Source organism: Scardinius erythrophthalmus (assembly GCF_964197995.2).
Source record: "Scardinius erythrophthalmus genome assembly, chromosome: 4".
NCBI classification, from domain to species: domain Eukaryota; kingdom Metazoa; phylum Chordata; class Actinopteri; order Cypriniformes; family Leuciscidae; genus Scardinius; species Scardinius erythrophthalmus.
This window is the reverse complement of record NC_138224.1, coordinates 6,009,389-6,153,567: the sequence shown is the minus strand read 5'-3', so window position 1 is coordinate 6,153,567 and position 144,179 is coordinate 6,009,389. Positions and strand designations below refer to the sequence as shown.

The following is a 144,179-nucleotide window of genomic DNA, read 5'->3' as shown; positions in this document are numbered from 1 at the left end:
ACAAAGCCAAGGGACCCGACGCAAGAAACAGAAGTAATCGTTCAGTGAAGTATCTCCAGACGCTGTGTGCTTTGTAGTTTAAAGGCCTATTGCGCAAACATTCAGATTTGCTCAAGGATGTCTTTAGTTTTATCAAAAGATTTCAGTAAAGATGTTTACAATGCTTTATAAAAAGGTTGTGATTAAAAATCATTATTAAAGAAATATTCTAGGTTATTTTCAAGCTAATGTCTGTTACATGTTAAATATTACCTCTAATTTTGATGATAATTCCACAGCATTTAGAACGAACAAAAGCCACTTATTAATTAATACCCTCTTATAATTGGAGCAAAAATGTTGATGGCAATGTAATAGCACTCATACAGTATAGTAATTGTATATGTACTGTAGAGTTATAAAATTGTTACAAAATGGTGATCATGATCCTAATACCCACGTAACCACGTATCACCCTAAATCAGTAGTACCGGGTTCCACTAGAGGGTCTTAAAGTCTTCAAATTATTTTCCTATTTATTTATTTTGGCTTTATTTTGCTGTAATGATTGGCTGAATTACACATCCCACTTGTTACACAGCTAGTTGCCAAATAAACGAATGTACATGATGTATTGATTCAGGTTAAATTATGTAAGCAGATATTGACCACAGACGCACAGAGTGATTCCAGAAACATGAATCTGGCATAGCTTTGTAGGATGAATATGGTCAGTTGCACAGTTTAGCAGTGCTTATGCACAAATATTTGACTGCGGTAGGCTCTCTGGAATTCTTGATTCTGATTGGTCAGTTGCAGCAGAGTATTTTAAGATCAGCTAAGATTAGATTAGCTAAAAATTCCAGTAGTGTTTGTGCAGGTTGTGATGCAGGTATATTTCAGACTGTATATTTCAGTATTTGTAATAAAAACAACAATGCAAAATACGCAGGGTGAGCTTTTGTTTCTGTGTGTATTATTGCAAGAACTCTATGAAGACTGCTTTTCTTTCTCTCGATTAATTTTGTCATCTCCTTTTTTTTGTGTGTCTCTCATTCCTATTCTACTCTTCTTTGTGAAGGGTCATGGGGATTCTTTTGGAAAGTTTAAGTTTACTTGTGTTTTATTATATAAATGAGAAGTTTAATTGGGTATTTCTTGCAATCGAGCATCTTCGTCTTCTATGCGGACACACATACACACCATTGCAAGATGAGAGCTTCTCTGCAGATGTTGTCCATTGAGGGTTTTTTCTTTCAGTAAGCATTTATTAAGCCTGATTTTTCAAAAGGAATGCCGAATGTAGCTTTGCAGACGCAGAGGTCCTTATTCATGCAACCACGGACGTTTAAGAACTGCTTTTAAGAAATATGGGCAGACTTTAAAGGGAAAGTCTGCCCATCATTTACTCACATCCATATCAATCAGAACTGTACGACTTACTTTATTCCGTGGGACACAAAAGGATTTCGAGCATATTCAAATTTGGCATGTACATGTCATGCGACAAATCTTAATGTGCTAATGAGATTCTCCTTTTGTATTCCACATACTGTAAGAAAGTCATACGGGTTTGGAACAACATGAGGGTGAGTAAATGATGGAAGAATTTTCATTTTCATGCTCAATCCATTCCTTTAAAGCACTGCATCGGCTATCAAACACTTCTGTGTGTGTCCCTGCTCTTGGCTCGTTATGTTAATCAGTGCTGTGAATGTTCCTGTTGATGAGTGTGAGTCCACACAGCTGTTCTGAAGTCTGCCGTGTGCCCAGGCCAGTGTGAGTGTGTGTGTGTGTAAGTTTGAGAGAGGTGTCGAGCTGTGTGGGCAGATGTCTCATTGCACAGATGGGTTTGTTACTGCTGGTTCTCGGACTGTCCGGATCGGATGCAATGGACCAGAAACGTTCTCCCAGGGTCCAAATTCATTATCCACCCCTCAATTTATACTTAAGACTATCATTAGTGCTTAATTGTTGGTGGAAACCAATGTGGTGCTCACATTGAGCTGTGGTGTTCATTCGATTGATTGTATTTTAATGTCATTTTCATTTTTATTTATTTTTATTAAAATTTTCTTTTATAATTCCACATTATCAGGTACTGAATCGAAACATGCTAATAACTGTGTGTGTGTGTTTGTGAATGTGTGTATATGTCATGGCCAGCAGTCTTGGTTTCACTTTTGCATGCTGAGTGTTGCATTAGTCATGCTGGGGACCAAATGTCTCATATTTATCACATGTTAACCCAGAGACCGAGTGGGGGAATCAGGCAAACAGTGAAGTTGTGCAGAGCATGTGTGCAGCCAGCGATGTCTGACAAAAACATAAACAGATACACACTCATATCAGCTCAAGCCTGGGCTAATCCCTTTATTGTCAGAGACTGATATACTCTGCCTTCCAGGGTTTTTCTCCCTTTCTGTCGTTCTGTGGAGTGTGTGTCTCTCCTGCTGTGCTGCTCGGACTGGAGCCCCGCGTGAATGGACCGCTTGCTTCTCTCAGATTAAACATCAAAGTCCAGCCGGCCCTGTAGTTCAGAACAAAACAACACAGCACATTGTGCTAAATATACAACACGGCTTGAAAAATGCAGCAACACTGTTCTAAATATGCAACACTGGCTGAAATACAACTACACAACACAGCAACCTGTACTAAATATACAACACTGGCTGAAAACTTAGAGATGGGTCACAGTGATCAACTAGTGCTTTAGTTGATTTGTGAGGTCAACTAGTTAGTTCAGATTTTTTTTTTTTGTATAGTTTTTTTTTTTTTTTGATATTTGTACGCTTCCACGGCATGCTATGCTTTAGCTTTTCAGTAAAACCCTCTTGTTGAATTTTTTAAGTCGACATGAAATGGAAAATTCACAGCTTATTTTATGTTGCATGTGACTTATCTTCTGGACAAATTTTATTATTATTATTATTTATTTTATTTTATTACTTATTTTATTTTATTTTCAATAGCCGACCTACATTGTTTTTCTTATATGTGTGGTTTTATGTTTCTTAGTTTTTTTATTCTCTATGATAAAATAAAATAAAAACACATTAATCCGTATTATTTTATTTTATTTATTTAACAACCAATCGATAAAATCAAGTCCCGACCTACATTGTTTTTCTTTTGTGTGTGAATTTTATATTTCTTTGTTTTTTGATTTCACTGATAAAATCATTTGAGATATTATAGATTAATGTTTGTTTGTTTGTTTTTATTTCACCTTTTTATTTTAATTTCATTTCTTGTTCGATAAGACATTTCGGGAAAATTAGAAAAGTTGTATTATTGTTCACTCATAGTGCAAGTGTGTAAGTGAGCACATGTGTGATGTTAACAGCACTTCTTATGTGCTAGTATATCTCAGTGGACTGTTGTGACCTGCAAGCTATTAATTGAAACGCGCTCTCTTAATGAGGTTGTGTGTGTGTGTGTGTGTGTGTGTGTGTGTGTGTGTGTGTGTGTGTGTGTGTGTGTGTGTGTGTGTGTGTGTGTGTGTGTGTGTGTGTGTGTGTGTGTGTGTGTGTGTGTGTGTGTGTGTGTGTGCACTGTCAAGAGGCTGTCTGATATTGCCTCTTAACTCTTCAGAGATGTAACAGCTTATCCCTGTAGATTCCTAACCTCTTCTCCTTCGTACACACAATTGGGTCATTGTCAGAAACATCGCATTACTAATTATTCACTTTCATACCTGCTTCTGTGCCATGCCCATACAGTATCTTAAACACACACAGAGAATGTGTACATCTCTTCTGTAATTAGCATCAGGCAACCACCAGCATCTGTAATTACAGCAGCCACAGGTGAGGATGTTGAACAGAAGCTCTCCTCATTTGCAGATAGCTTGTATGTGTCTGCGTAAATGTGCACACATGTCTAGTTATGCATTGCTATGTTCCAAAATCTAGTGAGCTGCCTATGGAGGTACATACTGTAGGAGCGCTTTCATCTTGAAGTTTGTTTCACAAAGTAGGCAACTTAATTAAGCCGCTTCCTAAGATATACCTAAATTAGCCAAATACTAAGGCAGAATCATGTGTATTCTTTGTGCATAGGACAATCCCAGAATGCATTGCTACAAGCTAAGTGAATGAAGCTTTAAACTCCCATGCAAAGTGCTCTTTGTACAGCTTGCTGAGTTGCTGCTTATGGAGAAACAGGGTTCCCACCATCCTAGAAAAGCTTGCAAAAGTGTGTTTTCCGTGCCTGGAAAAGCCATGGAAATTGATCAAATCATGGAAAAGTTCTGTGGTATATTTTTTACTTTAGTTGTATTTCTTTAGCTGAAAGAAAGCTCTAAAAATATTTTCAAAAAGTGAAAATTCATTATTCAGAAAGTGTGAGAACACAGGAGAGTGTTTCAAAGCGTTCACTTATGAGGTTCCACCATGATAGTCAGGATGTCACCTTTACACAAGTCCATTTTCAGATAAAAACGGAAAACTTTTTATATGTTTTGACTGTTCATTCACACGAAAACAGTGTATTGGGGGCTTGAAAATGCACATTTTTGATCATTGGTTTCAAAATGCATGTTTCTAAAAATGATACCACTATCATCTCCATTTAAACTACAAACATTCAAATGTGTGAAAACTTTGACGTCTATAGGTGTCTCTTTACAAAGTGACATCGCCATCTACTGGCCTGGCATCAGAATACAGCATTTTTAATAGTTTTTGTGGATCCGCGTGAACGGGGATCATTTTGACAACGTTGTCGTCTTTTTGTGAAAAATACAAAGGAAGAACATTTCTGTTTTTAGTACATTGTTGATGTGTTAATGTACCCTTAGAAGCAAGCTGTCTTGTAGGCTCCATAGTCAGAAAGGTTTTGGAATAGAGCGCTTCTGGATGTAAAAAGGGCTGTTAGGACGAACTTTACTGACCTGTGAATGACACTTCATATTTCTGCTTCGCATTCTCCATCTATTTCTCCCCAATTTTCGTACCCATTTTATCTTTCCACTCAAAGTGCGTCACCTTACCAGCAGCAAAAAAGGCCTAACAGCCTTTTTCCTCCAGCCTTGCGTTTAAAGATTTATGGCAAAACTGCACTGATATCATTTGGTCAAGGCAGGTTTTGCATGCAGACACACTCACTGATTTGACCCAGACCTTTCTCTTACTTTAAATAGACTTACTTTAAAAAGACATTAACAACATGGCAGTTCTAGTCCAACTATTTGATTAGTTCTGATTGGTGAGTGATTAATCTGCGACTGGCTTTCTCAGCAGAGGAACGTTTTAATAGTTCCTATGCCTGTGGCCGAAATACCCGTTTTTTTGGAGTGTTCACACTGCAGGAACTGGGATCGATTTTAGTTATAGGAATGTCTTTTAGGAGGAACAGGAACAGGAACTACTAGTGACATACGTGTATGTTGATTGGCCAATACACGTGCCGTACGAAACACCGTCACCCGCCTTTTTTTTTTAACACAGTTTACATACAGTATATTTACTCCACAAACATGGAAAACAATAATAGATGGACCGACACCCGGGCACTTCTCAACCGATCATGCCGTCCTCCATGCTGACGTTGTTAAAGGGGTCATGTAATGTCATTTTTGTACAAGCTAATATGATTCTTTAGGGTCTAAATTAAGTTTGTAATATACTTTAATTAAAAATTCTCATTAGTATTGTAAGAAAACACTCATTTTACCTGGTCAAAAACAGCCCCTTTTGACTTGGCAACAACCTATCTACATACACTAGCAGCACTCAGAACACCTTATAGCAACCAAATAGCAACACCTTAGCATTGTGGTGATGTTTTACGTGGACAAACACCCCTTAAATTTGCTGTATAAAATCCTAAAACATAGTTTGCAAAGGTTTTTTTTTTTTTTTTTCACTTTTGTGCTGGTGTGGCATCATGGGAGTAAAGGCATGAAAGCAAACAGCTGTCTCTGCTTCTTACCTTGACAAATGAAAAAAACATCCGATAATAACTGATAAATACCCTGATGGTTTAGTACATCACTGGCTCTGCCGTGTCACGTTTTAAGGAATTACACGTGTACGTCTGATCTTCTGGCTTGAAATAATCTTCATTAAACTGAGCCAGAGTTTTTGAATTTCATGATTGAATCATGCTTGTATTTTAAAGCAGTTTTCAAAGTGTTTCCCTTTCTCTTTCCCTTTCTGTGTTCACATGCAACCCTCTCTCTCTCTCTCTCTCTCTCTCTCTCATGTTCTTTCTGTTTATTAATCTCCCTCTACTTAGTTAGAAAAGATGTTTGGGACACCAATAATGAGTACTTTCTCGATCCAGTGTAATTGAGACGTCCGTGTAAAGATGGAAATGAATATTTAAATAGCACCATCAATATGCAAAGGCCATTTTAAATGTTTTAAGATTAGAGATGTGAATTAATCAGACTGCGTCCATGTGCCTTCGGATGTTTGATCATAAATGTTTAGACTCTGATGATAGAAGTGATTTGAATATTAATCAGTTGAAATCAAATGAAAATAGTATTTGCTTTCCCATGAGCCCCTTCTTTCCTCTTGACCTTCTTAAGATGATGGAACCCAGAGCTGATCTAGATAGCTCCTCAAAGGGTCTGTGTCTGTGTGTGTGTGTGTGTGTTTGTTTGCAGCGCAGGACACCGATGCGTCAGCCAGCTATAAAAGTAAATGTTTCAAGTGACTGCTCTCTATAAATTGCAAAATCCACGTAGAGGCAAGGGAAGCTTCATGTGTAAACTCTCTCTCTCACATACACACACACACTCTCTCAGAGTCTTTCAACATACTCACATACTGTGCAAATCCGCCACAGCAGAGGAAGATGGATCTGGGGACAGATTGTTAGTGACATGTTAATTTCTATACCGTCACTCAAGCTTGGTGCATCTGCAATCAAAGTGATGGGGCATAGGCAAAACCATCAACCCCCCCTCTCTGTCCTTACACACAGTCTCTCTCTACCTGTTCTCTACCTCTCTCTCTCTCTCTTCCTGTCTTTCTGATCTTTCCCCATTTCTCTCTCTCTCTCTCACACACACAAATATAAATGGTAACACTTTAGTTTAGGGTCGAATTGTCACTATTAACTGGTTGCTTATGAGAATGACTATTACTAGGATATTGGCTGTTTATTACGTATTAAGCACATATTAATACCATATTCTACATCCCTTAATCCTACACAATACCTAAACTTAACAATTATCTTACTAACTATTAGTAATTAGGAGTTTATTGAGGCAAAAGACGTAGTTAATAGTTAGTTCATAGTGAGAACTGAACCCTAATCTAAGTGTGTGTGTGTGTGTGTGTGTGTGTGTGTGTGTGTGTGTGTGTGTGTGTGTGTGTGTGTGTGTGTGTGTGTGTGTGTGTGTGTGTGTGTATATAATATGCATACAGGCATAAAAATATTCATCAGTCTTCAATATTAAATTATTTTAATGAATTTAATATTTTAAATGAGCTGTTTAATAATTAATACATTTATATTAAATGTATTAGTTCATCGAATTAATCTAAATTAAAACATTGTTTTTGACAGCCCTAATTTTAAATGACTTAAAGACCAAGGAGAAGCCTCTGCCAATCAAGTGCATTGGCAGTGGACTGATCAAATGCACAAATGGTAATCCTCTATGTGAAGCGCCCACTTACCAGCCTTTTCGATCATTTTGGACTACTAGGCGAGCGTTACATCACCTAATTAATATTCATGAGCCAAGCTTTTCAAATCGTCCTCACGCCCCTGCTTTTTTGGACAGTCAACAGCAGAGAGATGACAGGAAGTGATGGGAGGTGGGGGGGGGAAAGATGAGGACATAATCTTATCCGGCCTCATACCTGTAACTCCCACCACAGCTAAATTTGTCTCCTGTTTTGTTTTCTTTTACACTTCTGTTTCAACTATTTTTCTCTATTACATTTTGTAAAAGACGTGACAGTCATTTCAAAGTGATTGCTATTTGAGATTTGGGGATTTTCCATCATAAACCTAAGATATCTCACAGATACATTCACCATACATGGAAATGTCATCTTACATCTTTCATCAGTGGTTGGGCAGTCTGGGTAAAAGATCAGTGAAGCACAAGTGAAGATATTGGAAGTAATGGTCACATCAGCAGGCTTTAACTGTGTTTTTTTCTTCTTCTTTCTTTATGTTTTCAGGCAGCCATGGTACTACGGCTGGGGTTTTAATCTTCCACGAGGACAAGCTCTGCTGGAGAAGTGGAATCAGATCCCAGATTCCACGGATATTCTTCTCACACACTGCCCTCCTCTGGGTAAGACCTAAATCACACACAAAGCATGCGTTGATGGTTATTTCCCATTATGTTGTCTTCATCCTTGCGCACACACAGTCTTTTGCTTTGAGGCTTTGGCAGATGGAGTTGCTACAGCAGGCTGCTAAAGCATGCAAACGCTGAGACGCTGTTCGCAGTGCAGCAAATCCCTTCGCACATAATAAAACCCTCACACACACAGTCATGTACGGAGAATGGAAGTTTGTGCATAAAGACAGCTGTGGTTTAAAACACTAAGCTTTTGGGCTTTGAGAATGTGACAATGTGTAATTCTCATGGTAAAGATGTGTCTCACTATACATTCGTGCAGATGTGGGTGTTTATCATTAGCCTCAAATGAGGTCTCTGAAGATTCACAGTAAGTCCGTGCATTATGTATGTAGAGACATCAGACTACATGTGTAAAATCAAGTTTATAGTCTTTAATGATCACCTTGGATCCAGTCAATTCGTATATACAGTAACGCTGCATCTGAAATCGTAAACTGTATAGTAGATACTGCATAGTTTGAAACTTGCTTCGCGACCAGTTTCATCGCTTCACCACAATTGAGAAATCCTCACCCGTGGCCTCATGGGATAGTAAAGTGTCCATCAAATGCGTACTTCAGAGTCTCAGCTGAAGTACTTTTTCGCCTACTGTTTTTTGAATACTATAATTCAGACATACTATATTGGCATGCTTTTCTTAAATTTCAGATGCAGCTTAAGTCTCTTCACAAAAATAAATTTTTGTTTGCATGTAAAAACAATACAGATGGACATAAGAATGTCAGATGCCTTTATTGAAGTCAAAAACTTAAAGAAATCATTGTACTCGCTCTATACTTAGTGTAGGTTTGGGAATCAAGAACCAGTTTGCAATCTGGACCCAAACTTCATGTTTGTTTTTGTTATTGGTTTTGGATGTGTAACATTTTTGGACTCAACCAATTAATTGTGAAAGGAAAATCAAAATCCAGGATGTGTATTTACTAATCATACTATGGTTAAGTCTTAGCTCATGAATATTAATCAGTTCTGTAACCTTTCTAGAGCATCCAGTCACTTCATCTAATTAACATTCAGTGAGTCAAGACTTTACCCTGGTAGAGTTCTTAAATTAGCACCTCTGACGTGCAAGATTATGGCAAAAAACAAGTCAAATTTCTTCTTCAAAATTAATAACACATCCTTAAGCAACCCAAACCACTAAGTTGAATCAGAACCACAGTTGTTAATTTCGATATGATTCCCTTCCCTAACTTGGTTACAAGATATGTCTGGTATTTGTCCTGCTTTAACTCCAAAAGCATAACTGAAACAAATTAAACCAACATCATATTTTGATTTTCTTTGACTTGTGATCTTCATATTAGTAATTATACTCCTTTTTTGCAGGTTTCTTGGACTGGGTGCCCAGGAAGATGCAACGTGTTGGCTGTATGGAGCTATTGAACACCGTCCAGAGGAGAGTTCAGCCCAAACTACATGTATTTGGACACATTCATGAAGGTAATCACATCAGATGATGATGTTCCCAACTGTCTATAAATCACATGCATGAAAATCCACACAGCCCTGTGATCTTGTTCACGCTGCCACGTCAATCCGCCCTGTTTTGGGGTTAGCAAGGCAGAGTATGTCCCATGCTGCTTTGCCTTCTGACAGCACTATAGCAAGAACTAGTTCACATTCATATTCATAATAGATAGAGGAAATAATCTCATAGAGGGCAATGTGATTGCAGTATACATTTGTGTGTTGTGCTTTGCATGTCTGTGTTTGGCTCTGACATATTTTTGCGTAATTTCTGTGCCATAACATGAAAATATTAGTCTGTTATGTGTCATTTTTTGCTGTTTGCAATGTCTTAGTGGTTAAAAATCTTAAAAGTATTCATCCCTCACACACACCGCATGGTTATTTGTACTTACCATTTAGCTTTTAACACTTTCATCCTGGTTTTTGATTTTATTAAAATCGGTTTTCACCTTTTACCTGTATTTAAACATATATTTTCGCTACAGCATCACGTACATGACGTTTTTCAACTTAAGCAATGGTAATATCTCTGTCCTTTATGTTTGTGTGAGCTAGGTTACGGTATGATGACAGATGGAACGACCACGTTTGTTAACGCCTCTGCGTGCACGGTGAACTTCCAGCCTATGAACGCACCCATCGTTTTCGACTTGCCCAATCCCAGGAGCTCATGATTGAACCGAGACCCCGCCCATCGCCACCTTCTTTCATTCAGGGTCCCTTTCTTGAGCGTATACAGATGCTGCGTAGTGTATATAGAGCGAGCGAGAGACGCTAAATTGGATATTCCCACGGATATTTCCACCCATTTTTGTGCCGTGTGCCACCCTCAGACATAAAATAGTGGCATTCTCACTGACACAGACGTTTGAACTCTTTTTCTGAACTTGACTCTTGTGTTGCACTTGAATCGGCGTGACAATCGCATGTACTTTTGGTCATGGAAGCCAAGCTTTCTCCTCATTTGGCTGGCACTTATTTAAGGAACATTGTAACCTTGTAGCCTCAATGGACCTCTGACTCGGAAATATTTTTTTCTTTTGCTCTGGATCCACTCTTGAAAGTTACAGAGGAAACAGTGCTATGGTGCAAACAAGTTTGTTCAGGGTCTTAACCACTTCTTTCTCTCTCTCTCTCTCTCTCTTTATCCGAGTCTCAGTCTCTCATCCTACTTTTTTCCTAACTGCTCTGTTGTTATATGTTGCTCTTTTGAACCTGGGGCCATACACTGGAAGAAATAAATTTGCCCTAAACAGGAAAGTGATTGGGGGGGGGGGGGGGGGGGGAAACTAAAAAAAAAAGTCAGAATATTTTCCTGTGTTCTCCACTTTTTTTTACATCTTCTTGATTGTTCGATTTACTGTAAACGTGTAAAACTGTGAGTGTGTTTTCAAGCAAACAGTCCAGAGTGTGGACTCTTTACAGTAGTTTGAAGTGTTTAAGGTCAAATATTTAAAAGTTCTTCTAAAGCGTGCCGTTAATGTCCCTCCTCCGAATATCAAATTCTTGTCGTGCGCACAAAGTTCGCTTTTGCATAACAAGAATACGTTGCACTTTGATCCACATGTTCCCCACTCTAATTTATTAACATTCCTCCTGGCGATAATTTATTCCCATGTGTTTTTACAGCTCTTCAGCATTAACTGTGTGTGGCATTAGGCCTAATATGACGGTTCTGTTAGATGTGCAGAGGGTTTTCATCTCTTCCATATTTGGATGAATAAAAATGAACAAATCGAACGAATTGTCACTCTGCGTGTGTGTGTGTGCGTCTGTGGGCTCCTGTGCATTGATACGCGATCAATTGCTCCTCTTTCATAGCCCAAGGAAAAGAAAGCATCAGAGGACGAAGAGATCGAAGGGAAGAAAGAAAATATTGGACTAGGAAAGGAAGGATGAGCTGATGCCTGGGAGATGGATGCTCATCTTTATTTATTTTTAAGGGCTTCTTGCTGTTTGTACACTTGTTTGCACTCGGTCAGAGGTGGCTCACACTGTCATGTGCCTTTCCTCTTGTTTTTTCTCTCCATTCATTCGTGCCCGTATGTGGGCCTTTCCTTTGAAGACGTTGTCATCAGGTTTACCGCTGTGCTCCAGTCATTTCTTTTCCCAGCATGCTGATCTGAATTTCCTTACAGATTTTGTGGATTGTTTAATTACTTGTGTAGTGAAATTTCAGTGCTAAAGATAAAAAAAATCTTTATTTGAGAGATTTTTTTTTTCCCGTCAGTTAATTTTATGCCATCTAAAGAGTTATGGTGTTGAATAAATTCTAGCAGAGAGGAATTTCACTGTCGAAACTGCTTTTTGTTCTGGAAAAGATCATCAACGTCAACGTTTCGAACTCAACCTGTCTCTATCGCTTCATTTCACATTGAAGACATAATGACGTCATCAGAGTACCTCCACAGGAAGTTACATGATTCATAAATGTATATAAAGAGAATGGGTTTATTTACATTAACATTATTTCATACCTTAAAAATCATCATATTATGTCACATAGTCAGAGATAAACAAATTTAAGGTCAAATTTTGACCAATGGCTAATAACTAATGGCTAATATTACAATTCTGTACTCTTTTGTCTATATAAATGAAAATAAAACACTTACAATCATTTTAAAAAGTGAATTTAGGCACCACAATATTGTAATGTACAGTATGAAAAATAAAAGGTAATTGTTGTGTTATTAATTTTTTTTTTAAGATTAACTTTTGCTGACAATCTGACACTTAATAAAAATGTCAAAATATGAGAAAACACCATCCACAATTAAATATCCAACATCAACTGGTACAGATAAATGAAACGATCTCTAATATCAGTTGTTAATCAATATGGTACATAACTACACAAAATTAAAAACAAGTGTTCACAAAAATCATGTGACTTCCTGTGGGTGTTTTAAGAGTGTTTTAAGTTGGAGTGTTAATGTGTATATATATATATTCCATACATATATAATGCTATTCTTTCAGTTTTCTGAATTGTAATTGGGTGTGCACACTTTTTTCTGTATTTTCTTCAAAGATCATTTACACAAATGAAATTCAGACGCGTCACTACCACCAAGATATATCCCATTTTCTCCATCAATCTCTCCTTGTGCCTCTTAAATTAAAACTCACCCCCATCAATTGGTTATGCCCTCATTCTTCTTCAATCTCTCTTTTGTTTCATCTCTGTCTTTTTCTCTAGCTGCGTTTCAGACGAGTAGATTCCCATTATTAATGTTTTTTGTCCTAATCAAAGGACTCTGAATTTCATATCAATTATCTGCACGTGTCTAAAACTTAATTCGTGTAGGAAAAAATTGTCCTCACTCTTGTATCATTTCGGCCTTCCTTCTTCCACACCTCTGCACATCCTAATGAAATCCCTCATTCAAATAATTACATGAGTAATCCTGCGGGATGGAAGGTAATTTATTCCGAGCCGGCTTTTACTATGCCATTAAAGACTGTTCTCTGTTATCCTTCCCATCTCTGGCCACTTTTTACCTATATGTTCCCTATTACTCTCCTTATGTGTCCACCTCCATTTTCTTAGATCTTTTTGTGCCATCTACTCATGTGCCATTGAGTGAATCCTCTTTAGTACGCACCATCAACATCTGTCTCTCTGTCGACTTGTGTGCTTTACACAGCAATGTCCTCTCTCTCTGTGTCTCTGATAAACTCACAAATGCATCTTCGGCATCTTCTTGTCAGCCGTTTCAAGCTCTTAAAGCTGAATAAAAGGCCTGGTGTACTGCATTTTAGCGCTGTTAAACGTCCCGGTGTGTGCCGTCTGGCTCACTCTGAAACTACGAAGGAATACGGGTGGAACAAATGCGTATGCAACCGCCGCTGGAGAAAAGAAAACACAAAACAATTAGCCGCAACAATGCATGCTGATTACTGTCATATGCTGCTTATTTATGGACAATGTTTGTTGTGACAAAGATGTTTAATTTCCATCGCTTTTGAATTACCCATATCCTGAAGCAGAAGTTGGTTGACTTATTCTATGAAGAAACCTTTTAAAATTTGGAAACTGAATGCTGCTATTTGCTACAGTGTCATCCTTAATGACTACAAATGTCCTCTGGGGGGAATATCTTTATCCCTGAATAATTGTATCTACTCATTAAAGTTAAGTAGTTGCAGGAGAATGTGCTTTAAATGGGATTGTATATACTGTTTACTGCAAATGGTCAAACACATTAGATGTTACATGGGCTAAAATATGTACTTTTTGTCCTTATACATTCATATGAATATCTAAAAGTTCATGGACGCATTATGCGAAATTTTTCAGGCTATATAATTCTTTATCAATCAACACTACATGTTCTTATTGCTTCAAACAAATGCTACCATCTTTCCCTTGAAGTAAGACTGACTGTTGGAGACTATCCGTTGTGTAATGAATATTTATATATGTATATTTAATATTTAGATCCAGCAATACGATGGATCATAAATGCAATTGAAAATGAAGTATGCAGCACCTTTCTGAAGTTATGGATTCCATTAGTTTCATTACACTTGAATCTCACTCTTTCCAAAGTGAGAGAGATGGAAAACTACTGCTTTGATCTCCGCTGCATTGGGTTAAACATTAAAAAAAAATCTCAGCATGGGCTTAAAACATTTTTATCTATATGTGACCAACATTTTAAGGCTTTATTGAGTATGATTTTCTTCTTCTGAAAGGAGTTAATACTTTCACTTATCAAGTCACAAAATAATTATATTTCAATTAAATTCTGTTGTTTTGAACTTTTTGGAGGAGGAGGGGGGGGGTATCACAGATTGCACAAAAATATGACTCGGCATAACTGTTAATCATAATGTGAAATGATTGAGCACCAAATCAGCATATTAGAACTTTATAAACAATAAATTGCATTTTAAAATGTATTAAATTAGATTTTTTTTTTACAATATTACTGTTCTTTACTATTTTTGATCAAATAACTGCAGCCTTGGTGAGCAAAACACATTTCTTTCAAAAATCTTACCGACCCCAAACTTTTGAATGTTGCCGTATATTAAAAACTTTTATAACCTACATAAAGAACTATAAGTCAAGAAGTAGAATGTATTATTTGCAAGGTCAAGACGCATTGTCCTATTGCTGGCTTCATTAACATATGAAACATCATCAGCGCAAACGCCTCAGGGGGCATTGATACAGGCAAAGAACAATAGTAGCCATCTTAATGCATGCAGAATACAAATGGCCTAGTTCTTGATATAGATAAGTCTTATTTATCTTTTGTAATTTACAACAGTGTTAAGTCGTCTGCTCATAATGCAGCACAAATAGTCTAAGAATTGTTAAGATGCCAGATTTAGGTTGGGTTGCCAGGTTTAGCCTCTCCCTCCCACTTTTAGCATGGCTTAGGGCGTCTAGGACTCACTCCGTAGGGAGTCATGCAAAACCAGCACACCCCCTCACTCTTTTGTTCTGCGATGGTTCTTTCTCCATGCCAAAAATGACGAAAACTCCCAATTCTGTCATCAGCAAAGTGTCGGAACAGAGCCTCGGGGTGGGAGGTCCCTGCTGAGTTCTTAGCCAATCTGGTGCCCGCTCTTTTTTTTACCAACATGCAGGGCATTTTTACCATTATACTAATGCTGTTTTGATGATGTCCAAAGTGTCCTGTACCAAAGCCATCTCCACCTCTTGATGTCGGATGCTTGTCCTATCATGTTTGAGTCTGTGGCATTACATTTTTTTTAGCTTTACATTTAGGTGGACCCCAATATGAAACAAAGCAGAATATAATGAAAATGGATAGCTGAATGTTTAAATACTTTCTTTTAAATACTCAACCCACGAGATGAATCCAACAAATTTCATATTCTCTGCATGCATTTACTGACAGTTTTTGCTGGTCAGACTCAAACTCTGCCTATAAAGTGAGGGTTCATTCCTCTTTTCAAACTTTGTTTTCACTGACTCACTGTCTCTTTATAATGTTTTTGGCAATGGATGCAAAGTAGGAGACAATTTGGCTTTCTCTTCAAAGTCTCTGAAAATAATGAATATATATATATATGGACTATTCAAAATACTATCCTTTTGCAGCTCTGGGGTCCTTCAACACTTACTGACAATATTAATTGTTCATAATTAATAAATCATATTCTGTGCCCTGGTTTGCTAAGTCGTGCAACCAATGACATCATGCTTGTGGGACAAGGTAATAATAATGATTAGTTAGTTCGACATCTTACAACATTCAATACCTGTGTTAAAAACACCTTGAAAACTGATGCCTAAGTAAAAATTTCACTGCATTATTTACTTTCTAAAAGTGTATCTGTCTCTCTAAAGTGCAGGTAAATGGACTTTCTCTCCATCTCATTTCATGTAGCACAACCAAAACTTTAAAGATAAATTCATTCTCAACATCTGGAAGGGCTCTGCAATATGCACAAATAATGCTGTGAGTGATAATTCTTCTCAAACATATGCACTAATAATTAACTTGATCCAACTTCTATCGCTCACAAAACAGCAATGGCCAATATAATTTAATTACAGCTCTGTGATGTTATGAAAATGAACACATGGCTCCTGTTGAAGATTCCACTAAGGTTTATGCTTTCTAGTCATAAAGGAGAAAATCTGGTCCTATCAACTGATCTACTCTTTAGATTAAGATAATCGTTGTGAGCTTTGAGCTACGCTTGATTGGTCAGACAAATGTAGACATGTTGCTGTAGTATTTCAGACAAAAACATTTGGTTACACTTTACTTAAATAGTCCACTTTTCTACTAACTATAAGTCATTTTGCAACTACATGTCAACTAACAGTCATAACACTAAGTCATTAGAGTATTAGGTGTTTGGGTTCAGGTTAGTAGAATAAGTTGACAAGTACTTGCAAAGTTACTTATAATCAGTAGAATGTCTGTTGGAGGATCATCACAATAAAGAGTTAGCAGATATTAAGCAGACAGTCTACTACTACTCTAATGAGAGTTAGTTGACATGTAGTTGCAAAGTTACTTATAGTTATAACTATAAGTAACTTTGCAACTTACTCTAAAAAATGCTGGGTTGTTTTAACCCAATTTTGGGTCAAATATGGACTAACCCAATGTTGGGTTAAAAATGCAATTTAAAAATGGACAAACCCAACCGTTGGGTTACATTTTTAATGTAACCAATGACATTTGTCCATTTTTAAATTGCATTTTTGTCCATTTTTGATTTTGTCCAAAATGCAGTCTGTCCATTTTTAAATTGCATTTTTAACCCAACGTTGGGTTAGTCCATATTTGACCCAAAATTGGGTTAAAACAACCCAGCATTTTTTAGTGGACCATCAAAATAAAGTGTTAAACAGTTTCTTTTTACCTATATAATCATGCAACTTAATTTTCAAAGATGCAAATACTTTTTTGTATGTTGCACTTAAAATCCACTTGAAGATTTAATGTACATGATGCATCTGGTGATGATCAATAATGGCATCAACTCTGCAGTATGATGTCATGATTATGATGTAATAAATATAGTCAGAGTCAGAGAGTCTAAATAGCAATGAAAGGACGGTTATAGAGTCATTTGCAAATTCACATATTGTGAGTGCTACTACAGGCGTGCTGATGACAGAATATGAAGGAAAGCAGCAGACAGACCTTGGACATGTCAAGCCATCTGTTCTGAGATTCTGAAATGAGATATTGATGTAACAGGTTTGATTCGTGCTCAGGGAAAACTTATGAATGAGTATTTGACATTTACACTTTATTCTCACACTTATTCTCTGTTGCTCTTCTAAACACGTTCACGCATGTATATTTTAGATGCAATATATATTCCTTGCATGCCATAGGATTGGCCGATGCTATTGATTTGTTGAGTTGTTGGGGCTGGTGCCAGGTTTGAATTCCAGCAGGTGCTGCGCATTGGTTTCCTTGACGACAAACTTCAAACTGTCTTACAAGTCTTGTTCGGATTCTCTGTCCGTGAAGTGGAAAGCAGTGAAGACGGTCTGCCAAAACTCATCACATCCTCCAACATGTAATCCATCATCAGATTAGCATGCAGAGAGATTGACAAAATGCATGACTCTAAATCTGTTCGTGTGTGTGTGTGTGTGTGTGTGTGTGTGTGTGTGTGTGTCTGTGAGTGTGTGCGTCCTCGGTCTTTGTCTTTAATTTGACTCTTCACTTTGAATGAGAGAACTGATCTCCCACCATCACCAGAAACACAGCTTCCAGTTGCACAGATGAACATTAATATGAATATTTGCATGGAAGATGCATTTCTTTGCATATTTTTATAACTCTGCATATAAGATATCTCCAGCTCTGTGTCAAGAATGTTACACTGAATTCCACGGTGATTTTAATAGGCTGATAAGTCCTGTTTTAAAAGATGAAAGAAATAATCATTTTTTATAAAATATATGAACTTGGAATGATCCCAAAAATGATAAAATCATTTTTAGCATTTAGATAATTGGTTAACTGATATTGCTTCAGGACCCAGATGTTACTTTGAACATCAAATACCAAAATTGGCATTTGCTATTGTACAAAAGTAAAGAATCTAATTGTCCGTCCGTCCATCCATCCATGTTTTGTTTTGGTTTTCAGTGACGAGGGCATGTCAGAACAGACCCGAGTTTCATGTTTGGGTCATGGCCTGTACCGTTATAATATTTTTGTTAATCGAAAGCTTAAAAAGCCTTTAATGAATTGCTCCAAGAATTCATGTTTGTAAGTCAGCACTGTAGCCCACGCACAGTAATGCCTTACAGTGATTCCTATGAATATATTATCTCTGAATATCTCTCATATTACATTTAAAATATAACCAATATTTACTTTGCGTATTGCTGCAATTTGTTTGTTTACAAAGCAAGAGCGGCAAATTTAAGGATGTACTTGTAAAGGGGAGTTCTGTTTGTGTTTGCCTTTTGATTTACTGTTTACTGCTGCCCACTTTACATTTAATTACCTTGCTTCACTTTTCCAATCTGGAAAACAAAAAAACAAGTGCTGTGAACATAGTGAACTTTTTGGCTGGCTTCCTTTTAATAGGGTTTTTAGAGGATACAAATTAAAACGGTGTCCTGCTGCTTGCAGGCAGCCTCCAAAGAATATAATTAGCTGGAACATCGAGAAATCAAAATTATTCAGTGTTTCTGTTCTTTTGTTTGCTCTAATGAGATACGAAGAACATGTAAGCTATATTTGTGCAGTGAATAATTTCTCCAATGACTCATGAAGCAAGAAATGGGATGCTTTTCAGGAAGTGTGTGTGCGCTCTCCAGAGAGCCTTGCACATTATAGAGGCAAAATGAGTGCCCTGAATGTTGATATCAGGCTATTCACACCTGCAGATCTGCGGGAGGTTTAGCCACCTCTGAATTCCAGAGCACAAGTTAGTCTTTGTCCCCCTTCTTCACTGATCCTGCAGTTGACCGAATGTAATTGTGGACTAGTACTTTCATCTAAACTGCATCTGACTGGGTGTTGTGCGTATTATGCAACTTTAACTTTGCACTTTTTCTGTGGAAGTAGCATTGATGGTATCATTGTTGTTGGATTTTTATCAGCATCTCTTTCCAAATGTTGGCAAATGTGCAAAGTAGAAAAGATAGCTGGAAATGAAGTAATATATTTGCAGCAGTTTATGCTTCACATTCAAATAAGTGCAAATAGCGTTAAATGCTATATTTATATTTAGTGCAAATAGTGGCAGATACTATTTGCACCTCAGTGTATTGTAGTATATTATAAAACATGCAATGATAACATATTCGGGGCATACGATTATATTTGTTAAAATCATAATTGGATGCTGCTTTATTCTATATCTCTATAAAGCCCTCCACTACACCTAACCCAAACCCTAACCGTTAAACACTTGGTGTACTCTCAAAATACACTTTTGTAGATGGTTTGAACAATATATTTAAGATGCATTTTCTGTCTCAAAGGAATTCACCCAATATCCTAATCAGTTCCTCACCCTCAAGCTTTTATGGAAAAGAGAAGCATGAACATTTTTCGAAATATCTGGTTTTGTTTTTGACGGAAATACAGGTTTGGATAGATGGCATTGATAAATGATGGCAAAATGAAAGTTTTAGTTTAAATATCTTTTAGAAGTTTTGCTTTTTATGTAGGCTATATTTATCTAGATTTAAGGATGCTTAGATATTCCTGATAAAAGTCAAGTTTTTCTCCCCAGTGTAGTCCAGAAGTTTTGCAAATGGCAAAATGCTTATAGGCCAAAAATGTAAACTTTAGAAATCAAAAGTATCCATTAGCCACACATTCCCTTGCGTTTATGATTTCCCTGAGACACAGCCTATGAAAGCTAATAACAGGCATGTCAAAATCCTGACATTTTCTGTGCGGTATTAGCACTTAAAAAGAAAATAATTCTGCCAATAAATCCTAACACACACTTTGCTTCACCTGTTTAAAGCTCCTTTCAGATGGTGATTGAGGACAAACCTCTCCAGAGGACTCCATTCACTCCACCCTTCATTTTTGTCACTGACCTTTTCCATCTTGCCAAGTGACTTCATCAGTAACTGAAGAAAACTTATTGGTGAGAATGTAGTTGATGTGAGGTACATAAAGGAGATAATGGAGAGATGTTTGACGTATGATATAAAACTTAACCAGCCCAACAAGACCAACTCGGTCAACCAGCTTAATCAGAAAAAAACATGTAGATTGACCAGCTTTCAAGCTCCTGCTTTATGGCTTTGCTGATTTACCAACTTTACCAAACCGGCATGTTGACCATATGATTTATATCAACAACAGTGACAATCGATCTCATATTTGCGACTTTATTTTTCAGAAACACGTCTTTGTATCTCACAAAATGATTTTAAATCAAACTATGTGTCCTTTATATGTGGCAGTGTTACTTTATTTTGAACGTTTCATGGAATTTATGCTGGGACACAAAAGCAATTTGGTGTAAAAAACAATTTTGAAAAAAAAAAAAAAATTGCTAGTACATTTCACAAACAATTACAAAGAAACAGCAAGTAACACATTAAATCAAACAGGAAATGTGCAGTTGTTTGAAGTATTTGTATAGTGTATATGCTGGTCTTTTCAGTAGAGAAGGAAGTGACATCAAACAAACCGTATATTTTAAGGGGAAAAATGATGCCAGAAAGAGGCTGACACCTAAATATCCCTGAGATCTCCTGTGGTGCTCTGATGACCCCTTTGTATCTATATGATGAATAAGGTAAAGCGCTCTGCCTTTAACTCATAACTATGCAGATCTCTCATGCACCACCGTTCACACACACACACACACACACACACAGACAGAGGCAGGAATATCAGGAATCGAAGCACGTCCCAGCGCCCTGCGCTCTCCTCCCCGGTGTTTGCATGCGGCTCTGTCTGACTCCAGACCTGCTGCCGAGGTTCATTATGATCTTCTGTAACACCAAACCGCTGTTTGATCTGCGGCTCACTGGCTTTATTATTAAGACAAGATACCAGACCCCCCCCCCCCCCTTTACAGACCATAAAGACAGAAGGAGCACCTGCCCGCTATTGAGCGCCGTCTCTGAGAAAGGCAGCGCATGCTTTTTAAACATTTTTGATTATTTCATAAAAGCGAAGGAACATCAATCCGTTGAATAAATATTTGAGGTGCTTTGGAGAAAGGGGTTGTGGATTTCCGTTAGGATTTGTGCTTTTGAGACAGTGAGATTAAAGATTACAGACAAACAGATGTCATAGATTTATCACTTTAGACTTTTTAGATGCTTTAATTTTCAGTGAAATGGCTTCTAGTCATGTTTTGCGAGAAATTTGACCTCTAAATGTCACTCATGTAGAAGAAGATGGAAAGTCTCACATTTTTGGTTGTTTTTTTCTTGTTTGTGTGGCACAGAAATTTAATAAGATCTGTCATCTACACTCATCATCTCTCTCATCAGATACTCGCGTATACACCTGAGAGTGAAAAAATGAAGGTCATTGTGACTTTGTCTTGTAACTTGTTTCGCATTTTACAATTGCACTTTATTCTAACAAATATGACTTTTATCTTACCCCTTAGATTTCTTATCTATCTAAAGTCATTCAACTTTCTTGTAACTGTGACTTTATTTCTCACAATTGCACAAAAGTAACTTTTTCAATACCTTTCATTATTGCAACTTTACAGAATGTTTTAGTTGAAGCTCTTTATCTAGTAACTTTATATCTAAGAAAATGTGATTTTATTTATTTAAATTTTTATTTCACAATTACCTATCGCTTCCATCCAAAGAAATGTAAAGGAGAGTCAAATTATGAGGTAAATTATGATTATTCTGCATGACTTATTAAAATTCAGGTTTTATTATGACACTAACTTGACTAAGACACACTGAATTTGGCCTCAAACTTAATGAGCATTCACACAGACAGCAATTAAATTGAAAGTCACTGTTCTTTTGAATGATGGTGGATGTTATACTAAACTATATCTGTATCCGGTTATATATCAGGCGATGCCAGCTCTATTCAGCCAGATTGATAATGATGACTTTCAGTTTCTTTCTTATAAATCGTTGGCCCAATACTTCACAAACATTCACCTTGTGACGCACACACTCAAAAGAGTACGAGTTCAACTGTCCTCTAGAGGTTCATGAGGAAAAATGAAGTTTGTTTAACTAGATTGTGTGCCTTCCACATAAACTCCAGCCGTCAAAGGTCCACGGTGTTCTCCACACATCACTGCGGGATGCGACACAAGACTCCATAAACCACATAACAAATTCACCCGCAGACGTCTCAGTTCAGCAAGCGTGAATTCATATTTCAGCTTCTAATCAGCATTTAACTCCTCTAATTCTCCTCAGTTAGTTTCTCCTCCGATAATGCGCCGATGTGTACATATGGACGGTGTGCATATGAGTGCATGTTTGTGTTGCGCTACAGCCCACCTGGGATTTCACATCAGGGTTGAAGAGTCAGCGCGCTGCAGTAAAGGCAATGACCCAATTAACAACAAAGTCACATCACCGGGTGGCCAAACAAGCTGCTTCAGTGAGGAACAAAAGGAGGAGGAGAGCCGTCTCACTTCCGTTTGAGGGGGGATAAAACACCGTCCGTGCGCGTTTCCATGGTGAACACCCCCACACGCCGTGCGTTTTGCGTGTGCTACCTTTGCAGGCATTAGTCATAATTAACAAGGCTACTCGAGAGATTATTTTCTGGGCAAACATTTTAATTAAAATTGTTCCCTCTGTTGCGCGCATGCCATCTCTTCACTTAGTGCCAATTTCCACCCCTCTGTCCTCTAAAAGCAGGGACCGCGGCGAGGGGGGCCCCCAGATGGTGGCTAACAGCGGGGACAGGGTGATCGAGTGGGGTAAAAAAAGAGAAATGAATAAACCGTGCGTTTGTTCTAATGAGATTCTCTCCTGGCCCAAACAATCAACTCAATTGCCCTCGGACAATAGCAAGTTCCCCAAAGCGGTCTGCCCCCTCCCTGGATAATGTATGCGGAGTTGGAGTTGGAGTGAGCACCTGAAGGCATTGTGCTAGGATTTTAAAACAACTTGTTGTTGTTTAGGAAAAGGAAAGACAGAATAAAGAAAAAGAATTTGATGACATTTAAGGGGATAAAAACAAGCCTGTTTAAGAGTGCACATGCACAAACAGACAATTATGATTGTTTAAACTTCATTCGCAACCTGTTTTATTACATAAACTGACATTTCTGGTGAAAACAGAATATTCAGTGTTTTTAATTCGTTAGGAATTGATTGGATTGTGAACATTGGTCTCTGTATGACAGGTGGTTGTGGGGGGGGGAGGGATGAAAAATAAGAACTATTTGGGATGTTAGACAAAAATAATTGTTCATAATGAGACCAGAAGTGTTTAAATAGGATCGATTTTGGGTAAAATATCTCTTTATATCCAAAATCCTTTTCCTTGTGGGAACATTTGTTGGTCCCCATGAGGAAAACGTGTGTGTGTGTGTGTGTGTGTGTGTGTGTGTGTGTGTGTGTGTGTGTGTGTGTGTGTGTGTGTGTGTTTTAGTCTGTGTCTGGGTGAAGACATTATCTGACTTCCCATCTTGGACTCTTTCCTCTCTGATAGTCATGTTCAGGTTCATCTCGCTGCATTATATCAACCGTCACTCAAGCAAAAGCTCTGCCTTCTTTCTGCTCTTATCGCTGACATATCTTTTTATTTCACTGCTGCTTTTCACTGCATAACCTCCCACTGTCTCAAATTTACTTTCATAGTAATTGCACAGGGAAGAATGACCAGTACATCATTCAAAATGTCTCCTTTCGTCTTCCACAGATCAAAAGTCATGAGGGTTTGGAATAACATGAGTGTGAGTAAATGATGACAGAATTGCCATTTTTGTGTAAACCATCCCTTAAGGAACTAATCATAGACTATAATGCACTGTTATAGCTTTAACATACTTTTCTGTAGCTCTTACGCAATATGTTGTTTTGCAGTAAATCTCAGTATTTGAGCTGAAAGATTTCAAAATGTGATTGGCACAGTATCATTTTTACAAGTCGGATAGGGTGTGAAGCTGGCTGCCCGGGTTTACTGTATGTGTGCTAAATGCAGACTAATAAGGGACCTGGCTGAGTGAAAGCTGAAAGCAATTAGACGCTGTAGAAATGAACCTGTCACTGCGTATGCCCATGAGTCTCATCAAAATCCTGATGAGGAAATTTGACTGCCAGGCACAAAGTTTAGGGGGAAAAGTCCTTGATGGAAAGGAGGGTTTTTCTGTCACTTCCCATTTTCTGTCATAATCACCCTGGTGGCTGATCTCTGATTGGTTACAATCCAGATGAGATCGAGTCCTAATGCCTGGACCCGCAGAACCGAAATGTAAGAGCTGTTGGATTCATTAGCCTAAATCCTCACATTTCCCACTCCATCTCTTTCTCTTTCTGCCGCTGTTCTCGTTAAACAGCGATTCCTGATTCTCCTCAGCAGCTCGAGCCGAAGGACGTGTCCATATTTGTTCTAGGTGAGCAGGAAGAGAGCCCCGGTCACTGCCTTTAGGTTAGCTTCAATCTGCAAAGTTAAAAAGCCAAATGGGTGGGAGCTCGTGAAACTGCCTCGGGCCTGCTGAACTTCTGCACCCTTACCATCCCTTTCATCTCACAAATATATGCTGCAATTGATGTGTACGCCTTGATCTTACTGCGTGGAGTCTGCTCTATCAGAGAAATATCAGAGAAATACTTGCTAAGGTGGAGAGCATACAGGGAAGATACGCAGGTGGTAAACTGAATGATTTTGAAAGAGTTGTTTAGATGTGTTTTCTAGTGATTGTGCCAGCAGTAATTAATCTAAAAGATCATCTAAAGGAGAAGAGCCACTATAAACCCGAATGAGTTGGCAAAACTCAAAAAATGTTAGGCAATCAGTTGCCTCAATTTTTTTAAGTTAAGAAATTCAAAGTTTAAGTAAGCAGATCTGGCAGATTTTTATTTTGAATTTATACATATCAATTATGAATTCTTCTAAATTAGCATAACAAAACATTAATCACTACTAAATCTCCCACTTAACATTAAACTTGCACAAAAAGCATGCTGGGAAATAGACATCCCAGCCGTTTCAGTTAAACTTAAGTTCGTCTAAATTAAAAGAAATCATTTCATAAAACTCAAAACAATGAAACCGTTCAGTTTACTTAAAATATATCAGTTCTGTGAACTTGAAAGAAAAAGAAAGTGCTAAATACTCATAAAAGTTCATTTGACTGAACTAATTAGTTCAACTTAAGTTTGTCCTACTCAAACCAATTAATTAGTTTGAGCCTTAGGGTTTACAGTGCTATATATATATACAGACGCATAGATTTTTGTTATTTTAAAAGACCTTATTGGTGTCTGGATCACAGTGGTGAATTGATCTCATATGTCAAATTCCAATTTTTTGCACCATTACCTTTTTACATGATACCTGTAGTACAGAGGCTTTCAAACATTATGATGCCAAGGACACACAAATATCATGATCCTCTGTGACCAAAATATATATTTTGCTGCTTAAATTATGTTTTTAATATGTGTTAAAAAGGATTATATTAAACATTTGTAGTTAACATCTTAAGTTGCCGTTACATTTTTCTCAGGCTACGTCTGCATTAATCCAGAAACATTTGAACACATCTTTTTCTATACTTTTTACCTTTCGTCCACACTGAGATGGTGTTTTTGTCCTGCAAATTGTAGACGCTCTCCAAGCGAACACATTTGAAAATGCAGTTTTTGTATTGTAGTGTGGGAAATGAAAACAGGTATTTGAAAACTATGACGCATGTTTGTAGTCATGTGATGTGACATATTGTACATGTTGCTTAACATACATGTTACTTTGTACAATCTTCATATTACATTCCTACAAAGATGACAGAAAATTTACTCTCAAATGCTGTCCTGCGACAAAACATGAGTGCAATTGAGTTTTAAACCAGACATGGAGTGCCGATTGACCAGATATTTTGCTAAAAAAGAGATTGTGCTTGAAGAATAGCATCTGGTCTCTAGTCTGGTTTCTCTGTATCATCTCATTGAGCTTTTATGTTTTACACATGTGCAGTAAGATCATTTAAGCATCTTCCGACGTTTCAGAAACTTTTGAGATACGCTCAAAAATGCTAGTGTGGACAGAGACCATTTTGAAATGAAAACGTCATTTTCAAATCAGTGTAGAGGTACTCCAGAGGTCACTCGTTTGAAAACCCCAACTCTAGTGAACGGTTCTAAAACAAGTAAATAATGTGACGCTAACCATTCATTCTTAGTGAATTCCCTCAGATAATGACTGTGCGATAGTACTTTTCTGCTGCAGGGATGTGTATTAGCTAGGCACCTGCAGTTGGACTGCGAAACCTGGCAGATTTATAGCAGAGGGAAAGGAGTCAGTCATAATGCCTCGTGCAAATGGACCTCCCTCATCATCCCTCAGGTCCTGGCACGAGAACGGAAAGATGAACAGCTACTATATATACCCCACTGACTCCTGGGTAATCACATCCTGCTGTCGCCCAAAGAACTTCTGCTTTAATTGAACTCTTATTAGGTCCGCTGCCAAATCAAGCTCTGAAAACGAGAGTCTCCTCCCAGATGTGCTTTCAGCTGCCACTAGCCACCCAAACTTCTGGTTAGCGGCTCAGAGGAGACTAAATGAGGGCTCGTTCGTTCTCAGATCGTGCGCTCGAGTGAAAGCGGCATCACTCGGTTTCACCTCTGCGCAGACATTGCCCGAGGAAGATCATCTCTTTTATCGTCTTGTCTGTCTTTTGTTTTCACCATGTCTTTTTGAATACAAATTTCTGTAATTAGTAGCATTGCAACATGGACAGGGGTGAAAACTTTTAATATCCTACAAGCAGGACAATTACAGCTGCATTAACTTAGCTTTACAATTCATGGGGAAACATTGGCAGTTGGTTTAGAAAAAAGATCAAATGAAGGGGAATGTTTTTACTATATATATATATATATATATATATATATATATATATATATATATATATATAGTTCACAAGGCTTAAACTTCCTGAATTAGGAGCTAATTAGAAGTGTGTTAAAATCACAAAGGAGAAAGGAACGGATATCTTGAACAATTAATGAGCTGAAAGATAGAGACCTCATCTCATTTCTATTCATCTATCTTATTTTATCCCCTTGTCGTTCCCGTTGCATGTGTTCCCTTTAGCTTTCTCCCTCTCTCTTGTTCTCTCTCGGCAGAGCCAGCTTTCCATTAGGCGTTCGTCCGCTGACTGGCTTTATTTTGAGCTTGGCGTCCTGCCATACTTACAGCATGTGTGTGTGCGTGTGTGTGTGTGTGAATGGCTAGAGGACCACCAGACCTCAAAACATTTTCATGAGTTTTATCGCCAGTGTCACCATGTGCCAATTAGACGTCCATAATTAAACAGGAACAAGGGTACAGGGCATCTGTGACAAAATGTGTGTATTTGCAGCTTACGCAACCTCTAATAGATCTTCACTTTCTTTTTCCTTGTCTTTTCTCTTCTAAAAAACACCATGGATTTTACATTTTTTTTGTCCACGAGCATCAAAGACACAAAAGAAAAGACTTGTTGTGTTGTCTGTTAACACCGAGTCCCACAATGCAACAGAGCGCTGAAGAGAAACTACATAACCTCTACTGTCACAATAAATTATACAGGCAATGATGCTCGGCTGATCAGTCTGTTTGTTGTGTTATGTTATGTGTTATGTTTTGTTACATTTTATGTCGGCTAATCGGTCTGCTTGTTGAAGTGTTTATGTTATATGTTGTTATGTGTTATGTCATGTTATGTTTTTTGTTATTTTTTATAGTATGTTATGTTTTAGGTTATGTTATGTGTTATGTTATGTTGTGTATTATGTGCTGTTTTGTTATGTGTTATGTTGTTTTATGACGGTTGATCGGTCAGTTAGTTAAAGTGTTTATGTTGTGTTATGTTTTATGTTATGTTGCTATGATATGTTATGTTATTATTAACATGTTATCTTGTTATTTTTTGTCTTATGATGTTATTATATATATTTTGTCTTAAGATGTTATGTTTTATCTTATATGTTTTATGTTATGTTACAGGAGATGAATTGAAGTCAGCGTTCTTTTGAGCATATTGCCACTTGTACTCTTATAGGCTTTTTACACTATGCATAACCCTTGTGTCTTTTTTAAACAGTATGAAGCAATATTTCACACTTGCCCATGAGAAAATATGAAAAGTTTGAAACCTAAACATAGATTTAAGTCAGGGTTAAGAATGACCATGACCATGAAACTGCGTTCACAACCAATTTTACTTCAAAATTTCCTGAGTGAAACAGGATATTTAGTGAGAGAGCGGGAAAAGGGGCGGGGCTTGATGTTGACTCTTGATTTGATTGGATAGTGAAAAGTCTTGATATGAAAGGGAGATGTGAAAATAGTTGTTAAAAGATGTTTAAAAAAAAGGACTTTGAGACATCAGATGAAAAGAAAACATTTTAAACAAAAAGTTTTTCACCATAAAACCAAGAGTGTGTGTTCAGAAAGTAAATACGGTCAATTTTATTTAGACTTTTAACTTGTGTTGAAAGCCCATATGAGGTGGGAAATCAGAAAATGAAAAAGAGGGGACTAAAGTGAGTGTTTGACACAGTATTGGTATCAAGCAACTATAATGTGCTGTGCTGACATTACTCTGTCTCTGAGATGGAGGACTGCAGTCCTAATAGAATATTGATAACTGACGCCTGCGTGCAGGAGGAAGCATCTGTGACAAAGTGCTTTATCACTATCACTTGAGTGTGTGTATGTGTTTAAGCACATCAGTCATTAGCCTGAACAGCTGTTCTAAGAATCACACCACTGCTTCTAACAATAATCACCACATATACTGGAAAGCAGGGCTTGATATTAACACCCGTCAGCCCACCAAATGCGGGTGATTTCAGCAGTGCGTGTCACACAGTCACTTCTTCTAGCCACTTTGGCGTGTTGAATTTTATATATAATAAATACATTTTTCAATTGTAGTCTTTTAAAAAGTCATCAGAAACAATAAACTAAGTGCAACGAACTGTTGTAAAAAAAATCTGATACGCATCCAATACTAATTTTCTGCAGAATAGATACATGATTCAGCTGCGCTTTCTCTCTCTCTCATCTCTCCGACAGCAAGTTGACATATACAAACACACCTCTTCCAAGTGAAACTCACTTGTTTCATTTGGTCTGGATGAATATTACTGGTGTTACAGGGCATGAATTTCGGCGTGGGATTTCACGTATTGCGCATAATTTTAGTCAGTCCCGCAGATTTTGTGCTCACACCCAAAGTGCACGCACATAAAGCCGCATCTCTGTATTAAATTGAGTTCTTTTTCGCTTTTTATTGTGTTTAAACAGTCAAATTCACGAAATAATGTCAAAAGGCCAGTCTTGTCAAGTATTCACGTAAGTTTTATTTTAAGTGAACATAAACAGTTGAGAAAGAAAATGCATGTGTAACAGTATTTAATCCGTGTGTCAGGTCTTAAAGTGACAGCAACCTTAATAGACCTGCTGCCAAATTATGATATGATATTAAAATATATATATTGCAGTTTTTCCACATGGTATCGATGTCAAAATTGTGGCCAGTGAAAATGCTGAGCAGCTGGTAACTTTGGAAAACCACTAGCCACAGTGGCTGATGCTGAAAAGATCTGTTGTGGTTTGTAATATAATATAATATAATATAATATAATATAATATAATATAATATAATATAATATAATATAATATAACATAATTTAATTTGTAATCAAATTTAATAAAATAAAATTGTATTTTATAGTATGATTTTGATATATAAAAATTTATTTATTTAGATTTTTATATAACTATAGCTTTATATAAATACAATGGAAATCTACTGAATGTCTTTATAAACGTGTATAAATGCAAATGTCTGTTTTATTGCTCATTCTGCAAATGTGATGGTGGTGGAGAGGAAGGTGGTGTTACAGATACACAAACTCTGAAAAGAGGGAGGAGGCTGTTTGGAAAGAAACGAAAAAGAACAAAGAAAGAGAATGAACAAGGGGTTCAAAGAGGGATTGGGAAAAAAGAATGCAAAATGGATAAACAGAGACAGAACGAGTGGAAGAAGGTGGTAAAAGGGAGATTGAAAGAGTGTCTCTGTAGGTCTAATTTGCCTACTTTGATTTAATTTAGTAAATTTCTCAATTTCATTATGCGGCGAACAAACAACCTACTTAATATCGGGAACATGAACAAAGAAAAACAAAGTAGGAATGCATTATTTTAAACCACCTACGCTTCCTGGCTCACTCTGCCTGATGCAGATTAATGCATTTAGCCCTTGAATAAAAATAACCGAGACACAAAAATGCTATTTGATAATCGAGTCACGCTCTTTTTTTATTCTAAATTAATTCGTAATTTGCAGGAAATGATTTTACCAACTGTACAATTGAACTTGTTCCATGGAGATTAGACAGTGTGGTTCAAAGTGAGGTTGTATTGTCACATAAAATCATAATTATATGTTTATAAACTGTTTTTTTGGGCCAGAAACAGGTCAGAGGTCAACCTATTTGACTAGTAGCAGTCAGTTTTTAGTATAGATTATTATTATTTTTATCTCTAATGTCTCTTTTGAATTAGTTGAATAGTACTTTTGATCAGTAATAAGACAGCCATGACACTAGCCTAAAAAAGGTCTCCTCATGGGGGCTGACATGATCATGTGACCATCTAAATATATTTTATCTCAATAACCCCGTTATTATTGGACACTTTCGCTCACAGAATAAATTAGTCACTGCTGACTGCAAATAGTGCTTTTCTGCAATGTTGTTTGTCTTTGCCTGACGCTGCATCCACTTCACTAGATGTCTAAGATGACTGAGTGCACATTTAACTTCCTAACTGACTTAAAAGCATGTCTTGATTTAAAGCTGTGTATATTGTGCGATCCTAGAGCGGAAGTAAAAAGTAGGAAGTTTGGGTAACACTAAAAGTGGCCTCGCATGGGAATTCTTGTTTTTGCAGGGTTGCTCCAGGGACAGGACTTTCAACCTCTAAACACACACGCTGCACAGTAAGCAAAGCATGCCACACGCAAGCACACACCTATTTCAGTCACGCATAATCAAAGCACAGTCTCCGATGAAGCGCTCTACATCCTGAAAATGCTCTAATCCACCGCACAAAGTCCCTGAAGAGTCAGTCAGAGTGGGTCCTATAATAGAGCGCATAGTTTTTCATTAACACGTATCTACTGCGTGCGTGTGTGTGTGTGGCTAATGGAGCCCGGGCTGGGCTCTTAACACTAGCGCATTCACAGAGGACTTCGGCAGATGGCAGTTCTGGCACTGACTGAAGCCTCTCTTCCATTCAGTGATGCACCAGGACTGACAAGACAATGCATTAACACTCATTTTACTCTAGTATGATGCTTCTCTACTGGGTTTGCTTCGGGACCCAGATTGGACATCAAGTGACAAGCCAAAATAGGTCTAAAATTATCATACAAAAGTAAACAAAATCATCCGTTTTAATATTGCACAAACTGCGCAAACCATGTTTGTTCTTGGTGCAAGTGAACCTGTGTTGTATTTTGGGTCATATTTTCTTTACCATGTGAAGTCTTGATCATTTTCAAGGATGCAGACATCATGCATCCTGTCTATATTGGCATCTGTCAACTTGCATTTAAGGTTTACATTTTTTGCAATTCATGCATTCCCTGGGAATCGAACCCATCTACTACTCAACTGTTTAACTCCACTGTTTACAGGAATAATTTGTACCAAACTACTTGCACAACGTAAAGAACAAAATATTTACATCTATGCATTTGCCATACATTTTTTTATTAGCTTTATCAGTTCATGCATTTCCTGGGAATCGAGCCCATGGCTTTGACGTTGTTAGCTCTACTGTTGGAACTACAGGAATAATTTGTGCCAAACTACTTTGACCTCAACAACAAAAGATTTACATTTATGCATTTGGCATACGTTTTTATCAATTCATGCATTCCCAGGGAATCGAGCCTATGACTCTGTCGTTGTTAGCTCTACTGTTTGAGCTACTGAAATAATCTGTGCAAAAACTACTTGAAGGACATATGACCTCAACAAGAAAAGATATACATTTGTACATTGTACAGTTCATACATTCCCTGGGAACCGAACCCATGACCTTGCCGTTTAAAGCAGGCTAATGAGAAGTATTTTCTCCTGCCTGAACTATGCATGTCTGTATTGTTAGTTGCATTTGATTATTTTTATGTTCATTGCTTTCCCCTTCTGTCCACAGCCCAGAACAGATTTTGATCCACCGAATGAGATCCACAGTCAAAGTGCCTTTACCTTGGACACTTATTCACCCTTTTTCTCTCTGTCTACTATAAACTTCCTCTCTTTTTCTTCCAGCGATTATGCACATATGTGTTCTTTTCTCATCTATAGCAATGACTTGCATGTTAAATAATTGATCAGCGGAGAAGTGCGCCCAGCTCTCAATCTTTATAGAGTGCCCGACAGCATGAGAGAGAGCGATAAAAATCAAAGAAATAATAATAAAGGCTGAAACAAAATGCCAATGGCATGTCATTCCCCGAAGCGCAAAGCGTCTCCAATAAGGCGCATCAAAATGTCAGGAGCACAGCAGCTGTTAACGTTAGCGAGGAGGATACGGGCCCGTAAAGTAAACTTTCCCCAACTTCCCTCAGACGAGGGAGGAGGGCTGATATTATGGAGGACATCAGTATGGAGAGGCAGACTGAAGCGAGCAGTCAAACTGTCAGATGGAGGCGGCCAGACGGAACAAAGACGTACAGAAAGACAATTATGACCGCGCAGCAGAGCCGCCGCGGCAGAATCTCACAAACACACACTTGACGTGACACTGATGCGCACCGCTTAAACACTCGCTCTCTTCTCTTGCACTTACATTTTGCCTAGTGCAGTTGGATAAGGGAAATTATTGCACACCTGAACCTGCATAATTGGAAATATTTCTTCTCTGTCTTTGACACCTTAAGGGGGAGCAAATAAGATGTTCTGCAATATGGTTTAGCCCAGTTGTAATTTATAGGAAGGAAAAGTCACCCTCAAAAAGGAAAACGTGTGTGTGTGCGTGTGCATGTGTTCAGCATAAGTGGGGGACTTATAACCAGTCCAGATTGTTCTTAAATGAACAATTAACTTGGTAATCTTCATTCCGTCTGCCACGGTATTCTTAAGATCAGTGTAAGGAGAAAAAAATTAATTGTTTATCTTGTAGAGCCAATTCAAGTAAAGGACAATTTAATAGTCTACTTAATATATTGTCTATTTAATAGGCCTACATGTAAAGTGGTTTTATATTCTGCAGGCTATAAATAATATATGGCAATGTTTGGAAAAATATATATATACTTTTTTATATATATGAAAAGCTGCATATTTTCGGAAAAAATATATTTTATTAATTCTCATCCTTTCAAAGTAATTACAGTCAAAATAAAAGTGTGCTATAAATTCAGTACATCTTTATAGTCATATTTAAGAATGACAACACTGAATGATGACAATAATTGAAGAATGTTTTTTTTAGTTTATATGACTTCATTGTAATGTTTTAAGCATTGCTTTCCAATGTCAACACATCTTCTAGATCTACATGTCTCTTGTCTCATATAATGGGCGTAGTATTGTAAATGTGAACAGATACATGATTTATTATCAGATATAAGTGAGTGGATTAAGGTGAGTGGTTCATGTGGGTAGCTGAGCCATCAGTTGTGTATGAAGATGATATATGTTCTATATTGCCACTAGAATAATATCTGTTAAACTTATTTTTTCTAAGCAGCAACTTTGTCAGCAGATATTACAAGGGTTCTTTTGAGTTGTATTGTCATGTTTGGATATATATGTATGTATGTGTATATATATATATATATATATATATATATATATATATATATATATGCATTTTTTTATAGGGAATGAATGGAGCAATAATGCATTTTCTTATGGCTTTTACGTCATTATTGAACTCTTGTTTCTGATTGGCTGACACATGGTAATGATTAATATATCTGCTTGGCAGTGAAGTATAGTTCCAGGTCCATTGACCGTGTTACACTTATAAATAATAACACCATATTCTTTAAGAATTGTTAAAAAGGCAACTTGAGTTGTTTTTCTGTGCTCTTTGTCGTAACATAAGGATATAATTTTTTACAAAAGAGCCTGTTATGAATCTGAAAGAAATCTTTCATTTAGATTTGCTAAAAAATTGCAAACAGTGCAATTTATATTATGCAATTTACAGTGCAATAACAGCTATTTAGATTTTTCATTACACAGTAAGTTACATCAAATAGCTTATTATATTATATACAACCCATCTTAACTTAAGATATCAGTAATCATAATTGATGTGGAAAGAGCAGAAGTGGGCAGCCAGGGGCGCTTGCACAGACTGACACAGCAAACACAATATCACTGTTACCTCTCTCTCTCTCTCTCTCTCTCTCTCTCTCTCTCTCTCTCTCTCTCTCCCTCTCCCTCTCCCTCTCTCTCTCTCCCTCTCCCTCTCCCTCTCTCTCTCTCTCTCTCTCTCCCTCTCCCTCTCCCTCTCTCTCTCTCTCTCTCTCTCTCTCTCTCTCTCTCTCTCTCTTTCTCTCTGTCCTTAGTTGCACTTTCAGCTGCAGTAGAACTTGTAGAAAGTCTGTAAAGCATCTCCTTCAGAAAAAAAGAAAAGAATAATATTAACAATTTTAACCCCAAAAGCCCAGGGCTGTCAATGCCTTTGAAGTCTTACAATAAGTGTGTTTTCCTGAGTTACATACAGATACAGATAGACATACTGACAGTTATACATGTGCAGATTCCATCGAGAGAGAAGTCCTTGATCCATCACATTCTCTGTTATTCTGCATGGCTCCAACAGGAGAACCGGGGGAAAAATGAATTGAATTGGATGTGATTGTTTTTTGACTAACTTTCTCTCCCAGAGGTCAAAGTTTTTTAAATAACCTTATCTGTTTTTGTTTTGTTTGTACTTTAAATCTGAAAATTAAAAAGTATATATAATAAATTCTTTAAGACAATTTTTCCTTTCACCATCTTGAGCAAGTCAAATTAAACTGTGAAACTGTCATCAGTGTTACCTTTTGAATGCATAAAGATGACAATGTTTGTTTAATTTAGCTTGAGATGGCACAATGCAGATTATTAATTACGTGTTGAAAATCTTACCAAAAAAAATGCACCAACAACCTTATCAAGCTGGAAAACAGAACACCTGTTTAATGCCCCAAGAATAAAAGATCAATTTTAAAATGTTTCTGCAATATTTCTGCCTTTAGACTGCACTGCCCTCTAGTGATCACCAATCATTAGTCACTAATGGGTGAGCACTGTGGTCTTTTACTAATAAATGCTGTGGGATTTATTAATATATTTTAAGATGCATAATGGAGCCTTCTTTATATCATTTGCATGCATCTGGCATGTATGAGAAGATGATGTTTGAGCAATAATGTCAAAGTCTTCAGGTTATTCACCATATGAATGAAATTTAAAGACTGTTTTTAAAAGATCAATGCAGTGATAGAAGGGAATTATTAATTAATTAAAGTACTCAAATCAACCAGTATAATTTTAATAATCTATCTAATGATATATTAAAATAAAAATTCTCAGGAATAATAAATAAAATATCTCATCCTAGGGCGTCATATACTGACGCTTTTGACATTTCGTCGACATCGAATGCACATGGCACCCTTTAGCGTCAATATGACACGCACAGAGCTTTGTTCGGTTCTGGGTAGGTTTAGGTCTGGGGTAGGGTTAGAGTTAGACCGCTAGGAGGCGCCTTCTGGCCCATATCTATCTGCGTCTCATATTGACGCTAAAGGGTGCCATGTGCGTTCGATGTCGACGAAATGTCAAAAGCGTCAGTATATGACGCCTTGGGATGAGAACGGCCTGATATTTTCTTACATGGCACTAGTTTTTGCTGTAGTTCTCAATTTGTTTAATTAATAAAAAGGTGGTAAATAAAGTAATAGCATGGTAAAAACATGGTAGCATTCAAAAGTGCATTCACTCATTAATTAGAAGGTTCTGATTAGATACAGTATGGTTTTAGTTGAAAAATAACAAGTTATGGCTGTTTATAGTTACAGTTAAGCTTATGTTCCACTGGGTCCAAACGGACCCAGAAATGTAATCGTGTACAGTTTTTAATGCATTATGAGGGTAAAGCTTGTAACTTTTGTTAAAGGGAAGTTAGAGGGAGTTCACCCTCAAATGATCATTTGTTAATTGGGGGCAAACTATTTCTTTAATAACACTATTCCATGAGACCATGCAATGGTGCAACATTAAAATACAAAGTTGCAGTGCTCACACTGCTTTCTTTTTAATACCTGATTGGCGATTAAAGGACACATGTATATCAGAGGCACTGATTTGTTGCCATAGGAACTTAACTTGTCCTTTGGTGCCATCTGTGATTGTTCAGAAACCTCTTTGTACTCAGCATGCTTCAGTTTCCAACTGTTGTTAATCCAGCATCTTAGATTTAAGCCGCTGTGTTAGCCGTCTTTTTAATACTGATACGTTGTATTTGCGCTCTTGGCAAGAAAAAAAGCAGAAACAAACAGAAGGCAAACTGAACTCCAAGGCCTGAAGATGTCACTTTATTAATAAACCAGCAAGCAAGACTGACAAAAAATAAAAACAATGTGTTGAGTTACATAAAACAGCATAGCAGTCTAAATCTGCAGAATGAGCAGGACATGTTGATAGTAGCCAATGAGTTTCGGTTGAGTCCCACACAGTAAAGATGTGGGGAATCAGGCTAATACCAGAGACGATAAGCACTGGAAAGGGAGTATGATATGAGCGTGAAGAAAGAGAAAATGGTGTAGAGGAATAAATTCAGTGACACTGATGACGCAGCTTCCTGATTGGATGTGAGGTTTCAGCCTCTCTCCTGTCTGTTCTCTTTCTGAATTAGGTGATTGTCCAAATTCAGAATAGCATACTACTCATACTATTTGCTATGGGGAGAGAGTAGTATGCTAGTGTGCTATTTCAAATTCAGCCATGTGCTATTTCCTAAATAGCATACTAATATACTACTCTTACTATAGTACACAGTACATTGTGTATATTGTGCACAGTATGCAAATTTTCTGTATGCATTAAATATCCTACTAGCTTTTTCCAAATGTGCATTAGCGCACACTGCACAGAAAACAATGGAAGCTTGTTTCCGTCATTGCATATAAAATATGTCAATTGTGAATTTTTATCTCACAGTTCTTTTTCTGGGAATTGTGAGTTTATATTTTGCAATTTGGAGTTTATAGCTCGCAATTGTGAGTTTACATCTCACAACTCGGAGAAAAACAGTCAGAATTGCGATATATAAACTTGCAATTGCGAGGAAAATTTTTTCAAAATTGTGAGAAAACTTGCAAAAGAAAAAAAGTCTAAATTATGTTTTTTTTTTTATTCCATGGCTGAAACTAGAGAACAGAATGCCACATTAAAATGCACTCCATCTTTAACTGAACCAGATGTAATATCTATGTTATCGTGTCATTATATGATCAGAATGCCAAGAGATTTTTGGGATCAAAAATGCTAAAGAGTCATTTTATTTTCTGACACAACCATCGCTCTCTGAATTAAACATGCGCTTAATGAGGTCATGTGACAATGTGGCATACAACTGATTGAACTATTTAGTGGCATAATGCATACATACTATTTTTTTAACAATAGCATACTGTAGGCTACAGTACATAGTATGTTAGTATTCCATTCTGAACTCAGCAATTGTTGGATATGTGAGTCACTTTGTTATGAGTGCTGGTATCTGAGATCACCTTGCGCATCTTTTATACTTTTGACCAAAACATAATGATGAAATACAAACTCATATCTGCTCATAACAACACTTACGTTATGCATGTAACTGATGTGAAATGTTCTAAAAAGATCCCCTTCCTACTCTTCGACAGAGTGTATGTTAATGTGAATGATCCTGGGGATGATGCAAATAGATGCGATGCACTCAAAAATGAAAATATAGATGTAATCAAGTGAACATAACAATGTGAATTACCTTTCGTTACGGTATCAATGAATAGCCATACTATACATACCATATAAGTCAAAGCCGTCTAGAAGCCACTAAGAGAGGTGCACAAGAAGAAGCGAAATGACATTCCACACATACTTTAAGATCTTTTGGCCAGGAGCCAATCAGCATTCATCATGAGGCTCAGGTTTTCACGACCTGAGTTGTGATTGGATGACTGCATATTTGGTGCATCTATTAGCCAATGATTTCAAGAATCCTCCTGAGAGTTTGTTGTAAGGGCTTTAGCATATAGAATATAGTCTAAATCATTTTAATTTCTAATTTTTAATAAATACACATTTCATAAGCGCCTTTGGGATATGGAATAGCTCTGTACAATGTGCAAACGCAACAAGCACTGTGCTTACACTTCGGACTAGCACTGCTGATGCAATGTTAATGCAAATACACAAGAGGATTAAAAGCCTCTTAGTAACTGTACTAAAAATTAACTTTCGAGTAGCTAATGAAAGCATTGATGAGCAAGAGATGGTGGGGATGGAAAGATAAAATCTGGATGGGGAACGTCCATCAGGTGACATTAAGCACAGCAGGTGATCGGTTGGTTGGTTTGTTGTTTGAGCGGTTAACGGATAGTCCAGTGTCGCTTCCTCACAGGTTAAAGTCAAAGGTCAGGTCAGACTTTGCCATCTTCTGTCGGTAAACACCATCAAACTTTTCGTTCATGGACACAGTGAAAACGTCCTTCCAAAGCCCAAAACGACCTGAAGCAGATGAAAACAGAGTTAGAGGAGCTCTTGATTTCAACATTACCTCACAGTTTTGGTTTCAACACTAGTTAAACTCTATTGGCAGCATTTTTATACTTTTATATGATAGAACTTGTAGGAATTACATCAGTAAGACAGGCTAGGTAATCCATCCATTTTAAAAAGGACAATTTAGATTAACTATAACTATACACCTCAAATAATAATACAAATTTACTGAATAATTTATGTTTTAATTAAGTGTGTCAACAAAAATACAAGCTTCACATTTCTTCTTCATACCTTCCGGAAATGCTGGCTTGGTTTAATTGCATTGTAAGTGCATATTTTTTCTTTAGCCTATTTGATTTTTTTTATTATTGAGAATTCAGAATTTTTTATGGTAACCAATATTATGGCAATCGGATCCAGAACATTGCTTAAAGACTTGACATCACCCAGACTCACCTTCTTGTACCTCTCTCACACACATTTTCCATCTTCATGTTCAGTGTTTATATAATAAGTACTCCCTACTGTACTGTATGTAGTGAGTAGTCAGCATCATGCCAAGCCAAGAATCCATGCACTAAAAGAAAATGGAACAAGACACAAGAAAACAACAAAACAGAACTAAAGTGCAAATGATAAAATAATCTCAAATAAATGGCAAATCCTCTCTTTTATGTAAAACAATGGGGCTTTTCATAAAGTTTATTAAATAATAACAAAATAATAGGAAAAAGACAACAGATAGCAACAGAAATTTCCATAGAAATAAAGATGCACCATGCATCTTCACCACATGATGGCAGTGGTTCCCAAACCGTTTCTGCCGGCTCGGGGCCCCCCTTTTAGAGGAACATATTTTCATGCCCCCCACATAAAGACACTCTCAGACATGACCTTGCTTGAAACATTGTACAGTACAGTACAATACAGTACTGTGTTTGTGATGTGAAGTCTCTTAAGACAGTTGACGGCACCCATTGACTTCAGTCAGTGGGGTCCGTCAACTGTCTGGTTACCAATATTCTTTAAAATATCTTCTTTTGTGTTCAACAGAAGAAAGAAACTCATACAGGTTTGGAACAACTTGAGGGTAAGTATTTGTTTGAATTTTTGGGTGAACTATCACTTTAAGGCCGGGACACACGTTTTTGTCTTATTCTTTCGGTTGGCTCTTGTCAGACACGTCTGCGTTTTTTTGTGTCTACACCGGTCGTGATGGTTGTCGCGTCGCACAGCAACAGTTTGATGAAGCTGTCTATACTGGACAAAGCAAAAGTTGTGCGAGCGCTTGGAGTAGGCCTGCGTTAGAAATAGAACGGGGCATCAGTTTACTGTCCGGGATTTGTCGTGTCGCGATGCATCCAGTGTAGAAAGCATCACTGATTATAATGGATTCTGTTTTCTTTTTTCTCGCCGCGCCGCTCGCGTCTGGTGTAGCCACGTTGTTTTGGTAGTTGTGAAGTTTAAAGTAGATTTATCGTCTGCTTTATACGTTTACCTGGCACAGGCAGTCCTTTTATAAACTTGTCCATGCTTAGTGCAGAACCATGCATCTTTCATTTATATTTTTACACGGCTCCCTGCAATACTCAATTCTGATTCTTTTACAATTACACCATCGTTTTAAACGATAAAAACCACTACAAGTGATAACAGTACTGCGAGTCATCATGACGTAATAAAATGTCAAATTAATATTTTGTGCTCAATTATTTACTTACTGAAGAGGTTTCTTTTGCATAACAATCTTCTGAATGTACACTATCCCTTAGCCTTGCTGCACCCCCCTTTATAGCTTCGAGCGCCCTCTTTTTCTCCTTACCCCGGTAGATGGACAGGGCCTCAGAGTTGCAGCACTGCTCAATGAGTTGGTTACAGCTCTCCACCATGCTCTCCCGCTGGGCTTTATCACACGCGATACCCAGGAATCGAGCCAGCTGCTCCACCAGGGTCCCCAGATCCTCCAGAGTCAACAATTACAGGCAGCAGGAAAGGTGGCGAGAAAGAGAGAATGACAGTCTTTTAGTTATGTAATTATGACTCACACCTTGGTCTTACTCAGATGAATACATGAACACGTAATAGGCTTACATAATTAACGTTTTCAAATGATTTCAGGGACCTCGAGGTGCAGCTGACTTTTTATCTACCAGCTGTTCTGTGTTCAGACAAGCTAAATTGCTAAAAGTACATTATGCAAAGCGACTAATTCATGTATGTGCAACTTTTGCTATTTGTTTATATTTTATGTTATTTTAGTTTATTATTTATAAACTTTTAAACAATAATAGCAATTTAATTAATATTTCTTGAACTTATGAAGTGTTGAAACCATGAAAACAACAGTTAATGCACTAGGAACTAACATGAACATTTTTAACAAAGGTTAAATGCTGTAAAAAAAAATTATATATATATATATACAGTATATAATTTATTGTAAAGTGTTAACATATTTCATATTAACTTATATAATATCCTTTATGTTCAGCATATAGTCTCTGACCTCTATCTCTGACTCCTGAATCACAGACTCCTGGAACATGGTGTCCTATCTGTCTGTATGTTTCTATACATTAGTCTGTTGCCTCTGTCACATGCGTGTGTGTCTCTGTTTGTGCTTTCCTGCTGGACTTTGAGCTCTCTTAATCGCATTACCCCATAAAGATATGGAAACAACATATTCAAGCAGACTGACTATCAGTGATCCCCCTCCTATACATACATAACACACTACTATCTAACTTTCCAGGAACTGTTAAGAATGAAATGTACCAACTGTGATAATGGGTGATTATTAGGGGGCCTCTTTGTACTCATACTACATAGACAAATGTAAAAGAGGGTATGTTCAAAATACAATACTAACGCACCACTTACTGAAATAAGAAATAGTGAACACTGAATAAACTGTACACTACTATTTTTTTAAGATTGTATGAAGCGGTGTGCGTACATACACGCTATGCGATGAGTTTGAGATCATTTACCATCTCTGCATCACAGTTTACAGAAAACTGAATTAAAGCGGAAAGTAATATATCAGTGTTTTTATTGTTGACTAAAAGTATAAAAAATTGTTTTCGATACTTGAAATAAAGCTGAAATAAAAGAAAATTTTAATAATAAATTTTAATAGAACGTAAACTTGAAAATGAATATTAGAAATGTTGCCTTGGCAAGTACCTGAAAGAAATTGAGGTACAAGTACTACGATTTCTAAAACTAAAATAAGAATGACTAAAAGCTATACAGAAAAATAATAATAATATAGGCCTATATATATATATATATATATATATATATATATCACATACCAGAATTACTAAAACTTGCAAATATAAAATGAATGCTAATTCAAAATATTCATAAATACTGTAATAGTATATAAATAATACTAAAATAACACTGATATGTCTACAAACAAATACAATCGAGCAATAAATGTTTAAAAATCAATTACAAAATAGATTTTACAAAAGCACTATTTCGTTAGAATTTGCAATAACAAAATTGAAAAACTGCACACTGTGGTAGGAGAAATTCTGTGCGTGCGTGCGTGCGTGTGTGTGTGTGTGTGTGTGTGTGTGTGTGTCTCAATGCAGGCGGTACCTTGTACATGTCCTCATATTTCAAAAAGAGAACATTAGAGTCCATGCGATGCTCCCAGAACTCCTGAACATGCTCAAACCAGGAACCGTATCCCACTACAGAGACAAAGGAAACAGACAAAAAAAGTTTTAATTTTCATTCTCATACAATTTCCTTTTGAGCAAACCTGTCACTTTTGTGTCATGTCTCTTACTCACACTTGTCGTTCATGAATCGCCTGCAGAACTCCTGGAACGTTCCCCGGTAGCTCATGGTTCGTAGAGAGCGATGAAACTGGTAGTAGGACACCACCAGGTCTTTAGGGTTCCTGGCCATATATATCACCTAGAGGACATACATTGATATGTTTGTCGAAAGGCATATTCATACCAAAATCTATACAAAAAGTGAATCACTGATGAAAAGACTCCATCAGCAAAGTAAAATACTAATGCAATCCATTGTACACTACTGCACTACTCGTATGATCATCAAGGCTGCATTTATTTGATCAAAAATACAGTTAAAAAAGTAATATTGTTTTCTATATTTAATAACGCCTTTAAAATGTAATTAATTCCTGTGATGGCAAAGTTGAATTAACATCATTACTCCAGTCTTCAGTTACCCTGGTAATCCAGAGTTCTCGCGAGAGCACAAGTTGAATTTGCTCAGCGAGTTTACTCTGGCGTCGAGTAATGATGCTCATTAAATATGCCCTTGTATCTGAGCTGGACCAATCACATCGGGTTATCTGATATAGGCGGGCCAGAGGTGAGATGATCAGCTCTGTGACGTCGAAGTCATTAGTAAACATTGCAAGATGGCTATGGATGAACACCAGTTGTTTGAAACGGCTTTGGCCGCTACAATGAATGAGTTAGACTTGGCTTTTTATCTAAAACAGGAACAGAAGACGGCGCTCGAATCCTTGCTTTGCAAGAAGGGCGTTTTTGCGCTAATCTAATCTACCAGTTTGCTCCGCTGGTAGCCAAGCGTATGTGGCTTGTTGTGATTGGTTGTAGTGTTATCCAATTGCGTGCAGTGAGATTTTCAAATGCATGCTTGGTGCCGCCCCTCGAGCTGGCCGATTTTCATTAGTCGACGCCAGACCATTAATCTTTCAGATTTAGGTCTGGATTTCCAGGCCAGTCTTCAGTGACACATGATCCCTCATTCTAATATGCTAATTTGCTGGTAAAGAAACATTTCTTATTATTTTCAATGTTGATAACAGTGGTGCTGCTTAATATTTTTGTGGAAACTGTGAACATTATTTTTTTTTCAGGATGCTTTGATTAAATAGAAATGTCGAACTCATTTATTTGAAACAGAAATCTTTTGTAATGTTATAAATGTCTTATATATGTCCTATACTGTCACTTCTAAACACTTTATTGCATCCTTGCTGAATAACGATATCAATGGTATGTATAATAATAGAGACATTTTTGTGTGAATAGGCCCTAATGAACGATTGGAAGTCATGATTAATATGTTGCATTGTGTTCCAGCTGACCTTGCCTTCACCGTTGTGCATGGCTGTGGGCAGGAATCGGTACGGCAGGTGGCTTTTGATCAGACGAGGCGACGTCAGTTCCTACGTAAACAACAAATAAAACTGCGGTTTGTCAGTCAAAGAGGTCAGAGGTCAGCATTCTCATGCTGAAGGCCATAGTTTTGGTAAATATGTGCACGTGAGAGAGAGTTTACCTGGATAATCTCCAGCCCCGGCTGTGGGTATTCCAACACAGGAAGCTGCTCATCAATATTCATGAGGCCGATTTCATCTGGGTCCGCACCCTGGCTCACCAGATACACCACCTCCTGTAACAAACTCGTGCCTGTGTGTGTGAGAGGCAGGAAGGAAAGCCATATCGGATATATTATTGATGGGAAAAAGATGACTTTGCCTGCTGCACTTAACTGAATTGAGTATTACTAAACGCATGCATTTGCCTGAATTTAGCCTGACCTGCAACCCCAAAACCAGTTTAAAACCATTCTTTGGGTGACTTTTTTATTTTTATTTGATATATATCTTGATAATAATTATTTTCTTTTCTTTTTTTATTAGTTTTGACCATCCCAGCTAATGAGGAGCAGCCCCTCCGTTTAACTCGTCCTACAGAATTACTATTGATAACAGGTGAAGATCTGATATTTTCATTTTATTTATCTATTTGTTATATATAAGTTTGTTCTGACATTTAGCTCTGATGTTAATAAAAGGATATTTTGTTGAATGTACTGACCAACAGGAAGATGTCATATTCCAAGAAAACATCTTGCACAAAATGTACAAATGAAATATTTATAAGCCATAACAAATTAATTGTAAGAGTAATTATGCAAGACAGAAACACATGACAAGCATTAGACAACTGACAAAAGAGCCTTTAAAGCCTGGAAAGTTTTATTTGGATCCTCTAAAAAGCCGGAAAAATGCAAGTTTGTGGACTGATCGTATTAAGTGTACACAATCAAGTAGATTTTATTTTCTCACTCTTTGTTTTGTGTGTGTGTGCGTGTGTGGAAATCGTGGAAGCGTATCAGTGTCCTCTTTCACTTCTTATTTTTGCTCATTTTAGATGAAAAGAACAGGCCGGCATGTGACTATCTTCCGTTTAGTTGAGGTTGTTTAGTAGTAGTTTTGCCAGTTCAGCAGAACTCATTTTTCTTTGAGTTTTCAGGCCTTATGGGAGCACAAAACAAAGGCATAATGCAAAAATGACCTTGAAATGATCATAATGTGTCTCTTTTGCTCTCATCGAGCAGTTTTGTTTACTCTTGGCTGATTTGAGAGCAGATAAGTATAAATTAACTTCATTAAATAACAGAATAAACACATAATGCCTTCTGACGGGCCCTTCCTCTTACTCTAAAATGTATGTAATCATACACTGGGCCATAGCTAGGGTAACCGGGGCCCTGGTGTGAGTTGTTCATTATAATTTAACCATATAACGTATATGCCATATATATATATATAACGTATATATATATCTCCTACAACAGAGGTATCAACCTCAAATGACATATTGCCAGTTGAAGTTCACCATTAAACATTCTTACAACCATTAATTTGATCTATTTACAGATATTGGAATAGTTATACAGATAGTGTACTTTTTTTTTTAGGTTGGACTTTGTGTATATAGCAACATCATTTTGCTTGTTTTTTGGGAGGGAAATCATATACAGTAGTGGCCAAAAGTGATGTAGCCTAGGGAAATTGACATCTTCACCCTTTATTAAAAATGTATTAAGATTTTGTAATCATATTGCATAGTCGTGTTTGGATTCAATTGTTCTTGATAACGCATTGAAACATGGCAAATTTTGCGGACATCATTTTTGGCCACGCTGTTATACAAAGAAATCATGAACACATGCAAACACAAGAGAGAACCAACAAAATATTAATAACTGATCATGTTGTATGTATGATTTTCCTGTGAGCATTAGTTTCTATGCATTCTGTTTTTGCATGGTAAAATAAACCTGTAGCTGTTTTTGCCAAATACTTTTGACAAATAAATACCTTAACCATGTGTAGGGGTTTATTCATCCCTCATATTTAAAATATTTTTTGAAGAAAATATGTTCCTCATATTTTGATGGTTCAATCGAACTTGTATGGTCATTAAAAACGAATCACTTTTGACCATTACTGTACATTGAACTCTCATTGATTGGATTCAGTACATCATTAATGATGATTAGAGAACATTAAATTCTGCATGCTAACTTTTACAGGAACAACATACACAGAAACATACAGAAATGAATACAACCCCACCAGGTCTCTCACTGTTATATTTAATTATATTCTTGATTTGCTGCACAGATTCCTAGAATAAGGTGTTGTAAACAGTCTTATGTTAGCTTAAAGATCTGGAACTAATTTTATGAATCCAGGATTTTAAGGGCATAACAAACATAAGGAGGGTCTATGTGTCAGTACGCCGATGACGTGGGTTTATTAATCCATTTTAAATCAATTTTGTTCCTTTCTTGACAGTCAAATAAAAGTGATGAAAAAAAATGAGAATATGTTTGATTTGCAACCTATTTTTGTATACAAAATCAATCCGCTTCAAGAAAACACACCAACAGGGTCACATGACCCTCCTAGTGGCCACTTCCTCCCACTGGACTGGAAAACAAAATGAGTCCCTCAAAATAAAAATAAATTGATACTTTATGCACTATCAAGCTTCCTCGATTGATTTCGTTTTTTATTTGAGAAGCATCAAGAAGCTTGTAATGTTTGACTCCCCCATTCCCACAACACCTACAGTATCAACAAGGCAATGTCTGTTCAGTCTGCAGATTCGACTGGCAGTGCAACGTGAGACAGTGTTGACCTGTCATCCATCACGGCCCCGCTGGAGACACACATTTCAGTGTGTAACGCAGCAGAGCTCGGCCTTCCCTCGGCTCTCCGGACTCAATTACACAGATGCTGGTGCGACACAACATCCTCTGCAGAGCCAAGCCATTCCAGACCCTTTTCTCTCTCACTGCTGTCTGTCTACCTCTCAATTCTTCTCTTTATAACGGTGCAATCATGGTATATATCATTTAGACTGTCCTAATGTTGTTTACAAGCCAAGGATGGTTTTCTTTTTGGCTTCTCAAAATCGCAAGCAGGTTTGAAAGCAATGTAATGCATATGCACGTTCCAGTCTAACTTGCTTTTTGTGATGCAGGACAACAACAAAAAAAGTTTGTCTGTTTTCAGCAGCCTGATTACACAAGGAAACTGACAAGCATGCGTGGGAGAGGGAGCAATATATCCTAAAAGGAAACAGCGCCTCTGCAGTGAATGAACACGTGTGGGCATGGCAAACATTTCATCTTGCTTTTTTATTTCACATCAACACACAATACAAACACGCACCCAGAATTCTGATTTGACATTTTTATTAACCAAACATCACACAATCTCTGAAATAAGCAACTTTACACCTTATTTTTTAAATCAAACTCATCATCTAACATGTAAGGTGGCCATCAGACTCTCAGGGTGGACCAGATATGATTAGGGCTGATTTTATAATATTTTGAACATGATTAATGTTTGAAGCTAATAATAGTGCCAATGCTCAATCCAGGCCGTTGATGAGACACATAGAAGTAAACATATTTTTCATCGTCTAGAAGTGCTATTTTTACTGAACAAACATGCTATATAAATATGCATATTAGTGTGTTTTTGTTCATTTTATTATATTCACAAGCTATCTGAAACATGCTTTGATGCAATCTCAATCATATTGTCTAAAAATAAATATGCAAAAAAGTGATGCCCGTTTATTTTGGTAAAACACCTCACATCCGCTATGAAGGAAAAGCGTGCGCATGTAAACTGAAGCTATATGATTTCATACCTGATTTGGGGTATGTAACGATCCATATGTCGCTACTTCTTAACGAAAAGTTGGCGATCTCGTCCATCTTGCCCCTGCAGAAAGGAGGGAGTCGAACTCCATGATATTCGAAGTATTTGCTCTCGTATTCAATCGGGGTGCTCGGCGTGTCCACCTCGCTTTCCGCCATGCTTTCAAACGATTACAGCACGAAAAGCTCGTAGGGATTGGTTTTTTGAAAAAGATTTGGGGAGAAGAGGACGCATTTAATATCCACCAGCCCTTGATTGTTTGGTAAAGACGTGCCGCTTTGCTTGCGCCTTGACCTTCAGCCAATCAGGTGGCGTAGAGATGATGTCATAGGATTCTCTCAGTGATGCTCAGCATCAGCACCAGTCAGTCGTCCGGGGCGGATCCTCGAGCACGCCAGCTCTTCATCAGTTATGTAAATAAACAACGCGTTTCTACAAGTAAAACTATCGAATTGTGGTTGCTGAGTGAAAAAGCTGAATCCATTCATGCTTTAATAGCCTTCAATAATGCACTCATATCACGTTTGACTGATTTCTCAGTCAATTAGCATACATGTACACTTAAATACGAGTGTATATTGACAATATATCAGGCTATACGATTTAGCATTATGTAATGGCTAATATTGTTTGTTAATGAATATCAAATGACTATAGAGTGTTTTAAATGCCTACTGATAACTTAGTGCACAACTTGGAGAACTAGTGTTTAGCAGTAACATAATCATCTATTGAGCTGCATTCAATTCTCAGAATGATTTTTGCCTGGAGACATTTATACTCTAAGAATTATAATTGTTTAAATTCCATCATTAAGTATTGGTATATGATATAGGCCTATATAATTTATAGACTGAAAGAAGTCTCGATTAAATTGCTTAAACCCCTGGTTTCACAGGGGTTTACGTCCAGTCCGAGACTAAAATGCATTAATGAGCTGTTTTTTTTCTGAAAGCAACTTGCACTAAAATCTATGCCAATGCCATTGTCTCAAGATGATTGGTCTGGCTCGGCGAATGCATAGACTAAAAAAAAAAAAAAAAAAAAAACAATAGGGTGAATGTAACGCAAATCACGTGACAACATTGTGGAGAGAAGGCGCAGTGTGGACTGAAGAAACAAGCCCCGCCTATTCAGGAACTTGCTTACTCCCCTTTTCTACCTTTATTATGCAGCAAGTTTCCTATTGGCTCCAATGTTGACAGAAGGACGAGCAAAACTCCTAAACGTTACAGCAACCAACTCCTTCTGCACAGAAGGCATGCTTACAACGCGAGCAAGAACAGCCTGAGATATTGCCGCAGTCATGTTTGATTTAAAGGGAGGGTGGAATCTGTCGTTCGCTGGGTGCGGGTTTTTAGGGATCTATCACATCGGTGTTTCGAGCTGTCTTCTGGAGCAAGCGCCGCATCTGATCCGCGGGGCCACTAAGATCTACGGAGCCTCGGCAGGGGCTCTCACTGCATCCGTGCTCGCTACTGAGGCGAGCTTAGGTATGCAGATCATCAGCTTGTCCCTTTCAAAAGTGCTGTCTTTGTAGGCAGCTTAACTAGACTTTTGAGTCATTTTGCTGATTTTAGTTTTCTAGGGGATTTATGTATTTTCCTGCCTTAAATGGATAGAAGAGACAGGATTGCTTATGATAAACAGACTGAATTTAAAAAAAAAAATTTTTTTACTCAACTCATCTTTTTCGGGTATAGTCACCAAGTCACACAATTCCTACTAGACTTGATTTATGCATGAATTTAGAAGGCAGCTTATTTCATTTTTTTTAAGCATGCAAGCCATGCATAATCAAATACAGTTCATTCTGAAACCATTATATCATGTTTGGTAAATCTCAAAGGTGGAAGTCTGTGTGATATCATCTGCATGACTGTATTCTTTCACTTTCGTGTTATATCTGAACTAGAAAGCTGATTCAGGAGCTAATCAACCTTTGGTTTATTACAGGATCAGAGATTGTGTGTATTATTAATAATGTCTGCTAATAATGTGCAATATCTGTATTACAGTTCATTTTTGTTCATTTTATGTTCTTGACTTCCTTTTCATATTTCTTAAATTCGCTGTTTGTGTCCGTTTCTTTTCACTGCTGTAGAGAAGTGTTGTGAAGATGTCATCAACGTTGCCAAGGAGGCACGGAAGCGTAATCTGGGCCCTTTGCACCCAACATTCAACATAGTAAAGGTGCTACGTGAAGGCCTGTATCGCGACCTGCCGTCCAATGCGCACACGCTGGCCTCTGGGCGACTGTGTGTGTCACTTACACGGGTCATGGACGGGCAAAATGTTCTGGTGTCGGACTTCAGCTCCAAAGATGAACTCATCCAGGTGAGGGCATCACTTTAACATAGAAACATGATTTTCTGTCAACACATTTATTACTTTAATAACCCACGTTTATATACCGTTATCTATATGAAAATGATTTCATGGGGCCATAACATGACATCACACTAATTCTCATGATGATAATGTCATTAAATTTCATTGGAGGAGTTCCCAAGAATCATTAGGCAAATCCCAGTGTTTTTTCATTATTGAATATTGCGGTTAAGCTCATTTCAGCTGTCAAAAGAGCTCAGTTGAACACATTTAAGAATCAGAATTCCCTCAAAAGTAGTGCAAAATAAAGTACAAAAAAGCTGCAGATTCTGTCTGGGTCATAACAATATCATGGTATGGCAAAAATGCAATTTAAATTAGCTTCAAATTTATTACTTTAGCTAAGCTAAAGCTAAGAGTGTTTTTTTTTCTCTTTTTTTTTCTTGTTAGTTGAAATAAAGCAGAAATAAAATAAAGTAAAAACACGAGATTAAAAACTTAAAAGACTTTAAAAAAATGAAAATTACAAATGCTGCTTTGGAAACTAACTGAAATTAAATAATTCATAGTTGAAGTACTAACATGGCTAAAACTAGAACTGAAATAAAAAATTAATTAAAGCAAAATGGAAATATTTTTAAAAAGCACAAAATAACAAAACATTTAAAATATAAAATTAAAAGCTTATTCAAAATCATAATACATACTATTATAGTAATAGTATAACTTATATAGTATAATACTAGTATATAAATGCTGGGGATTGACACAAATGTCATGATTTGATTCAATATCGATTAATTGGGGCCTGTCAGGTACAGTACATGACAAATTTCCTCAAAGAAAAAAATACTTCTCAACTACAGAGAACCCGTTGGTACATCACTATTAAAGGTTAGAATTAACTGATTAGTAGGATACTTGCATTAAAATTACACATAAGGAACTTTTTATAATAATGTTATAATACATTTTTAATTTATAACATAACATATATTTTTCTACTATTTTTTTAATATAAACATTTAAATGATGGCTGTCATAAAAATATTATTAAAGAACAGATTAATGAATATGTAATATATTTAGCAAAAAGAGAGTTCATTTATCTAGCTGACTAACAAGTTTATATTCGGTGAATGGCTTTTCTGAGGTAAATGTAATATTACGTTACATTTACAAGCTGCTTCATTGACGTCTTTCCAACGGTTGAAACACTGATTGAGCGATTACATGAGACATGATTAAGAATTCAGTTAGTTGTACTGTATCTTTCAACATACCTTCTGATGTTCATTCATTTTTATTTCATGCTGTAACTAATAGCTTGATCTGAGGCGTTACAGCGATCTGTCACGCCACATTAAAGAGCGCCAAAATGATGTTTATTGTTTAATTTTCGTAATAAAAGTGACAAATTTGAACAATCAGACTTTAGATCATATCAGAAGTTACAAAGCACAAAGTTTATTGCGATTTATTGGATGGGAGGCGCTACAAAGCTTTATTTATTCATCAACTGAAAACAGCATAGACTAAAAGATCGATTCTTGGGATTTAAGAATTGATATCGGTTCTTCAAAATGAGAATCGATTAAAATAGAGATATTGATATTTTTAACCTGGCCCTAATAAATAACACTGCTTTAACTCTATTTTCACTTTCTGTTTTCTCTCCATTCCCAGGCTCTTGTTTGTAGCTCCTTCATTCCCGTATATTGTGGTTTAATCCCTCCTGCCTTCCGTGGTGTGGTAAGTATTAAAGTTCATAACAGAAATGATATCATTTTTAACTTCAGCCAATCCATGAGGCAATGTATGAGGTGACATGGCTAGAGAGCTGGATTTTATTTCATATGGAAGAATTGGGACATTGCAACTGGAGTTCATTGCACTTCAAAGAATTCAGTCACTGGGGCACACTGACCTAACATTGGCCTGAATAAGAGTATTAAACGTGCTTATTGTTTTGATCAAGATCTTCTGGTAGAACTGTGACCTAGTGTGTCTGCAAATAAACCACCCTCCTCTCTATAGTCTGTACATTGTGTACTTGTTCTTTAGGAAGGGGAGGAGACTTCAATGTATAGAAATAGCTGAGAGGTCAAACAGTTCCTGCAAAGCTTCGTCTCTGTTTACCTTGACAGTTTCAGCCCAGTGCTGTTCATTATTTAGTTACTGTATGGAACAATGTTCCTGGACTTTATTCAGGCAATACATATGATACTTACTACTTACTAATCATGACTTGCATTAAAAAAAATAATAAAGCCAGATTAATGAAAATCTATCAAAACTTTAAGTAGATTAAGCTGTGGCTAAAGTGGTTCATTGAGTAAATTTAAGATGTGAAGTTGACCTATAAAGGTTGTTATATAAGTCTTGTAGTCTGATCACACCACCAGTCCTGAATCAGCCCACCCTGAACTCGCACAGCCTGCAAATGCCTCATTACAAACAACACATGTCCCATCAGGGATCAATAAAGTGCTGCTCTCTGGCTAGCTATCATTTAGTCATTAGGATCTGGTGAATGTGGGGTGGCTTCCTTTATATATTTTTTTATATTATAAGCTTTTATCAAAGTAGTGGTTCTAAAATGTATATATATTATTTTATTGTTCTGTTAGTCAAACTCTAAATGTAAAACTTAAAAAGAACAGTGGAAGAGAGGCGAAGTAAACGATTGTGGGTAGTTTTGACATTCTATATTGAAAAAAAAAAGTATAATTGTATAATCTGTACAAAATATTTAATTATTATATATTCAGCTTGTTGACATTAATTGAGAGGCTGCATGTAATATTTGTACTTTAAATTTTGAAAAAATTACTAAATTTCTTTTAAAAAAAATCTGTATTTAAAAGAATATGTATTTTATACATAACATGTTCGATTATAAATGTATAAAACAAATGCATATTATGTAGACATACATATACTGTCATGTGAAAAAGAAAGGACACCGTTTTGAAATCTATGGTTTTAAGTATCAGGACATAATAAAACATCATCTGGTCTTTAGCAGGTCAACAACACATGACATATTACACTGTGTCGTTATTTATTTAACAAAAATAAAGCCAGAATGGAGAAGACGTGTGACAAACTAAGTACGCTCTATGATTTAATTGCTCGTAGAAACACTTTTTGCAGCAATAACTTAAAGTGATAATTTTCTTATGGGACTTATAAGTCTCTCACATCGTTGTGAAGGAATTTTTGCCCACTCTTCTTTAAAACGTTGCTTCGTTTCTTTGAGGTTTGTGGGCATCTGTTTATGCACTGCTCTCTTAAGGTCCCGCCACAGCATTTCAATCGGGTTGAGGTCTGGACTTTGACTGGGCCAGTACAACGCATTGATTCTTTTCTTTTTCAGCCATTCTAGTGTAGAGTTGCTGGTGTGCTTGTGATCATTGTCTTGTTGCATAACCCAATTTTGGCTCACATTTGATTCTAGAATACTTTGGTATAGAGAGGAGTCCATGGTCGACTCAATGACTGCAAGGTGCCCAGGTCCTGTGGCTGCAAAACAAGCCCAGATCATCACCCCTTCACCACTATATTTTTGTTAAATAAATAATGACACAGTGTAATATGTCATGTCATGTTGTTGTTCATTTGAGGTTGTATTTACCTGATTTTCAGACCTGCCAAGAACCAGGTGGTTTCCTGATATATAAAACCATAGTGTGTGTGTGTGTGTGTGTATGTGTGTGTGTGTGTGTGTGTGTGTGTGTGTGTGTGTGTGTGTGTGTGTGTGTGTGTGTGTGTGTGTGTGTGTGTGTACAACTATCTTTGTGAGGACCAGTTTGAGTTTTAGACCATTGGAGTGAGGACAAAGAGAGTAAAGCGAGGACATTTTGGCCGGTCCTCACTTTCTGAGACCCCTTTAAAGGCCTGTTTGAGGGTCAAGACTTGGTTTTAGGGATAAGGTTATACTTAGGTTAAGGGTAGGTTTAGGGTCAGGGTTCGGGTTAGGCACTTAGTTGTGATGGGTAAGGTTAGGGTAAGCGGCTAGAGATTGCATTGTGTCAATAAATGTCCTCATAAAGATAGATGTACAAGAAAGTGTGTGTGTGTGTCTATATATATATTTATTTATTCTTCTTTTTTTTCATTCTCATCAAAGAATGGTCAATGAGACCTAAAATAGCACATCTCTCTCTTTTTCTTTCTCGTCAGCGTTATGTGGATGGTGGAATCAGTGATAATCTGCCCCAGTCGGAGCTGAAGAACACCATCACTGTTTCTCCATTCTCAGGAGAGAGTGATATCTGTCCAAAAGACAATTCCCCCAGCTTCCATGAACTGCGTTTCACAAACACTAGCATACAAGTCAATCGTGACAACATGTACAGACTGAGCAAAGCCTTGTTCCCCCCAGAGCCCAAAGTAAGAACACCAAGCACACACATTCACATGCCTGAGCTACAATGCAATTACACAATCACCGTCTTACATATGCCTTTGAGAAACGTGCTGTTAAATGCCTCATATTTATTGCTCAGTGGCTGTTAGATGCACATTTGTTCTTCCTAGAACATGCACAGTAAATTTCCAAATTTCACATTTCAACATAAGCATAAAACTTAAAGTCGGCATGAAACAGAAGTTGTGTATATCTGAGTGAAACAGCTTCTCGAACAAGAAAAAATGTAGGAGATGACTTGGTTTTGTCCATGGGGAATTGATTGGATGATTGTGGCTTGCTATTGGTCGATCTCATGTGAGTGAACACGTCATCAGAGAAGAGATTAGATGTTGCTGCCAGTGGGGAGGGAAGTTGTTTTAATTAAAGATTACGAGGGCACGTGAATAAAAAAAAAATAAGTATTGATGTACACAAATAAATCATTTATAAAATACTACAATATTCCATAAAAAACAAGAATTATCAAATTTAGATTTTATGGTGACCCTAAAACGTATTTACTGTCAGATTAGCAGTCTCACTTTGATGGATATTTTGGATCATTTTATTTATTTTATAACAACATCTTAGTTTTCACCCATTTAATTTGCAATGATAATCTCTGTCATTTCTATCCGGTTTTAAATGGTTAAGAAACAGGAACCCAGAGTTAAGTGTAGTTAGAAAATCCCTATTTTCTATTTCATTGGAGTCATTCATGTTCATATTTATCTAAGCATCATTTAATTCAGTTTTAATAATGAATTAAATCATGGTCTCTGCATGTGTTTGGCAGGTGCTGGCAGAGATGTGTCAGAGTGGGTATAAAGACGCCTTCCGATTTCTCCAGGAAAACAGTGAGTGCTTTTTATCTTTAGTATCTCTTTATCTCAAATGTTCATTCAGACGTTATGCCAAATATGATATGTGCTGCGGTTTAGAAGATAACCGGTGATGTCTCTTTATAGATTTGCTCCGAGCGGCGTGTCCTAGAGCAGACATGGCTCTGATTCAGGCGTCTCCCACCTGCTGCTGCCCAGGCAATCAGAATCCTGTCGTGGTAGAAACCACAAAAGAGTGGGTTCTGCGGAGACTCCGCCTTTTGAGAAAACACCACTGGTGGTTGGATGAACAGCTTGTCGATAACCTGCCAACGCCCATTAAGAAAGGTAGCACTGAATTATACTTAATGTCAGATATAACAGATATTACCTTTCATGTAGTGTGTAAAATAGCCGTTTGTGAATGTAAAAGCTCTGCAACGTTTCAAAAATCAAAGTGCACGATAAATAGAGTTCTTGTCTCCCAAAAGAAAGAACCGATTCTGAACTGCTGAAAAGAGTCATCAGTAATTCCAGTCTTATAAACCTACATTTGTGACAAATTTGCATAATTGCTGCCCGCAAACAAAGTCCGAGATGACGCTGTTGCATGCGCTTTCAAAGGATGAGGACTCAAATTTATATGGTAAAACCGATGCCATCATTATTGTTCGTATCACTGTGTATCATGAAATTCAGATGTGGTAATGTGCGTTTCGTTTCTGACACTAGCTGTAAGCGGTAGACCAATCACAACAGACTGGGCCATCTGACCAATCAGAGCAGAGTAGACCAATCACAACAGGGGCACGTTCAAGCTCAAACCAGTGCACAACATTTTGCTACGTTTTCTGGGATGAACGACATGGTTCCTGGAAACGGTGTGCAACGGGGTTTGAGATACGTTTTCTCCTGTTTGGTGGGTGTGTCAAACATGTCAGCCCAATCAGCAGCAACATGTATATAAACCACGCGGTATTAAAAAGACAACTCGCTCAATGGGTCCAAGTAAAGTCATTTACAAATGTGTCCGCTGCAGCTCGGTTGCATACGCAACAATTGAAGATATTAGAAGACATGTTTGTCGTAAGAGTTTTATAGTAAAAATATAGCATATCAACAGTGGTCAGCAATAATGACAAGCCTAATTCTCACAATAAAAATAATAAAGTCATATAGATCATAACACAGTCTCGGAGGTAAGCGGATTATCCTTCACCTGAAATGTTTGTCTTTTTATCTTGAAATGCGAGGCAAATGTTGGATCACAATAATAAGGAACCACAGATTCACTTGATTGGGATGTTCTCTTTTATTCTGGACGGCAAGGGCAGTGACTGTAACATCGAGCGTGTTTTGCAATATTAAACACGTATTTATCCCAATTTCATCAGGCTCTGAAAATTCTTCAAAAAGAACACAAAGAAGGGCCTTCTCAGCTGCCTTAGTTGCAACTCTTGCGTCACTAGAACAGGGTGTCCAACACGCCACCGTTTTTGTAATTGCGATATTTTCTAAATGTCGATAAAAAAATATTGTGAAATGACAACGTTTCCATTAACTGATGTTATGCAAAATAAAATGTAACTTTTTCCTCTCGCGATAAGTCATTCCAAAAATCATGGCAATGGATGTTGGTAGGTTTACATATATCAAAGCCACCGCACTAGCCATTATTTTTAATCGAGGAGACATAGGCATGTTATCCAAGCATTACTGGCAAGGAAAGACCCTTATACCGTTTATATAACGGCCACCGTTTTCCGTTTGAAAAACTTTTTGCAACTTTTTGTTGGGGTTGAACGCAGCCCAGACTGGGCCGTCTGACCAATCAGAGCAGAGGAGGCTCTCGGAAAGCGAATTGAGGTGATGCTGCAATGTATATTATATATGAAATATATTGGATGCATATAAAAATATTGTAGGAGACCTCCAAAACAAAATTAGGAACCTTTAAAAAGCACAATTTGGGCAATTTAAATGACTGTGACTGCAGAACTTCAATCTATGCTATGTGCATGTGTTAACAGTGTTTTGCGACGCCTGCAGAGAAAAGCATGGTCTACTGGCACAGGTGACTGGTTTGCTGCCGCTGCGCGTGGCCTCCTACATGCTGATGCCGTACACGCTGCCGGTGGAATCAGCGTACTCTGCGGCTCAGAGGTCAGGAACGTCACTTGAACTCTCAGTAACTCCATTTCAGGCTCTGTTGATATCTGTATGGATGTCAGAGTGTTGTGTCCAGATGATTGTTTAACTTCGGCTGTGTGCTGTTCATGTTTGAAAGGTTTTGGGAGTGGATCCCAGAAGTCCCTGCAGATGTGCGCTGGCTTGCTGAGGTAGCAGGCGGTGTTTACAAACTGGCTTGGAAAGGTGCAGCGTCAGAGACGAGCAGGTAAGATCCCTCAGGAATTGTTCAATTGTTACTCTCAGCCTCAGACGTCACAAACCGTTGGATGAACGTCTGATTTTTTATTTCAAATCTGTAATCTTAAATATTTGAAATTTTAATAAATCCAAGTTCATTAATTTGGTGTTTGGAATAAATGTGTGAAATATAAGTTATACCTTAATTGAGAAGTGAGAGATCAGTGTTATTCCACTAAACAGCCAAAGTCAAAATGTCTTGAATGTCGTCATATTTTTTATTGTGCAGTGACGCCCCCTTGAGAAGATGCGTGAGTGAACCGCCAATGGTAGATTTACAGATGCCCGTCTCAAACTACAACGGACACATACTTCATTCTGCCAGCAACCTTGATAGTTACAACTGGACTTTTCCGGGAGACTTTAATGCGGCTTCTTCTCTAAACCCACCGGACAGTCCTATTAACAACACAAGCCCTTCCTCTAAGCAGATGTGCTTTATTGTTGGCTCACAAAGTAATCATGAGAAGCAAATGGACCAATGCAGAACCTTTTCAGCTTAGGAACCTACAGTACATGACTACCCTGGTCATTCATATCAAATTTAGGCAATGGGAGAGATGAGCTTGGGTAGGTAAATGCTCTGGAATCCAGCGTCGACAGTAAATATATAATGTCAAGCACTCCTCCCGTGATATTTTGAACAATCTCCAAATGTGCCTTTCTCTATTCAGAACCAAAGATGTGTTTTGTAGTTTGATCTGTTGGATCAGCCTGTACCTTGTGTTTTGCTGATGTGGACAGTGTATGCATGTCAGAGTTTACATTATAATTGGTGCTAGTACTTCTCTAAGACCTCAGTATACTTTGATATGTGCCTCACAAGTCCATGCCACAAATGTGTACAATCAAATAAACCATTTGAGCTCATTCATCTTTTGATTTCAGATATCATGCATTAAAGAGCCTGTTCATCTTCCATTCTCTCCCCCTCACAGCTATTTCTTGGCAAATGGTACTGAACATGATAAAAGACAGAATGTGTTGTTATTAAGGAAGTTCAATATATAAAATAATGTAATTTGTGTATGCGTGTGTGTATAAAAAAACAAGTTTTAGAAGAAATACACTTTTAATATTTGTATGTTTGCATGGAAAAGCTTTCTGTCATTGTGCAAAAATTCAGAATGTATTATATTTAATTAAGTACAACGTTTTAATTTTTAAGTGATTTTAATTTTAATATGTGTCTAAAATTTTCACAATCAAAGGTTATATGTGAAATAACTTGGAAAATGTAACCTTCCAAAAGCGTTGCTTGCGGATTTCTTGAATGCTATATTCTTATTGGTCAATCGAAACATTAATACATATTTTGAGCATAAAACGTTTTATAGATAGACAGAAGTTGTGAAGAACAACGAACCGGCAAAAAGTCCACGAAGACGAGACAAATTGAAATAAATGTTAATTTGTAACTAAAAGTAACTTGGATTTTATATGAATGATAATACATAGTGCGGTATTAGTCTTGTTGCTGGGCAGATTGTTTTATACATTGTCATTTTTCTTAGCGGATACTAATCTACAAATACGATTTAAACAAGAATAATAATTTTAACTCCATTCATTAATTGATTTATCTACTAAGTAGCCGTATTCTTACAGTTAATTCAAAGTAAAATTGGAAGGATAATAAATTCATTTTATACTGTGTGTGTCCCTCATTTATTGACCGCTTGGCATGAAATGATCGGACTCTCTTGAGTATAATACAACAAACTAAATCAGACGCGCTGGCCCTTTAAACGCGTTACCCATAATGCACCGCTGCCTGCACAGTGCACACATGTAAGTTGTCAGAAAGAAAACTAGCAAAGATGCAAAACGGTAAAGTGAACGGAGAGGAGGATGAAGAGTATCAGGTCTTCCTCTCTCTGCACACTCCCGCTTTAAAGGCGGCAAGAATCCCTCCGCTTTACTGGAAGAGTCTGCATTTAAAACTAGCCAATGAGGTAAATTACGTACACAACCATCACTGATATGAATGTATGTGTGCCAGTTTGACAGCGTCTGCAAGTAGTTTTATTTTTATGAAACTGAAAATATTCATAAATATTTGTATTTAAACAATAGTCTTACTGTCCCACGATTAAAAGCAAGTACCAAGACTCCAATGTTGTTTGAACTTGTATGGAGAGGCAAATGAATAGATTTTCTTTCTCGTTTAGGTATTTGATGCTGGTGAAGTATTTGGGATTATGCATGTGGAAGAAGAGGAAGATGAGGACGATCCTCAAGCTGAGATGGGTTATAAAGTGATTGTGACCAGCGAGAGTGGCCTGCAGGCTACTGATCCCACCAGGTGAGGGCGGCAGGGAGTCATTGTCAGGGAAGGGTCGGGGTTTGAAGATTGTAAATACAGTACAGGCCAAAAGTTTGGAAACATTACTATTTTTAATGTTTTTGAAATAAGTTTCTTCTGCTCATCAAGCCTGCATTTATTTGATCAAAAATACAGAAAAAAAATTAATATTGTGATATATTATTACAATTTAAAATAATTGGTTTTCAATTTATTATTCTTAAAATTATAATTTATTTCTGTGATGCAAAGCTGAATTTTCAGGATAATTACTCCAGTCTATCACACGATCCTTTAGAAATCATTCTAATATGAGGATTCATTATCACAGTTCTGCTGCTTAATATTTTTTCATAACCTTTTTTAGGATACTTTGATGAATAAAAAGTAAAAAAAAAAAAAAAGAAGCAAATGTTTTAAAAATAGAAATCTTTTGTAACAACAATATAAACTACTGGTCAGTAATTTGGGGTCAGTAATTTTTTTCTTTCTTTTTTTGAAATAAATCAATACTTTTATTCAGCAAGGATGTGTTAAATTGATAAAAAGTGATAGTAAAGAAGATTTATATTATTAGAAAATATTTTTTTATTTTGAATAAATGCAGCTCTTTTTAACCTTTTATTCATCAAATATATCAGGCAGCAGAACTGTTTCCAACACTCATAATAAATCAGAATATTAGAATGATTTCTAAAGGATCATGTGATAGACTGGATGTCACATGTGACACTGAAGACGGAGTAATGATGCTGAAAATTCAGCTTTGCATCACAGGAATAAATTATTTTTTAAAGTATATTCAAATAGAAAACTATTATTTTAAGTTGTAATAATATTTCACGATATTACTGTTTTTTTTCTGTACTTTTGATCAAATAAACACAGCCTTGATAAGCATTAGAGACTTCTTTCAAAACATAATGTTTCCAAACTTTTGACCTGTACTGTATGTATTGGGCTCTCAGTTCTGTTATGTAACCAGCCCTCCCCTATCACACTATCATTACTCTCTATATATATAAAATACCCAACAGAACGTGACAGGTGTCAAAACCCACACAGGAAAGTGAAAGTTCACCAGAAGGTGTCACAGAGATGGAAACATTGTCTTTATCTAATCTAGAACAGTTTCTTGTCACAAAGGCGAGTAGCATTTTTTTTCTTTCTGGGGAGTGCATATGGAGAGGACACAAATATGCTGGAGGCTGTTTGGTTTTGGTCTAGAGTTGACAAATATTGTTGTATTTCTATCCGGCTGTAACCTCTAGATTCTTTCTAAAACATTCCCATAATCTGCTGCAATCAAATATTGCCCTTACCTTTAGATTAAAGATGTAAGATGTCGATTCGGGGTCCTCGGCGGTGCCTCTAACCAGTTCAATCTTGGATTCTAATGCACTGGGCGTTTGCCAATATTAATACTTCATTACAAAAATCATGTAAAAATTAAAAAGTTTTACGAATCACCACAACATGATTTCGTTTCATTTGAAAAAGATTCAGAATAATACAAAGACAAAAAAAATCCAAAGTCAAAAATAACATAAATATGTATAAGTTCACCTGAATTGCGGTCCCGCCTCAAGGCTTTTTATACTAACCCTGCTATAGGCCGCCTTTTAACTATTATAGTACAGGCCGTCATTATAGTACAGCCAATTCCCTTATAAGGTAAAACTTTGGACTTATCTTAGTCCTTTATTAAAGGGATACTTCAGGATTTAGCATTAAGCTTTGTATTAGTAGAAAACCTGTAGTATTTTCGAGTCACTGTGCTTTCCACCCTCATATCCACCTGAGACGAGAGATTTATGTATTTTTTGTCTGGAAAATGACGATTTTTGCGTCATCTGAGAATTTTTTTGGCCAGAGGCTAGAGACTACAGCCAGTAGTAGGGGCTGTCCCGCATGTTTTCAACCCGCCCATAGAGGGTGGGATCTCACTCACAGAATGTACACGTAGTGTCAGCCATCTTTTTTTGGAAGCTAAGCTAGCAGGCTCTTGTTCTGTGGAGAAAGCTGAGTAGTTACCATCCTCTTTTTCCCGGACATGTCCGGCCGTCGAGATCGTCCAAAATGTCCGGGATTCGGCTTTTGCTTTCTGCGGTCGCCATTCATTGTTTACATGCACACCTTTTGTTTCAATCTAGCTGAATTCATTCCGATTGGTGAAACTGAATGTAGTGTTTACATGAACGCTAAACAAGTGATCGGTTGATGTGCGTTTTAGCATTGCTAAGAAAATTCCCGCTCCTCCGTGAGAGATGCGAGACCGGTGCGTCTCAGTAATCACGCCACCGGCCTCTCATCATTCTCCTGCGGCCCTCAGCCTCGTCCTGCTCGCCACAGTAAACATGATGAATGGCGACTGTAGAACGCAAAAGCCGAATCCCGGACATTTTGGGCGATCTCGAAATCCCGGGCAAACTCGTCACAGAGACTCACTAGTAGCTTAGCCTTGTTGTTTAACTGCGCGCTCTTACCGGTAGGCGTGGCTTGGGAGTGGCCTCGTAGAGCAGCGAAGCAAGTGCATTCTGGGAGTTGTTGTCTTTAATCCACATAAGCCAAAAATACATTTTCTGGCTTTTCTCAGTCTAGAAAGCTCCAAATTCACATTTCTTCTACATAAATGACCCATTTTAAATACACATTCATCTTTCCAGAGGTGAAGTATCCCTTTAACATATGCTTGCAGAAGCACATATTCAAAAATATCTATTTCCTTTTCGCACCCATTGTATGCAGCACATACACAAAAGCTTTATTTGGTACGTTTTTCTATCGCTGCCCTTTTGACCTTTCTCTAGTTTCACACATTTTCTATGTCTGTGGCAAGTGATGTTCACAGTTCCCCTTTTAAAAATACATGTGGCCCTAACAACCTTAAACATGTTGCGACATACACACCCACACATAACACTTCCAACAATGACCCTTAAATTCGCAGGTCAAGCTCAAATTATGCTTTGAGTAATTCGAGCTTGTCCTGCAAATTCAACACATCCTCATTTGAGCCATCTATTTCATTTTCAACCATAAAACTGTTCACAATGTGTATTATTTTCTTATTTTATCGTTCGACTCGTCTGATAATTTGTATTAACTGCTGTGCACGATGAATCCGTCCATTCTTAGCGGAAGATCTTCTCCTGCGCCTTTCTCTCCTTCTTCTCCGTCTTGCAAACTCAAAGCATGCAGATAGTCAAAGCATGCAATATATCATTTCTGGGGATTTATCATAAGAAGTCATAAGAATTCATAATCATTTGTTCTCCATTTCCAACATTTATTACAATATGCACACACAAAAAAATAGAAGATTTATTTGGGTTAGTAGCAGGTGTCTAATGTCAGAAGTAGAGTTTTTTGAGGAAACTTTTACCACGATTTCATTTTGAGGTGAATGATTACTTTAACTAAATGTGCAATAGATGGAGCCAAAATGGTACAAACAAATTCACAAATGACAGTAATAAGCACGCTTTTAATCACCATGTTCTCTGCCTTTACACAAAAATGATACCAGATGGAATGTTGATATATGCCATGATGCTGAATGATTAATAAAAAATAAAAATAAATATTTATTGCTTGTTTTATCATTTAAATATCATATAACCAAATGTAATCAATCATATTTTAAGAAACCATTATTATCATTTGAAATGCATGTTGAATGCTTTTCTTTTATTAATCTTTATGCCTCAAATGTAGCTGATTGACTTAGGGTGAACTTTTGTACTTGATGTTTAAATGAGGTCAAAAGTCTATAAGTTTCCAACAGACAGACCACAAATGCTCGAATGTCTCAGAATAAAGTGGTAAACGAATGTTATCTTGGCTAAACATCTTGCAGAACAGACATGTTGTGCAGTAGCCTAGTTTTTTATTGTGTATTGTATTAAGATTAACAACTTTCTGACACATGTGTACAAGATCATGTCATCATGGTAATTTGTCCAAAAAAATCAATACCATGGTACATATCCATGAAAACATTGTATTACAATGGTGAAGGTTTTTTTTTTTATTGTTGATTGTTGTTACATTTCCGTTTATATGCGTTTACAGTTATGAATTAAGCAACGCCACTTGCATGTATTAAAGCTATATTTATTATTATTATTATTTATTTCATTTATTCACTTTTTTCTGATCAAGCTCTCCCTTGCAATCAAACCCATAACCTTGCCATTGCTAGCGCTATGCTCTACTCTATGGACAATTTTATGGTTGATTTTGAAAATGTTTTCTCTCTTTTGTTTTGTAGTGTGTTTCTTGTAGATCACGCCTGGACGTACAGGGTGGAAAGCGCCCGGCAGCAGCTGCTGGAGATTCCCGGACTGCTGATCCGTATGGCCAGTCTGATGGGTCTGCCTTTCCACGGAGAGGCTCCTGATCCGGACATCGTGGATCTGGTCCTGGACAACATGTGGAAATACAACCAAACCTATCAGCTTGCCCAAGGGGTAAGCAAAGGAGAAATATTAAAGGGGCTATATGTAAGAAAATTCATGTAATAATAGCCTTTTTTTGCCAATGTGTGAACAGCTTATAAGGTAACCAGAGAATGTCTAATAAGGGGAGAAGTTTCACTCTCAGTACACTTCCGGCTTCTGAACTGGTTGCAGTTCCACTCTGATTCCATATGAGGGCGCTCACAGGATGAGTGCAGAATGAATGGAGGTCTATGGCACTATACCAATAAAAATCCACTTTTCTCAGGATATAATTTTTTTCTTGTAATTTGAATGTTGTATTCGAAAGGAGATGCAAATAAATTACACATTGCTGGGTATTAGATTTTTTTGAGTCACTTAATTGCTTTAAAAAGTATTTTAAAGTGTCTATGACGTCATATACATGTACGACCAGAGATACTGCTTCACGGCAATCCTTCAGTCACTTTGGTGCTTTCGCGCTCTGCACTTTCTTTTCTCTCGAGGCATCGACAACACAGCTGACACAGGTAAACACACTTGCTGGAAGAGTTTTTGTTTTGTTTGTTTCTGGTCCCGCTTCGGATGCCACGATGCCATCAAGCGGTATCTCTGGTCGTAATCAGTCCTTCACTGACCAATCACCGTTCATTAGCAGAATGCTAGCGTGTTATGGGCAACAACAACTCAACCTGTAAGAAATCGAAAGGACATAAGTACTCGTTCATTCAACTTTCGACCTAAAACCCATGTTGAACTTGCAAAATCTACAATCAGATTTGAGATTTATCAACGGCAATCGGGTGAAAGAGACACATTTAGCTGTCTAGCCCCATTGACTCCCATTCATTTTGCACTCATGGCGATCGCCCCCAGTGGAACTCTGGTGGTACTACAACCAAAATTCGGTACAATAGGACTTAATAGGGAGTGGGCAGGCTCTCCGTAGACGGGCTCTGACGTAACCTAAATATCGAGACCTTACCCGACTTCCTAGGTTGTCCATGTAAGCCTGTAGACTGATTTTTATGTGAAGGACTCATATGGAAAATCATTAGCATGTGATGTTTACATGCGCTCTCGAGAGCCTCTCTTAAGACACATGAATCCTTATGTTCAGGATAATGCCGAAAGAGCCATTCTGTACTGTAATGTCAATGTGTCATGCAAAGAAAAGATATTCATTCAAACTATACAGTAGTCTCACCCCTAATTTCCACCAACTGCAGAACGGCTGCGGATCCACTCCGTAACGGCGGCGGAGTCAATAGGTCCTTCAATGCCCACTAGGTCCGGATTTGTTGTGGAACGGCTGCGGCCATGACTGACAGCTGAAGTCACAAGGACGCACGAGATCTCGCGAATTCACGTATGATCGCGCGATATAAGTGCTGAATTGCTGCGGAGCAATCCAGCATAAATAGAAGCTCTGCGTATCTGCTCTGGAGGGCTGCGGATCGCCGGAGTCGGAACAATATACACACATTGACTTTAATGGAAACCTATTGACTCCGCCGCCGTTCAGGAGCGGATCCGCAGCCGTTCCGCAGTTGGTGGAAATTAGGGGTCAAAGTCAATGTGTGTATTTTCACTGACTGCGGAACGGCTGCGTTCCGACTCCGGCGCTCCGCAGCCCTCCGGAACAGATACGCATGGCTTCTATTTTTGCCGGAGAGCTCCGCAGCAATTCAGCACTTATATCGTGCGATCATATGTGAATTTGCGAGATCTCGTGGGTCCATGTGTACTTCAGCTGTCAGTCATGGCCGCAGCCGTTCCACAACAAATCCAGACCTGGTGGGTATTGAAGGACGGCGGAGCACGGAGCCGATCCGCAGCCTTTCCGCAGTTGGTGGAAATACGGAGTCACATAACCAGATATATAGACATGATGCTGGTGAACAATGGTTTCTGAATCCTACATATACCCCTTTAATCTATCTCTAAGTGTTAGATATGATGTTGTTCCTGAATTGTGATTTGATAATGATGATGTTGCAGTCTGCAGAAGAAAAGGTGCCTGTGTGGTACATCATGGATGAATTTGGATCTCGGGTTCAGCATTCTTCCCAGCCGACTTGCTGTTTGGCTCCTCTGTTCTTCTCTCCGCAACAGATCGCGTACTCAGTGCTGTGGCCACTGCAAGACCTGGAGAATGGAGGTATGCAAACACTAAAACAAGTGCAAAATCAGAGCAAAGACACAAAATAAGAAGTTTTGCATCTCAGATTTCTGTTGTACTTTAATATAAGCGTAATGTCAGATGTCAGATACCAAACACAGAGTGCACTACACTCCCTACAATATAAATGTCTGTGTTAGATCATTTGTCATATAATTTAGGTCATGAGCTCGAAGGTAAGGAATGTTCAAGGATGTCTGATGTCTCCAGTGTAGATAAGGAGCAGGGAGGGAGATAAGTGATATACACAATACACACTGAGAGCAGGTTTTTATTTATTAGCAGGTTTTATTTATTACCCACGGTGGGTAATGGTTTTGCAGTATTCCCTCTGCAACATAATATATAATACGAACATAGAGGGCCCTATCTTGCACCCAGCGCAATTGACTTTGTACACGACACATGTATCATTCCTATTTTGCACCCACGCAAAGCGGACTTTTCCCTCCACAGATGCACGTTGGTAAGTTAGGAAATACACTTGCGCTCCCCAGGGCGGTTCAGCGCAAAGAGGAGGCGTGTTCTGGCGCTAACGTTCCTTCATGCTATTTTGCAGGTTTAGAAAACAATTGCGCCACTAACCAGGAAAAAATAGTTTAAAGTCAGTGGCGCGTTGCGCATGTTATTCATATGCTATTTTAAGGGCGCATACTTGGCCATAATCAATGTAGCGTGTGCACAACGCACACTTTTATTCTCTCATCTACACAGAAGCAGCAGTTTTCATTTTTGCAAATCATACATTATTACGATAGATAGATAGATAGATAGATAGATAGATAGATAGATAGATAGATAGATAGATAGATAGATAGATAGATAGATAGATAGATAGATAGATAGATAGATAGATAGATAGATAGATAGATAGATAGATAGATAGATATACAAAACAATCTGCAGTCAAATGCTCCGTAAAGAGCTGCACATTTTGGATAAATTGAGTGTCATGATTTTTTTTTTTGTGTAAAATGGTGATCGCGATTCTTCCATGATTCTGCAGAAAAAAAACATTGGAGAAATATTTGTCTAGTTTCCACCAAAGCTTGCTCTTTTTTTCCTGTAGATCATTAAACCGTTACACTGCCCCAGAAGTCTGTCTGAAATAAGTTACGTTTTCGGAAACAGCCTTTATCTAGTGTGAATGACCTGTCCTTGTCTACACTGATAACAAGCTTTCAGATACTTGTTTCCTTATGGGAGAGCAGACTCAATCTCCAGGTGTCTGCATGGTTTTGTAGCTTTGTGTCTTGTGCTCTGTGGTGGGATAATTCAGCTCGCTCCAGAATTTCCTGATGGATTCTCCCTGTTGGATTTTAGCAGAAATAATTAGGCTGTGTTTAAGCAGTACATGGCTCTTTCCTTTTATTACAATGACAAATCTACATTAGAGTGAACAAGATTTGTCATTTACTGGAATAGGCCAATATATGATATTGACATCTGATTTGTTAAGTATGTTTTTAGTATTTAAAGGCAGAACCACTGTTTTGTCATGTGCATTTGGATATCTCAGGAATTTCTGATATTAAATGCTGTTTACCTCTAATTTTAACATCTGTCAATGGTTTATATATTCACTTATGTGTCACACTCATTTTTCATTGGCTTCTTCTAATCTTGTGATTCTTTGAGAATAAAAAATATTAATTATGTTCCAGGAACAGAGTTATTATCGTTACAACTATTAAAAACATTTCTGTTAATTTAAATAATGCTGAAATAAAATAAAAATTAATCTTTTTTTTTTTTTTAGTTCAAATTAAGTTTAGTCAGGTGATAAAATCTATTTTCTTTTTTTAGCAGCAGACAATCAAATAATAAATAATATTTCATCCATAATCAGGATTTAAAGTTTAATAAAGAAACATAACATGAACAGTTAAAAATGACTTCTGATATTTCTTAATAAAATATAAGTCACACTCTATGACTTCTGATATTTCTTAATAAAATATAAGTCACACTCTGAGTAATATAATATTCTTGCTTAAAGATATAGCGGAGGATCTTTCCAAATTTTAGATAAGACCCACCCTCTCCACTTTTTGAAAATTTTGATTGATTCACCAGAATGATTGACAATTAGGAGGACCAATAGTTTAGGTTACCCAGCAGGAAGTAAAACATCCTCCGCTATACCTTTAAAGAAAAGTTAAGCTGTTGAGAGATATCTCTTTAAAAAGACAAATTTCAAAAAAGTAAAGTCTGAGTCCAAGGATAGACTGACCTGTACTGAAATTGATCTCCCTCTTATACAGTTGCTTATTTCCATAGTATCCTCTTTTCATAGTATGTCACAGCAAAACAGCCCCATAAAACATAAAGATATCTAGCTTTTATGGTTTCACACCCTGGGATGTGGGCACATACACACATCGTCCCGTACCACCATATGTGTCAGGAAGTCGCCATTCTCAATACAATGCAAAAGAAAGAAACTGCTATACAACATCTTCAACATATCCACATATACAGTACTATGCAAAAGTCTTAGGCATGTTAATCCCCCCCCCCCCCCCCCCACAGATATCAGTTATTTATATCTTTTGCTGTAGTGTGTCAGTAGGAAATATCAGTTTACATTTCCGAACATTCTTTTTGCCATTTATGATCAGATCATACCGGCTGTTGTCAGATTCCTTGTGCATACACAAATCTCACTGGATTATTACAATTAATGGCAAAAAGAATGTTTGGAAATGTAAACTGATATTTCCTACTGACACACTACAGCAAAAGAGGGGGGGGGGGGGGGGGTATTAACATGCCTAAGACTTTTGCACATTACTGTACATTTTATAAAATTTTCTGTCTCGATTTCCAGACGGGGTCTCCCCAAAACTCTGGCTTTGTCATTATTGTTCTGTATTTCCTCTCCTCCAGTTTAGCCTGCACCTCCAGTCTCCAGTCAGGACCCCTTTCTCTTTCCCTCCCCTCTCGCCTGACTAGATCTTTTCCAGATGTTTCATGTGAGCTCATGAGTCCACGGTCTCATTTTTCTTCTCGTCCTGTGGCTTCAGCTATGTTATAGAAAATCTGCAACTAAGACTTTGTGACTAAACTTAACTTACAAAACAAAATTTTCAATGGAAAAAAAGACCAATTGACCAATTAGACATGGTCTTTATTTTGGGGTGTAACTATTGTCTCCTTCCATCACATTAATCAACGTTATCTTCTCAGTCACATGGTTCCATATATTTTTGTTCTCGCAGTGTATATATTTTAGTCATGATTTCTATAATGAGAATATGAAACATTTTACCTAGAACTGATTAATATCAGCATTTGGGATTTAACAAATTCAATTAACAATCCATTTGAATTAAGAGAAATTTGTATTTCACAGGCATACTTTGCTCAATCTGCCAAGTCATGTTTTCCTCACACAACTTCTGTAAAAATTCCAGAACAAATTACCTACTATTTTCCCGCAAACGCAATGGTCCTCTGAGAAATCGAATCCCGTCTGCGATTACGAATGCCTGTGATTGCCAGAATATTGTATTACAGTACACTAACGCTTCTCCGCATTTCTTTTTTGACCTACCTGAGCTATCGTTCGCTCACCAATCTTTTGCATGCTGTCATTTAATTTCAATATACATGGTATCCGACGAAAAAATGTAATTAATAAATAGAGCCTAATCGCGGAAACTGCCTATTTTAATCTGTGTCAAGTCACTTATGTGGGTTTATTATTAATAGCCCACATAATCTCCCACATTTTCATAATAAATTAAAATTATATCAATAAATAATAAATTTAAAGACCGCACAACACATGATCATTTAGAATCAGAATCATATTTTTTTTTTTCTTTCTTTTTTTCATCAACTCTCAAACATTGACTCTTCTGTCAGACGCAGTTTAAGTAAAGAGTGCCTGAGGAAAAAACGTGTTGCCTGATTCGGTATCTGTGGTCAGATGAGATGTTGTCAGCCAATAGTGTCGTTGTTTGTGAGCATAATTGTTTGCACAATACAGCTCTCAGCCTCTCTCTCTTTCTCTCTCTCTCTCTCTCTCTCTGCATGTTCACATCTGTATGTTCACATCTGTTTTTCGTTATCTGCATATATGCTTCCAAAATGTACTTTTGCAGTCGGTAAATTGAAGATGGGTCAGTGGGATTATTTGTGGGCCAACAAGACAAAGATGGAGAAATATCTCTTTTGTTCTAGAAAGCTCCTATATAGATGGACTTGTTATTCTCTGTACCGTGTTTGCTGGAAAGGATTTGCATGCAGGTATTATGTTTATTATATTTATCAGGAGCAGTTTCTGTATGTTTCATCAACAGTTCATGTTAGGATTGTGTGTTTTCCATGGTAGCTGTTGTCTCTGTGGTATATGTGACATTTTTCATATTCAAATTTATTTAGTTTGCATATGCTTTTGCATTCCTTTTGGCTTGGAGAAGAATATTTCCTGATTGGAAATCAAGCAAACCATCTTTTGTTTCACTCTGGCCTAGTGATGTGATGCCGTTTTTGAAATTGGTCTCTATAAGATCAACCAAACGTTTTTATTCAGTATGGACTCCATTGATCTCATATTTTGAAAAGGGCGTAACTCTTCCCCCAAACTAAAATTGATAGTGAAATTACATTATTTTATAATACCTTTTTTTCCCATCAGAATTGATTACATGATGTACCTTTGTATCAAAAAATGTTTTCATCCTGTTTCCATCTCTGCAGATACTGCAAGATCTGCGATATTCTCTTAATGGTGTTAAAACTAAAATTGCTCAAGTTATTCCGTGTGCCTTACAAGGACCATAGTGACTTAAAAAGACCAGCTTGGTTGCAAGGTTCAGAAGGTAACAGGAAGGAACAAGGGCTTCTGCTTCTACTTCTGCTTCTTCTCTTTTTTCCTCTCCTTGTATTCTGCAAGTATCTTACTACTTTTTCTCTATACTCTGATCTTCACAAACTTCATCTGTTGTATTATGGATATTAAAGGCACAATATATATATATTTTTTTTTTGCTTTAAAAATATAAAAAATCACTATATCTAAGTTATATATTTTTTAAAGTTGTGTATTTACATTATCCCGACAGTTCCAATTAACTTCTAAATCCAGAGAAATTAATATTTTAATTCGAAGACACGGACCGTGTCTTTATTTCCGTTATGTCGCAGTCAATGGCGTCATATCCGCGTTGTCCCTGGTTTCCGCTCGTACTGCCATGGCAACCAGAGCTATGAGCAGAGCCCTCTGATTAACCAAAGCGACAGACGCAGACAACTGTGGAGTTCGCAATGTCTATCTGCACGCTGTTGTTGTTTCGTTCAAACATTATGGACCATGGCAAGCAGACTTTGGATAAAAAAGGAGAACTAAAACGAGAATCAATATCAGCGCTGCGTTTTCGAGATGCCGAGAGATCCCATAGACAGTATATAAACGAGAGCTCCACGTCCGAGACTTCGACCGCTCCTACATGTACTTTATTAAACAGGTGAGCACATTTACATGAAACTAATCAATTTTATATAGTTCAACAATGATAAAATGTTAGAATATGATCTGTATGTTATTCTAATGTTGATCTAGCTTACTGCTAGTCTCAAACAGACAAACTAACACATAAATTTCAACACATTCAAATGCAGTTTAGTGTGCTAGTGTAATGTTAGACCAAGTGAAACAGCGCTGCGTTACCTCACAAGTTTAATTTGTCTAATAAACTGACCTGTGAGTAGTAATTCTGCACTTGCGTGTAGTTCGGTAGAATGAAATGTCCATATTCCTTTTATATCCGCGGGACTCGCGTCGCTTGTGGAGCTGATAGCTGTCTCTTAGCAATCCCGAACTGCTTCATATCACAGTCATGATAAAAGCATCGATGTATTTAGTCATCCATAAACATTATTAGATCGGTCGGCTTGACGTTGACGACAACATCCATAATTCTTAGCAAATGTTGCGTCATCAAACTACGCCTTTGTTATTGTAAAGAGGTTAGCGACCCCTAGTGGCGAAAAATTCTATACTGTGGCTTTAATGCTTAGATTTATTTTTCTGTCTTTTCTTGAAACTTATTTGCTACATTTTAATCAGATATATTTTAATATTTCTTAAAGGGTTCGTTCACCCAAAAATGAAAATTCAGTTATTCATTACTCACCCTATTGTCGTTCCAAACCACTTTGACGCTTCAAAAAGTTCATAACGAGATCATAAAACTAATCCACATGAATTGAGTGGTTTAGTCCACATTTTCTGAAGAGACTCAATCGCTTTAAATGATGAATAGAAATAAACATTGATCAGCAAACATAAACAAGCTCAACTGAACCTGCTTGACGCATGAGAACAAACCTTTTTGTTTCTCGCAGAAGCTCAAACGTGCTGCGTAACACGAGAATGAACCTCATTGGTTCTTGCTGAAGCTCAAACGTGCTGCGTATGGCGAGAATGAACCTCATTGGTTCTTGCTGAAGCTCAAACGTGCTGCGTATGGCGAGAATGAACCTCATTGGTTCTTGCTGAAGCTCAAACGTGCTGCGTAACACAAGAATGAACCTCATTGGTTCTTGCTGAAGCTCAAACGTGCTGCGTAACGCGAGAATGAACCTCATTGGTTCTTGCTGAAGCTCAAACGTGCTGCGTATGGCGAGAATGAACCTCATTGGTTCTTGCTGAAGCTCAAACGTGCTGCGTAACACGAGAATGAACCTCATTGGTTCTTGCTGAAGCTCAAACGTGCTGCGTATGGCGAGAATGAACCTCATTGGTTCTTGCTGAAGCTCAAACGTGCTGCGTATGGCGAGAATGAACCTCATTGGTTCTTGCTGAAGCTCAAACGTGCTGCGTAACACAAGAATGAACCTCATTGGTTCTTGCTGAAGCTCAAACGTGCTGCGTAACGCGAGAATGAACCTCATTGGTTCTTGCTGAAGCTCAAACGTGCTGCGTATGGCGAGAATGAACCTCATTGGTTCCTGCTGAAGCTCAAACGTGCTGCGTATGGCGAGAATGAACCTCATTGGTTCTTGCTGAAGCTCAAATGTGCTGCGTAACACAAGAATGAACCTCATTGGTTCTTGCTGAAGCTCAAACGTGCTGCGTAACGCGAGAATGAACCTCATTGGTTCTTGCACGTCAAGCTTGAACTTCCGTTTACCACAACTGATGTGGTAAGGAATGTTTATATGTGAATAAAAGCATAAATTATTGTCAACGGAGGAGCAGAAATCTCTCAAATTTCATCAAAAATATCTTCATTTGCATTCCAAAGATGAACAAAAGTCTTACGAGTTTGGAACGACATGAGGATGAGTAATTTTCTGAATTTTAATTTTTGGGTGAACTAACCCTTTAAGCTTCATTTTTGACACTCTTGTGTAAGACTTGAAAACTTCTTTCCGTTTTGTTATGTGCACATCGTGGACACACCTAGACAAAACAAGAACTAGACCTTGGCTTGGTACACTCGCACAAACCCAAGACACGCACATACATTAGACTGCTCTTACTTAATACTATATTTCTTAATATGCCATGTATGATAAGGTCTGATCTTTGAGTACTATGATTGGATGTCCAGCACATCCTGGATGTTATTGCCTAATCTTGTGTGTATAAATATGACCCATGTTCCTTAATAAATGGGAGAATGTTGTGGTATGACACTAGCTTTGCGTGTACTTGATAATTTTTCTGAGATATCTCACGCTGCTGCCGCCACACGTCACTGAAGTTTATGCACCTGTTTCCAACTGATGAATGATGATTGATAGCATTGAGGCTTCAGATAGTCTACCTGAAAATGAATCTAACAATTTATTATTCCTTATTCAAATTTGATCTCTAACATAATCATTGTTCGTCTGCCTGGATCTCACTGCATCACTCTGCAACCTCAAAATAAATTATTTTGTATATTTTTTAATTAATGTGGTTGCTCATACCAACTTATTAGCTTTACTGTATTAACAAAAACTAGTTTGGGACTGCTATCACAACACACTTTATGTATACTACAATTTATGTATATTAAGTAAATTGGCACGGTACTTGTGTGTGTCAACCATGTAAGGGGGGTTCAGTTGTAAGACCCAGGACCAGATATAATGAAAGAAGACTAGGAGTCGTGAAGTTCAATCAAATAGGTAAAAATTTACTGAAGAATAGTTTGCAGTTAAATTGGTAGAGCCAGCGTCAAAGTCTCACAAGGAGGTCGCAAGCCAACTCTACCTTACACAAAATCTCACACCAATTATACCTTTTCCAAGGATATGCATCACATAATCATTTACTTCTGATTGGCTAAGAGAACATAGTCTAAACAATAGCACATTTTTGATAGATAAGTGGGTATATCGCCGTTAATCAGAAGAGTTGTCGCCCAATTCCGAGATTTAAGTCCGTGGTGACCTTTCAGGGTCTGAGAATGGTGTCTTCGAGTCCATATGTTGTATATCACAGAGTTCAGAACCTGCAAAGAACATCAAACGCACACACACAACACTGACGAGCAACAACACATTTCACTCCTTAGGAAAGCAGGAGCGATAATATGCCCCTTTACTCTCTAGAGAAATACACATGAGGATGTTCACTTAAGGTAATTTCAGCTTATGTTCACTGAACATAAGGTGAAATTATGTATAAATTGACCTTCGAACTTATACAAGTCACCCAAGACAGATATATAGATGCAGATATATGGATATAGTGACCCTCGAACGTATCCAAGTCACCCAAGACAGATATATAAGCAACACATGAGTACAGAGTCCTTCTCGCCGCTCTCTAAATCTAAGAGAATTATCATCAAAAGGCCCCACACAACCCAAGGGCACACATTGGAATGCACCTAAAGGAAAATGGGTAAACACTTACAGAAACCATATGGATACATGGATATACTTGATTGTTGAATTTTTAATAATAATAAAGTAATCATTCAAAAGGATATATTTTTAAATTGAAGAGACAAGGGATTCTGACCCCAACCCTTCAACCATTTTTATTAAATAAATGTTTCATATATATATATATATATATATATATATATATATATATATATATATATACACTACCGTTCAAAAGTTTGGGGTGCGTAAGATCTTTAATGTTTTTAAAAGAAGTATCTTCTGCTCACCAAGGCTGCATTTATTTGATAAAAAAACTATAAAAAAACAGTAATATTGTAAAATATTATGACAATTTAAAATTACTGTTTTCTATGTGAATATACGGTAAAGTGTAATTTATTCCTGTGATCAAAGCTGAATTTTCAGCATCATTACTCCAGTCTTTGGTGTCACAATATTCTTCAGAAATAATTCTAATATGATGATTTGATGCTCAAGAAACATTTCTTATCATCATCAATCTTAAAAACAGTTGTGCTTCTTAAAAGTTTGTGGAAAATGTGATAAAAAAATCTCAAGATTCTTTAGATATAAACTAGAACACCATTTATTTGAAATCTTTTGTTACATTGTAAGTGTCTTTACTGTCACTTTTGATCAATTGAATATGTCCTTGCTGAATAAGCGTATTTATTTATTTTAAAAAATAAAAACTTACTGACCCCAAACTTTTGAAGGGCAGTGTAAATTATCAGCTTTAAATTATACATATAATAACAATTTAATGTAATAATAATATAATGTGACTTAAGTCTGGTGATTTGTGTGTTTGTAGAAGCATATCTCAGAACATGTTCTGGACCATATGTGTCAGGAAATTGTTAGTCTCAATACATCATATACATAAAAGAATGAAGCTGTTCTTGCCCCTACATGCAAGATTTACTGCAGACATGATGGTTAAGATAATATATTTTATCATTTATCATTTGTTCTTCTGTCTATTTGGAAACTTTAGACTTCTGCTAATGTCTTACAGAAAGAACAAAAGGTCAACCTAAGTCAGAGACATCAAGATTAATAAGTGAAAAGAGCATTGAACATACATATCAAATGATAATAAACACAACAAACTATATGATTAATTAGATTTGATTAAATTATTAAACAAACAAGATATATAGAATGTTTCCGTTTTCTGCTTCTCCTTTCTCTTTTAAATCAGGTAACTTCGGTTGATTCTTAGATCTTTAATGAGCACGTCTGTCTTTATTGACTGGCTGTTTTAGTGATCAGGTACTCCACCTCTTTCTTTTTATCTCTTGAATGACCAGATCAAATAGATTCCAATCTCTCTGACCTTAACGCTCCGCGGGGAACAAAGGAGATTATACCTCAGTGGAATGACTCGGGCCACTTTAGGCTGCCCCTCATGGAGATAAGCGTGCTTCACATGTCTGCGCATCATGACAAAAGGCAGATCAAAGATGCTCCATGAAGTCTACCAGTCAAAAATTCAAGTGAGAATGGGAGAAATGGCAACCCTAGACGAATGTTATGATCAGAATGAAGAGTTCAGATGCAAAAGCCTCTAAGTGTTCTAGAATGATCATTTTTATCAAGCTTGTATATTTAAGTTCAGTAATTTCACTTAAATGACAATTAATATGTCATTTTCATAAGTAAAATTACTGAACTTAAATATACAAGCTTGATAAAAATGATCATTCTAGAAGAAAATGTCAGATGGCACTTAGAGGCTTTTGCATCTGAACTCTTCAGATGTTTACAGGGCTTTTCACACTCGAACAACACGTTTGCTTTCACGCTCCACAGGAAACAAAGGAGATTATCGTTCACATCATTTTACAGGTCTTTTACTGCTTGGTACTTATGCCATCAGTTTGTGTATTCATTTGATCCTGATAAGTTCTTAACCGAGCAAATGAAATAATAGTCCAAAAACTGTGATATATAAGGCTGTTATGGCTCATATAGTAGAATATGAAGCTCATACCTAAAGAAGAATAATAATAAATAAAAAAACTCAGTTTCATTCAGAGGACCAAACGGAGGAATCTAAATATGCAATTGATGCAGTTGCTGATATTTATATTGCCAAAAGTAAGATTAAATTCTGATTGTTTATGATGTAAATCGCTGAAATCTTTATAACAGCATAGCAGGCTACTTATATAAAATGCATTGAAATATCAGTTGTCACTCTATATCTCCCAATATGATGTCTAAGTAAGATTATATTTCAATATTGCGATGGATTATCACGATTAATACCGTTCCAAATTATCCTACATCCTATCCAGGACATATAGATAATCCCGCGGTAACTAAAGAGCCTATCCTTTAGTCGTGTCCTCAAGAGTTAGGCGATCAGTCTATACAAATTCGTATTCTATTATAAAGATAATAGATTTCCCCTTTGTATTATAAGTCTACCTTTTAAGGTACTCTTCAACCGTGTTCGCTATACAACAATAACCCTGTCTTAAGCTGCCTCTTTGGCTAGGCTTTATTAATCAATCAAATCTCATAGTGATTATTCTTGTATCAAAAGAATGCTCACCCTCTTGTCGTTTCCTCCAGTTAGGATCTTCCTGATCCAGATAGAAGAATGTGACACGCACCCAAGAATCCAAGGTCCAGTCAGATGATTATAATAAATGTTACAAAAATTACAGATTATACAATGAGTACTAACTAACAGAGAGATACTAGCTAGGCTTAAAGCTTCTTGCATCTGATAACTGCTGGCTGTATCAGACTGGAGATTGCAAGGAAGAGCGAAGAGTCCTGCCAGGTCTCTTCTTTTATAGTCTGAATTCAGCCGTCTTCATAATAGTTAGTATCAAGCGCGTGACTGCTGTTTCTAGCAAGTGTAGTCCTGCTATTTCTGTGCAAGCATGACTATGTCTAGCCAGCGGCTTGTTCTCTAGCAAGCTCCTGAAGATACAATAGTTCCTTTGTATTTGTGGATAATGACTCTTGTCACTGCTCTCTCATGTGGTTTGAGAGATGCAGAGATGAACAACAACCTCTTTGTTCAGCAGAACACTTTTAGATGGTTATATTCTTTATTAACCAAGATAGTTCGTTGGCTGCATCCTTAGTTACAGATTTCTTATTATGACCCTTTCTGCGTTGACGTCGAGTTGGAGGTGCAAATGAAGCGAAGGAAGTGCCACTCTTCAACACCCCAAACAATATTCAGTTGTATGATCAAACCTCTAGTTGTATTATGAGGGCAAAACATATAATGGTGATTTAAGAGATGTAAGTGTTCATCAAAAGCTTGATGTGATTTGATATTCACATTTTAACATGAGATAACAAATATAAAAATCATGTTTAGTTTATAAAAATCATGAAATATTTTGAAGCAAGATGTATGTGTTTCTCAGCACACATATATGAAAATATGTGAATCAAAGTTATGTTCAAATTCTCCACATTTCCTAAATCCATGGTAAATAAGAGGATGCCGCCTCTCATTAACTTAGCATACAGAAACACCAGTACCTATTGGCATACGGAAGGCCAGTTTGACGTCATTTTGTACACATAATTCTAGCAACGTCTAGAGTTGGTGTTCTGTTTTTTTTAATGCAAATGTGTATATTTAAAGACAGTATATTGGGTGCATTAAAGGGATAGTTCACCCAAAAATGAAAATTCTGTCTTCATTTATTCACCGTCAAGTTGTTTCAAACATGTATTAATTTCTTTATTCTGCTGAACACAAAAGAAGAAATATCAGTAACCAGACAGTTTATGGCCTTTATTGACTTCTGTGGTATTTTTTTCCATATTCATCTGGGTGGCTGATTCTCCTGGATGCTGTTCTTTTGGCATCCTCACATGTTTATCATATACATATACAACCCCTGCAGACACAACATTAGATAAAACATAGGCATAGGCACATCACTGGAACACAACAATACATACACTCAAAGTAAACTGCTACTTAAGATTGTCTCATTCATTCATGCAAATCTCACAAATCTACTGTCTCCAGCTGTTTTATGAGAGGTCAAAATAAATACTTCTGGTGTGAATGGTAAAGGGGGTTCATTCCCGCAGCAGCAGAACAGTCAGAACAAAGAAAACAATGCCTGTTCTTCTGATGCGGGAGATGCCCAATAAAGATCCTTGATAATATCTGTCAAGCTTGGGGCACAGGAACGAAAAGCTGAATAAATATTTTGGGTGCTAGATGTTTATTGTTCTTTTGTTCCACCTGGGTATTTAAAGGGAATTGGCAAACCACATAAGGAAGCAGAACTTCCCACACTGTTGCTTTGTGTCTCTATTGCCAGGTATGCTGACTCTTTTAAACGATTTTTGATATTGCATTTTGAATAATGTTTGTATTTTATGCTGATCAGTTATGTATTGTGTATTCATTTTAATCATTTTTAATTGATGTTTAAATAAATGTTACATCTTGATTTGTTCTGAATTATTCTGAAATCATTATTTTAGTAGATTATAAGGAGGCTGATGCTACCCCAAATCTTAGTCAGGGTAGGTCAAACTAAAGGCGCATGTATGAACGGAGCAGTGAGCATGTCATCTGAAGACCTTTTGATTTCTGTCTATCACTGATTTAGCAAGTTGTATGGAAGTGGCTAAAATAAACTACACTTTTTGCAGGATAAACTTGATGAACTAATGTGGTTTTGCGGTCTTAAGTGATCTCTATCGCTGGGCCCTAAGCATATGTGAATGAGTTCCTCTTAAATCTTTGCAGAAATATTACATCAGAAAGGCACAGTTGTCTTCACAGCTATCATGAGAACAGCAAAATAAATATAAGAACAAAACCTCAAACTGTAGAACTCTTGATTCATTTGCATGATGATCAAATCAGTTAATTACAAAATAAGTGCCTATTTCTATAGAAGCCAGACTAAATGAATAAAAACTGAAGATCTGGCTCATGCTAGTAACAGTCACCTCTCAGATAACAAAATACAGATATTTTATGCAATTTACAGAATGTATGCAATGAGTTTAAGGAAACTATGATTCCCTATCCATTAAATAATAAAAGAGAAAGGGATTATAAATCCACCCCTTCATTACAAAGTGGTTTTATTCAAATTTGATGAGAGTTTTGACATTTGTGACATTTTGACATTTATCAGATGAGGTGACGCGTGATTTTGCATACGGAGAAGCAGACGCTTTGGTGAGGAGATGCCGCCTGTTGCCATGGCTACCCGATGACCTTGAGGCAGTGAGCGACGACATCCGGGAACCGTCTGACCTTTACTATGAAGTGAGTGAATTTAATCATCTTTAAAATATTATTTGGAAGTGTTTGTCTATGTGGGATCTTATTTGGTTGTTGGCATTCCTACTTGTAATATGTCAGACTGTTTAGGTGTTTTTGTGGACATCATTTTGATCCAGAAAAATCTTTTAAGTACCATTTTCTCTCTACATCACTGAACTTTTCCAGACGATTCTACAAGAGAACAAGGAGAAGCTTCCTGTAGACATCCAGCCTTATGATGTACCAGATGGAAAAGTTCTAAAGTAAGCCTTTATGTTGAATGTCAGGTATTGTTTCATTGTGGTCTTTGCCACTCTAAAGTCAAAATTATTTCTATGTTGTTTTGTACAGTATAAAATCCATTACGTCTATGGAATGTCCCCATTTAAAGCTTAGTAAATGTGTGTGTGTGTGTGTGTTGTCGTGGAAATTTCTTTATCCTAAGACTTTATCAAATAAGAGACACAGCGATACCTCTCAAAAGTGAATAAGCAATGCTTTATTTCTTGCAAGAAAGGCGTTCTACACACAGACAATGTCTAGCATGAGAAGGCAAAGTGTCCTCCTCTTTTCAAAGTTAATATAGTACTTTCTTCAGCATCCACACCCTTCCTAAACACCTCTCGTCTTATTTGCTATTGGTGTATAAGCAAACATATTACCCTATATGGCATGTTCAGTTCTGCTGATCCTGCTCTTATGCGTGCACAGAAAAAAACATAGAGTTTGATATGAAAAACAAGTTTGATATGAAAAACATAGAGTAATTATTCATTAGAACACAGCACACTTCCTTTCCTTTATGTGGGAACACAGCCCACTAGGGACAAGATATCCCACCATGTTTCACTCAAGCCTTTGTGCGTTATGCAGCTTATATCCATCAATGCATTCAAGATAAGCAAGACTAAAATTTCCATTGCACAAGAAATTTCCACGACAGAGTGTGTGTGTGTGTGTGTGTGTGTGTGTGTGTGTGTGTGTGTGTGTGTGTGTGTGTGTGTGTGTAAATGAGGATCTGGAACATGTCTCTGCATGTAACAATTACAGCCCCTTAATGACTTAACTCTTGGGTCACAGTGTGGGCAGTGTTCTCTGTCTAGATCCTTCATCCTCAAAGGCTGGGGAGGTTTACAAAAACTGCTAGGCTTTAAAGGGTCATGAATTTTTTTGAGATGTTAAAGGCTTAGTTCACCCAAAAATGAAAATTCTGTCAGTAATTACTCACCCTCATGTTGTTCCAACCCCGTAAGACTTTCGTTCATCTTCGGAACACAAATTAAGATATTTTTGATGAAATCTGAGAGCTGTCTCACTCCTCCTGCAGGCTTATGGACACGTTAACTTGCTGGCCCAGAAAATGTATTAAAGACATTGTTAATATAGTCCCAGTGACTGGAGTGGCTCAATCTTAAGTTTATAAAGCGACGAGAATACTTTTTGTGTGCAAAAACAAACAAAAATAACGACTTTATTCCACTTTTCATTTCCTTCTCTCTGGGCTTCGAGTCTTTTTACGTAGTGTTTAAGCGTAGCACGTCTGTATTTCACGTATCACACATGACCATAGTCGCCCAATAGTGAGCCTACGTGGTGACGTGCAACACAGACGCGCTACGCTTAAACACTACGTAAAAAGACTCGAGGTCCAGAGAGAAGGAAATGAAAAGTGGAATAAAGTCGTTATTTTTGTTTGTTTTTGCGCACAAAAAGTATTCTCGTCGCTTTATAAACTTAAGATTGAGCCACTCCAGTCACTGGGACTATATTAACAATGTCTTTAATACATTTTCTGGGCCAGCAAGTTAACGTGTCCATAAGCCTGCAGGAGGAGTGATCCAGCTCTCAGATTTCATCAAAAATATCTTAATTTGTGTTCCGAAGATGAACGAAAGTCTAACGGGGTTGGAACAACATGAGGGTGAGTAATTACTGACAGAATTTTCATTTTTGGGTGAACTAACCCTTTAACATCTCAACAGACACTGAGGTTGCACTTCAATGAAAACAACAATAGCACTCATTATAATTTACTGTATTATTAAGGGAAAAGTGTTTTTTTTTTTTTAGCTATTTTGTTCTTCCGGTTTAAAAAGCAAGTTAAACCAACATCATGAAAATACTAGATGAAACATAATGGAAAGTGAGGTATATACATATGCATATATACCATCATGGAAAGTGAGGTAAATGCGTTAATTGGGAGTGGTTATTGGCTGCAGAGTACACCTCTACATCATCAGTTTTTTTAGCTTTTCTCCACATTTATTCATGCAAATAAACTCTTTTAATCCCACTGTGCAGTATTTATGCACGAGCGTTTTAGCGCTGTTCATTCACCTCTGACTTGTTCAGCTTTGCGTTCTGAGTATCCTCCATACAGTTGAACAAAAGTATTGTTTGCATTTTCCCCACAATGCGGTCAGAGCTGGAGTTTGACAACCAACACATGGAAAATATGACTGTAACATTATTTAATATATAACAATACAGCGGGCGTGCATGAGATCGGTTTCACAAACGCCGTAATGAGTTTAACGCTTGCAACACGAATCACAGTTTATATCCCGAGTGCTATCAAGTATCAGGTTTTTATGGACATATTTCATATACGCTAGTGCTCCAAACACGAACCACAAATGCAAACATAATTCATCATGTCTTCTTCAAATGAAATATGTGCAAATAAGGACTATGCAGCGGTACGTATGTCTGATCATGAACGCGATGACATGATTCATTATTCTGATACCCACAAGACAATGTAGACCAAAAATTCCAAGAAGAATGGACAAATAGTAACTGTCTTTATTCTTTCTGTTAAACTGATGTGTGTTATTTCTTCAGAGATTGTATTGCTTGTAAACGTAATTAAAATATTATTAGACCTTTTCATCCTCGTTTTCATATAAACCAATTAGGCTGTAGCTCAAAGTTATAATGCTTAGGTGTTGTTGATACTTCTAAGGATAATTTATCAAAACGTATATGATTTGTTTATGATAGTGTTAGTGTCTCATGCAGAAGTCTGTATGCTGTAATGCCAAGCAGAAATTAGGTCACAAGGTTTTTTAAGGATGGAAAAGTACCCAAAAACCTGAAGGAGGGATGCAGGTGGTTGTTATATAATATGTTTGAGGTTCTCCACCAATAGAAAGAAGGCCTCAGGGAAAATGTTTCTAACGGTGTCGATATCTCGAGGAGGAGCAAAAAGATAACTGTACAGATGCCCATTGGGTACCTAACGAGAAGAAAGAGATACGTTTTCAGAGATACAAAGCCGAGTTGGTCTGCAGACTAGAGACTAGAGTTTGTCCTCACACACTCTTTTAAACAGTTTTCCATATGCTCTTCCCCAACATTACATACACAACACACTTCTTTATCAACTTTTTTGACTGTGGTGAAGCAGGAAAAAATATGTATCTTACTTATGTTTTTATCATTTACTTATGATTTATGACTTACTGATGTTTTATCATTTCCTTCTGTTTTATCATTTAGTCATTTAGATCTTCAATATCAATTAATCAAATCTAATCATCATATTTTAAGTAATCAATATCATCATGTTGATGTGTTTCTTATTACTATCATTTTGATGTGTTTACCATTATTATAATTGGAAGTGTATGTTTAAATGCTTTTCTTTTATTAATCTATGTCTTAAATGTAGCTGATTGACTTAAGGTGAAATCCGTTTTACTGTCTTAAAGAGGTTTTGTTGTGGCAAAAAATTATATTAAACCCTCATCACTGTGTAAGAGACTCTCTGAATCAAATTGTCTTTTAAAAAGTATTTATTCTTGCAAGAAGGCCCAGTCACCACACAGAAGTTACGCTGTAGGGTGAGTGAGACACAGACAGGAAGATCTGGGCAGCCTTGATACTTGTTTCAAGGTCTTATTCAGAAGGGTTTCTTTCCGCCACACATTCCATAGATAAATGACCCACTGTTGTATAAGCTTCAATTCATCACTAGCTGACCCTTAAGACCTCTGGGGTCAAAGGTCCCTTCCCAGCTGAGCCCAAGTGTCTCACTCCTGCACTTCCACAGGTGTACAAACATACATAAATTTTCTGTTCACATACATATGTTCCCTGTTCCCTGTTCCCCACAAAATTTCTTAGAATAAATGGACATGCTGATTGTATCTTAGCTGAACATCTTGCAGAAAGGACATGTTTTGCAGTTGGTCTGTATTGTAGTATTAAGATTGACAAATTTATGACACCTCAGGGGTACCAGGCAATGTGTGCATGTCCACCTCCCCCCTTCCTGGTGTGAAACCACAAGTGACTGATATGTCCCTTGCATGCATACATGTTCTTATAATAGGAAAAGAGGAACTTAGTCCGGTGCTTTGAGGCATCTGCATAAGGAGGACAATATTTTCTGTAATTGTGAGTCTCAACCTGGACGAGACCCTCTCCTTCGCAAGCTGTCTTTTCTCAGAGAGCTCTCTAAAACAACTTACCTTTAGGCAAGAATATTATACTTTATATAATAAAGTAAAGTTTTGTATAATAAAGGTTTTGAATTATATTTTACTTGAGAAATATTAGAAGTGATTTGAACTGTTAATTGTATGTTTCATTATTATTCTTTTAACTTTTAAAGGGATAGTTCACTTTGTAATTAATTTTTTATATTTTTTAGCTTACCTCAAGGGCATCCAAGATGTAGGTGTCTTTGTTTCCGCAGTAGTTTCAATTTTGATATTTTTAGGTCAAACCGTTCTTGTCTGTCAGTCATATAATGCAGGTCTATGGTCACAGTCTCAAAACACAAGCACAGAGTCCAAATTAAAACAATTCCCCATCGTCCAAATGAAACAATTCCTCATCATAAGTACACATTGATGGCCTAAGACACGAAACGAGCGGTTTGTGTGAGAAAACGAACAGTATTTATATCGTTGTTATCTCTTGAAAACAGCACACGTCCAAATGATCTGACGGCGCGGGCGGGTATAGATATATACATAGATGTCGCCTTGGCTACAGTTTAGTTCCAATGAACTATACCCGCCCGCGCCGTCAGATCATTTGGACGTGTGCTGTTTTCAAGAGATAACAACGATATAAATACTGTTCGTTTTCTCACACAAACCGCTCGTTTCGTGTCTTAGGCCATCAATGTGTACTTATGATGAGGAATTGTTTCATTTGGACGATGGGGAATTGTTTTAATTTGGACTCTGTACTTGTGTTTTGAGCCAGTGACCATCGACCGGCATTATATGACTGACAGACAAGAACGGTTTGACCTAAAAATATCAAAATTGAAACTACTGCGGAAACAAAGACACCTACATCTTGGATGCCCTTGATGTAAGCTAAAACATATCAAATTAATTTCAAAGTGAACTATCCCTTTAATTAATTTTACTCTTTATTTATTATTTGATTGTCTGCTGTTAAGAAATACATTTTACTTAATCATCTGACTGGATCTCCTCCTCGCATCAGACTGTACGTTTTTGGAACGAGAGGCCTCAGCTCATCACATATTTTCTCTAATAGCAGAATGTGTCTCAGCTCACCATATGTGAGCACATTGCATTCCCTTACAGGCCTCTGCACACACACACACACACACACACACACACACACACAGTCAAAAACATGACTATAATAGAATAACTCAACATAAATGGCTATATTCACACATTGATCATCCCTGATTAATTTTATGTTCTGAAATATTCCATAGTATTCACTTTGTCTTTTCCTGTATGCACAAACCAGGGTCTACACTGAGATGAAGCCGGTTTTAGACCATCTGAAACATCCACGTTTCCAATTCACTGAAAACGAGGAAGAGGCTGACGTAATCTGGATCTTCTCCCATATCCGAGATTATCGGTGAGCAGATTTACACACACACACACTTCAATCCTATCCCTAAACCTAACCCTCATGCAAACCTTTTTTGCTATTTTAATTAAGACATTGTTCATTAAGCTATTTTTACTTTGTTTTACTTATGTGTCCCCAAATGTTCCACAATTTGGGCAAAACCTAGCCCACACACTTTAGTATGTCTCCCTTGGCAATTGGTGATCTGTTACTTTTCTTGTTTCACTTAAATACTTTTGTTTGCTCAACTGACTAATAGGAAACTGAGTGAGGAACGGCCTCATGTCCTGCTCAACCAGTTCCCCTGTGAGACGGTGCTGACCACTAAAGACTGCCTGGCATCTGTGGCATGGAGAGCCAGGGGAGGTCAGGGGGCTCCGTGGCTCCCCAAGACCTTTAACCTACAGACTGAGCTGCCTCAGTTTGTCAGACATTACTTGCAAAGACAGGAGAGGTGAGCGTCTGTCCGATCATAGTGCTGCAAAACTAATTTGTAACAGATTTTGGTAATTCTCACACTATGTAATCAGACTAAACGTGCTAGGGAAAAAGAGAAACGGCCGGGAGTCTATTCAGTCGTGGAAACAGAGCGACTGCCTGAACAGAAAAACACACACAAATTTATATTTAAATATTACATAGTTGCGCCGAATAGATTTCCTTCTATTTGACTGCACATCAACAGTTTCCCATTGTTAGCCATTTCCAAAAGTCTAGACTTCTTAATCATATGACGGATCTAATTAAAGCATACTCTTGCTCCACTTCCTTTTGTGGCTGTTGTCAGATGGTCTTTTGAACTTCCTAAAAAATGCACAATACTTTTTGAAATATCGGATTTTGACATATAGATAAAACTTTGCGTTGCGATAGTCTTTCCTTCCCTATTTTGTCACATGAAACGGCTTCTCGAACAGAGAAGATCTGATCTTATTGATTTTTTCAAGAAGATCTTCTTGAAGATCTTGATTTATTTATTTTTTTTCATCAGGAATTGATTGGATTGGAAGGATATGGTTTGCTATTGTTGTGATCTCATGTAAGGACAGGTTGAGAAGAGATGACGCTGCAAGTGCAAGCCTATTCACAAGAAACATTATTTTGCAGCTGAACAGTGACTAAAAAGGCTGGGCAAGCAATATCTGAGTCTTCTACCAAGAGCATGATGAGCAGGGAACTTGTGTCCAGTTATCTGAGGCCCTTAATATCCTTAGTCTTATTTCTAATTACTGATAATTATTTTATAATATAGTAGATTATTTATAGTAAATGTAACATTTTAGAAAATTATATTGAAGAGGACCTTTTATGCTATTTTACATCTTCAACTTTCTTTAGTGTAATGTCGCTGTTTAAGCATAAAAAAGGCCTTATAAAGCACAAAAACGCCTCAATTGTAGTCTTGAGTTTTCTTCCGGGAACATACATATCATATTATCCCTCATTTAAATAATTCCTGCCCATGGAAAAGGTAAAATAATGATGTGAGGCCTGGTTGCTAAAGTATTGTGTTAAAACTCGCCGTTATGGTGAGGGGCGTGACATTTCTGAAACACGCTGTAAGCGGTTGACCAATCACAACACACTGGTCTAGTGACAGAAGCTTTAAATATCTGTATTGTTACAGTTACTGACCGTATCAGTATTCTTTTAACAATTTTCTCACAATTTCCATCACTGGATACAAAGCAAATTAACATTATAAATCTCTTTTAGTCTAACATTGCATTCTGCACAAAGGATAGCCCTAAGATGAAGTCTGAAATATCAAGCTTACATGTTGTCTATTATTATTGTAGTGTATAATGTTTGTCAATGATAATTTCAGAGGACTGGAAAACCACTGGATCTGCAAACCTTGGAACCTGGCCCGTGGTCTGGACACACACATCACGAACAACCTCAACTACATAATCAGACAGCGAGAGAGCACCCCAAAGGTATACATTCACACACACACAAGCCTGTTATCCCACTTTCTTACTGAGTCTGCGCCCACAGAATTACATAGAAAATAATTCTGTCAGGACCACTATCGTCAAATGCGATTGACAATTAGCATACAGTTTGGATTGGCGGTATGGTTCCGTTCTGGGCAAGAACTCCTTGCGCATCCATGCAGCCTAGCGTGGATAAGAGCAGAGAGAGCAGCGATAACCCCCCCTTTGAGTAAACAGAACAGAACCAACATGAATGTAAGCAGATATCATTAATTCAAGATTTTAAAGTAAAACATAATTCGAGATTTTATTCTGATTCAAGGGCAATCAGAATGCCAAATCCTGACTGGACGAGAGGAGGAGCTGGGGATGGGGGAGGGTAATAAGCTCCTGACGCTACTCTTTATAACAATCCATTCAACACGCTGTCAATAATTAAATCTGCCGTGGGCTATTGAAAGAGCAGCACAGAAGATGGCCTGTTGTACTCCAGAAAAGAAGGCTTGTAGTAAGTCATGGGGTGGCTGGAGTTCCTCTCTCTAAGAGTCCCCCTGAAGGCTTAGTCACTGTCACATGCATTATAAAACAATTAATAGTCCCTTCGGGCAGACCAAGAGAGAAAACGGTATCTTCGCCCCAGTCAGGGTTAAATGTCTTTTGGATATAGCTGGAATGCACAGCCTCAAATATTCCCACGGCATTGAAACAAAACCTGGAGACAAAACAACTCCTTCACTCAGACCCGAGGAAGAATGAACTACGTCACATTTATTGCAAAATAATGAAATTACAGCATAAAATCAGCTATGCAAAAAGAAAAAGAAAAGGCTCTTGCCATTCTGTTCCTTTTATAATGGAATCATTCTCTGAAACTTCTTTCTGACCCACCAGATGTTCTTTCCTTGTCGCCTACTCTAATTTTGCCTTTTAGGTTGAACCTAACTAAGTCCTATCTCATCTGACCTACAGTACATGTCAAAAGTTTGGAAACATTACTATTTTTAATGTTTTTGAAAGAAGTTTCTTCTGCTCATCAAGCCTGCATTTATTTGATCAAAAATACAGAAAAACTTTTTTAATATTGTGATATATTATTACAATTTTAAATAATTGGTTTTCAATGTATTATACTTTAAATGATCATTTATTTCTGTGATGCAAAGCTGAATTTTCAGGATCATTACTCCAGTCTATCACATGATCCTTTAGAAATCATTCTAATATGATGATTCGTTATCAAAGTTGGAAACAGTTCTGCTGCTTAATATTTTTTCATAACCTGTGATACTTTTTTAGGATACTTTGAATAAAAAGTATAAAAAAATGCAGCAAATGTTTTAAAAATAGAAATCTTTTGTAACAACAATATACACTACTGGTCAGTAATTTGGGGTCAGTAATTTTTTTCTTTCTTTTTTTGAAATAAATCTATACTTTTATTCAGCAAGGATGTGTTAAACTGATAAAAAGTGATAGTAAAGAAGATTTATATTATTAGAAAATATTTTTTTATTTTGAATAAATGCAGTTCTTTTTAACCTTTTATTCATCAAATATATCAGGCAGCAGAACTGTTTCCAACACTCATAATAAATCAGAATATTAGAATGATTTCTAAAGGATCATGTGATAGACTGGATGTCACATGTGACACTGAAGACTGGAGTAATGATGCTGAAAATTCAGCTTTGCATTACAGGAATAAATTATTTCTAAAGTATATTCAAATAGAAAACTATTATTTTAAGTGGTAATAATATTTCACATTATTACTGTTTTTTTCTGTATTTTGATCAAATAAACGCAGCCTTGATAAGCATTAGAGACTTCTTTCAAAAATATAAAAAAAATGTAATGTTTCCAAACTTTTGACCTGTACCTGTAATATTTATACTCTAGCGCGTCTACACATCGTCGACTGGGTGCTAATACCTGTTCCCGTGACTAGCTTACTTCCTCCGCAGGAATAATCGTCAAACAGACCTCAGCAAATGTCCTTTAAAGGCTTTAATCACGGCCGGAGGATCTCTCGAGCAGTTCTCAGAGAATTTCCCCCAAGAAGAAGCAAGGACAAATTGCATTGAGAATCCCACCAGCTAAAAGAATACGACAGTTTTTTATAGAATAAGGAGGTATGGTAAAAATGTCGTGCTGCATTACATCATTTCCCCACAATTTGATTGGTTTTCATAGACAAACCCTTCTGTTACCAGATAAAGCAAACTTTATTTTAATGATTACTTCATTGTTAATCACAAGGTTCAAATTTAGTCATCTGTCTACTTTCAATTCCCATATTTGCTATTTATACACTCACACAACCAAAGTAAAAGGGGTATGGCAACACAACATACAGCATTCAAAAACACAGGACAGAACGTTTTAGTACATTGTGTTTCAAAGTGTTATCATGTTAGGCCTAAAAAGAGAAATAAGGTTAGATGTTAGAAACATGGTTAGTTTAATATACAGTTTACTATTTTATCTATTGAAAATCCACCACAAGGTCACTTGTTCAAAACAGTTACAAAGATGTATCTTTGGCGACAGAACCCGTAGCAAATGATAATTATTAAACAACAACGGCTTGCTAGAGGCTACCAGAGGTCGTCGGCTTGGACGCTACAACTTCTACTTCCTAATTTTTTCAGGAAGCGCACTGTGTTTCTACTGAGAGCTGCGAAATTGAAAATTTCTCTGGATTTAAATATTGTTGGAAACATTTGAGATAATGTAAGTACACAAGTCAACAGAAAGATCAAGTCAACGAAGTCAACAGCAACTGTGTGCTGCACAAATGCGTGTTTACCGTGTGTTTCAGGTTTTCATGTGGATTCGGTAACTTAGAGCAATGGAGGCTCGATTGGACTCTTGACGTATCTAAAGTAATAAGACTTTTCAGATTTCTGGATGTCGCCATCTTTGAAATTACTTTGGTCATTGGTTACTGATAAGACAAGACAGGCTTGACTCCCATTGCATGTTTATAAGTTGCTGTGTGAACGGAACATTTCGAGACTCCAAACTCCAAACTCAAAGAGACTCAAAACTGGCGTTGTGAACAGAGCCTAGTGTGATTTGATGTTCATGTCTGTGAAAATTGCAAAAGCAATGACATCTGATGACATTAGATGTGTTCCTTCACACCCATGAGGGCTTAACCTGTGTGTGTGTGTCTCTCTCAGGTGGTGAGTAAGTATCTGGAGGACCCTGTGCTGTTTCAGAGAGATGAGGTGGGCATGGTGAAGTTTGACATCCGCTACATGGTGCTGCTGCGCTCTGTGGAACCTCTGCGTCTTTATGCATATGACGTGTTCTGGCTGCGGTTTGCCAACAAGTAAACCTCCACACACATTCCACATCCTTTTGACATATCTGGGTAACACTTTATTTTACAGTGTCCTTGTTACATATGTTACATGTACTTAAAGTATGCATAATTACATGCAACTAACCCTCAACCAAATCCTAATCCTACCCTAACCCTATAGAAAGTACATGTAGTTACTTAATATTACTTAGATATATAATTACACTGTAACAATTACACCTTATAATAAAGTGTAACCCATATCTGAAAACCCTTTGTCCAGAACAAATCATATAAATGGCATGTGGCTAAGTATATTATTGCAGTCGAAATAGCTCCATAAACAGTGGGAAACTAGGTCACCTAAAGGTCAGGGAGATAACAGATCTGAATGTCCTGATGCTCACAATGTGTTGCTTACCAACAGAATTTAGCTTGATGAATGAGAAAAAGTGAAAGAATGAAAGTATTAAGGTATTGAAAAATAAGAATGTGATATTTGATGATATGTAATTGTTTGTGTTTTATTTGTACTTATAGTTCGTCATGATATCAGTAAACCTGTCTATGCATTTACATTAATCATACAACACCATGTCTGCATATTTTCACACATCACTGCATTACACTGCTTGTCTTTCTGTTCAGACCTTTCTCGCTGGATCACTTTGACGACTATCAAAAACACTACACAGTGATGAACTACGCCAAAGATGTGCAGCTCAAACAAGTACAAAAACTCTGCTTAGGCTATATGCTAAGGTCTGTAAGGTTGATCTTAGATGACCAATGTTTTTGTTTCCCATCAGATTCACTATGATGAATTTATCCCCATGTTTGAGAGCCAGTATCCACAGTATCCATGGAAACAAGTTGAGGTATGGCTTTATGCACTTTTTTATGCATTTTCCATACAGTGGTCCTGTTGTGAAATAATATTGTTAGGATTGGTTACACATACACAGATCTCTTACACTCCTCACAGTGTTCCCATTTCAGGTTTCACATCCTAATTCTTCTGTTTAAAGTACCCCTGCAGTCAATAATTGTATCCAATAAAACTCATCTTTGATAATTACAATTGCATATTTAAACGTTTTTTCCTGTAAAAAAAAAAAAAAAAAAAAAAAAAAAAGTCTTAAAATAGCTTGAAAGTAACTCTACACCCTTGCTTCATTTAGTGTATGCGGATCTATGAAATTAGTCCCCACCTCCGGTCGTGTTTCCACTGTCACTTCCTGGGCTTGTTTGGGCCTTCTCAAGGGGGGTTTTGACCCACTGTATAACTTAGTCCAATTGGGGCTTGAGGAGTGGTCATGAACAAAGGCAGTGTTTCTCTGAGACAGGAGAGGTTCAACACAGCTGCTCATTTCCTATGTTTTCAAATCAGGCTACCAGCTAACCTCAACATTTAAGATTTAAGCATTTAGGGAGGAAGAGAAACCCACAACTCTCTCTCAAGGTTAAGTTACTCCAGACAGCTGCTGTTATCTGCCCTTTTACCAAAACAGCAGATTCCAGTGAACTTTCACATGGTTCTTTCTTTCTTCAATAGAATGATTAACGTCTTCGAAAGGGAAGAAACTAGAGTGTCTCTGACCTTAACCTGTGACCTTAAGCACTTAAATCATCAGTGAACGTGAGAATATGTGCATACTTGAGTGTGTGTAAATTGATATAGCACTTCTAGAAGAGACGTAAGAATTAAAAACAACTGATTAAATCACATTTTCTTATAAATGTATTATACTCGCTCAATAAGGGATCAATACTAATGCAAGGAGATCCAGTCAGGTGATAAAAATCAATTTATATTTCTTAGCAGCAGATGATCAAATAATACATTAGAAATAATAATATTTCATCCATAATCATGAGTAAGTGTTTAATAAAGAAACATAACTTCTAATACTTCTAATTCTTGCCCATAGAAAAGCAAAGTTGTCGAGAGATCTCTCTTTCTGAAAGTCAGGTTGCAAAGGAGCCTAGGTCTGAGGTCTTCCTTTTTATAGACAAGCATAAATGAACTGTATAAATAGTTTCTATAAGCCAAGTTCCTCTTTCAATTGCCATTTGCAACAAGATAACCTCACCAGACACAACTGCAAGATCAGATATCTGGTCTTTGTGGTTTAGAGGTCCCCAGGTTGAAAGTACAGTTTGTCATATCCTTCTATACCATGGTAACATGGTATACAACAAATTAACCAATCAAAGTCAAAGTTGTTGTGCAAAGTTATTTGTTGTTCTTTTGAATGTTGTTTGTTGCAGGCAGATATCTTTAAATCGTTCTCGGAGCTCTTCCAGGCAGCTTCCTGCCGTCCTGCTCCATACGGGATCTGTGCATACCCCTCCTCCAGAGCCATATACGCCATTGATCTCATGCTGAAATGGGACCAGACGGTGGGAGGTAAATCCTATAGACACTCAAAACACACTCCGCTATATTCATGCTACATAAGTTCAGATTAGAACACCTTTTACTCTGATTTTTGTTTTGGAGAGGAGTACAACAAAAAAGCCATGAAGGTGTTATTTAGTCTCGGTGCACGTGGAATCAGCAGAAAATAATTTAACTGTGAGATTTGAATTGCCTTGTTTTGTAGTGGTAACATAATGGACATAAACGAAACATGGTGACCCTGAGCCAAAATAAATTCAGAGCGAGGACATGAGGACATGCATCATGGGAAAAGACGCGTGGAATTTCCTTGTATGTGAAAACGCAAAGGACTCACATCGGTTAAATTGCAGAACTCATATGATTTTTCTTTTTTCAGGAGAACGTGTGATGCAGCCTCAGATACTGGAGGTGAATTTCAGCCCAGACTGTGAGCGGGCCTGTCGTTATCATCCCAGCTTTTACGACCACATGTTCCAAACACTGTTCCTGGATCAGATAGACCAGTGTCCTGTCACTCGGATTTTATGACCAACCTGAATTCCAGCGCTAAAATAACATCTCTGAGTGTACCATAAATAAAGACGACTAAAGCCTGTTTAACACAGTGTTTATGTCATCAGATTGCTGTGGTCTATGTAGCAGTTACACAGATGGATCACTTGTGTGAAGATGTGTGGATTGTTCACTCCTGTGTCTTAATGGAAAACTCAGTATAATGACCATAAACAGAAGGAAATGAAGCTAAGTTCAAATAGTAATATAAATATGTTTATGGAGAACGGTATGTTTATTAATATTTGTTAGATCTTTTCTTTATTTCTGTTTTGTCATTTCAGTCAGGAATGATTCAGCTGAGGAAAGATGTGTAAGCATAAACATAAACAGCCTTCAGAGTCTTAAAATAAAATCAACAAGCTTTTATACATTTTCAAGGGGTGGTGTAGTGATCATCCAATAAGAATATACATTACACCAAGTCCTTTTATGGAAAATCTCCATTACATCCTGCTTTCCAAGGTGAAAAACATGGATAGTGTGTATATGATGATTTAAAAAAAAACAGATATGGAAAAGAGCAATATGTAAAAAATAAAACGTTTGTAGGCCCACCAGACAAAGATACAAGATTACCTATCTGGCCTTTGTGGTTTTGAGGCCCCTGTGGTGAATTCAGGGTGATTGGGACACTTTTTGCTATTGAGATGCCTTGGCAAAAGTTTCCCAATCAACCTGAATTCACATTGAAAGTTTGTCATATCATTCTGGACCATATGTGATAAAAATTGTTAGTCTCAATCCATACATACACATTAGTATCAGGAGCTGCTCTTGTCCCATTTCCTCATACTACATGTTTCCTCTGCAGGCATTTAAAATTACATCTCGGCACTTTAATAAGTCTGTCTATTGGAAACTTTAGACGTCTGCTCACCTCTACAGAAAGAACAAAAGGTCAACCTAAATCAACTATAGAGAATAATAACAGGTGAAAAGCATTAAAAATACATTTCAGATGATAATAATAATAGTAAACACAAACTATATGATTCCTTAAGATATGATTGGTTAGATTTGATTAAATGATAAACAAACACGAGATATCTAAAAAATTCTACTTCATCAGTAATAATACATTTTTAATAATAAGTAGCCTAACAATAAGCAAGTGGTTACATCGATCGATTCGAGAATAGGCCTACGAATAATCATGGGTAGATCTATCTATCATGTAAAATACCCGTCAATGTGCAGATACTGCGGCTCATAAGCATATGAAAGAGTAATTAGCGGCAAAAAGGCGCCAACACTAGTGAGAACTACTTCTCACTTCAGATGGTTGAGACGATCACCACCATCAGCTGAAGAGTGTTGCGCCCAACCCCCATCGCGGCTATTTATCACCGCCATTTGTGACTTGAAGGAATGCATGTGTTTCTCTAGCTAAAACTGGTGCGACAGAAAATGAAAAATATATTTCTCCTGTTTGCATTTTATCATATAATCAAACATATTTTATCATATAGTATTAGGGAATTTAATTTGTCTCATGTAAAACGTCTATGCTGATGTAGCTATCAAGCATATGACAGAGGGTTTGTGCAGATGGAAAAGTAACCAAAATGCTGTAGCCTACATTAATCATATGGGAGGATAATGGAAAAGCACAGGAAAAGGTTTTATACGATGATTTGGAAAGAGATTTTCCACCAATAGAAAGATTAAGGCTCAGAGGGAGTTATTTTTAATTGTGGCAAAACTAAGAGGAGAGGGGCGAAAAGAAAAGATAGCTAAGGTGTCCATTTGATCCCTAGCGAGAAGAAAAATGTATAGAAATGAACTATGGCAATGGAAAGATCAGATGAACAGCTGGCATCTCACTTTATTGCTTGCTCAATAAGCTAATTCTTCTGAGACATTCTTCTGAAAAGAACATCTCAATTTAGATATGCTAATAATCTGTCTCTTGAGGCATAATTGTCCATCATGTGTTGTCTAGCCAGATGTTTGTCTGTTCTTTTGCCCCAAAGATGTCAAAACTATCTAGTTTTACAGCTCATGTTTAAGAAGTGTGTTTCCATGTTTCTTGTTTAGCTAGACTCTCTTTCAGACTCAAATCTCTCTCCTTCTCGCACTCTTGCTCACTGCAAGAGCTCTCGTCCACTTTATTCGCCTTAGGCGCGAATATTTTACTCGGATATTAAAAGTGATTTTTAACTGTTATGTTTATTTTCTTAATAAAACTCTGAATTCTGAATATTCCAAAATATTTTATTCATTTTTTGTTTTTCCATCTGCTATTAAGAAATAAAATTGATTTCTATCTGCATTCCTTCATCTGATTGGATCTCCATGCATCAACATACATCTCAGAATTGAGAATAGTATTCTGAGAAGTATGTTCAATGTCCTCAATATAACTCCCATCTTGAACCGCTTTTCTCCAAAAAGCCAGTTCCTAAATTACATCATCCAGCAGGAACTTCTGGTGGGGCGACTACGGAGCTCCTAAAGGGACGTGGTGGTGGAAAAATTTTGTGATGGGAGAATTTTTATATGGGAAATAAATGTTTTTTTTTTTTGATTGCATTGATTTTTTTGATAACATTTTGATAATAAATTGCGTTCCCCTGTGAAACTTGTTGTGGCAAAATTTCTATTAAATCATCATCACTGCGTAAGAGACACTGAATCAAATGGTCCTTTAAAAGTATTTATTCTTGCAAGAAGGTTCAGTCAACCATACAGAAGTTACGCCATAGGGTGAGTGACACACAGACAGGAAGAGATGGGCTTTATACCCTGTTTCCTTCCCAGCAGCTGTTTCATATAGATAAGGGACCCATTGCTGTTCAAGTTTCTATACCTAAAGACACAAACTGTCAGATATAGGGCCAAAGATCCTGTCCCATATGTTCCTGAAGCGTCACACCAAGCCCCTCCCCAGGCACGTACATACATCTTGTTTCACACATTGACAATATAGACATGTGACACATTACTTTGCAATATATGTTGAAGATCAATGGAAATCAAATTTTTCCATTACAGCGGTCAGCGCTTAACTCAAGGTGCAGTTATATATATTCACAGATTCAAACTTCTCGGATCAATAACTAGTGAGCTAAACGTTGATAATTCAGTTTACACAATGGTGTCCCACTGGTCATAGGCTATTACACTGCTTTTGCACATTTTATATTCTGAAAAATATTCAATAGCTTCACTGTAACACCAAATTTATTTCACACATCACTGCTCTAATGTTGGTTATACAACACTTTAGTTTGGGAAGTAATTGCACAAAAAAATTATAAGAATAGGCCTATTCTTTACTCAAATTATATTGGTACTGTATAGCTAACATAGTTACAACCATAGCTTTTGCATTATATTTGCTTACTGAATTTGATGACATTACACTGTATAACAGTATGAAGTTATTGAATATTTTTTCTAAAAGGGGTGTTGTTGATTTTGTTTCATAATAAATAATCATAAAAATTATGCACCATGAAAATTACTGAGTTGATTACTTACATGAAGACAAACAAAAAAATGTATCACAAGTTTTTTGAAATTTTTTGTTAACATGGACAAACGGGCACAGTCTAATTACGTATGTGCTAATTTGCATAAATACCACAACAGATCTAAACATTGGGTATAGCCACGTGAAAATGTCTTGTTGGATCTTGTTGACACATAACAGTAAAATACTTAATGTTAAGGTCTGAATGGAACCCATTTAGGCTACCCATGAGCATTCATACACAGAGGCAGGAAGAAGTACTTTAGAAACCAGCCTTTATTAATTTTTAAGAGATGTTTTCATCTCAGTTTTACTGTTATGTGTCAACAAGATTCAACAAGACATTTTCACCTGGTATAGGCTACGTTTAGACCTGTTGTGGTATTTATGACAAATTAGCACATACATAATTAGATTGTGGGCGTAGGCGGCGCCGCAACAGTATAGTTTTATTTTAAGGAATAAAATATTTCCACCCATTTCATTTTTTTTAAATGAAATTCAGTTGCTCCCATAAATTTTTACTTAATTGTGGATGACATTTCAGCTTAAATTAGGCCTGTATGAAACTGACTTAATGTGGAAATCGTGTTAATAATCCCGTATAAAAAAACGTTTAAATTGATTAAATTATTTTGATGAATAATTTTAAATGCAAAAAGATACGTTTCAATGACTTACTAATCATACTAATACATGGTTTAAAGTTTCAAGAGTATTTGTTTTGATTTATAAGTTGTAGCCTGTGCTTAGCCAGTATTATCTCCTGTATGATTTGAATATATTATATGCTCTTTTGACCTATGTTTTTAAAAATAGATTTGTTGGCAGTGCGCCACCATTAAAAAGAGGCCAAGAAAGTTACTAAATAACTGCGGAAAAGGGAATAGGGGTGGGCTTACAGAAAGTAGGCTAACAATGTAAAACAGAAAGCTGCATAGAGATTTTTGTACCACTGCATCTCAGCTTTGTTGACTGGAACAATGATCTTTGGCATGTGGAACTTCTTGACTTGAGAGATTTTTTGGGGATAAAATAAGTTTTTACACCAAAAGCAGCAACACAAACAACAGTAAGTATAATACAGTAAGTAATAGGCCAGAGGAAATGCATCACGAGGGCTCCCCAGGAAACCCGAATTTAGCTCAATTGGTGCTCAAGGGTGAAGAGAAAGCAGTATTATATGCTAAACAGTGTGAGCAGACTTGTGAAGGACGTTGTTTGCATATTTATACATCTTAAACTGAAAAACACATGCCTGTCATGCAGAATGTCGCAATAAGAGCAAAATGCATCAAAATCACACTTTAGATATTTGTTTCACATAGCGTCACATGTGTAAGAAGATTCATTGTTATTAGGCTGGTAGCCTTGTCCTGAAAACTTCTAAAATGCTCAGAAGTTTTCTATTTGCTGATTGAGGATATTGGGATCCTATGCATTTTGCTGTTGCTCTTTTGCAAGGCGTGTGTTTGAATGTTGTCATCACAGGTGGTGGTTGTCAGTATAGGCCTAGATGTTTCTGGGCTGATTACGTCAGTCCTAAACACGCTTGTACATCTGCAGCAGGATGTTGTGGTTTTCACCACCCTCACACAGGCTTTATTTCCCTTTAACGTTAGCCTACATGTATAAAATGCGTGCATGCTCACAAAACCTATTTCAGTTGGGTATTAGTATTATGCTACATTGAGAAAAATGGAATTAAAATGCTATTATGCAAATAGGACATGTATAAAGCAAGAAAGAAAATAATAAGCTTAAGTGAATGTCAATGAATAGTGATCTTTTCGCACCTGGGTGCATTGTTTAGCTATATAGTGCTAACAATGTTGAAAGAAGATAACAATTTAAAAGAACAAGAAACAAATTCCTTTGCTTACATTTGGAAATTTACATATGCGTGACCCCCAGGTGATAAGTGATGGGCGGAGGATGTCTTAAGACAGCCCCTTCTGTTGTCATCCATTGGCATCTGCAGATTCTGTACAACATGTGCTTCGGTCGCGCCCTCACAAGGCGAACTGAGTTCCATCCGCGCTCATCTCAACTTCCATGACGATTATGGATGTGCGATAGACGTTTTGCAAGTTTAATGCAACGCGTTAAAACCAAGAGCGTCCGGGATTCTCATGCGGATTACATCTTTGTTTTGAACAGGATAAGTTTGGAAATCCAAAAGCGGACAAGGACTGAAGGAGTCGATGTCAGAGATGCACTGTAAATTGTGAGTATCGAACTATACGGAGTTAGGAAAGTTCAATGGGGGGTCTTAGAGGCTTAGAAAGTATGTTAAAATTGCCTGGTTTGTTTTCTGGAAATGTTTCTATCTTTTTTTAATCCACCCATGTTGTTTTGATGAGATGCATAATGTTACATACATTAGCTGCATCATTTTTTTGTTTTGTTTTGTTTTTTTGTATCGTCCTTACATGCATTGCCCACACACACACTAAATAGGTATGATAAGTCGTTAAACGTGTATTCATTTGAACTAATAGTATATTTTATGTCACTATTAACCCAGCTTTTAATCACTAAGTTATCTTACAGAGAGTCGTTTCTTCAAATTAGTAGATGCAGCTGCAAGCAGTGTCTGTCGCACGAGCCCCGGTTTATTTTACTGATAAACAGAGTTGGGCAGATTACTGGCAAATGCAACGTTAGTTACTTATTACAAATTACTTGACGAAAATTATAGTATACTATTATTAGTATTATTATTACATATTACTATTATATACTATTATTATTATTATTACTACATTGCCTGCCGAATGTATAAAGTGATTATTTATTTCCGAATTCGCCATTCAATAATAAATCTCCAATAAATCACGAATCGGTTAGTCTTGACTGGCAACGCCTTTCGCCTCGGGCTCGCGCTCCGCCAGACGATTTCGAGCAGAGACTTGAGATGGAGAAGGGAGTGAAAGCGCCCAGGTGAAGCAGAGAAACGAAACTTAATGACCTGTTCAGGTCTCAAGTCAAGTGCAGGTTTCATCTGTAATTGTAAAATAGGCTAGTTTTGTCTTTGTTTACTTAGTTAAGCATTAAACTGCTAGCGGAGTTAACATTATTCACCCCATTACTACCTATACTTAAGGACATCATTATCTATTGTAAAGTTGCAGTAATTTAGCTGACAAATATTCAAACCTTTATAATAGGTTTAGAGCGAGCTAGGGCAGACAACAACACAACAAATGAACCATGGCTGGCTTTACCACAAATAAAACCATAAACCATGATAACGATAGTTAAATCATGGTAACCACAAATTAACCATGGTTTTGCTACACTAACCATAGTTAACCATGGCATTTGTTGTAAAACTGTAACTCTGATTATACAAATGGTAATTTATCCACCAAAAAACGTTACTTTTACTATGCTTTTACATACATACATACTTTTAAAATGTTTAAAAATCAACATTTTAAATGATTAAGATTTTTCTATAAAGATATTTTTTATGATGCAGCCTGGTTATTATTGTACTAATTTTGACATTTAGGCAATTTAGAAATATTTTTTTAAATCTCGAGTATCTAAGTCATTTTAAGATAATACAATAACACATGGTCGTAATGTATACTCTAAATTTAACCGAAATAAATTTATGCCTACAGAGATAGCAAAGAGCGCTACCTACAGTTCCTTGAAACAAAACCTATAAATGCATCCAGGTGCATATCATAAAAGACTCTGTATTTCCGAGTATCAAACCAATAACAAGTACAAAAACGCCACTACATTACCAGGTTATTTTAAACACGTACCCTGAAAATATTATAGTAGATTTCTATTAGAAATCCAGTTTGTTTGTGGTATGGTTTGGGAGCAAAATGAGCAGAATTAAGAGACTGCTCCTGAATTCATGACCACATATCAATACCTTGGTGTGGTTATGGAGTGTGATATACAGTAAAACTACGTAATATAGTTAAAACGTCTTTAACACATTTTTAATAACATTTAAAAAACGGTTGAATATGTCAATTTGTCTAGGCTGGACATCACTTTTGGCCACTTTACATGTACTAATACTACATCAGTATGGTATGTGTTAGTGTATATATATATACATACACGCATACCATACTGATATCCAATACCACCACTGCCTCCATGCCCCTAAAAATATTGGTGCTACTTATTCATTAGCTACTAAAGCTCATTCCAGTAGTAATTTGTATATATTCAATTAGTCTCTACTAGTGCAAAAAAAATGCAGTTTACCAGTTACAATGGGAAAGTTACTTGTTAGTCTTAGTATTAGCTAACTATTAGTGACAAATTGAGTAGTTCCAATAGTCACACTATTGGAAAGAGTGCCAGTATCTAATGAAACGTTACTAGTGAAAAATCAATATTTCATATTTAATTCCTTTTTAAAAGAAAAAGTACTTGTAACATTCAAATAGAGGAATAAATGTTAAAGCCGTCTTATAATAAATGATGAAATGCAGCTGAGGGTGTTTGTAGGCTCTGTATATAAAATGGAATGACATACTGAACACAGACTGTATCTGTTCTTCTGTGAACTTCCACATAATTACAGAAGCCTAATATTACACTAAAAAGAATGCTGAACTATAGTTAGATAGCATTTGAGGTCATGACTTGTCACAGGTCAAAGGGAACAGGAATATGGTTATTCTATTTCCATGAACAACAGCTGCCAGTGTTTGAGGAACAGGGGTTGGCCGTACCATCTATGCATTACAACTTAGCCCAGTTATAAATGTTTGAGTCAAGGACTGTCAAAGGACATTTATTTTGAGTGATTTCTATAAGGTTGCAGGGACATTTTAGGCATTAAAAAAACTGCTTGCAGCAGCATTAATGAGATATAATTATTATTTTTTCTCTCTTTCTTTATCATCTAATCCAGGGTTTCTCAAACTCGGTCCTGGAGGGCCACTGTCCTGCACAGTTTAGCTCCAACCCTGATCAAAGACACCTGAGCAAGCTAATCAATGTCTTCAGGATCACTAGAAACTTACAGCTAGGTGTGTTTGATCAGGGTTTGAGCTAAACTGTGCAGGACAGTGGCCCTCCAGGACCGAGTTTGAGAAACCCTGATCTAATCAATCATATTTTAAATCATGTAAGATCATGTTCCTGTGTTCATCATTATATAATCTGAAATATCAGCATCAAAGTACTGCGAAAGTAAATCGAAAGTATACGGAGCCGTCTGCTCTCTAATCGCTCTTGTGGTCACTTCAGTGTCATACACTGATCGGTCAGCGTAGCGCCGCTTCAAGTCGAACACACCTAATGACTTATCAAACAGATTTCTAGAAAACACATCCTCCTTTTCCATATCTCTGCATATTAAGCTAGGACAATTCCTTCTTAAGTGTTATTCCTTTGCCGATTTCCATATTTGCTTTTATTAACATATTTTTCTTTGTTTAGAACACTTGTTGAGTAACTCAGCATAAGAGCAAAGGCAGCAGCCACTGAGGAACCTTTACCATGCAGGGATACACATGGCGTTCAAATCAACGTCCCCCGCCACAATACCTAGAACGTCCTTCACATCAGTACCAAGAACGTCCTCCACCTCAGTACCAAGAACGACCTCCACTTCAATACCAAGAACGACCGCCACTTCATTACCAAGAACAATACCCGCCTAAGTACCAAGATGTCAGGAATGAACAACCCAATATGTTCCAGGCACAGTTATACCAACATTATACCACATCAGAGACAAGATATTCCAATGGACAACAAGAGGCTTCAAATCATTGCCAATCTTTTCGATCAAACTTGCATGGATATAATACACAGACAAACCAGGCCCATCCCCAATACCCATGTGCAGCCTCCAACACACAGCAGCACTACCCATCTGAAAACCCAAACACAAATGGGTATTATGCCCAATTTGGCACACAATCAAATGTTTCCTCCCCTCGGAACTACGGAAACACAGGGCACAATCAAGCTCCTATGTATCAGTCTCCACAGTCAGACCATGGCAGCTCTGTGGGTAACAACAGGAATTGGAGATTCTACATGTTCAACAATGGCAGCTCTTGTTCCATGGACAATCAGCAACAACTTCAACCTCCTAGAACGGCTCCTCGTCATCATCAACAACAACAATTCTCTAGACAACACTCAGGCAAGAAACATAAAATGCACCACCGGACACAAGGACACCATCCACAATCCTCTTCTTGTGCCCATAACAATGGAGTTTCCCAAAGAATTTCCAACAGTCAAGCTCAGAACCAAACGGTGGCTAGTTATACCTCATGCAACTCTACAACACCACCTTCTGGAACACAGAGCGAGATTTCATTGCCTTCCAACAACTTAAACCAAAGTCCTGTTACCCATAACCAGACAGAACTAAGGTCAAATGCAGGTCCAGATGTTTCGGCAACCCATTCTCAGAACAATCAAAGCACTGAGCAACAGTCTCAGGGCACAAACGGTGGGACATATAACGTTAATGAGACCTCTCAAATGACATGGACCAATGAAGCCCAGCCTCAGCCCCACTCTAGATTTAAAAATTCGCTAATATATAAGTTACTGAATTCAAATGACAATGAAAAAGCTGGTAAGCAGCAATCAGATGAAAGAAATGCACATCACAACACTTATTCAGAACAGTCTGAGGTTTGTGCAACCAACAAGACTGATCATCATTCACATTTTTCTGAACCTAGTGTACAGTGTACAGTTGAACCCCCAAGTAAGAGAATGAAGTATGTTGTGGTTCAGAGAGACTATTGGAACAAAGAAACAAGTGTTTCCAAAGACAGAAGTGATTTTGGAGTGCAATCTGTCCAACCTGGTACCCATCAGACAGGTAGCAATAAGAACAGACCTAAAGAATTGAGTCAACACAACATACAGTACAGTACGGACCCAGCGGACTGTCTTGAAGCGGTGTTTGCATTGAGGAAAGTCTCACAACAAGTTCACAAGGCAATAGCCATCGTTCCACCCATTTCCCAGCAGACCTCAAACACTGCACAGATGGCTGATACCAGCCCAAAAAAAGCTGACAGTCCACCGTTAAAGATTGATTCCATTTGGTCAGTTGTTGAAGAGTCTGATGCACAAAAAACTGCAGATGACAAGTTGTCTGAATCCCCCTCGCCAACTGCCCAACAGGAGGACAAAAGCCTTGAAATTGAGACTACAAGCAACATTGCAGAATCTGATATATGCTCTACTAGCCCAGTTGAATGTCAAAATAATATTCAGCAAGGTGACTGTGATTCAAGTGATACTTCATTTGACTTGTCCAGTGTGCCAGTGGTTAAGTACACACTAGAGAAACTAATGGACTTAGTGAAGTCTTTAGAGATGACGGAATTATCAACTGAACAGCCAGAGAAATCTGAGAGCTTTTTTGATACGATCTTGAAACTCTTTTGGAATGGGAATAAAGCAAATCTTTTGGAGACATTGAAATCATTTAGAAAGGAGGTAGAACAGCAGCACTCATCTGTAGAAATCATAAGGGATTATGAGTCTGTGGTGTTTGAAAGCATTGAAACTGAAAACCTAAAAAAGCTTGTTCATTGCGACGTTCTCAATGGTGAGATGTATTCATCGTCTGAGGAGTGTAGGTCGTCTTGGTTAAATGTTGATGGACAGCCAGCTGATATTGAAAAGGTGCTTTCAGAGCCACTGTTGGATGACATAACTGAGATCAAGACAACATCACAGTGTTTTTCAGATAACACTGATGTAACTTTAGCCAATTTAGGTGTGAATTCCCTCAAAGATGTGCCCACGGTTTCATCCGATGAAAAAAGTGTAAAGCCAGACACATGTAGTCCAACAGCTCTTTTCACACCCCAGTCAGGAAATGACCGGGAGGAAATAGCCACAGAAAACAATGGCCATTCATATGCAGGGCTGTCTAGAATTACATCTCTGAGCAGCATCTCAATTGAGAAAGAGACACTCCTGAGCAGCGTCTCATGTGAGAAAGAGACATTTCTGAGCAGTGATTCAAGTGAGAAAGAGACATTCAAGAAACAGGAGGACATCAAACAAAATCACAATTTTAATTCAGAAGACTTCCCATTAACAGAAAGATCCACAGAGAAACGTACAGCCTGCAGCGATGAAATAGAAGTATTCAGACAAGATCATTATGAGCAAGCACGTCACAACGTGTCTGTGTCAGATACACTTCCTCTGAGCCCTGAAGACAATGTTTCAGATGGTGTAAAAAACTCCGAGGAGTCTTTTTCAACTGAGACTCTTTGTAATTCCAAGGATACATGGCAGATAGAAGATATTTCAGAAGATGAAAATCCAGGCAGTAAGGAGGCTCTTAATAACTCTTCTGGCATTGGGCTGGTAGAGGATATTTCAGAAGATGAAAATCCAGGCAATAAGGAGGCTGTTTATAACTCCTCAGACATTGGGCTGGTAGAAGATATTTCAGAAGATGAAAATCCAGGCAATAAGGAGGCTCTTTATAACTCCTCAGACATTGGGCTGGTAGAGGATATTTCAGAAGATGAAAATCCAGGCAATAAGGAGGTTCTTCCTATCTCCTCAGACATCTGGCATGTGGAAGACATCTCTGATGATGAAAATCCAGGCAATAAGGAGGCTCTTTATAACTCCTCAGACATTGGGCTGGTAGAAGATATTTCAGATGATGAAAATCCAGGCAACAAGGAGGTTCTTCCTATCTCCTCAGACATCTGGCATGTGGAAGACATCTCTGATGATGAAAATCCAGGCAATAAGGAGGCTCTTAATAACTTCTCAGACATTGGGCCGGTAGAAGATATTACAGATGATGAAAACACTGGAAATAAGGAGGTTCTTCCTATCTCCTCAGACATCTGGCATGTGGAAGACATCTCTGATGATGAAAATCCAGACAATAAGGACACTCGTAGTAACTCCCCAGACATATGTGTGGTGGAAGATGTTTCCAGTGATGAAAATTCAAGGGATGATTCCTTGTTAATGGAAATCACAGTGCTATCATCTGAAGATGCTAAAACTATTTTCCAACAGTTGGAAGATGAACCTGTATGCGGCATCAAAACTACTACATCACAATTTGACTGCCCAGATCTTGTAGAGTGCTTTGATGTACCCAGTGAGCCTAGCCATGAAGACAACAAAGCAGATATTTGCTCTCTTTGTGGTACCAAAATGGCGATATCCAATTCTACTAATGTGAAGAACAGTGATGGTGATCTTTTCTGCTTCCAGTGTTGGGAACAGGCACCATTGCTGGAGCTAGAAGAGCAGCCTTGCTCTCCTGTGACAAATGAGGCTGATGTACTGGGTTCCCCTGCTAAATCAAACAAACAAGGCCAAGATTGTAGTCCGCTATATGTTAAACTGGAATTCAATGAGCTAAATGTGACATTGGAATGCATTGTGGATGAAAGGCTGACAGGACAAAGAAGTGACCATTTGGTAAAATCAGATCAAAATTCGCCATCTCTTGAACCGAAAGACAAGGAGCTAAAGGTTGCTTCACCAGAAACTTGCGTTGTGAATGAAGGACTGACAGGACAAAAAAGAGACACTATGGTAAAATCAGAACTGGGACAAACCCGTAGTCCACCATTTCTTGATCTAAAGGTCAAGGATTTAACTGTTACTTCAACAAAAAAATGCATTGATGATGAAGGACTGACAGGACAAAAAAGAGACACTATGGTAAAGTCAGAACTGGGACAATATCGCAATTCACCATCTCTTGAACTGAAAGTCAATGAGCCAACTGTTGCATCAACAGAGGAACGCATTGATGATGAAGGACTGGCGGGACCAAAAAGAGACACTATGTTAAAATCAGAACTGGGACAAACCCGTAGTTCACCATTTCTTGATCTAAAAGTCAATGAGGTAACTGTTACTTCAACAAAAAAATGCATTGATGATGAAGAACTGGCGGGAGAAAAAAGTACAAGTTTGTTCAAGTCAGAACTGAGACAAAATTGTAGTCCACCATCTCTTAGACCGCAAGTCGAGATGCCAAATGTTTCTGAACGCACTGAAAATGAAAGACTGACCGGACAAAAAAGAGAAAGTATGGAAAAATCAGAATTGAGAAAAAATCGACCATCTCTTGAACTAGAAGTCAATGTGCGAACAACTGTTGCTTCAACAGAGGAACGCACTGAAGAAGAAAGACTGATAATAAAATCAAAACCGAGACAAAATTGTAGCTCTTCGTCTCTTGAAACGCAAGTCAAGGTGACAAATGTTGCTTCTCCAGAGGATTGTGTTGCAAATGAAGGACGGATAGGACAAAGAAGTAACAGTATGGTAAAATCAGCGACACAGAAAGTGTCTGAGATTCAGAGGCCAGCTGATCAGGAGAAAAACAGATTAGCCACGCACCCATGCAAAAAAACACTTCCAAAAAAATCAGATTTTTTAAAGCATAAACTAAAGTCTGGTAGAACTAGGACGGGTTCTGATGACTCTGTGCTTTTCGCTCCAGATATTGTGGTTAAAAAGATTGCAAAGAAACGCCCTAGAGGTGGGAGTCAGGACTGCAGCAAGGTGAAGAAATTAAAAGAACACAGACAAGATCCTGACAGAGGAACCTCACCTCACCCTAGAGAAAACCTACAGAAAGTTAAGGAGAAAGTGTCCGGTCATTCAAATGACACACCACACCAAAAGTCAAAAACGAAGCTTGAGCTGTGTGGTATTCTGTCAGTGAATAAAACTAAAACAACTGAGCCAAAGAAAGTGAGATTTGACTTATTTGGATCCAACGGAAAAAATGTTCCCGAACGGCGTTTTTCAGCCCCTGCTACCTTAACAGTCTCTGATAATTTCAAAGAGTATACCGATGGGCTTTCTGCTAAACAAAAAGTTCACAACCAGTGGAGCAGCACCTTCATACCCAAAACAAAGACCTTTTCTCCCAGATCCCCACAGAAGAAAATAACTCCGAAAACTCAGGATTGCATTAACATGACTGCATTAAAAAGCCATTTGACTCACAGAGCCTCGCTCCCGTCCAGCAGTAAGAGAGAGACAAAACACTTCAGAAAACCAGGTTTTCATCAAAAGCTTACTAAATCACTAAGCAGCTTAACCTAGATGCTTGATTATTACTGTTACTATGTTTACCTAAGTGTTTACACATTATAGCTGTGGCTGAAATGTGTGACAGTTTTCTGTTGATGACAGCGATGGATGTGTTTTTTAATTGTTGTTGAAAGCAAAAGAGAAAACTTTATTTTTCTAGAGCACCATTGTTTGTAATATACTCCACTGTATGTGACTGGAACATTACTGCAATCTGTTATTTTATGAGAATATTTTTTTATGGTTATTTTAAGTACTTGTTGATGTTACAAAGTGTAAAAATATAGCATTTGTATTTGGAAATAAATGCCAGTTTACTGGAAATTACATGTTCTCTTCCACTTGTTTAGAGCTTCTTTGGTTATTTATTTTGTTATTACAGAAACATTATAGTTCACATTACTCATTCCTTTATAACTTTTTTTGTACAATTATGATCTATATGATATTTAATTTAGTTTATTTATTTATTTATTTATTTACAACACAGATTGGTATAGAATAAGACACAATAATGCAGCAAATACAGTTTCAAAATATACTGGTATAATGCCATATACATTTTTTTTAAGTGTACAAATTGTTAGAAATTATTTTGCAGTTCCAACAAACTGATCTGTGTTTCAGTATCTGTGAATGCTGTCTAGGCTGCATGATATGAACGTGACACACAAGCAAGTATGCCAACGAAAAGTATTCAAAATTTAATAATAGTTACAAACAGCTCTATATAATAATGAAAATTAAGAAGAAACAACTAATGCAGTCGTGAAAAAAAAATAGTTCTAAGAAATAACAGTTACACAGAAAACACTTTTGCATGAACACGAGAAAATTTTGTTCAGGTAGAGAGAAGGTGTTTGAGACCTAAATATCCTTTTACAAATCAAATATCTCCAATAAAACACCAAATAATAATAAATAAATAAATAAAAAGCAGTCACGTGTTTGCGGCCCTCTGAGCTCCCGTGCGCCCCCTGGTGGGAGATAAATTGATCTCGTTGCAGGGCACCAGTATTTATTGCTCAATAAATCCAAGTCCAACGCTAACACGATGTATGATTTTTTATTTTATTTTACTTTGTTCTTTGAGTTTTTTCCCCACAGAAATATTAGGTTTCCAATAAAAATAAATTGATGCATGGTTCATTAGTCTTCATATATGATGATTCACACACCAGTATTGTTAGAACTCATCCACATTTCGGAGAAAGTGCACAAACTGCACAGTGCACGTAGAAAGTAAGTGTCCTGTTTCCTTTCCAATGTAACCATACAACATGGGGGGGGGGGGGGGGGGGGGGGTTCAGTTCAACCACATGCGGTTTCATGTCATCTAACATTACACACCCCATCGCCAAATCATAGAAAAATTCAGTTAAGACAGTTGTATTCATCTTAACAATACACAACAAATCAATATACAGAAAAACTGTAGGCTGTTGTGTAATATTCAGTTTCTGTAAGAGGGTGGAGTAGTTTACTGGTACTGAATATTACTCATCACCTGTGTAGCCTATAGCCTACTCCGTTGACTGGAACAGATTTTCACTGGAACTGAATATTACATCCAAATATTGTTATGTAGCCTAATCAATCAGCATATTGTTGTGTAACTTCACCTATTGGAACAGTATTTCACAATTTTTAACAGGAACTGAATATTACAAACAACTATTACAAAGAACTATTTGTTCACTGTTACCGTTGTACGTAGTTTTTTTTTTCTGTATAGTTCTATTTTGTTAATAAATTTTGCATTCTATTTTGGCTTTCTCGGGTGTCCCTGTTTTTGTTGTGTCCCTTTTGAGCCACGGAGCGAAACGGGTATGGATTGAAAAACCAAAGCAACTGTACGGTTTACAAATCTGAGCACAGCTGAGACTTTTTCTCTGGTAGCCTACTTTTGGCGTAGGATATTTATTTCTGTCAAGGTCAGGCTGCGATGTCAAATGAATTCCCAGGAATGAGTGATGCGCTTTCCCGGGGAAAACGGGAGTGTTGACACTGACAGGTAGGTTATGCCATACAACCAGCGGGTTTAACAGTAGATGCGCTTCGTCTTTTAAACCACCAGATGGCGCTAAAGAGAACAGCAGTAAAAAGTTGTATTGGACAATCACTAAAAAGATTTGTTTAAATGCGTTCACAGGTTCATTCACTCATTATCACTAAACCACTGGTGTAGCCAATGTAGTGAGTGTTAAAGGAACATCAAGAAATATTAAAGGGATAGTTCACTTTAAAATGAAAATTCTGTCATCATATACTCATCCTCATGTTGTTTCAAACCTGTATGAATTTCTTTCTTCTGCTGAACAGAAAGGAAGATATTTAGAAGAATACCAGTAACCAGACAGTTTCTGGTCTCATTGACTTCCATAGTAGGAAAAAAAATACTATGGAAGTCAATGAGACCAGAAAATGTCTGGTTAGTGACATTCTTCTAAATATCTTCCTTTCTGTTCAGCAGAAGAAAGAAATTCATACAGGTTTGAAACAACATGAGGATGAGTATATGATGACAGAATTTTCATTTTAAAGTGAACTATCCCTTTAATAGAAAACTCGTGAAGAGTAATGTGCAAATAGGGGATTGCAAATGCATCCCAGTGATGTTGTTCATATAAACAATGAGAGCTGATCTGACAAAACCATAGATTAGTTTTCAAACATATGAACATGACATTTCAGCCCTCTCACCTATGACTGGCCACAGACTCACTTGCCCAGAACACATTTAAGTAGGCGTATAATGTGTTTAACAATAATATTAATAGCAGAATGACAGAAACTGAAGTGCAGTTCTTAACCGCTCCACTAGGCGGCATGAGCGCGTTTCACTGTCAGAGCGACTCATTTACATCCTTGACAACATTAACACGTGCAGATGACAGCTATTAATATCACACGACACAACTGTACATATTTCAGCAAATAAACCGACACACAGAGTCCGATGAAATGCGGGAATCGAGTGTCATTAAACTCTGCGGTAAGTAACTTTGCACATAAAGTGAATTTCTCTAGTAAAATGATATCGCGACGCTGAATGTTTTGTATAATTATATTTGTACTGATTCATCGCTTTGCTGAAATGTCATCATAGCAGGGCTCGTCAGTTTAATTTTCATGCTGTCTGTTATCTAAATGTTGTTTAGGCTTGTTATTAAATGAAGGCATTAGCGTCTACTAAAGTTTTAATGACTTTGTTGCTCTTCTTTTTCTGAACTCGCACTTTTAGACCTTCAGAAGAGCAAATTAATCTATAGGTGTTGCTTTACATTTATAATCTTTGAATTATTCGCCTTCTGATATTAATATTATTAAGCAGAATGATAAGGAATGGTGTTTTTTATGTGTGTGTCTGTTGTTGTTGTTGTTGTATTCTTACTGTAGGTAATAATAATCTACTGGATTGATGTTTGTTAAAGCTGCACTGTGTAGGATTTTCTCCCATCTAGCGGTGAGATTGTTTATGACTACAACTGAATATTACTTTCTAGCCTCTCCCATTCCGAGGGCGTTTTAACTCCTACGGTGGCCGCATTAATTCAAATCTGCGGCAGTCGCGAGTAATATCCCCCTCGTATTCGTCACGGTGTAAAAACGCGAAAGGCAAAGCTTGACTTTCCAGGTATGTTCAGAGCCCGTCTACGGAGAGAGCCTTGGCACTTCCTATTAAGTTCTATTGTTACCGAATTGTGGTTGTAGTTCCACCAGAGTTCCACTGGGGGCGATCGCCCATGAGTGCAAAACGAATGGGAGTCTAGGCGCTAGACGGCTAAATTTGTCTCCTTCACCCGATTGCCGTTGAGAAATCTCAGATTTTATTGTAAGTTTTGCAAGTTCAACATGGGTTATTGGTCGAAAGCTGAATGAACGAGTACTTATGTCGTTTCGATTTCTTACAGGTTGAGTTGTTGTTGCCCATAACACGCTAGCATTCTGCTAATGAACGGTGATTGGTCAGTGAAGGACTGATTACGACCAGAGATACCGCTTGATGGCATCGTGGCATCCGAAGCGGGACCAGAAACAAACAAAACAAAAACTCTTCCAGCACGTGTGTTTACCTGTGTCAGCTGTGTTGTCGATGCCTCGAGAGAAAAGAAAGTGCAGAGCGCGAAAGCACCAAAGTGACTGAAGGATTGCCGTAAAGCAGTATCTCTGGTCGTACGATGTGTATGACGTCATTGACATTTTAAAAGACCTTTTAAAGCAAATAAGTGACTCTAAAAAATCTAACACCCCGCAATGTGTAATTTCTTTGCATCTCCTTTCGAATACAACATTCAAATTACTAGACAAAAAATTATATCCTGAGAAAAGTGGATTTTGATGGGTATAGCTCCATAGACCTCCATTCATTCTGCACTCGCCTGCGAGCGCCCCCGCATGGACAGAGACGTGTTACTGCAGCCAGTCTTTCCTTACAGAAGGAATGTGTTTGGACCATTACATCAACAGTCAACAGAAGCAGAGCTCAGAGTCGTGTGACAGACATTGACTGTAATGATGGACTTCAGCTCATGGACAGGTAATGTATATGATGTGTGATTGTGTGTTTTACTGTGCTAAACATGTAGGTTCCCATCACTTTCTTTTTGAAGGGCCACTCCTTTGAAAAGCAAATGATGGGAAGGGAAGGGGTGGGATGGGATGGGATGGGAAGGGAAGGGATGGGATGGGAAGGGATGGGATGGGAGGGGAAGGGAAGGGATGGGAAGGGATGGGAAGGGATGGGATGGGATTTGATGGGAAGGGATGGGATGGGAAGGGAAGGGATGGGATGGGAAGGGATGGGATGGGATGGGATGGGAAGGGAAGGGAAGGGAAGGGAAGGGGGATTCATTTTTTATATACAATTAAAATAAATGTTTTCTTTGTGTCCAAAAGCATAACCGCTGCTGGTGACTGTGCCGAAAGCTCCGGGGGGGAACGTACTGGTTTCCCCCTCCTTTGGGCACACGCCTCTCACACACACCACGCACACTCCTATCGCAGAGACCCGACTGGGATTGGACTTCTATTTCACTATTATCCTGAGAGTTTCTAATAAAGCAATTAAAGAGAGATTTGAACCCGTGTCTTCATCACAATCTTGTCTTTAGAGAGTGTGTTTATCCACTCGTCCATCACGGATTTCACAATGATATTTGTTTTTCGGGACTCCTTGTCTAATGGGAACAGTTGAAAGTCAGCAATAGTGGGATTTGAACTCAGGACGCTGTGATTGAAACACAACGCTTTCTCTCCTGAGCCACTGAGACTGCAGAGATAATGTGCGTTTTCAACAGGTTTGATCCAGAGCTTTGTGTTAAATGATGAATAACTTAAGCAAATGTTGGGTTTGAACCAGAACTTTCTGGTTTGAAAACAAGACAACTATACACTGAGCCACAGAGACTGTAATGCAATGGGGATGTTTTAGATTTAAAGTGTATCTTAACGTAAGTTTAAGCTGGGTAAAAGATGCTCATCATTGACTGATATATTAGCTAAATATACGCTATAATACATTTATTGTAATTTAAGTTATTCTTTGTATCAACTGTATCAGTATCTGTGTGTGATTTTGTTGTCCAGTCTACTTTTTAAATAAATGAATATATATATTATGCAGAAAAGTCAGAAGATCTAAAATAGTTTCGCCCTCCTGTGGTGATTTTTGTGAATTACACCGTTACAAATCGAGTTTAATAAACTTAAATGGATTTTTCTTCTGTCCTCTCTGTCCTCCTGTTAAAAACACATTCATAAATATGAAATACCATACTTTCTCGTTTAAAGGCAAACAATTATTTTCTGCGCCACTGAACTTGTATATAATGCATGTTTATTAAGTAACTTAAGCTCAGGCTTTGTAAAAGATGATCTGTATCTGTGGGATTTTAAACATGTTTCTGTTGCTGCTTCATGATTCACAGATGTGATCTCGCCACTATAGTCCGACGAGAGTAAAGTGCAGCTCTTCCTCTTCTCCACTAGTGGCAGAAGTGGGGTTCTCCTTCAGTCTGACACTTCTGCTGCTTGACAACATGATGGTTGATGACAATCACAACACGTGCAGATGAGAAGATGACAGCTACTTAATGTCAGTTTAACTGCACATATTCCAGCTCAACTGCAAATAAAACCGACACACAGACTGATAAAATGAAGGAACCGAGTGTCACGAGACTCACCTGTAAGTAACTTTCCGCTTAAAGTCAATTTCTCTTGTCAAATGACTTGAACGAACTACATATCAAATTAATCGTTAGTTGTAGCGTTACCTTTTTAGTCTCTGAATGAATCGGCCTCTGATATTCTCACTATAAAGTGTAATAAGAAGGACTATTGCAGTGTTTTCTGGATTGATGTGAGAGTCAGCAGGAGTTGTGTGAAGCTCTGATGTTCTCCTGTTGCTTCATGCTTTTCTACTTCCTGTTATGACTGGGATATGAGAGTAAAACACAGCCTCTAAAATGGTATTTTAATTAAAAATGTCATAATACTACAGGCATGAAACAATGAAGTCAAGAGCAATGACTAGACACTTTGCTCTTGGTTTTCATTGTGTATTATTTCTGTAATCTTGCTCTGATGTTTTGTAGGTCTGGCATTCTTTGAATGAGGAATTAGTTTTTAGTTTTATTCAGTGTTTTCTTCATTCTGTGGCCTGGAAGACAGTAATTGAAATAAACGAGATGAACAGTAGATTGACGATACAGCATTAATAATGTATAACAGATTTAATTTTAGACTACTTATAAATGTATATATTTTAAGATATACAGTGTGTAATGATGTGTTTGTTTATGCCGTGACTACAGAATCAGAGATGTGTTGTGGAGCGTAAACCCGACCAACACAAGCAGAGCTCAGAGTCGTGTGACAGACATTGTCTGTAATGATGGACTTCTGCTCATGGACAGGTAATGTATATGATGTGTGATTGTGTGTTTTACTGTGCTAAACATGTAGGTTCCCATCACTTTCTTTTTGAAGGGCCTCCTCTTTGAAAATCAAATGATGGGAACGGGACATTTTTTATTTACAATTAACTCTTTTTTTCTTCATGCCCCAAAGCATAACCACTGCTGGTGACTGTGCCGGAAGCTCCGGGGGAGACCGCACTGGTATCCCCCTCGTTTGGGTGCACGCCGCTCACACACACTCCTATCACAGAGACCCGGCTGGAATTGAACCAGCAACCTCTGAACCGTGAGGGAGCACTCTTACCTTTGAGCCACAGATCTCTTGTCTCTTCATGTGAAGGAACTTCTATTTCACTATTTACTTGTATGTGACCTGTGATTTTTAAATAAACCAGTTAAAGCTTTCAGTTGTGTGATTTGAACCCAAGCCTCAATCACAGTCTTGTGACCAGAGCACATGTGTTTAGCCACTTGTGCCACTATGACTTTCACACTGAATCCTGGAGTTTGGGCCACTTTGTTGGAAATAATACCAAATGTACACACAATCATAAGAATTTTCAATAAGAACTTTATTCACTTTACATCCCAAACTCAAACTGATAACAGTAAATATAATGTCAAACTGGAAGTATTAACATATGTCATCTTATATTTATGAACTATTATTTAGACTAACTTTTCAAATCTGATGTTACTATATATGAAAATACTATTTGGAGTAACGTCTGTGTTTATTTATGTCTGTATCCTACAGAATAAGGGATGATTGGAGCGTCCAGTCAACAGAAGCAGAGCATGTGGACAGACATTGACTGTAATGATGGACTTCTGCTCATGGACAGGTAACTCTTCTAATGTGTGAATGTGTGTTGTTGGCTTATAAATTTGTAGGTTAAGTTACCATAGTTTTCTTTTTGAGGGGTCACTCCTTTAAAATGCAAATGATGGTAACCTAAGTAGGTGGGGAAGGGATGGAGACCTAACTAGTCAAAACAGGTAGACTTGAACAAGATAATCTTATACCATATTGATGGAAAAACTCTCAGAGAAAGGAAATGTGTCCCATTACATTACATTATGTTAGGGTTTCCCAAACAAGGGTTCGTGAAGGAATTTCAGGGAGTATCTAATTTCATGAAAAATGTAGTTTTTTGCAATGGGGGCTGAATAATTTCGATTGCAACTGTATACACACACACAAACAATATTGGCATTTCCTTGTTTGCAAGATGTCTAGTGTTCAGAAGGTCCAGATTTATGACCATCTGTTGGACAGCAGCAAGTCTTTTTGATTGAGTTTAGAGGAAAAAGTCACAGCTAACACTTGTTTGGACTGAGCTTGATTTGTCTGCTTAGGAGTTTTGAACCAAAAACAAGAATCCAATAAGTTCTGATATCTTTAGCAAACACAAACTCAGCATTCACATTCATCTCAGAGGTAATCGCTCAAGTTCTACATGTTGCTTTGGAAGCGCATGGCCTGGTTTCTGCCATCTTTGCTTCATTGTCACATGGGTTCAGAACATTGTTTTGAGCCAATCACCAGAGTCCTAATTGTCATGTGACTAATCACTCCATATTTGACTAATCACTCCATACTCCTAAAACACTGTTGAGATTCCTATACATCTATTATAATGTCATATTTACTAACTAATTTTATATCGAAAGATAAGTGCGCCTGGAGAAGTGTTGGAATTGAGTCGTCTTCGGTGGTTCAGTGGTAGCGGTACCGTCGCTAAGATAAAAGGTTACCGGTTCTATTCCAGCTTGTTGTGGTTTTATACAATTTCAGACTCTGTTTCAAAAGACAAACATAACAGGAGAACTGTCAAACCTGTGATGTCTATTGGCTCAATGGTAGTGGTGCTGTCACTGAAGCGAAAGGTTTCCGGTTCTATTCCAGCTTGTTATTGCGGTTTTATACTCTGTTGTGATTTCAGACTCTGTTTCAAAAGATAAACGTACCAGGAGAACTGTCAAACCTGTGTTGTCTTCAGTGGCTCAATGGTAGTGGTGCTGTCACTGAAGCGAAAGGTTTCTGGTTCTATTCCTACTTGTTGCGGTTTTATACTCTGTTGTGATTATCAAAAGATAAACGTACCAGGAGAACCGGCCGAACCGTGCAGGCGCTGGTGGCGCAGTGGTGGAGTCATGGTATAACCTTCCCAAGGTCCTTGGTTCAAGCCCGGGTCTGGCGTCTGTACACCCAAAAAACCAAAGGGGGGGGTAGTGTGTGTGTGTCCCCCCCCCGAGGTTTCGGAGTGCCTGTCGCTGCGGTTATCTTGCTTCGCGCTTATTTTTTGCTACGTTTAATAATATAATAATTAAAAATCAACTTAATTATTAAAAACCTTTGGGGCGGGGCGGGGCGGGGCGGGGCGGGGCGGGGCGGGGCGGGGCGGGGCTTCTTTTTTGGACTTTGGCTTTTTTTTCTTTTTTGGACTTTGACTTTTCTTTTTTGGACTTTGACTTTTTTTCTTTTTCATTATTCTTTTCTTTTTCATTTTTGGACTTTTTTTCACTTTAGTTGTTAAAAGTAACTAAGTTACTTTTAAAAGTTACTTAGTAATAGTTACTTTTAAAAGTTGTTAAAAGTAACTAAGTAATAGTTAGTTTAAAGTAACTAAGTAATAGTTACTTTTACAAGTACTTTTACAACTAAGTAACTTTTTAACTAAGTAACTTTTAAAAGTAACTAAGTAACAGTTACTTTTAACAACTAAATTTCTAAAACAAAAGTGAAAAGTTACTTTTAAAAGTAACTAAGTAATAGTTACCAAGTTACTAAGTATAGCTAATTTAACTTAGTCACTTTTAAAAGTGGTTACTGGTTTACCATAAAAGATACCATAAAAAGTAAAAGTAATAAGTAAAATAAAAAGTAAGTAAAAGTAACTATTACTTTGTTACTTAGTTACTTTTAAAAGTTTTTTTAGCAACTAAATTTAAAGTAAAAGTAAAAAGTACAAAATGAAAAAATAATGAAAGAAAAAAAAGTCACACTTTACAAATAAAAAAAGTGAAAGCAAAAGTTCAAAATGAAAAAATAAATAATTTTTTACACTTTACCTATTTAACACTCACTATGTTTAAACTGTTAAATAGAAGTCAGCTTATCAAAATTTATAATTCAAAATGTATTGTTTATAATTGTGTCTGTGATTAAGGAACTGATGGAAAGCATCCAGATCTTTATGCAAGAAATACCTCAAGAGTTCTTTCTAGCCTCTCTTTATGATGTTCAGCAGGCAGTTTATATGATAATGTTGTGTTTTATATTCTCTCGATGTTGAGTTGTGTTCTATATTCTCTCGATGTTGAGTTGTGGGTTCCTATCATTTTCTTTTTGAAAAAGCAAGTGATGGGAACTTAAATGGGTGGGGAAGGGACAGGGAGTGAACATCTTTATATACAATTAATTTTAGAGAGTCCCCTGAAGAACTGTCCAAAAATGCCACTTTATGATTTGTTGAATTGTGCAACTTAAAGAAATAGAAAAACATACGCATGTTGAGCATGCAGTACGCATGTAGTACATCTGTTTATGTGCCATGCACCTTATTCTGTATCAAGACACAATTTTTATTAGACAATAGAGTAGAAACTTCTTGTACAGAGGAGTTTATTACAGAACATTACTTTTGACAAATCATATAAAGGGATATAGCAAGATATGCTGTTTTTTTAACACCAAACTGCATGATACTGAGCCCTGAGACTGAAACCTCCATCAAGACATTAAAAAGCCAAGCTTCGGCCAATGAGAAAAACGTTCTGCACATTAACCTGATATGCAGGTTTGCATCTGAGGACTAAGCTGAAGCACAGAAACACTGCCTGCGCATAAGACGGTCAGAAAGCAGCATTTTAGCCATCGATTTTCAGATCCTTGGCCACGAGCATCGCTGTGACGGGGTGCATTGCTCCACGGTGCTCCTTAAAAGTCTTCACTGCCTCGTCGCTGTACTTGGAGAAGTTGTAAACTTCCCTAAAAGGGAAAGAGAGAGAGAAGGGTCAGCAAGTGCACTTTTGAAATGGTCTTGAAGAGCTCTCGACAATTAAAAACAAGTTTAGTCAATGTTTTGTTGCTCATGTCAGCAAGGAAATGACAAAACGGTGACACTTCATTTTAAGGTGTCATTGTTACAGTGTAATTATATATTTAAGTACTGAGAAATATTAAACAACTACATGTACTTACTATAGGGTTAGGGTAGGATTAGGATTTGGTTGAGGGTTATTTGCATGTAATTATGCATAATTTACTGTTATTAATATGGTAAGTACATGTAACATGTAACAAGGACACTGTAAAATAAAGTGTTACCAACTTTCTGTAACGTCCTGTTCCTTTTGGTCCATTTTTAACAACTGACCCTAATTATTGCTGTTGCTGTTTTTGGTCCAATCATGGACTTCTCAGAACAAATGAATGAATATACTTAAAGAGCGGGCGAGTGAATTTCATTCTGCCCTGTTCGGTAGCCATCTTCAGCGCCAGGGGAACAGCTTCCTCCCAATGTGCCCTCACACAGACACGCAACCACCTGCATAAACACAAACAATTTGACATGAAATATTGAAATATGTGATAATCAGATAATTTAAAGAAACAGGTCTGCCGTTTACCTGAAGCGAACCTCTGAGTTTTTAACACTGCTCAGCTGGTAGACCTCCTGCATCTTCTTCACATGGGACAGAGGAAGCGGCTCCTGATACAGGCAATGCACAGAGGACAGACACTCTTTAAATTAAAATTTTAAAAAGTTAAAAATGTAATTGAATCCATAATATACATCATAGTAAACTTGTTAGGTTTACATTTAAAATGTAAGATTTTATGTGTGGTTTTACAGATATGTGATTTTATCTTGCAGATTCAAGACAAAACAGGATGCAAACAAGATATTCTGGTTCCTAGATATGATCAGGTCCCAGTTTTAACTTATTTAGTACCTCTTGGAGTAACAGAGCCACAAACTCAATGAGTTGAGGAGAGTTTAATTGCTTCACGTCTGCCTCAGTGAAACTTGCAAGATCCCCTTCTTTTGTCTAAAATGCACGAACACACAGAGAAAGAGGAAGAGAGGGGTTTGTAATGTAATTTAATTTAGATGTAATTTAGAGATAGAAGGGAGGGTGGGATCTTATGCTTTCAAAGCTAGTTTTCTATTGCTAGCCTCTGGGAAGTTGCCTACCCTACCTTTAACAGGAGAAAGACTCACCTTTACCCATCTCTGGCACAGAGCAGTGCAGGCATCGGCCATAGTGGTGTCATACCTGTGCACAAAGAGGCCACAAACACATTTTTTGTGGACTTTCCAGAGACATAATGATTTTTGATGATTTCTGGTATTGCTATCCATGGGGGGACATTTTGTCCTCACTACATAGGGAATACCTGAACCACACACACACACACACACACACACACACACACACACACACACACACACAAATGTGCACTGGTGCTGGGGGGGGGGGGGCATTCCTGGTGTGTGCATCCATGCATTCCTGTCCACTTTATTCAAGAAGTTAGTGATGTGTAGAATCTTAAACAGAAAAATATCTACTCTCATGCCGTTAAAAAGGTCTGAATGTGTTGTGGCCACTGCACTCCAGCGCCATAAGGATCCAAGGCATTATGCTGGAAGTGAAGCGCGCTTGCGCCGCCTAGTGGAGAGGATCAGAAACTGCATCAATCATTAGGTTAATTAAGGCAGGTGAAAATATCGTCGCATTAATAAACGAAAAGATGTGGTGGACAGTCGCGGATGAAAGGAGTGCGATGTAAAATCCATGTATTTGAAAACAAGCACGCAGTTTCGACGACTCTCAAACAGTACAGCAAGAGTAAGACATTTCTATAAGATATTTCTATATTTGGGGACTATGATTGATTTGAAATATTGTTTATCATGCATCCTAATTAAACATTCAGTTTAATTTCTCGTTGTTGCGTCGGGTTTTGCCGTTTCAATCAGCAATAATCATGACGATGCATTAAGCAAATGCAGTGAACGCGAAGCTCGCTGACTTCTTTAATAGAAAGTTTAACCTATAAAACTTACTGTAAATATGTTTAAAACTTTGCTTTATTTGAATCAAATACTGTTTATGTAAATGTAGAGCGTTTCAGAGCACGTTAAAGTTAGTTTTAGGTTCGAAATGCGTTGGAGGACTCATGAACAACTATCACAAAACATAGTTGTGGTCAGATTTATTGGCATCCCTGTAAAATATGATCAAAGATGGCTGTATAAATTAAATATGCATTGTTTATCCTTTTGATCTATCATTAAAAACAAATATATATTTTTTTCTTTTATTAAATACTTTAAGCAACCTCCTTTTGCCAAGATATCAGCTCTGAGTTTTCTCCTATAATGCCTGATGAGTTTGGAGAACACCTGACCTGAGATCAGAGACCATCTCTCCAGATCCTTCAGATTCCCAGCCCCATGCTGGTGCTTCTTCTCTTCAGTTTTCTATAGGGTTCAGGTCAGGGAACTGGGATGGTCGTGGCAGAAGCTTCATTGTGTGCTCAGTGACACATTTTGATTGATGTTTGTTTTGGATCATTGTCCTGATGGAAGATCCAACCACGGCCCATTAGAAGATTTCTAGCAGAGGCCGTCAGGTTTTGATTTTTTATCTGTTGGTATTTACTCAAATCCATGATACCATGCATCTGAACAAGATGTCCAGGACCTCCATCTAAAACAATATGCACACAACATTAAATATCCAGCATTTAACCATGGGCGGGGTATTTTTATCCCTGTTTCCTCCAACCCCGTCTGGTGGGTTTGCTGCCAAAAAGAATTTGGCCTTTGTGTTTCCTCATATTTATACTCACGTGAAACAAGAAGTCATAGCTAGACAATTTCAGGACCTTGGTGTGCTAAAAAATGTAAATATTAATGGGAATATGTTTTACTCATAAAAAATTCTAGGGCTGCCAATAATTGTGGCCAACGTGTTTTGGAGAAAAGCATTTATTTCCTAATGTGATTTACTTTCTATTCTTTTACTTCAATGAAAGGTTATTTTTTCCTCTTGATTTTTTTTTTTTTTTTAAATTAAAGATAGAAAGGATGCAGATTTATTTTACATGCAGATTTATTTTACAGATTTATTTTACAGCCATCTTTGATCATAGCAGGGGTGCCAATAATTCTGACCACAATTGTAAAAACAGTTGTGGATCATTCAGGTAATGACACACATTACAAAGGTATGTCAACTTTTTATTTTTATTTTATTTTAGCTTGTAAGCATCATCTGCTATGTGAAATAGGGCAGTAGAAATGTGAACATAATTATCCTTGTGTTTTTGTCCTGATATATTTAAATAATATACCCATATTAGACTTTTGCTTCATTCATTGTATTATTATTTTACACATATATAGTCAATATTTGTTAATTTTATTTACTCTGATTAAAATAAGATTTTACTTTACTCAAGTCAAATACAATATTTTACTTGATGAGAGTGCTAAATTAAATTAAATATTATATAAATAAAAACAAAATGTGAGGATAGTCCTTGTAGTGAAAACCTGAGCTCCCAAATAATAACACTATGATAAAAATATTAATAACACTTTACAATAAGGTATCATTTGTTAACATTAATGTATTACACTAACATGAACTAACAATGAGAGCAATATATTTGTTACAATATTTATTTAAAATTTGCTAGTTAATAAAAAAAAACAGTCGTTCATTATTTGTTCATGTTAGTTCACCGTGCATGAACTTATGTTAACAAATACAACTTTTGATTTTAATAATGTATTAGTAGCCTAAATGTTGAAATTAACATTAAGATTAATAAATCCTGCAGTATTGTTCATGTTAACTAAAGTAGTTAACCAATGTTTAAGTGTAAACCTTATTGTAAAGTGTTACAAAAACATTATTGTCAGCCTAATAGAATATTGTTAAATCTATGTTTTTGTTCTTCGTTGTCTGTGTTTTAGACGTGTTTCGGTCCGCAGATATGGAGAGAATGTTTTCACATTCTGAGTAGCATAACTCAAGTTCACTTGTGTGTTCAGGTCATTTTGTGCAGAGGCAAGTTGAAATATTACATTGATGTGTTGTGTGTTGTGTGTTGTGTGTGTGTGTGTGTGTGTGTTTTTGTTTATATTACATTGTGGGGACCAGCCAGCGGTCCCCATGAGGGAAATGGGTTAATAAACATACTAAATTATATTTTTTTGAAAATGTAAAAATGCAGAAGGTTTTCTGTGATGGGTAGGTTTAGGGGTAGGGTTAGTGTAAGGGGACAGAATATACAGTTTGTACTCTATAAAAACCATTACGTCTATGGAGAGTCCCCACAAAGATGTGTGCGCCTGTTTGTTTGTGTGTGTGTTTGTGTTTGTTTGTGTGTGTGTGTGTGTGTGCGTGTGTGTGTGTGTGTGTGTGTGTGTGTGTGTGTGTGTGTGTGTGTGTGTGTGTGTGTGTGTGTGTGTGTGTCAGGCGCGTAGCCAGTAATGGGCCAGGGCGGCACTGGCCCACCCACATAACTCACTGGCCCGCCCAGGCAAGTTTGATCAAAATACATTTTTAGTTTATTTTTATTATTCAAATGTATTTAAGAAAATATATTAATATAAACCTGATTTATTGTTGACTGGTGTGTGTGTTTAATTCTGTTTCCGAATAAAATGCGTGAAAGCCTCCCTCCGGAACGTAATTGGTTGCTAGGGGTTCCGAGTCCGACAGGCAGACTCTCTAGGCGGCGGGCTCTGGCGGTCTTTAGTTCTTTGAAAAATAACTCTGTGACTCTTTGGACTATGATGAGATCATTTCTGTTTTTAATACTAAACCCAGGCACTTGCATCTTGTTTTGTAGAATGAAAACAACAAAGGTAGGCCAGTTGTTTAACTAATTTCCTTCATTTTTGCCCGTGAAGTGATTTAAGGCGAGACACGGCAAAAACATCGTTTGTTTTTTTTTCACTGGTCAATTTTAAGATTTTGGGCTATTTGTCTTCTTCAATGCATTATTTCAGACTTGTGGTGAAAAAAAAATCCAAAATACACATTTAGGTCTTTATTTTACTACATTTTGTCTATTTGCGTCTTTATATTTCTCCTAAATTCAACAAAAGTTGGCGTTGTTAATCAATATGCTGCACCGCGATCGCTTTCTGCACCTGTCATAACACAAACACCGTTGAAAAGCTCTCTACTTTCTCCTGTACACAATGCTGTCGGAACCAAATATGGTAATTTCCTTTAATCAGCAACCAATCGTGAAAGTACAATGGGGCATTTAACTCTAAAAGCGAAATCTCATTGGCTGATATCAATTTCTGACAATGTGATTCGTTCAGATGCATCACGTGACGTGCTCTGACATTTTGATGTGTGTTTTTGACTGTTTTTGACTGGGGTTCTGTTCAGTTGTTGGCCATAAATGCTGTGTTATAAGTTTTGATGTGTTTTAGGTGGTTTGTATTGTTGTTGCTGATGATTTGATAAGATATTGTGTCTGTAAATAGTTGTTTCTGCTAAAAAGTATGATTTTTTACATTACAAATCTTTAAATGCTGTTTTCTCAAAATTAGTTGTTTGTCATTCTCCAGAATAACTGAGGAAGTTTTATGGTAATATCTATTATTTTAAAATGTTACCCTATTCACCTGTCTCGCCTTAAGTTACTGGTGTGTTGTGTACTGTATAGCTGAATGCCTTATAGGCTATCCTACTGTACATTGTTTAGTTTAAATTAGTTGCAATTTTTTGGCACAAAAGCTTAATTTCCACCAGGCTGCATTGTATATGGTTGATTTAACAGAAATTGGGGAGTGTGTTGTTATTCATTTCAAACCATGCTTATTAATATATTATTATTATTTACTTATTAATTATTATTTAAGTAATTTTTTTTTCTAGGAAAAACTATTGGCCCACTCACTTTTTCACTGGCCCGCCCAAAATACAATTTCTGCCTACGCCACTGGTGTGTGTGTGTGTGTGGACATGTTTTTCTACACCGGTGGGGACTTAAACCTGAATGCACACAGATTCATGGGGACTCGTGTCACCGTAGGGACCTAAACTGAGGTCCCCATGGGTACAAAAGCTTATAAATCATACAGAATTAGTTTTTTTTTTGAAAATGTAAAAATGCAGAATGTCTCCTGTGATGGGTAGGTTAGGGGAAGGGTTAGTGTAAGGGGATAGAATATACAGTTTGTACAGTATAAAAACCATTACGTCTATGGAGAGTCCTCACAAAGATAGTGCACCAGACGTGTGTGTGTGTGTGTGTGTGAATCAATCTCATGTATTGAATGCAAGGGCTTGCCAAGACACTGGCCCCTTTGGTTTCATGAACAGGTCTTTATTATTGAAATTATTGATGACAATATTAATTTCCATTGCAATATTTATATCAGAATAACAAACAGACTAACATATTTTTTAAATTCTTCACATTTTTTAAGTAATACAATATATTTACATAATAATTTACATTTATATTATTTTAATATATGCCTAAATAATTTGGCAATTTGGGCTGATCCCTTGCACGTCACAGCTTTAATGAATCTTTTGTTTCAAATCAGTAAGTTGTTGTCGCCGGCGCCGCCATGTCGTGGATCTGCGGTGTTTATCTTTGCCAAAGAAAGAGGACACAATTAGAAAACAATCAGACGCTTCTGACTCACAGACACAGTAAGTACGTTTTCATATTTTAAGAATTTGCTTTTGACAATTCAAACGCGAGTTTTGTGCAGTAGAGTAGCGCTTGCTTGTCGTTTCTACGATCACAAATGCAGACATGGTTTTATGTTTACATGATGTTCTCCCCCGTGGCTCGACGCGTAAAAACACAGTAAAGTCATTATAATCAGTAGTAAGTATGTCCCCAATTAAATAAAACCTTACCAATCTGATACGGTCTGTTCCAGTCGCGCTGGCAAAGTTGCTCGATCGGCTTGGTCATCTGTTGTCCGGTTCGGAATCAGATTCGGGCTCGGTTGACAAGGTCATTTCCGACATCATTATTGCTTTCGGAGCGGATGTTCCAAATATGGTAAGGGGCGTGACATTTCCGTCACACGGTTTGGATCGCTGGCCAATCAGAGCACACTGCGCTTTTCAGAACGATTTTTGTTATTTTATTTTAAAAAAAATGTTTTTGCTTTTCAGAAAGATGAGCTTTGGGTCAATCACTAGATAAGAGGCGTGTCCTGAAAGCACGTGAGTTTGACACGCGTTTCGATTCACTGATTTGAAACAAAAGATTCATTAAAACAAGTGATCAGACCAAATTGCCAAAAAAAAAAAAAAAATCGCTGTCATAAACCATTCGTGCCTATGGAGGAGGAATGATCCACTTTCTTGTTTAATTTTCCAACGCAAGCATGATTTATTAATTTAGTTGATACAAAATATCCAGCAGCTTACAAATGTAATTTACTCACCTTCATGTTACTCTATCAATAAAGACCTCATGAACGACCTATACTTAATCAATGTGAATCGTACACGTTATTCCTAGTCTTCTGAATTGAGTCGCTTGCATTGCGAGAATAAAAACGTATATTTTGCACTAAAATATTGTCCTCCTCGTCGTTTGACTTCCGGTCTGTATTTTCACAGTGATTTTGCGTGTTTATGAATAAACGGCTCGTTTTAAAATCTTCCCGGTCGACTGACATTTGTTAACTCATCTGCTTTAAACATTACAGTCCTCATGATAACTTTCGTTAACTTTACATTAAGTAAATCCATTTCAAAAGCGAATTACTCCTGGACAGCAATGCCATAGAAATATACAGAGCGACCGCAAAAACGGAAGTTAAAAGAGAATATTCTAAAGATGGCGGAGAAGGCGTACAAGCATTCTCTGGTAAAAGTAAGACTCATAGGTAAGACTGCATTCAAATTCAATTCAAACCTCATTGGTTTTCGTGTCAACGCGGTCGTTTTGAACGAGTAAACGTGAAAAATATTTTCTGGGGTTTAAAATGACTCTCATTTTATAATATATCGCCTACGGCATGTGCATTTACCACAATGTTTCAGACAAGAAGTTTGGTAGATGTGCTCTCAGACGCACTTTCCGTCATAGCCAACAGTAAATTTAATGGAAAATGTCTCTTAATATTTGCACGTTTTTGCTAAATATCAACTTTTGGCAACAAAGCAACATAAAATGCCTCACTGCTTATGCTTATTGAGGTTGATCATGATTGATCGCAGTTAAATGCCACCATCCTAATTATCCAACTTAGGTAGAGCGTATCTTGAGAGTGTCAGTGCCCTTCGAGCAACCTAAAGTCAAGTGCCCTGCTTAAGGACAATGTTAACTGAAAGAATCAACATTTAACATTTAATTCTGATAGCTGTCACTTTCTTGATTTAAAAATGTCATGCTTTGCCAGTTTAAAATGCAGAGACTATATAAGCAATTCATAGGTTGACAAAATTGTATTTGTTTGAATGTTCAGAAGTCTATAATACCTAGAAAGCTATCTGTTATAATTTATGTTTATTGCATTGATGCCATTTCTAATCATGTGAAATTGGAAGGGGCGTTAATATGAAACTTGGCGGAAAACAAGTTGGCTTTCCTCCCAGACTGTAGTGAATTTTTATTTCAGTGCTGTCATTCTTTAATGACAGAGCATATAATGAAACAATGTAAAACTAATAACTGTATGCTAATTTTCTAACGGTTAAATACCATGCATAAATCTTATAGGTTGTGTAAAAAGGATGTAGATACACTGTCCACTTTTGACTTATTCGGTTAGTCTACTTGAGCATTTTATTTTCAAGTTATGACTGTTCAACTTTTGAGAGCCCTCAAAAAAGGCTCACTAGTAAAATATTTATTATAATATGCACAAATGAACCAGAGTAGAAAGAAAAACAAACCACAACTGTCATGAGTGTTTTAATTTTTTTAATTTATTTTAAAATTAAAATAAATATCAATGTAAAAATCTCTGAGAAAACAAACATTGCTCTTGTTTAATGTGGAATATTACAGCTCGTAATGTTTCCATGAAAACTCTTTAATAAATTATATCATATACAGAGGATGAAACAGAACGTTACACAACAAACGCATCCTTGCACTGCTCGAGTATGATTTTGTGTACTTCGCAAACAGCAAGTCTCTCATCTATTATTTTTTTTCCAAACCAGGTTGAATCAACATCCACAAAGATGAATAAAATGAGAACAAACAAGAACAGAGAGAGAAGGAGAGAGAGTAACTGAAGGGAGTTTGGGAAAGCGGCCTTCTGTGTGTTGAAGGAAACAGCACAGACAGAGGTATGAAGGCCTGTGGAGTACGTGAGCACTGAATCCTGGCGGCTCCATCGGGCGCAAGGCGCTCTACTGTCCTACAGGTGCGTTTTTTATAGCTTTTACCAGCCGTGCTTGGGATAACAGCACACTGAGGCATTTGGAGGGCCGCTTCTGCCTGACACTTCATCGGTCCACTTAAACAGTGGCTTTTTACTGATCTGGTCTCTTTCCCTGGAATAACACGTTCTCTCTTTTCCCTCTGTTAAACAATATCATGATATAATGATGTATTTTTTTAAAAACATTTTATAACTTTATTTTCGTACAAATCTATATAACCCAAATTTTAGAAATCTTATTTACATGAAAAAGTTTAAAATGGCTAACGGCCCACCCCAAGAAACGTTCACACTTTTTTGTTTTTTGTCTTCTTGTACAAAGAAAAAACAGCAATAGACCAAGCCAAAAAGTCTCCTCTTCCTAAATGTATGATCATATGAATCACCATCCTTAACCTGTCCACCTTATCCCATGACTCTTTTTATTTAAGGGGCAAAATAGAGAACAAACAAAAACGGAAAGAGAAAAATAATAGTAATAAAGGTGGGTAACTTCGTCATTCAGTGCTGTCCTCTTGGTTTACCCCTCATGGGCAGGAGGAACAGAGCTGTTATTGGCGGCAAAGGTTAGAGGAACGCTCTCTCCCTCTAGTGGTGCGTCTCAAGCACCGCAGGACAAGGCTCACACCCCACCCTCTTCCGCACAGCCTCCGCCAGCAGTGTAGCGAAACTCCTGCAGGTTGGACACACCGTGGAAGTGCACAAACGCTCCTGCCACCACCAGGATATGGAACAGCTGATGGGAGTGGAACTGCAGTAGACAAAATGATGACAAGGTACAGGTTAGATCTTAAATAGAAGGCATTCAGTTTGGATTATGAACTGTGTATCACTTTCAGGGACATTCACACTCACCCAGATGTCACACTTGCCGGGGAAGAATCTCTCGGGTATGCGCGCGGCGTACAGGCAGGCTCCGGTGATGTACAGGACGGCCATGAGGAACAGCCAGCCCATCTGACCCATGGTGGTGGCCCTCAGGAAGCCCTCTGTGATCATGAAGTGCAGCGTGGGAACGACTCCACTGAGACCCAGACCCACAAACACACCTGAGACACACAAGACAGAGCAGGTTTTAATTTAACTATTTGTATTGCATTACTAGACACTTCTAGTAATGCAATATTGCTAGAAGTAATTACAATTTGTTGAATTACATTATATTTCTTTGCGCTGACGAAACATACCAATTCACCAAATTAACGGAATACATAGTTGATCAAATTTGATGACTAGTAATTTCTTAATACTTAATTAGAAAAAAAATAAAAATTAGTGGACCAAAAACCTCTGCACGTAATAACCTAGAATACCGTCTAGCACTTGATGGCTGCTCTGTTGTCGATACCAATCTTTCATTCAAAAGCCACATTTCTAGCATCTGTAGAACCGAATTTTCCATCTTAAAAATATATCTAAATTACGACATAAGCTCTCAATGACAAATGCAGAAAAATCAGTTCATGCGTTCATGACCTCAAGGCTAGATTATTGTAATGCTCTACTGGGTGGTTGCCCTGCACGCTTAATAAACAAACTCCAGCTGGTCCAAAACGCAGCAGCTCAAATTCTTACTAGAATCAGGAAGTATGACCATATTAGCCCGGTTCTGTCAACACTGCATTGGCTCCCTATTAAACATCACATACATTTTAAAATCTTACTAATTACTTACAAAACACTACATGGTTTAGCCCCTCAGTACTTGAGAGAGCTCTTAATGCTTTAAAGACCTTTACGTCTATTGTGATCTCAAAATTTAGGCCAGTTAATACCTAGAATATCAATCTACTGCAGGCAGTAGATCCTTTTCCAATCTATCACCTAAACTCTGAAATGGTCTTCCTTGCCTTGTTGGGGAGGCAGACACACTCTGTCAGTTTAAATCTAGACTAAAAACACATCTCTTTAACCTGGCAAACTCATAGAACATGATCAATTTCTATTATTCAAATCAGTTAAATGATTGTTAGGCTGCATAAATTAGGTTAACCAGAACCGGGAACACTTCCCATAACACCTGATGTACTTGTTACATCGTAAGAAGAATAGCAGCTACGGTAATATTAGTCTGTCTGTCTCATCCTTATCCCGAGGTTACCGTAGTCAGCCGGATCCGGTCCATATCCAGATCAGATGGTGGACCTGCACCTAGACACGACCAAAACGCAGCCCTGAATGTCAGCAGAGACCGTGTCTACACGACAGCCGTCGGCACAGATCCTCAGCAAAGACCGCGAGAACCAGACAGGTCCTCCAAATAGACCCTATGGCCAGCTTTGGCTCCATACCAGCGTGATGAATCTATCTTCAAGCAAAAGGAACTGGATGAATATTTGAATGCTACCGATCTGATTTCTGACCTGTGATGCAGCCTGAATCATAATGACACAAAATTCATTTATTGGCCAGAAGAGAACTAGCACCCCTTTTCTCCATTCTGTCACCTGATTGAGTTTGGGTTCCTTGCCATTGTTTCCTCTGGCTTGCTTAGTTGGGGACACTTAATAGTCAACAATATTACTGATATGACTATACTGACGCTGGTGTTTGAGAACTGAACTGGACGATGACAAATAAAGGTGACTTGACTTCTAGACCTCCAAAATAACACATTAAACACCAAGTGCAAGCAGAACTTGGCAGAAAAACAATAAAAATAATGCAAATATTATTTTATGGCCAATCATTTCTCCATTCACCCATCACTGACAAATGGTAGAAAGCTAGATGTTTCTGCCTGGGACATTCGACTGCTCCTAGGGGTCATGGTGTGTTATATCAGGATTTGAAGTAAATAGTAGCCTACTCTGATCTAAAACATACAGCAGCTAAACCCACTAGATGACGACGAGTCTGTTTTTTTCTTAAACAACAGAGTGAGACAGCGTCTTACCGGCCCTGACTCCGCGGTACTGCGGCGTGGCGAAGAAATCACACTGTGAGACTGTGATGGCAGCGATCCCCAGGATACACACCACTATCAGGTATATGAAACAAGGCTGAGGAGAGCAGTAGAAGGAGTAATACAGCCACGGTACGAAACTGCCCATGATCAGGAACGCGATGCCCGAATAGTCTAGCCTGTGATAGGAGTGAACGAGAAAGAGGAGGCTGAGAGATTCATTCATATGAAAAACATACTGAACTTCCATTATTAATCTTCATGAACTAACAACTGAATACATTTACAGAAATATTCTTGGTTAAGGTTCATCTAACATTAGTGGTGCATTATGGACTAAAAATGAACTACAAATCTACAAATTAACATCAGCTGAGATTAATAAATGATATAAAAATGATCATAGTGCATCAACTAATAATAAAGTACAGAATCTTATCATTAAGTGTTACGTGTGCTTACTTTGAGAAGACACGGGACACCCCCTCTGAGTGGCAGTAGACTGTGTGAAAGAGCCAGGAGAAGGAGAGGCAGAGAATGGCCCCCAGGAAGAACATGCCGATGACGATCTTCTCTTGGAATGGTGCCACGAACGACATATTGGGTCTGAACATGTACACGATGCCCAGACAGAGAAAGAACAGGCAGCCTGAAGACACAAGAGAAATACTGGTTAGTGTAAAAATGTATGTGCAGATAAATTACGTCTAATTTTATAATCTGTAAAGTTATACAGAGGCCCCTCCCCGCTACAGGTCAATTCTATAAATCAAATGCATTAAAGTACAAAGAGTAAAATCGATCAGAAAGCTAAACGGTTACTAGTAGACAAACATCAATCATCTCCCTTGTCTATTATGGTTCAGTCATACCACTAGTCCAAAGGTGTAGAAGATCAATAGCTGCACATTACCAGATCACCTCATGATCAATACCATTATCTAGGCCAAGAGTCTATGTTTAGATTGACCGTCATCTATATTTCCCATGCTGTGTGAAATATGCTCACATTTCTCTAGGTGGCAGCACAGAGTCAGACTATGCTGAAAGGGAGCGCTTATTGTGCTGATGCATTTCCATTTAATTTAAATGTAAGTGTATCCATATACACTAGTCAATATTTGAAGTGGATCAAAACCTTTCATCAAAGTTATACATGAATTTTGAACAATACCCGTTCTTGTCTTAGGACAACTTTGATTAACTTTTTTTTGATCCACTTCAAATGTTGGCTACTGTATGTATATAATATATACAGTAGTAAGTAAATAAATATGTTTTGTGTATACCCAGAAGATGTGTCCAAATGTTGCCCGTTTCCGTGTGGATTCTGAAGATGCTCTTGAAGCAGGCTCTGAAGGAGGGCATGGGTGGCCGGTGCCCATGCAACAGGTAGTCATTATCCTTCAGCCAATCAGGGAGTACGTCATGAGGAATAACACGCCATCTGCCCTCCCACATCTAAGACACAAAATTAAAAGCATCACTGTAAGCGCTCAAAAGCAACCCTGCAGTTTAAAAAAAAAAAAAAAAAAAAAAAAGATATATCAGGCCACTCTTTGACATGTCATTACGCTTAGCTCAGGTCAGCATTACTGGTTGGCATGAGAAAAGCCCTCTCATTTAACTTCAGAAAGTAATTATACGGTCTATGCGTGTATGTGAGAGAGGACGAGAGCAAGAGATAAGCATCACAGTAATTATGAGTTAAGGGGCAAGCAAAAATTACACACTGAGAGCCAGAAATACTCTACATAAGTATGCTAGTGCAAAGCTAGGTACACAAGCTTGTGTATTATTGCATGCACAAGTATACACTGCACTCTCAGCATAACGGCACAAGTCAATTACTGTCATGGTGGAGCGATGATTTATAGATTGCTACCTTAATAATAAAACATACGGTTTAAAGACATTTGATTATAAGTCTATTGCTCCCTCAAATACCAAGGACTGTTAGGTTGAACTAAGTTAGTTAGCCTAACTCTCTCACACAACCTGCACTTTTTATGTCCAAAAGAGAAATAGAAAAGCTGTTATATTTTAGTTCTCATGAACTGAAGTGAATATTTTTTAAAATGCTAACTATCTGGATTTTTTTCTCTTGTGTGGTTTTCATAAAACTAGGTTGCCTAGCTTCTCTTTACCAGCTGTGGTGAGACTGCTGAGAAGCAGCATTAGTTCTAAGTATTGCTCTGCCAGACAATCATACCAGTCACAGACGTGACCACAGGATTACACCTATAAGTGAACACATGCAGTGAAGAACGCAGAGGGCAGAGGCCTATGTCTACATTCTGAAGTGTTCTTAGTTTTCCGTGTATATCAAGACACTTTTAAATAAATAAAACAAAACAAATGAATCTAGGTCAGGTTGTTTGATTGACACCATGACAAGCCTTTCAGTCATCCGTCATGTCATGTGTTCTCAAAGTCTGCCTTCCTAGAAGTGTTCCTTTCAAGACTTTGTACCTGAGTGCTGATAGTGAATGGCACTGATTGGATCTTGCACTGTTTTTGCTCTTCGACACAGAGAGCTTAGGCTTTTACCCCAGAGGGAAAGAGGAAGGAAAGAGCCATTAAAGCAGAAGGGGCTCGAAAAGCAAACTAAACCTGCGCTGGTTTATAGGGCACAGTTTTGCAGCACACGCTACAAAGGACGGCTTTCAGTTCCTGTTCCTCTGCATATGGCAGACTCTGAATACAAGATAGAGATGAGAGGCTGCTGGCGCCAGGAGATGGGCGTATGGTTTGGCAGGGATGTTTTCCGTATTGGTGGACTGGCATGTTCGTGCAGAAGCAGCTGAGAGCACTCAGCTCGTGTCAGGTGCGTTGATGTCATCCGTTTAATCTCACCGTATGACCCTCGACATATAAACTCAATGATAATGCACATGGAGCGTGAGCAGGGTCTCAGCTGCGTGTTGGTGTGTGAGAGATGACCGTAAGAGATTCTGACCTTGTGCACGAACTCCTCCATCCTCTCCATGGCGTGGTGTGCCTGTAGCAGAAGGCCTTCGTCAGAGCTCTTCTCCTCTTCCTCATCTTCCTCTCTTTCTGTCGTTTCCTCCTTTTCATGTACCACCCTCCTCGCAACGAGGCACTGAAAACACAAAAGCAAACAAGTCAGGTTTCAGAGTTTATTTTGTTTCTCTCTATTTCATATAAAGCAAAGGTCAATAATAATGCTGAGAATTAATTTAGGCTAAATTTGAGCATATAATCCTCTTGGGTGAAGATGCATCTCAATATAAATATTGCACTGAAATATTAAAGAGATTTTCAAAAACTATCCTGACCCAAACACCCAGTCAACCCAGGCATCACACTCAGGGCCAAAATAAAAGGTCATTTAAGCACTCTCTCTAACGCACACGGACATGCTCAATTTAATTAATACTGCATTGATTGGTACGACCTTGCTTATGGCATGTTCTCAGCACATTGTGTGTTAGAAGCAAAGCCCTGCTGACTCGCTCCAATTTATCTTTCTGTGCACAGCATGTGCTTATACCAACAATCAGCGCATATATAAGCCCCAAGAGGCATATATATGTTCGTCTATCAAACATACAATGTTGAACACACTAGGGTGCATGTGCAAACATCACTAACACAAACTATTAACAATATCAGGGTGAACACATTCTCTCAGGTACTGCCACTGCTCAGATACACACACACATGTACAGGTTTGGCTATACTTGTAAGGGCTGAATGTCCTCACTTAGGGAGATGGACATCATGACAACCGACTAGTGAGAACATTTTACTGGTCCACACTAGTTAAAAAGGCTTATAAATTGGCCAACACTTGTTTTAATTTAAATCTAGTGTTTTGCACATGATTCAGTGATGGGTAGGTTTAGGGGTAGGGGTAGGGCCACAGAAAATATTTATATATATATATATTAACCTGAATGTATTGAAAAAATCTATTGAAGTCTATGCAATGTCCTCCTCACTAATATAATGAAATAAACGTGTGTGTGTTCCCAGAGCAGCCTGCATTGAATATATAGAAAGTTGGCTTTGCCTTGTAGCAAATCTGCAGCAAAAGGATGCGTCCCAAACTGCTGAACAAACAGATTAGATAGAAGGAGAAAGGGTTGCAGAGGGTGAAAGTGTAAGGTGTTGTTCAGTAGCACAGGTTAAGCAGATCAGACTTGGGCAGTGGGACAATCAGCATCTCGCTAATCAGCTCTGACGTGGCATTAGCGTGGTGGTACTAATTCCCTTGCAGCTTTGTGAATAACCCCATCCCCTTTCCTTCAGCTGATACTGAAACACACACAGCTGGAGGGTGTCCTCAACAGAATAGGGTCTGACTGGAGCAGAGGCACGACACAGATGACCTTGAAGGCCCTGCGCAGGAACGTCAGCGTCACTTCCAGTGGACAGCCAGCAGAGGTCCTGCTGCAGTGCGTTCAGCGCCATTTTGACACCTTGTAAACGCACACAGATGACAGGAGACAAGATTCAACAGTGAACGCATCTGAACCACATTTTTCACTATATAATTAGGTGTAGTCAGTCAATACAATAAGAAACAGAAGCTTTGCGTTCTTGCTTCCACTTTTTGCTTTAGCCCAGCAGCGCTTTAAGGCAGGTCCATAAATAGACACACTTCAATGGTTTCTAAACTTATTTAGCCTTGAGTTTAGCTATTTAACATCACTAGATTAGCAGAGAGACGAATTTCATTTTTGCATCAAACAAGGCATCTAAGCATACAGCACAAGCCTTCAAAGTAAAAAATAAATAAAAATGAAATTTTGAATTGATGACATGATCGAATGTGTGACATCAACCAATTAAAATAATGTATATAAAATTAACAAATTTTAAATAAAATTTCATTTAATTATACCAATGTAAACAATTATTAAACAGTAACAAAACATTAAAAATATATATTTTATATTATTAATAATATAATTGTATATTTTAATAAATATATTTTTATTAACCTTTAATACAATATTTTATTATTAACAGTATAATCATGTTATGAATTATAAAAACATTGTTTTATTCATTTTTAAAAAATTGTCAGCATTAAATTGATTATAATAAAATATTCCCTTTCATTTAATTTACCCATGATGAAGACTTGTGTGCTGAAAGGCATCTGTTTAAATTAAGTTTATGTTCAGTCAAAAAAAAAAATCCACTGCCAAGTCTATAGAGGAGAAACCTGAGCCATATCTAAGGTTCAAAGTTCACTGTGCAATACAGTAAAGCAGACTTTAAGAGTCCTAAATATATTTTCATGTGACAAACTATCTGTCTAACATCTAGGAAATCTAGGACACTTCCATGGACAAGTAAACCTTCGAGCAGAGAGGTCACGGTTATACGGTCGCTCAGCTAACTGTGCTTCTTTCTTGTCAACAAGAGGAGCCAACCAGAACCAGAACTGGATCTATAATGCATGAATAACCTACTTCTGATGCCTGCCAGCATGACAGTGTTCTGTAAGTGTGACAGTGTTCGGTTGCTCTCGTTACAAGAGTATGTGTGCATGTGATGTCTGCCACAGTTTTTCCACCTTAATGCTTTAAATCAGAAAATATTCAAGGGTGCTATTCATAGCTCAATACCACTCTTGCTTCCTGTGAATGTGAGGTAAAGACATCAAGCGTTCCTTTTAGGGTACTTTATGCCTAAAAAGGGCCCAAAATAGAGCTCTCACTGGGCTTAAAAAGCCTATAAAGAAACCAACGAGAAAAATGAGTCTTGTATAAAGAAAGCGTGTGTCTTTGTGAGCTGCTGTGGTAAATACATGCTGTAGTTGATTTTGCAATTTGAGTATGTTCGGGGGGGCAGGGCGTGAAATAAAATTAACTCCTCAGCCATGGTTTTCATCTTAGGTCACTAAAGGAATACTCAAACACACCCAGAAGAAAAACAAAACAAAACCAAATAAGCCTGCAAAACACGATGTGCACACCTCAGAAAGGCATGTGTGAACAGAGTCATATGACCAGTTTCTCACTCTTTCCAACTGAATCTTCTAGAAGGAAGGAAAGGGCAAGTCTTCACATCAGATACAATTTCTTTCAGTTTTTCAGCTTTCAATAAAGTCAACACTTTCCCAGAGAGGGCGTATTACTGTATGGTTATTTAATATATAGATTTTTCTACTGAATTTCCAATAAAAAGATCTATATTGAGATATATACTGTTGCGGTGATATAAAATGACTCGTACTGTAATATAAGATTTGTCATCCCACCCAGCCTTAATCCTAGAGTAATTGAGATTGCAGTGTTATGCTCACTGGGTGCACTGACTGGTTGGATGTAATGGCCCTCTCTAGAGATCATCATGTACCATAATCACTTTCCTGCCAGAGAAAGAGGGCAGTTTACTTGTTAGCTGGGGACACAGCTGGGACAACTTGTATAGGTCTGTGTGTAAAGGGAAGGGGGAGAGTAAATACAGAAAAAGAACTAGCTCAACACCTCATAAAACAACCATGTAGGTTTATTATGGAGCCGGATGGAAACATAAAAAAAAGAAGAAAAAATTCTAAATAAAATAGGCTACTTCAATGCAACATTGTACTCTAGTCCACTTAAACTCTTCAGTATGTTCACCCAAGCTTAAATGACATGCAGTCTGTCTGATTTGCTGGGTTTAGCATGACTCAGCTGTAATACCCCCGCCACCTGCTACCTAAGAACACAGCCAACATCTTAGAGCTTTGTTTAGGTGATGTTTTTCCTTCACTGATCAGAAACAAGAGTCCACATATGGTGAAAATAAAGCAGCACGTATGGTCATGATGCATCTGAAACTACACTTGAACAGTTGCTGTTCACAAGCAAACAGAGAAGTTCATTGAGCAAACTAAAAGTGTCCATAAATAAATGTTAGTCAAGGTTTTTAGGACCAAAACAATTGTAATTTAGTTTCACATCTCCATTTTCCAGGTTTCTCTGACCCTTAGAATTATAATTCTTAATTAATTATTGCTCCAGTAGATTTAAGACGTCTATATGTATAAAATCTGTTATGATTTGTTAACCTCTGCATGCAATCATGCTTATGATTAAATACTATGGCACGGTACGCTACCATTCCAAAGCTTGTGGTCAGTAAGATCAATTTATAACAATATACTAAAAAAAATGGTTTTGTGGCACTGTTCTTTTTACCCAAATATTTTTTGTTGAAGTAACACACATGTATTTCTTTTACCACCAAAACACTATTGTATTGCGTTTAATTAACTTAACCTGTATAATTTTCCACTATACTTAATTATCAATCGTTAAACTAATGTAAAGGGTTTAATTTCGCGATTCAAAAAAACCCCGGATGTGACGATTTCCAACGTATTGGATGAAGACGGCGTGCGAAGAAAGTGGCATGGCGTCAGAGAAAATATAAAGTTAATCTAAAGGCAAAGTCTTTCATTTCTGTTAGTATTTCAAGAAGTCTGTTCTGGAATGCTTTTAATATACTGACACACATTACTGACCCCAAACTTATGCATGGTAGTGTAGGTGTATGTAATACTTCATATGCCTTCATTTCAAAGAATCAAGAAAATGTGTTGTCATTAAACGACTCAGTCTTAAGACGACAAACTGTTAAACTTCATCAGTAAATTATTAAACAAACTTCAAAATACAGAAGAAAGATTTTTCTGTCTGAGAGTCAGACACATACAGTAAGGTCTCTGCAAGAGGCCAGCCAGTCTCTGTCAGCTCTGGGTCTCGTGTGAGATTAGTGAGAAGATGGCAGGTCATATTCTATTCCAGCTCATGTCTGGAAGTCGAATTAGAGCCAGATCACGTGTGAGCTACAGAAGAAGGCTAAGCCAAGCTCAAACAGTCCTCAAAAACACAAACAAAATAGCTGACACAACTGCTTTGCTGAAATCTATTGATTTTTCTTACATTATAGATTCATTAAAACATTGTGTTAAACCAGTTGCAACATACGTTTACAACATCTATTAATTATTCTGTCAACATTGAATGCAAAATGCTGCCAAAAACCATATAGACATTTGATGTTATGAACCTGACAAAAACAGAAACCAATTGCCTATCAAAAAGTCTCGTGGGTCAGATGCTTAGTACAAAAACTCACGGTTGGTGCTTTAACACGTCGGGCCTGGTGTGAAGGTTCATGTAAAGGCATGTTCCATCATTAAATGACCTCATTAAGTCAACAGTGTAAGCAGTCATGATGGTAAATGCCGTTCAAACATCAATAGACAGGCTATTGCTGTGTGAGGAGTCAAAATATTTATGCCAAGCATGCTGGCACCTCATCACGGGGAATATAAAAATAATGTAGCACATATGCACAGCACTCAAATGTGACTTTGAAAGACCTCATGAGATATTTTGGGACAGAGGCACGTGTTCGACGACAACAGCAGCAAAAGTCTGGCACAGTAGCACGTGTTTGGTAGGGATATGATCCTGTACATTTCAATTCCAGGAACATCCTGTTGCTGTCCTCTGGAATTGCCTGTTCTCAGTGGGAGGGCCAGGAGTCTCATTTAGCACAGTTCAGAGGCTACAATAGTTCAGCAACAACATCTACGCTTCTCTGAACCAGAACATTTATTACATGGGTGAGTTATTTAATTTCCCCTCGTTTTCCCGCAAAAGTATACATACCGTACGTACATTCGATAAGCTAAGCAATGGTCAGATGCTAAACACATGAACACATACAAAAAAAAAGTTAATGTTTTAGACGGAAGTCTCTTATGCTCACCAAGGCAGAATTTATTTGATCAAACAATACAGTAGAAAAAGTTATTTTGTGGAATAAAGTAACCCTTTTAATTGTATTTCAATATATGTATATAAAATGTAATTGATAGAAAGTTCAAAAGAACAGCATTTATTTGAATATTTTGTAACATTAAAAATGTCCATACTGTCACTTTGAATCAATCCTTATTTAATAAAAATATTAATTTCTTATTAAACCCAAAGTTTTGAACATTAGTGTAATTTTTAAAAGGAAAGTCCTCCATCTGATAGACAGTTGTCCCATATCTCAGCATTGACAACATATCAAGGGTTTGAAGGTCAGTCATGGATCAACAGAACTGAACGTTAAGCAAAATCTATTGATAAGATTGCATGTGCACCCCAGGACTTGTGATTGTACAAGCGTATTGAGAAGTTCCTAAAGTCCACAGCCACATGTTTAGTTCATTTCCCTCTCTGTATAGAATCACATTGCCCCAAACCTACACAGATTTGTCCTGCAAAACAACAATTTGTCCTTGGTTCACTGAAAGCACAATGCAATCCAGCCAAGCAGGTTTAGCCAGCACTATCTGTGGCTGATGATAATAATCATCTCAGGCTGGCACAAAAATATATGACATGACCTAGAACAACAACATTGTGTTTAAATGCAACATTGGCTTGTTTTTAAATGTTTTCATTTTTCTCAGGACATATTTTCCTCTAATACCTTCTTACATGCTAGACATAGATAGCCTTTGTCACAGTAAGATTGACCTGATGTACACTGCCTTGATACTCACAAAGCTTACAATTCACATAGTCTGTGTGCATACACAAATTTTGTGCCATCTATGCCCTCAAGTCAAACTGTGACCAGCACCACTACGAACACACTACGGGAGTAATTCAGCCGCCCGCCCAGGGAGACAATGTGCCACAAGGCACTTCGCTTACTAAGAATCCTACTGTATGTGCCGTTCTGTCACCCTGCTCTCCTTATCAAACCCTTATAGCAACCTGTTCAAGAGTCGGCAGACCCCAGGCCATCCATTCTTCTTAATCCTCCTCTGTCTTCAGCCCTCTTCCACAGTATACATCACATGTTTGGCACAGTGAAAACACATTTTCTTGCTCAATCAGGAACTGACCTTTATACAGACTAACCCCAGCACCAGTGTTGCTGCGCGCATGTGACGCTGACTCAAACTTTCGCTTCGTATGCACAGAGACAGAACTCAAAAACAGATTTTCAACCTTTGCAAATCCTTAAGGACAGGAAACTGGAATTAATGAAGCTCTTTATCCAAAAAACATCTCCCTTCCTGAGTTCCAGAAACGGGAAGGATCAAACTTATTACAATAGCACTGGTTACTTTGGTTGCCAAAACATCCTTAACAAATACAAATATTTGTATTTAGGAACTCAATAGTTTGGGAACGTCTAGAAATTTCCAAGCCCATGGCTTCCAGACATTAAGGCTTTAATTGAGATCATTTTTACTAATGCACATTGGTTTCCTCAGAAATTACCAACTGCAATAAGGCTTCACGTTGATGGTGAAATGAATTGCGTGTCTCTGATTAGAGAGAAGAACAAGCGGTACCATAGAAATACCACAACCTGGAAAGCACCAGGGGAAGTTCTGACTACATGGGGAGACTAGTTACCAGGGTCAGTCATCTGAAGAGTTAATTTTTTATAGTTCACCAGATGGAGGAATGCAAACTATGTCATGATGACACATGACATCATCACAAATGAGTAATTACAGTGATAGATGTTCAACTTTATCCTGCTTCCATTAATAGAAAACAGTTTTCCAAATCAACAGAATTAAGTAGTTCCTGGTTAAAATTTACCTTGTGGAGCCGATAGAACCAAAGAGCATAACGCAAACAGACGGCATCAACCCCCTTTCATTAAGAACAGTATTTTCAATGCAACTAACATAATGCACTGTAGCTTTACATCAAACTTAAATCATCTATCCTAGCATCTTTCGTCCTCGCATGAAAGCAGGTGTGTTTGGCAGTTGTTCTTTGACCTATAACAAAGTTAACAGGTGTAATTGTACTAGTGTAGTGAGCTTCAGAGTATGCTTTGATAAGCAGAAAAGACAGGCTCAACGTATGGTCCACTGCATTCAGTGATAAACCAGTGTTTTTCAGCAGTAAGTCAAAATGTAAACCATATAAGGAACATCAAATATTTCTTTAGGGTAGTAATGGGCCACACACGCGAGATTTTAACACCATGCCAGCTTCTTCGGCTATTTTCCTGGTGAAAAGTAAGATATTTAAGACACATTTTTCTTAAAATCCCATTTTTAAATACTT

The 144,179-nt window shown here is 37.5% G+C and overlaps 7 protein-coding genes across 8 annotated transcripts in view; 4 read left to right on the top strand and 3 right to left on the bottom strand.

Moving 5' to 3' along the window:
* The window catches only part of mpped1 (metallophosphoesterase domain containing 1), a 35,688-nt gene extending 23,545 nt beyond the window's left edge, over positions 1-12,143 (top strand). Inside the window, exons 5-7 of one of the 2 annotated variants that reach the window (XM_081363347.1) lie at positions 8,136-8,251; positions 9,653-9,766; positions 11,618-12,143. In XM_081363347.1, coding sequence (XP_081219473.1) covers positions 8,136-8,251; positions 9,653-9,766; positions 11,618-11,700 — 313 coding nt within the window. In that variant the 3' untranslated portion in view covers positions 11,701-12,143. Of the gene's footprint in view, positions 1-8,135; positions 8,252-9,652; positions 9,767-10,351; positions 11,535-11,617 lie in introns of those variants that run through there. The other variant, XM_081363346.1, reaches the window with a different exon arrangement.
* A 26,938-nt stretch (positions 12,144-39,081) lies between these two features.
* On the bottom strand, positions 39,082-48,497 carry sult4a1 (sulfotransferase family 4A, member 1; the record flags this gene model as incomplete). Its single annotated transcript, XM_081363348.1, has 7 exons — positions 48,179-48,497; positions 44,496-44,626; positions 44,302-44,382; positions 43,001-43,127; positions 42,804-42,898; positions 41,014-41,152; positions 39,082-39,194 (listed from the first exon to the last, which is right to left on the bottom strand). The coding sequence occupies exons 1-7, from the start codon at positions 48,345-48,347 to the stop codon at positions 39,082-39,084; spliced, it is 855 nt and encodes a 284-aa protein (XP_081219474.1). The 5' UTR covers positions 48,348-48,497.
* Positions 48,498-49,321: 824 nt separating this feature from the next.
* Positions 49,322-59,101, top strand: pnpla3 (patatin-like phospholipase domain containing 3). Its single transcript, XM_081363345.1, has 9 exons — positions 49,322-49,682; positions 50,294-50,526; positions 52,207-52,272; positions 54,706-54,915; positions 55,731-55,791; positions 55,903-56,103; positions 57,786-57,918; positions 58,043-58,150; positions 58,412-59,101. Exons 1-9 carry the CDS (start codon positions 49,496-49,498, stop codon positions 58,683-58,685), a joined length of 1,473 nt encoding a protein of 490 aa, XP_081219471.1. The 5' UTR covers positions 49,322-49,495; the 3' UTR covers positions 58,686-59,101.
* An 819-nt stretch (positions 59,102-59,920) lies between these two features.
* ttll12 (tubulin tyrosine ligase-like family, member 12) lies at positions 59,921-97,590 on the top strand. Its single transcript, XM_081363120.1, has 14 exons — positions 59,921-60,137; positions 60,354-60,487; positions 64,761-64,959; positions 66,931-67,090; positions 81,118-81,251; positions 81,435-81,511; positions 87,000-87,116; positions 87,370-87,564; positions 88,939-89,050; positions 92,236-92,387; positions 93,009-93,090; positions 93,170-93,238; positions 94,632-94,770; positions 95,141-97,590. Exons 1-14 carry the CDS (start codon positions 60,003-60,005, stop codon positions 95,290-95,292), a joined length of 1,857 nt encoding a protein of 618 aa, XP_081219246.1. The 5' UTR covers positions 59,921-60,002; the 3' UTR covers positions 95,293-97,590.
* Positions 97,591-100,764: 3,174 nt separating this feature from the next.
* On the top strand, positions 100,765-110,198 carry LOC308690120 (uncharacterized protein). Its single transcript, XM_081364407.1, has 2 exons — positions 100,765-101,021; positions 104,222-110,198. The coding sequence occupies exon 2, from the start codon at positions 104,282-104,284 to the stop codon at positions 109,874-109,876; it is 5,595 nt and encodes a 1,864-aa protein (XP_081220533.1). The 5' UTR covers positions 100,765-101,021; positions 104,222-104,281; the 3' UTR covers positions 109,877-110,198.
* Positions 110,199-120,337: 10,139 nt separating this feature from the next.
* Positions 120,338-127,825, bottom strand: LOC308690146 (leukotriene A-4 hydrolase-like). Its single transcript, XM_081364447.1, has 6 exons — positions 127,711-127,825; positions 122,019-122,073; positions 121,750-121,845; positions 121,423-121,505; positions 121,236-121,340; positions 120,338-120,781 (listed from the first exon to the last, which is right to left on the bottom strand). The coding sequence occupies exons 2-6, from the start codon at positions 122,058-122,060 to the stop codon at positions 120,661-120,663; spliced, it is 447 nt and encodes a 148-aa protein (XP_081220573.1). The 5' UTR covers positions 122,061-122,073; positions 127,711-127,825; the 3' UTR covers positions 120,338-120,660.
* A 1,896-nt stretch (positions 127,826-129,721) lies between these two features.
* Positions 129,722-144,179, bottom strand: part of adipor2 (adiponectin receptor 2) — a 25,329-nt gene continuing 10,871 nt past the window's right edge. Inside the window, exons 3-8 of the mRNA XM_081364445.1 lie at positions 136,070-136,213; positions 134,400-134,571; positions 133,573-133,759; positions 133,102-133,289; positions 131,061-131,254; positions 129,722-130,956 (exon numbers count right to left, since the gene is read on the bottom strand). Coding sequence (XP_081220571.1) covers positions 130,828-130,956; positions 131,061-131,254; positions 133,102-133,289; positions 133,573-133,759; positions 134,400-134,571; positions 136,070-136,213 — 1,014 coding nt within the window. The 3' untranslated portion in view covers positions 129,722-130,827. The remainder of the gene's footprint in view (positions 130,957-131,060; positions 131,255-133,101; positions 133,290-133,572; positions 133,760-134,399; positions 134,572-136,069; positions 136,214-144,179) is intronic.

What these genes read in the sequence shown, in the direction of transcription:
- pnpla3 (XM_081363345.1), top strand. Translation starts at nt 49,496, where the DNA reads ATGTTTGATTTAAAGGGAGGGTGGAATCTGTCGTTCGCTGGGTGCGGG. An exon ending in CCGATTTCTCCAGGAAAACA is followed by an intron (nt 55,792 to 55,902) that starts GTGAGTGCTTTT and finishes GTCTCTTTATAG; the next exon opens with ATTTGCTCCGAGCGGCGTGT. An exon ending in GCAGCGTCAGAGACGAGCAG is followed by an intron (nt 58,151 to 58,411) that starts GTAAGATCCCTC and finishes TTTATTGTGCAG; the next exon opens with TGACGCCCCCTTGAGAAGAT.
- ttll12 (XM_081363120.1), top strand. Translation starts at nt 60,003, where the DNA reads ATGCAAAACGGTAAAGTGAACGGAGAGGAGGATGAAGAGTATCAGGTC. An exon ending in AGCGAGAGAGCACCCCAAAG is followed by an intron (nt 89,051 to 92,235) that starts GTATACATTCAC and finishes TGTCTCTCTCAG; the next exon opens with GTGGTGAGTAAGTATCTGGA. An exon ending in ATCCATGGAAACAAGTTGAG is followed by an intron (nt 93,239 to 94,631) that starts GTATGGCTTTAT and finishes TGTTTGTTGCAG; the next exon opens with GCAGATATCTTTAAATCGTT.
- LOC308690120 (XM_081364407.1), top strand. Translation starts at nt 104,282, where the DNA reads ATGCAGGGATACACATGGCGTTCAAATCAACGTCCCCCGCCACAATAC.
- LOC308690146 (XM_081364447.1), bottom strand. Translation starts at nt 122,060, where the DNA reads ATGGCCGATGCCTGCACTGCTCTGTGCCAGAGATGGGTAAAG. An exon ending in TGTGCCAGAGATGGGTAAAG is followed by an intron (nt 121,846 to 122,018) that starts GTGAGTCTTTCT and finishes CGTGCATTTTAG; the next exon opens with ACAAAAGAAGGGGATCTTGC. An exon ending in AACTCAGAGGTTCGCTTCAG is followed by an intron (nt 121,341 to 121,422) that starts GTAAACGGCAGA and finishes GTGTTTATGCAG; the next exon opens with GTGGTTGCGTGTCTGTGTGA.